Here is a 144,179-nt window from a genome sequence, read left to right on the forward strand (position 1 = left end):
GCTTCTTTGCAACACCAACAAAAAAAATAGCCTTGTTTTCATGTTACATTGTAAATATCTGACTGCTACTAGGGCATTATTATAATTATTATTATGTACAAGACAACACCAAATGCATAATTAAGACAATAAATATCAGACTGAGACTACCAGCTGTCCACCATTAGACTGAGACTACCAGCTGATGGTCTCAGTCTAATGGTGGACAGCTAGCCGGCTGGTAGTCTCAGTCTAATGGAGGGCAGCTAGCCAGCTGCAAGTCTCAGTATCATGGAAGGCAGCTAGCTAGCTGCTAGTCTCAGTATCATGGAGGGCAGCTAGCCAGCTGGTAGTCTCAATCAAATGGAGGGAAGCTAGCCAGCTGGGAGTCACAGTCTCATGGAGGGCAGCTAGCCAGCTGGTAGTCACAGTCTCATGGAGGGCAGCTAGCCAGCTGGTAGTCACAGTCTCATGGAGGGCAGCTAGCCAGCTGGTAGTCACAGTCTCATGGAGGGCAGCTAGCCAGCTGGTAGTCACAGTCTCATGGAGGGCAGCTAGCCAGCTGGCAGTCTCAGTCTAATGGTGGACAGCTAGCCAGCTGGCAGTCTCAGTATCATGGAGGCCAGCTAGCCTGCTGGTAGTCTCAGTCTAATGGAGGGCAGCTAGCCAGTTGGTAGTCTCAGTCTCATGCAGGACAGCTAGCTTCAATTCTGTTCTAATCTACCGGGTATTCAATTCTACCAGGTATTCTATTCTGTTCTATTCTACAGGGTATTCTATTCTACAGGGTATTATTCTATTCTGTTCTATTCTACAGGGTATTCTATTCTATTTTATTCTACAGGGTATTCTATTCTATTCTATAGGGTATTCTATTCTACAGGGTATTCTATTCTGTTTTATTCTACAGGGTATTCTATTCTATTTTATTCTACAGGGTATTCTATTCTATTCTATAGGGTATTCTATTCTACAGGGTATTCTATTCTGTTCTATTCTACTGGGTATTCTAATCTGTTCTATTCTACAGGGTATTCTATTCTACAGGGTATTCTATTCTGTTCTGTTCTACAGGGTATTCTATTCTACAGGGTATTCTATTCCACAGGGTATTCTATTCCACAGGGTATTCTATTCTGTTCTGTTCTACAGGGTATTCTATTATGTTCTGTTCTACAGGGTATTCTATTCTGTTCTGTTCTACAGGGTATTCTATTCTGTTCTATTCTACAATGTATTCTATTCTACAGGGTATTCTATTCCACAGGGTATTCTATTCTACATGGTATTCTATTCTGTTCTGTTCTACAGGGTATTCTATTCTGTTCTGTTCTACAGGGTATTCTATTCTGTTCTATTCTACAATGTATTCTATTCTACAGGGTATTCTATTCTACAGGGTATTCTATTCTGTTCTGTTCTACAGGGTATTCTATTCTACAGGGTATTCTATTCTACAGGGTATTCTATTCTGTTCTAATCTACAGGGTATTCTATTCTGTTCTATTCTACAGGGTATTCTATTCTACAGGGTATTCTATTCTGTTCTAATCTACAGGGTATTCTATTATGTTCTATTCTACAGGGTATTCTATTCTGTTCTATTCTACAGGGTATTCTATTCTACAGGGTATTCTATTCTACAGGGTATTCTACAGGGTATTCTATTCTGTTCTATTCTACAGGGTATTCTAATCTGTTCTATTCTACAGGGTATTCTATTCTGTTCTACAGGGTATTCTATTCTGTTCTATTCTACAGGGTATTCTATTCTGTTCTAATCTACAGGGTATTCTAATCTGTTCTATTCTACAGGGTATTCTATTCTGTTCTAATCTACAGGGTATTCTATTCTGTTCTATTCTACAGGGTATTCTATTCTACAGGGTATTCTATTCTACAGGGTATTCTACAGGGTATTCTATTCTGTTCTAATCTACAGGGTATTCTATTCTGTTCTATTCTACAGGGTATTCTATTCTACAGGGTATTCTACAGGGTATTCTATTCTGTTCTAATCTACAGGGTATTCTATTCTACAGGGTATTCTAATCTGTTCTATTCTACAGGGTATTCTATTCTGTTCTATTCTACAGGGTATTCTATTCTGTTCCATTCTACAGGGTATTCTATTCTGTTCTATTCTACAGGGTATTCTAATCTGTTCTATTCTACAGGGTATTCTAATCTGTTCTAATCTACAGGGTATTCTGTTCTGTTCTATTCTACAGGGTATTCTATTCAGTTCTATTCTACAGGGTATTCTATTCTGTTCTATTCTACAGGGTATTCTAATCTGTTCTATTCTACAGGGTATTCTATTCTGTTCTATTCTACAGGGTATTCTATTCTGTTCTACAGGGTATTCTATTCTGTTCTATTCTACAGGGTATGCTATTATGTTCTATTCTACTGGGTATTCTATTCTGTTCTACAGGGTATTCTATTCTGTTCTATTCTACAGGGTATTCTATTCTGTTCTATTCTACAGGGTATTCTATTCTGTTCTACAGGGTATTCTATTCTGTTCTATTCTACAGGGTATGCTATTATGTTCTATTCTACTGGGTATTCTATTCTATTCTACAGGGTATTCTATTCTGTTCTATTCTACAGGGTATTCTATTCTGTTCTATTCTACAGGGTATTCTATTCTGTTCTATTCTACAGGGTATTCTATTCTACAGGGTATTCTAATCTGTTCTATTCTACAGGGTATTCTATTCTGTTCTACAGGGTATTCTATTCTGTTCTATTCTACAGGGTATTCTAATCTGTTCTACAGGGTATTCTATTCTGTTCTATTCTACAGGGTATTCTATTCTGTTCTACAGGGTATTCTATTCTGTTCTATTCTACAGGGTATTCTATTCTGTTCTATTCTACAGGGTATTCTAATCTGTTCTATTCTACAGGGTATTCTATTCTACAGGGTATTCTATTCTACAGGGTATTCTATTCTACAGGATATTCTATTCTGTTCTGTTCTACAGGGTATTCTGTTCTGTTCTATTCTACAGGGTATTCTATTCTACAGGATATTCTATTCTGTTCTATTCTACAGGGTATTCTATTCTGTTCTATTCTACAGGGTATTCTATTCTGTTCTATTCTACAGGATATTCTATTCTGTTCTATTCTACAGGATATTCTATTCTGTTCTATTCTACAGGGTATTCTAATCTGTTCTGTTCTACAGGGTATTATTCTATTCTGTTCTATTCTACAGGGTATTCTAATCTGTTCTATTCTACAGGGTATTCTATTCTGTTCTATTCTACAGGGTATTCTATTCTGTTCTATTCTACAGGGTATTCTATTCTGTTCTATTCTACAGGGTATTCTATTCTGTTCTATTCTACAGGGTATTCTATTCTGTTCTATTCTACAGGGTATTCTATTCTGTTCTATTCTACAGGGTATTCTATTCTGTTCTACAGGGTATTCTATTCTGTTCTACAGGGTATTCTATTCTGTTCTATTCTACAGGGTATGCTATTATGTTCTATTCTACTGGGTATTCTATTCTGTTCTACAGGGTATTCTATTCTGTTCTATTCTACAGGGTATTCTATTCTGTTCTCTTCTACAGGGTATTCTATTCTGTTCTACAGGGTATTCTATTCTGTTCTATTCTACAGGGTATGCTATTATGTTCTATTCTACTGGGTATTCTATTCTATTCTACAGGGTATTCTATTCTGTTCTATTCTACAGGGTATTCTATTCTGTTCTATTCTACAGGGTATTCTATTCTACAGGGTATTCTAATCTGTTCTATTCTACAGGGTATTCTATTCTGTTCTACAGGGTATTCTATTCTGTTCTATTCTACAGGGTATTCTATTCTGTTCTACAGGGTATTCTATTCTGTTCTATTCTACAGGGTATTCTAATCTGTTCTACAGGGTATTCTATTCTGTTCTATTCTACAGGGCATTCTATTCTGTTCTACAGGGTATTCTATTCTGTTCTATTCTACAGGGTATTCTAATCTGTTCTACAGGGTATTCTATTCTGTTCTACAGGGTATTCGATTCTGTTCTATTCTACAGGGTATTCTAATCTGTTCTATTCTACAGGGTATTCTATTCTACAGGGTATTCTATTCTACAGGGTATTCTATTCTACAGGGTATTCTATTCTACAGGATATTCTATTCTGTTCTGTTCTACAGGGTATTCTGTTCTGTTCTATTCTACAGGGTATTCTATTCTACAGGATATTCTATTATGTTCTATTCTACAGGGTATTCTATTCTGTTCTATTCTACAGGGTATTCTATTCTGTTCTATTCTACAGGATATTCTATTCTGTTCTATTCTACAGGGTATTCTATTCTGTTCTATTCTACAGGGTATTCTATTCTGTTCTATTCTACAGGGTATTCTATTCTGTTCTATTCTACAGGGTATTCTATTCTGTTCTATTCTACAGGGTATTCTATTCTACAGGGTATTCTATTCTACAGGGTATTCTATTCTACAGGGTATTATATTCTACAGGGTATTCTATTCTGTTCTACAGGGTATTCTATTCTGTTCTGTTCTACAGGGTATTCTATTCTGTTCTATTCTACAGGGTATTCTATTCTGTTCTACAGGGTATTCTATTCTGTTCTATTCTACAGGGTATTCTATTATGTTCTATTCTACAGGGTATTCTATTCTACAGGGTATTCTATTATGTTCTATTCTACAGGGTATTCTATTCTACAGGGTATTCTATTCTACAGGGTATTCTATTCTACAGGGTATTCTATTCTGTTCTATTCTACAGGGTATTCTATTCTGTTCTATTCTACAGGGTATTCTATTCTGTTCTATTCTACAGGGTATTCTATTCTATTCTGTTCTGTTCTACAGGGTATTCTATTCTGTTCTATTCTACAGGGTATTCTATTCTGTTCTAATCTACAGGGTATTCTATTCTGTTCTATTCTACAGGGTATTCTATTCTGTTCTATTCTACAGGGTATTCTATTCTGTTCTATACTACAGGGTATTCTATTCTATTCTGTTCTATTCTACAGGGTATTCTATTCTGTTCTATTCTACAGGGTATTCTATTCTGTTCTAATCTACAGGGTATTCTAATCTGTTCTATTCTACAGGGTATTCTAATCTGTTCTAATCTACAGGGTATTCTATTATGTTCTATTCTACAGGGTATTCTATTCTGTTCTATTCTACAGGGTATTCTATTCTGTTCTAATCTACAGGGTATTCTAATCTGTTCTATTCTACAGGGTATTCTATTCTGTTCTAATCTACAGGGTATTCTGTTCTGTTCTATTCTACAGGGTATTCTATTCTACAGGGTATTCTATTCTGTTCTATTCTACAGGGTATTCTATTCTGTTCTATTCTACAGGGTATTCTATTCTGTTCTATTCTACAGGGTATTCTATTATGTTCTATTCTACAGGGTATTCTATTATGATCTATTCTACAGGGTATTCTATTCTACAGGGTATTCAATTCTGTTCTATTCTACAGGGTATTCTATTATGTTCTATTCTACAGGGTATTCTATTGTGTTCTATTCTACAGGGTATTCTATTCTGTTCTATTCTACATGGTATTCTATTCTGTTCTGTTCTACAGGGTATTCTATTCTGTTCTATTCTACAGGGTATTCAATTCTGTTCCGTTCTACAGGGTATTATATTCTGTTCTATTCTACAGGGTATTCTATTATGTTCTATTCTACAGGGTATTCTATTCTACAGGGTATTCTAATCTGTTCTATTCTACAGGGTATTCTATTCTGTTCTACAGGGTATTCTATTCTGTTCTATTCTACAGGGTATTCTATTCTGTTCTACAGGGTATTCTATTCTGTTCTATTCTACAGGGTATTCTAATCTGTTCTATTCTACAGGGTATTCTATTCTACAGGGTATTCTATTCTACAGGGTATTCTATTCTACAGGGTATTCTATTCTACAGGATATTCTATTCTGTTCTGTTCTACAGGGTATTCTGTTCTGTTCTATTCTACAGGGTATTCTATTATGTTCTATTCTACAGGGTATTCTATTCTGTTCTATTCTACAGGGTATTCTATTCTGTTCTATTCTACAGGGTATTCTATTCTGTTCTATTCTACAGGGTATTCTATTCTACAGGGTATTCTATTCTACAGAGTATTCTATTCTACAGGGTATTCTATTCTACAGGGTATTCTATTATGTTCTATTCTACAGGGTATTCTATTCTGTTCTGTTCTACAGGGTATTCTATTCTGTTCTATTCTACAGGGTATTCTAATCTGTTCTACAGGGTATTCTATTCTACAGGGTATTCTATTCTGTTCTGTTCTACAGGGTATTCTATTCTGTTCTATTCTACAGGGTATTCTATTATGTTCTATTCTACAGGGTATTCTATTCTACAGGGTATTCTATTATGTTCTATTCTACAGGGTATTCTATTCTACAGGGTATTCTATTCTACAGGGTATTCTATTCTGTTCTATTCTACAGGGTATTCTATTCTGTTCTATTCTACAGGGTATTCTATTCTGTTCTATTCTACAGGGTATTCTATTCTGTTCTAATCTACAGGGTATTCCAATCTGTTCTATTCTACAGGGTATTCTATTCTGTTCTATTCTATTCTACAGGGTATTCTATTCTGTTCTAATCTACAGGGTATTCTGTTCTGTTCTATTCTACAGGGTATTCTATTCTACAGGGTATTCTATTCTGTTCTATTCTACAGGGTATTCTGTTCTGTTCTATTCTACAGGGTATTCTATTCTGTTCTATTCTACAGGGTATTCTATTCTGTTCTATTCTACAGGGTATTCTATTCTGTTCTAATCTACAGGGTATTCTATTCTACAGGGTATTCTATTCTGTTCTATTCTACAGGGTATTCTATTCTACAGGGTATTCTATTCTGTTCTATTCTACAGGGTATTCTATTCTGTTCTATTCTACAGGGTATTCTATTCTGTTCTATTCTACAGGGTATTCTATTCTACAGGATATTCTATTCTGTTCTGTTCTACAGGGTATTCTGTTCTGTTCTATTCTACAGGGTATTCTATTCTACAGGATATTCTATTCTGTTCTATTCTACAGGGTATTCTATTCTGTTCTATTCTACAGGGTATTCTATTCTGTTCTATTCTACAGGATATTCTATTCTGTTCTATTCTACAGGGTATTCTATTCTGTTCTATTCTACAGGGTATTCTATTCTGTTCTATTCTACAGGGTATTCTATTCTGTTCTATTCTACAGGGTATTCTATTCTGTTCTATTCTACAGGGTATTCTATTCTACAGGGTATTCTATTCTACAGGGTATTCTATTCTACAGGGTATTATATTCTACAGGGTATTCTATTCTGTTCTACAGGGTATTCTATTCTGTTCTGTTCTACAGGGTATTCTATTCTGTTCTATTCTACAGGGTATTCTATTCTGTTCTACAGGGTATTCTATTCTGTTCTATTCTACAGGGTATTCTATTATGTTCTATTCTACAGGGTATTCTATTCTACAGGGTATTCTATTATGTTCTATTCTACAGGGTATTCTATTCTACAGGGTATTCTATTCTACAGGGTATTCTATTCTACAGGGTATTCTATTCTGTTCTATTCTACAGGGTATTCTATTCTGTTCTATTCTACAGGGTATTCTATTCTGTTCTATTCTACAGGGTATTCTATTCTATTCTGTTCTGTTCTACAGGGTATTCTATTCTGTTCTATTCTACAGGGTATTCTATTCTGTTCTAATCTACAGGGTATTCTATTCTGTTCTATTCTACAGGGTATTCTATTCTGTTCTATTCTACAGGGTATTCTATTCTGTTCTATACTACAGGGTATTCTATTCTATTCTGTTCTATTCTACAGGGTATTCTATTCTGTTCTATTCTACAGGGTATTCTATTCTGTTCTAATCTACAGGGTATTCTAATCTGTTCTATTCTACAGGGTATTCTAATCTGTTCTAATCTACAGGGTATTCTATTCTGTTCTATTCTACAGGGTATTCTATTCTGTTCTATTCTACAGGGTATTCTATTCTGATCTACAGGGTATTCTAATCTGTTCTATTCTACAGGGTATTCTATTCTGTTCTAATCTACAGGGTATTCTGTTCTGTTCTATTCTACAGGGTATTCTATTCTACAGGGTATTCTATTCTGTTCTATTCTACAGGGTATTCTATTCTGTTCTATTCTACAGGGTATTCTATTCTGTTCTATTCTACAGGGTATTCTATTATGTTCTATTCTACAGGGTATTCTATTATGATCTATTCTACAGGGTATTCTATTCTACAGGGTATTCAATTCTGTTCTATTCTACAGGGTATTCTATTATGTTCTATTCTACAGGGTATTCTATTGTGTTCTATTCTACAGGGTATTCTATTCTGTTCTATTCTACATGGTATTCTATTCTGTTCTGTTCTACAGGGTATTCTATTCTGTTCTATTCTACAGGGTATTCAATTCTGTTCCGTTCTACAGGGTATTATATTCTGTTCTATTCTACAGGGTATTCTATTATGTTCTATTCTACAGGGTATTCTATTCTACAGGGTATTCTAATCTGTTCTATTCTACAGGGTATTCTATTCTGTTCTACAGGGTATTCTATTCTGTTCTATTCTACAGGGTATTCTATTCTGTTCTACAGGGTATTCTATTCTGTTCTATTCTACAGGGTATTCTAATCTGTTCTATTCTACAGGGTATTCTATTCTACAGGGTATTCTATTCTACAGGGTATTCTATTCTACAGGGTATTCTATTCTACAGGATATTCTATTCTGTTCTGTTCTACAGGGTATTCTGTTCTGTTCTATTCTACAGGGTATTCTATTATGTTCTATTCTACAGGGTATTCTATTCTGTTCTATTCTACAGGGTATTCTATTCTGTTCTATACTACAGGGTATTCTATTCTATTCTGTTCTATTCTACAGGGTATTCTATTCTGTTCTATTCTACAGGGTATTCTATTCTGTTCTAATCTACAGGGTATTCTAATCTGTTCTATTCTACAGGGTATTCTAATCTGTTCTAATCTACAGGGTATTCTATTCTGTTCTATTCTACAGGGTATTCTATTCTGTTCTATTCTACAGGGTATTCTATTCTGATCTACAGGGTATTCTAATCTGTTCTATTCTACAGGGTATTCTATTCTGTTCTAATCTACAGGGTATTCTGTTCTGTTCTATTCTACAGGGTATTCTATTCTACAGGGTATTCTATTCTGTTCTATTCTACAGGGTATTCTATTCTACAGGGTATTCTATTCTACAGAGTATTCTATTCTACAGGGTATTCTATTCTACAGGGTATTCTATTATGTTCTATTCTACAGGGTATTCTATTCTGTTCTGTTCTACAGGGTATTCTATTCTGTTCTATTCTACAGGGTATTCTAATCTGTTCTACAGGGTATTCTATTCTACAGGGTATTCTATTCTGTTCTGTTCTACAGGGTATTCTATTCTGTTCTATTCTACAGGGTATTCTATTATGTTCTATTCTACAGGGTATTCTATTCTACAGGGTATTCTATTATGTTCTATTCTACAGGGTATTCTATTCTACAGGGTATTCTATTCTACAGGGTATTCTATTCTGTTCTATTCTACAGGGTATTCTATTCTGTTCTATTCTACAGGGTATTCTATTCTGTTCTATTCTACAGGGTATTCTATTCTGTTCTAATCTACAGGGTATTCCAATCTGTTCTATTCTACAGGGTATTCTATTCTGTTCTATTCTACAGGGTATTCTATTCTGTTCTAATCTACAGGGTATTCTGTTCTGTTCTATTCTACAGGGTATTCTATTCTACAGGGTATTCTATTCTGTTCTATTCTACAGGGTATTCTGTTCTGTTCTATTCTACAGGGTATTCTATTCTGTTCTATTCTACAGGGTATTCTATTCTGTTCTATTCTACAGGGTATTCTATTCTGTTCTATTCTACAGGGTATTCTATTCTACAGGGTATTCTATTCTGTTCTATTCTACAGGGTATTCTATTCTACAGGGTATTCTATTCTGTTCTATTCTACAGGGTATTCTATTCTGTTCTATTCTACAGGGTATTCTATTCTGTTCTATTCTACAGGGTATTCTATTCTACAGGGTATTCTATTCTGTTCTATTCTACAGGGTATTCTATTCTACAGGGTATTCTATTCTGTTCTATTCTACAGGGTATTCTATTCTACAGGGTATTCTAATCTGTTCTATTCTACAGGGTATTCTAATCACGACAACCATTAAATAACCCAGCTGTGTAGTCACGACAACAACCATTAAATAACCCAGCTGTGTAGTCACTACAACAACCATTAAATTACCCAGCTGTGTAGTCACTACAACAACCATTAAATTACCCAGCTGTGTAGTCACGACAACAACCATTAAATAACCCAGCTGTGTAGTCACGACAACAACCATTAAATAACCCAGCTGTGTAGTCACTACAACAACCATTAAATAACCCAGCTGTGTAGTCACTACAACAACCATTAAATAACCCAGCTGTGTAGTCACTACAACAACCATTAAATTACCCAGCTGTGTACTCACTACAACAACCATTAAATAACCCAGCTGTGTAGTCACTACAACAACCATTAAATAACCCAGCTGTGTAGTCACTACAACAACCATTAAATAACCCAGCTGTGTAGTCACTACAACAACCATTAAATAACCCAGCTGTGTAGTCACTACAACAACCATTAAATAACCCAGCTGTGTAGTCACTACAACAACCATTAAATAACCCAGCTGTGTAGTCACTACAACAACCATTAAATTACCCAGCTGTGTACTCACTACAACAACCATTAAATAACCCAGCTGTGTAGTCACTACAACAACCATTAAATAACCCAGATGTGTAGTCACTACAACAACCATTAAATAACCCAGCTGTGTAGTCACTACAACAACCATTAAATAACCCAGCTGTGTAGTCACTACAACAACCATTAAATAACCCAGCTGTGTAGTCACAACAGCAACCATTAAATAACCCAGCTGTGTAGTCACTACAACAACCATTAAATAACCCAGCTGTGTAGTCACTACAACAACCATTAAATTACCCAGCTGTGTAGTCACAACAGCAACCATTAACTATCCCAGCCGTGTAGTCACTACAACAACCATTAAATAACCCAGCTGTGTAGTCACTACAACCATTAAATAACCCAGCTGTGTAGTCACTACAACAACCATTAAATAGCCCAGCTGTGTAGTCACAACAGCAACCATTAAATAACCCAGGTGTGTAGTCACGACAACAACCATTAAATAACCCAGCTGTGTAGTCACTACAACCATTAAATAACCCAGGTGTGTAGTCACGACAACAACCATTAAATAACCCAGCTGTGTAGTCACTACAACAACCATTAAATAGCCCAGCTGTGTAGTCACAACAGCAACCATTAAATAACCCAGCTGTGTAGTCACTACAACAACCATTAAATTACCCAGCTGTGTAGTCACGACAACAACCATTAAATAACCCAGCTGTGTAGTCACTACAACAACCATTAAATAACCCAGCTGTGTAGTCACTACAACAACCATTAAATTACCCAGCTGTGTAGTCACAACAGCAACCATTAACTATCCCAGCCGTGTAGTCACTACAACAACCATTAAATAACCCAGCTGTGTAGTCACTACAACCATTAAATAACCCAGCTGTGTAGTCACTACAACAACCATTAAATAGCCCAGCTGTGTAGTCACAACAGCAACCATTAAATAACCCAGGTGTGTAGTCACGACAACAACCATTAAATAACCCAGCTGTGTAGTCACTACAACCATTAAATAACCCAGGTGTGTAGTCACGACAACAACCATTAAATAACCCAGCTGTGTAGTCACTACAACAACCATTAAATAGCCCAGCTGTGTAGTCACAACAGCAACCATTAAATAACCCAGCTGTGTAGTCACTACAACAACCATTAAATTACCCAGCTGTGTAGTCACGACAACAACCATTAAATAACCCAGCTGTGTAGTCACAACAGCAACCATTAAATAACCCAGCTGTGTAGTCACGACAACAACCATTAAATAGCCCAGCTGTGTAGTCACAACAGCAACCATTAAATAACCCAGCTGTGTAGTCACTACAACAACCATTAAATTACCCAGCTGTGTAGTCACGACAACAACCATTAAATAACCCAGCTGTGTAGTCACAACAGCAACCATTAAATAACCCAGCTGTGTAGTCACTACAACAACCATTAAATAACCCAGCTGTGTAGTCACGACAACAACCATTAAATTACCCAGCTGTGTAGTCACGACAACCACCATTAAATAACCCAGCTGTGTAGTCACGACAACAACCATTAAATAACCCAGTCCAGATAACCTGTGTATTCACTAACCTACAGACTAGAGCCCAGTTCAGCAGTCCTACCCTCTCTGACCCGTGCCAATCCCTGTTGGATGATAGAGGTTTGTACTTAACCAGAACCCAATAAACCCGGAGAATGTGCCATAATCCTGAGTAAGCATTGGGGAAATAACTAGGCCATCACTATACGCTTTGAATGTCTGACAAATTCCGGATCAACTTTTTTTTTATGGTCTTCAAGCGCAAAAACAAATGAAAAGTCTGTTCAGAAACAGTATGGGACTGGATCCAGGAAGTTTATTTATTTTATTTTACCTTTATTTAACTAGGCAAGTCAGTTAAGAACAAATTTTTATTTTCAATGACGGCCTAGGAACAGTGGGTTAACTGCCTTGTTCAGGGGCAGAACGACAGATTTGTACCTTGTCAGCTCGGGGGTTTGAACTTGCAACCTTCCGGTTACTAGTCCAACGCTCTAACCACTAAGCCACCCTGGAGAAGGCAGTCACTACAGATCAGCTCAACGTCTACCGTTAATCCAGTGGTGAAATATGGATCAAACATCAGATTTAAATCTCACGCCGTACAAAAGGTAGGTAACAAAACCCATTCAGTCTACATTAAATGGCCGTTGGCTGGCTATGTGCTCCAGAATGTACCGAAGGTGCATTATGTCTGACTCTCAGTTCCCTAAATAGTGCACTACTTTTCACCAGGACTCATAGGGCTCTGGTAGAAAGTAGTGCACTACATGTATGAAATGGGGTGCTATTTGGGATGCATCCCTGGTATCAATAAATCAGTTTACACTCCTTTTCCTGAAGAATATCTAGTTTTGTTGAAGAAAACTGTCAGGGCAGGACAATGTTACGACAAATGACGACATGACCTGGAGCCAAAAAAAACTATACCCAGAAATATACACTGCTCAAAAACATAAAGGGAACACTAAAATAACACATCCTAGATCTGAATGAATGAAATATTCTTATTAAATACTTTTTTCTTTACATAGTTGAATGTGCTGACAACAAAATCACACAAAAATGATCAATGGAAATCAAATGTATCAACCCATGGAGGTCTGGATTTGGAGTCACACTCAAAATTAAAGTGGAAAACCACACTACAGGCTGATCCAACTTTGATGTAATGTCCTTAAAACAAGTCAAAATGAGGCTCAGTAGTGTGTGTGGTCTCCACGTGCCTGTATGAACTCCCTACAACGCCTGGGCATGCTCCTGATGAGGTGGCGGATGGTCTCCTGAGGGATCTCCTCCCAGACCTGGACTAAAGCATCCGCCAACTCCTGGACAGTCTGTGGTGCAACGTGGCAACGTTGGTGGACGGAGCGAGACATGATGTCCCAGATGTGCTCAATTGGATTCAGGTCTAGGGAACGGGCGGGCCAGTCCATAGCATCAATGCCTTCCTCTTGCAGGAACTGCTGACACACTCCAGCCACATAAGGTCTAGCATTGTCTTGCATTAGGAGGAACCCAGGGCCGACCGCACCAGCATATGGTCTCACAAGGGGTCTGAGGATCTCATCTCGGTACCTAATGGCAGTCAGGCTACCTCTGGCGAGCACATGGAGGGCTGTGCGGCCACACAAAGAAATGCCACCCCACACCATAACTGAGCCACCGCCAAACCGGTCATGCTGGAGGATGTTGCAGGCAGCAGAACGTTCTCCACGGCGTCTCCAGACTGTCACATCTGTCACACGTGCTCAGAGTGAACCTGCTTTCATCTGTGAAGAGCACAGGGCGCCAGTGGCGAACGTAACCTCTGTGTTCTGTCTGAGAGGAACGTAACCTCTGTTCTGTCTGAGAGGAACGTAACCTCTCTGTTCTGTCTGAAAGGAACGTAACCTCTCTGTTCTGTCTGAGAGGAACGTAACCTCTCTGTTCTGTCTGAGAGGAACGTAGCCTCTGTGTTATGTCTGCGAGGAACGTAGCCTCTGTTCTGTCTGAGAGGAACGTAGCCTCTCTGTTCTGTCTGAGAGGAACGTAGCCTCTCTGTTCTGTCTGAGAGGAACGTAGCCTCTCTGTTCTGTCTGAGAGGAACGTAGCCTCTCTGTTCTGTCTGAGAGGAACGTAGCCTCTCTGTTCTGTCTGAGAGGAACGTAGCCTCTCTGTTCTGTCTGAGAGGAACGTAGCCTCTCTGTTCTGTCTGAGAGGAACGTAGCCTCTCTGTTCTGTCTGAGAGGAACGTAGCCTCTCTGTTCTGTCTGAGAGGAACGTAGCCTCTCTGTTCTGTCTGAGAGGAACGTAGCCTCTCTGTTCTGTCTGAGAGGAACGTAGCCTCTCTGTTCTGTCTGAGAGGAACGTAGCCTCTCTGTTCTGTCTGAGAGGAACGTAGCCTCTCTGTTCTGTCTGAGAGGAACGTAGCCTCTCTGTTCTGTCTGAGAGGAACGTAGCCTCTCTGTTCTGTCTGAGAGGAACGTAGCCTATCTGTTCTGTCTGAGAGGAACGTAGCCTCTGTTCTGTCTGAGAGGAACGTAGCCTCTGTTCTGTCTGAGAGGAACGTAGCCTCTGTTCTGTCTGAGAGGAACGTAGCCTCTGTTCTGTCTGAGAGGAACGTAGCCTCTGTTCTGTCTGAGAGGAACGTAGCCTCTGTTCTGTCTGAGAGGAACGTAGCCTCTGTTCTGTCTGAGAGGAACGTAGCCTCTGTTCTGTCTGAGAGGAACGTAGCCTCTGTTCTGTCTGAGAGGAACGTAGCCTCTGTTCTGTCTGAGAGGAACGTAGCCTCTGTTCTGTCTGAGAGGAACGTAGCCTCTGTTCTGTCTGAGAGGAACGTAGCCTCTGTTCTGTCTGAGAGGAACGTAGCCTCTGTTCTGTCTGAGAGGAACGTAGCCTCTGTTCTGTCTGAGAGGAAAGTAGCCACTGTTCTGTCTGAGAGGAACGTAGCCTCTGTTCTGTCTGAGAGGAACGTAGCCTCTGTTCTGTCTGAGAGGAACGTAGCCTCTGTTCTGTCTGAGAGGAACGTAGCCTCTGTTCTGTCTGAGAGGAACGTAGCCTCTGTTCTGTCTGAGAGGAACGTAGCCTCTGTTCTGTCTGAGAGGAACGTAGCCTCTGTTCTGTCTGAGAGGAACGTAGCCTCTGTTCTGTCTGAGAGGAACGTAGCCTCTGTTCTGTCTGAGAGGAACGTAGCCTCTGTTCTGTCTGAGAGGAACGTAGCCTCTGTTCTGTCTGAGAGGAACGTAGCCTCTGTTCTGTCTGAGAGGAACGTAGCCTCTGTTCTGTCTGAGAGGAACGTAGCCTCTGTTCTGTCTGAGAGGAACGTAGCCTCTGTTCTGTCTGAGAGGAACGTAGCCTCTGTTCTGTCTGAGAGGAACGTAGCCTCTGTTCTGTCTGAGAGGAACGTAGCCTCTGTTCTGTCTGAGAGGAACGTAGCCTCTGTTCTGTCTGAGAGGAACGTAGCCTCTGTTCTGTCTGAGAGGAACGTAGCCTCTGTTCTGTCTGAGAGGAACGTAGCCTCTGTTCTGTCTGAGAGGAACGTAGCCTCTGTTCTGTCTGAGAGGAACGTAGCCTCTGTTCTGTCTGAGAGGAACGTAGCCTCTGTTCTGTCTGAGAGGAACGTAGCCTCTGTTCTGTCTGAGAGGAACGTAGCCTCTGTTCTGTCTGAGAGGAACGTAGCCTCTGTTCTGTCTGAGAGGAACGTAGCCTCTGTTCTGTCTGAGAGGAACGTAGCCTCTGTTCTGTCTGAGAGGAACGTAGCCTCTGTTCTGTCTGAGAGGAACGTAGCCTCTGTTCTGTCTGAGAGGAACGTAGCCTCTGTTCTGTCTGAGAGGAACGTAGCCTCTGTTCTGTCTGAGAGGAACGTAGCCTCTGTTCTGTCTGAGAGGAACGTAGCCTCTGTTCTGTCTGAGAGGAACGTAGCCTCTGTTCTGTCTGAGAGGAACGTAGCCTCTGTTCTGTCTGAGAGGAACGCAGCCTCTGTTCTGTCTGAGAGGAACGTAGCCTCTGTGTTCTAACTGAGAGGAACGTAACTCCTGTGTTCTAACTGAGAGGAACGTAACTCCTGTGTTCTAACTGAGAGGAACGTAATCCCTCTGTTCTAACTGAGAGGAACGTAACTCCTGTGTTCTAACTGAGAGGAACGTAGCCTCTGTGTTCTGAGATTTGATCAAGCCAGCTCAGTAGAAAAGCTTTCTTGACAAAGATGTGTTGTTTACTTACTGTAGGTTAGTAGACTGTCCAGTCATTCCAGCTGGAACAACAGGCATGTGTATAGTACTGTATCATGGCTCTATAGGCTCATCATCTGAATATCACTGTGATAAACAGGCATGTGTATAGTACTGTATCATGGCTCTATAGGCTCATCATCTGAATATCACTGTGATAAACAGGCATGTGTATAGTACTGTATCATGGCTCTATAGGCTCATCATCTGAATATCACTGTGATAAACAGGCATGTGTTTAGTACTGTATCATGGCTCTATAGGCTCATCATCTGAATATCACTGTGATAAACAGGCATGTGTATAGTACTGTATCATGGCTCTATAGGCTCATCATCTGAATATCACTGTGATAAACAGGCATGTGTTTAGTACTGTATCATGGCTCTATAGGCTCATCATCTGAATATCACTGTGATAAACAGGCATGTGTATAGTACTGTATCATGGCTCTATAGGCTCATCATCTGAATATCACTGTGATAAACAGGCATGTGTATAGTACTGTATCATGGCTCTATAGGCTCATCATCTGAATATCACTGTGATAAACAGGCATGTGTATAGTACTGTATCATGGCTCTATAGGCTCATCATCTGAATATCACTGTGATAAACAGGCATGTGTATAGTACTGTATCATGGCTCTATAGGCTCATCATCTGAATATCACTGTGATAAACAGGGTGAATGATGGGAGCATTCACACCCCCCCACACATCTGAAAAACATCTGAATATTACAACACTATACGGGGGTATTATGTTTCCAGAAAGCACACAGTGAAATGATCCTCAACAACATGCACTACTGGGTCTATGGGTCATGCATGGACTGAGGGGATAGGAATACTGTACTAAACACATCTATTTCAAATCTGTTTATGGTCCACTCAAATTAATGGAAAGCACTGAATGATACATGGGTTATAAAACAGACTCATTCATAACCTGCCATGTTAAATGTGAATGGGCCTAGTGTCTTACAGACCCACAACCACAACAAACACAATGTTCAGAGAGGATTGCAAATTATAATTGTATCATCTGATTTGTTAACGTCCTTCTTGCTCATCTCAAGTCATGGCTACGTTGTTTATGTTCTGACAACATCACTTATATCCTTATAGATATTTGTAGAAAGAGGGGAGAGGGGGTGTAAACAGTATTACCCAGCAACAACAACAGATCGTGATGCATCACTACAGAATACAGAACTACAACAGGAATTTTTGTGAAATTATTCGACTAGGCCTTCTCCTGCGTTGTTCTTCTAAACACTGCAAACTCCACCTTCTGATTTCGGGTTTTCTGCCCGTCGGGTTGATTTTTTTAGATTGATGCCGGTGTTTTCCCCGTTATAATTTAACACACCATGCAAAACATTGCTCAACACGATACTCCCAAAACGATTCAGCACACATGGGGGGAGTCATAGCCTAACGTTGGTTTACCTCTTGGACTCGTGTCCTGCAGGTATGCCGGCGGTTCCAACGGTGAGACATTCCCGGAGTTCGGTGCTGAGAGCAGCGGAGACCGTTCATCCATGCCTTCGTCGGCCATGGCGGCAGCAGTACACTCAACCCAGACGAATAAACAACGAGCTGGACGGCGGCAGAGCCTCTCTTCTGGCCAGTGTTTCCTTGGGAGGGGGCGGCCAGCTAATCGGCGGTAGCCTACTGTTCTGGCGAGGCCAGTTCCTCGGAGGTGGAGCTACAGAGACCTAACCCGGACCCGCTGTGGGAGGGATATGAGCAACGGAATGCAGAGAGAGCGAAATCCCCCCAAACCAACCCGTTACCCTCATGCACAGTGGTGACATGTCATTTAGTAGGCCTGCAAAGTAGATCTTATAATTATTCTCATTTATACAATTTGCATCCTCAGAAAGATCGATTGTAAGGCCGAATAAACTACTGTTGATAGCCTTTATTATATTCTCTGTTTTAAAATATTAAACAAAACTATCTAAGAATCTACAATATTATATTATATTCTGATCTTCCCTTGTAAAAAAAAACATGTGATAAGTGTCTAGAAAAAAAATCGCTATATAAATCCAAGCAATTCATGAGCCATTATATTTTATTCTATTCACGTCTGATATATGTTCTATGTTTAACAGATGAAACAACACTGAACGTTATGCTGCAGGGACGTCGCAGGCAGTATGGCCAGACCTCCCTAAAAGAGGCTCCCTAAAAGAGGCTCCCTAAAAGAGGCTTCCATGAATCTCTAGTGACGTCCCTGGTATGCTGTCTGAATGATATAGGTGTGTTTTCTAAAACAATGAGGTTTGGTTCAATAAAAGAGAATACATTATTGAAGATTTTCTACTTATATAATCATAGGTGTATTATATCGATCAGTGGTGGGGAAAGTACCCAATTCACTATAGTTACCAATAATACTGGAAAACTACGAAATTGTCCTACTTGAGCAGTTGTCACGCCCTGACCATAGAGAGCCATTGTTTCTCTATGGTGTAGTAGGTCAGGGCGTGACTAGGGGGTATTCTAGTTTATTATTTCTATGTGGGGTTCTATTTTATTTTTCTATGTTGGTGATTTGTATGATTCCCAATTAGAGGGAGCTGGTAATCGTTGTCTCTAATTGGGGATCATATTTAAGTAGTTATTGTTCCCACCTATGTTTTGTGGGATATTATATTTTTTAATTTTGAGTTAATGCATGTTGCACCACTGAAGTCACTTTGTTTGTTTGTTTGTTTGTTTGTTTGTTTGTTTGTTTGTTTGTTTGTTTAATAGTTTGGCTTTTTTAAATGATGTGGAACTTTAATCAGGCTGCACCTTGGTCTGTCTCTACACACCAACGTGACAGTAATAGAAAAGACACCTTAATAGAAAATGATTCAAGTAAAAGTGAAAGTCACCCAGTAAATTACTACTTGAGTAAAAGTCTAAAAGTAAATGCTTTTAAATATGCTTAAGTATCAAAACTAAAACTTAAGTATAAATCATTTAAAATTCCTTACATTAAGACCACCATTTTCTTGTTGTTTTAGCCAGGGGCACACTTCAACACTCAGTCAGATCAGAGACAGTAGGGATGACCAGGGATGTTCTCTGTTTAGTGAGTCCTCCAGATCAGAGGCAGTAGGGATGACCAGGGTTGTTCTCTGTTTAGTGAGTCCTCCAGATCAGAGGCAGTAGGGATGACCAGGGTTGTTCTCTGTTTAGTGAGTCCTCCAGATCAGAGGCAGTAGGGATGACCAGGGATGTTCTCTGTTTAGTGAGTCCTCCAGATCAGAGGCAGTAGGGATGACCAGGGATGTTCTCTGTTTAGTGAGTCCACCAGATCAGAGGCAGTAGGGATGACCAGGGATGTTCTCTGTTTAGTGAGTCCTCCAGATCAGAGGCTGTAGGGAGGACCAGGGATGTTCTCTGTTTAGTGAGTCCTCCAGATCAGAGGCTGTAGGGAGGACCAGGGATGTTCTCTGTTTAGTGAGTCCTCCAGATCAGAGGCTGTAGGGAGGACCAGGGATGTTCTCTGTTTAGTGAGTCCTCCAGATCAGAGGCAGTAGGGATGACCAGGGATTAGTGAGTCCTCCAGATCAGAGGCAGTAGGGATGACCAGGGTTGTTCTCTTTTTAGTGAGTCCTCCAGATCAGAGGTAGTAGGATGACCAGGGATGTTCTCTGTTTAGTGAGTCCACCAGATCAGAGGCAGTAGGGATGACCAGGGATGTTCTCTGTTTAGTGAGTCCTCCAGATCAGAGGCTGTAGGGAGGACCAGGGATGTTCTCTGTTTAGTGAGTCCTCCAGATCAGAGGCAGTAGGGATGACCAGGGATGTTCTCTGTTTAGTGAGTCCACCAGATCAGAGGCAGTAGGGATAACCAGGGATGTCTTGTTGATAAGTGTGAGAATTGGACCATTTTCTTTTAGGTGTCAGGGAAAATGTAAGGAGTAAAAAGTACATTCTTTTATTTAGGAATCTGGTTTAGTAAAAGTTGTCAAAAATATACGTTTTGAGGGCGTGTTCAATTGGCATGCTGACTGCAGGAATGTCCACCAGAGCTGTTGCCAGAGAATTGAATGTTAATTTCTCTACCATAAGCCACCTCCAATGTTGTGTTAGAGAATTTGGCAGTACGTCCAACCAGCCTCACAACTCCAGACCACGTGGAACCACGCCAGCCCAGGACCTCCACATCCGTCTTTTTTTTTACCTGCGGGATCGTCTGAGACCAGCCACCCGGACAGCTGATGAAACTGAGTAGTTTATCTGTCTGTAATCAAACCCCTTTGTGGGGAAAAACTCATTCTGATTGGCTGGGCCTGGCTCCCAAGTGGGTGGGCCTATGCCCTCCCATGCCCACCCATGGCTGCGCACAAGGCCGGTCCTTGCCATTCTGCCACCATAAGCTCAAAACTAGAATCGTCACAGTCAGCAAAATGACCTCTAAAATACATATTTTCCAAATGTTGAAGTTAGGTAAAATTTAGTTTCTGAATGAAAGGTGAAAACCTATTTTCCATTTGTTTAAAATACGTACTTTCCATGATGTTGAAAAAAATATATTTTCCGGGCATAATCCGGTTCATTTTCGGTTCTGACTGAAAGTTGAAAATGGAACTTTCCTGATGCTGAAAATACTTATTTTACAGACGTTGAAATTGGTATTTTCCGGATGTTGAAATCAGGTTAATTTTTGGTTCTGAATGAAAGTCGGAAATAAGTAATTTATATTAGTCTATTTTTGGGCCAAATCAAGGCTGGTCAAGACCGGACAAAATCTGGTCCGGACCACAAACCAATGTTTGTGTTTTTTGGAAATCAAGGCCGGTCCAGAACAGCAGACTTCTAAAAGGCGTCCGTGCTGACTGAGATGTAGCTTTCAGTGTTGCCTGACATTTTATTCTATGAATTCCCTTCTAAGTGGTGAGCTTTCCGTTTGTAAAACATCAAAAAACGATGTCTGGAAAGGACCAAAAAAAGACGTCGGCTAGTGCTTACTGGGGTGTAGCGTACCATGTCGCCCTCAGTGGAATTGTATGAATGCCCTTCCCATGTGCAACGGCTTTATTAGTCCTGATTCCGGTGACTAATGAATTCGGCTATTTAAACCATGAATATCAACTACCCAACTTTATCAGGAGTTATCGCGAGCCTATTCGCAATGCTCACCGGGAAATGCAGAAGAATTTTATTTTTCACTATGATCAGCTTGTCAAAAATGGAGGGATTCAAACTTGAAACCACTGATCATGACAATGGGGTGAAACTCCTGGACAACAGTTGCGATTATCCATTCCATATCGTCCATTTTTACTTTGACCTGTCCTGTTTTTAGGATATGTTGTTTATTAACGTGTTTTTTTTGATCGAGTGCCATTTAGGTTAGGCTATTTGATCGGAGAAACCTGTATGATCATTACATTATCATACATTTTATCTCCAGCCCTTTAGGCTACAGAAAATAACCAACTACTCTTTCTACCATATCCTAAAGCTACATGATTTATGTTAGATCATGTTTTGGAGGAACTGTTGGTGGACCTCCGCTGAGATGCATCTCTCCAACAGCACCCCAGAGAGGCGAGTTGGGAATAGACGAGCAACATATCTTGCGTCCCTGCCTTTGACAAAGTGGACACTGCTTGTCAAAGGACGGCATCAGCTCTCACCTAAAAAGCTGAGAGAATTGTCATTGTTTTTGGGGAGAATTATGTGAGTTTTTATGTGTTGTTCGAGGTGCGTCTTGGTCAGTTTAGCTCAGAAAACGCCGCAGTCTTCAACCCTGCCTAAAAATGCGCCCCTCTGCCCAGTCATGTCCATCAAGGGCCGTATCTATTTATTTTAATTGACGGATTTCTTTATATGATCTGAAACTCAGTTAAATTATTGAAATTGTTGCATGTCGCGTTTACATCTTTGTTCAGTATATTTGTGCTTAAGTACTTTACACCACTGATATCGACCATATATCTACCAACCATGAAGAACGATACATTAAAATCAATCATTCTGTGATTGATGTTGAAGACAGTCTTCGAACGGTGAAAACATTTCTGGGCAATGTAGTTTTTGGACATATTTGTTATTTAGTTAAAGCTTCACTGGCGCTTTGTTCATTGCCAATCCCATATCATCGGTCTTTGAGAATCTAACGTTTTAAAGAGTCCTGAAAATAAGAATATCAACTTTAAATTGAACGTGAATTTGGACTGAACGTCAAGTTAAAACGAACTCCGTCAACTAGAATCTAAGACCTGACCAATCAACTAAGGAACCTGTTGTGATGTGATAACCAATGAAAATCGCGATAGTTCAATAACCGGAAGTATGCAGCGCAACACGTTTTTTTTTTCACCAAGCAAAAACGTTATAGAAAATGAATTTATAAAATTGCTGTAAGTATAGAAATTGTTTTCTCAGTTGGAAATAAATATCCAACTATTCAGTGACAGCTCTGTGGAATTTGTGGCAGCAACTGTGAGCTTATCAGTAGTGTATCACAGTATACACTATGTCCTGGGATGTCCAATCAATGTAGAAGAAGAGCCTTTACCTTCTAACGACTCTTGGCTTGTGAGCAAAACAGTGCATGTTTGTAGGTATCTCAAGAGTTTCATTGTGGAGTCATAAGTTTGTAGTCAAACCGTTCAGACTTTAGACATTTTTGTGAGAACTGTCTTCCTTGTCTCACAAGCACAGCTCCAGCTCAGCCGCTGTTAATCGCAGAAGAAATAGACGAATACAATGCAAAAACCCAGAAGCCTGTTTTAAAAGGGGCTAAGGCACTAAAACACACCAGCTTTAACGTGATACTGGAAGCATTTTAATGTCTATATAAATCCCATGTTACCATTGAGCATAAGCATATTTCATTGTGCGTTCTGCTGAAACTCTATCCCTATGCGTATGTATATCACCCAAATGTGTCATCTGCTCACAAGTAATTATTAGCCTTTGCCTGTCCTTCAGTGGTAGAGAAATTGCTACCTTCTGAAATGAATGTCCCTCTTTTACGCAGAAGTATGGAAGTGTTTTGGGGGCAAATGTTTAGGAAGAAAGATGAGGGATGCTTCATTTCTGCTGAAGGTCTGAGATCTCTCTTTATGAGCTATAATCCTTGATAAAACACGTGGCATTTTACCCTTATTAACTGTTTTGGATTTGTCTATGTACTGACAAAATAACCCATTCTGTTAATAAAAAACTTTTTTATTTCCAACTTTAATAAACTCAAAAACAATCTGTATTTGAGAAGTATTTACAGGTTCTGTTCTTTCAGCAGTTACTTCACTGTTCTTAACCATTTAGGAAATCACTGCACAGGGATCACAAGGCTAGTTCTCTGGGAAACTAGGCTTTGTTAGTTTTCACTTAGCCACTTGATTCACTGTACTGTATATCTGGACTGAAAGGATTGTGTGTGTGTATATATATATATGTATAGGAGAACTTCTGCCCAAGTTACTTGATGGCAATGGATTTACCATGTCTCAAACCTGATTATATAATAAATTATAAACTGGGTGGTTTGTGCCATGAATGCTGAAAGCCATGGACATATTCTTATCATTCTTATCTGCAACACGTTTAAATTGTACTGGGCGGCCAGCTGACGTTCAATTTGATCTGATTCCACATAACAACAAAATCATAACGTTAACATGGATATGTTACATTTACAGTCATGGAAAAGGTGGAGACAGACGAGCATCTCTTAGCCAAGCAACATCGCAAGGAGAAGAAGGATCTGCAAGGTTGGCAATTAGATGGAGGTTTAAGATTTACAATGATATCGTTGCTGTAACGTTATTAGTACTTTGCGTTCAACTTATACTCACGTTGTAACACCCTGAGTGGGATAGATATGACATGCCTATCTGTTATTCTAGTTAGCTACTCATTTTATTGGTTTAAAAAAAAAATAACAAGTCTAACTTTTTGAAAATCAAAACAGCAGTTCAGTTTAGGCAAATATACCTTTATCTGTGTTAAGGTTAGCTAGTTAGATCATTATTATTATTGTAGTATGACTACTGTAGACTGTTGTTATGGCCATATGACTACTGTAGACTATTGTTATGGCCATATGACTACTGTAGGCTATTATTATGGCCATATGACTACTGTAGACTATTGTTATAGAGGTTTGACTACTGTAGGCTATTGTTATGGAGGTTTGACTACTGTAGGCTATTATTATGGCCATATGACTACTGTAGACTATTGTTATGGAGGTTTGACTACTGTAGACTATTGTTATGGTCATATGACTACTATAGACTATTGTGATATGTGAAAAGGGGACATAAACCATAAACCATGTTTCAGCTAAAATCCAGAGCTTGAAAAATGCTGTCCCCAAAAATGACAAGAAGAGGTGTAAAACAGCTGACTGACTGATATTACCAAGCTGTAGGCTGAGCTGAATCAGAAACACAACGAGGAACAACTCGACTCATCATGAGGAGGAGGAGCAGACGAAAAGGTAACTATTGTCTACATATCAGTGCTTACAGAATTTCCCAAACTATGGGTCGCGAGAGACAGATTTAAAAATGGGGTGGCGAGAGAACCTCTGAAATAAAATAAATGCCTTCTCGTTGTCCCTCAGTCCTGCCCTTCTTCTCGTTGTCCCTCAGTCCTGCCCTTCTTCTCGTTGTCCCTCAGTCCTGCCCTTCTTCTCGTTGTCCCTCAGTCCTGCCCTTCTTCTCGTTGTCCCTCAGTCCTGCCCTTCTTCTCGTTGTCCCTCAGTCCTGCCCTTCTTCTCGTTGTCCCTCAGTCCTGCCCTTCTTCTCGTTGTCCCTCAGTCCTGCCCTTCTTCTCGTTGTCCCTCAGTCCTGCCCTTCTTCTCGTTGTCCCTCAGTCCTGCCCTTCTTCTCGTTGTCCCTCAGTCCTGCCCTTCTTCTCGTTGTCCCTCAGTCCTGCCCTTCTTCTCGTTGTCCCTCAGTCCTGCCCTTCTTCTCGTTGTCCCTCAGTCCTGCCCTTCTTCTCGTTGTCCCTCAGTCCTGCCCTTCTTCTCGTTGTCCCTCAGTCCTGCCCTTCTTCTCGTTGTCCCTCAGTCCTGCCCTTCTTCTCGTTGTCCCTCAGTCCTGCCCTTCTTTCTTCTCGTTGTCCTGATGTCCTGCCCTCCTTCTCGTTGTCCCTCAGTCCTGCCCTTCTTGCTTCTTGCTTGATGATCAAAATGACTTAGTATACTAGTTAGCTTTCAGAACACTATCTTTAAAGGAAAACCAACTCCAGATGAGAACACAGCACTGCATTAAAACAACCAAACTGTCACTCCAGGGTGTGTATAAAATATCACCTGTGTGTGATCACCCCTCTCTGGGTGTGTTTTCAGATGGGTTTGAGAAGTATTGCAGTGACGTAGCAGACACAGTCTCCTGGGGTGGACCACTGGAGGACCACTGGAGGACCACTGGAGGACCCCTGGAGGACCCCTGGAGGACCACTGGAGGACCACTGGAGGACCACTGGAGGGCCCCTGGTGGACCACTGGAGGACCACTGGAGGACCACTGGAGGGCCCCTGGAGGACCCCTGGAGGACCACTGGAGGACCCCTGGAGGACCACTGGTGGACCACTGGTGGACCACTGGAGGACCACTGGAGGACCCCTGGAGGACCACTGGAGGACCCCTGGAGGACCACTGGAGGACCACTGGAGGACCAATGGTGGACCACTGGAGGACCACTGGAGGAACCTTAATCACTTGATCAGGCTATTTGTTTTATCAAAGGACCCAACAGAGCACCTGGTGTTTTAATGGTTTTATACTGATTTATAAATTGAATCAAATTGCATTTGTCACATTATTATTCTTTATTTATTTAACCTTTATTTAACTAGGCAAGTCAGTTAAGAATAAATTCTTATTTACAATGACGGCCTACCCTGGCCAAACCCGGACAGCGCTGGGCCAATTGTGCGCCGCCCTATGGTACTCCCAATAGTAGTAGTGACGCCTCTAGCACTGAGATGCAGTGTCTTAGACCTCTGAACCAGGGTCTGTAGTGACTCCTCTAGCACTGAGATGCAGTGTCTTAGACCTCTGAACCAGGGTCTGTAGTGACGCCCCTCTGAACCAGGGTCTGTAGTGACGCCTCTAGCACTGAGATGCAGTGCCTTAGACCGCTGCGCCACTCGGGAGCACTCGTATAAGGAAATCAGTCAATTGAAAATAATTAATTAGGCCCTAATCTATGTATTTCACATGACTGGGAATACAGATATGCATTTGTTGGTCACAGATACCTTTAAAAAAAAAGAAGGTAGGGGTGACCACTGCGCCACTCGGGAGCCCATTCATGTATGATGATTCTGTGTTTCCTAACAGTTGAGAGCTCTGACACAGGTCCTTCAACTGCCAATAGAAGTGCTCCAAGCTGATTCTCCATAATCATTGGAGAGGAATTTAACAAGTCTCCCATTATGTTAGTACCATGTCACCTCTAAACTTCCCCAGCTTCGTCTACCAATGAATTTGAGTGGTTACAATTCTCCAACCTCATTCTTCAGCCTTATAGATAAACAACGTGACGAGGGCTGCCATTTTGTTGAAAAACAAATGAAGCCAAATGATGAATTTGTGCCTTTTTAATTGTTAATATTGTTTTTTAGGTACGTGCGTCATGCGTATGGACTGGGAGAACATTACAACTCAGTGGAACGTCTGAAGGAACTCAAGATGAAAGCTGACACTCATTGAGTTCAATTATAACAAACGCTAAAGTGTAGCATGGGTGGAAATTGAAAAAAATGTGGGAACCCACCAATGTAAAACCTATGCATTCACAAAGTCAAATGACAAAAATAATTTCACTCCCGGAGATACACACAGACTTGCCATCCAAGGAATTCGATGGGAGGAGTGAAAGGCAGAGACTGAAACTAATACCACCACCTAACTATGTGAGGACTGAGAGAATAGTTACCATCACAGTGACACACTGGAAGTAACTTTGTACATCCTTCATCAGTGTTTATGAATACTTCTGAAATCACCATGGAAATGTTGTCTATTAAATATATATTTTGGTGGCGATGTGCTGTTATTTCTAATGACAGCAATCAAAGGCCGATGGTCTTTTCTGCGTGTGTTGTAATGAAACAGCAGGTTTCGAACCCTCGACCTTCTGGCCCGAAGACCAGCGCGCTATCGACTGTGCCCCCAAAAACGGCAGGGTCGGTATCCGCGTTTATAAACCCAGGGTTGTTACACGCGCTGATGGACAATATTGTCTCATACAATAAAATGTTTTTCAATTCCAGTTTCATTTCCCGCTGGAAAGACATTCATGCAAAAAACGTTACAGCATATTATCCTGTTGAATGTCCATTGTCAATTTTATTTCAATTCAACGCGTGTGATGAGATTAGGGATATGCTTTTATAGTAGCTAGAATGGTTCTGAAGTTCAGACGATACATTTGTTAAAAGATTTCCAGAAGGAAATAGAAAACCAGACAGGTTTCCAGGAGAGACCGCCAGAGTTCACTAAAGTGTCGCAAAGGGGATTACCGTCAACTGACGAGCATCTCGTTTCTATGGGAACCTGCCTACCTTGTAGGACGCGGTGTTTTTATTCAGTGTAACAAATCATGGCTAACAATCTGGTTATCAGAGCTTTGAAAGCTAACTCAAAGTCGTTCAATTTGAGCTCCAAGAAAATGACCGAGGTTCCCAAATCGGTTGCGAGATTAACACATATTTTGACCCTTCATTTGAACAATAACTCTCTTACTTCTCTGCCTGTGGAACTGCAGACGTTACGAAACGTGAGTAACGTTAACCCGGACAGACGTCTATACCAACACCTTGTTAGCTGTAGTACAGTTATGTCTTAGGTTATTTGACTTGCCTGCTAGCTATTTAACCAATGCATTTATCTTGCTTTTTGTTCTCTTTTTGCATACTGCAAAGTTGACAGAACTCAATTTGGGAAATAATTCTCTGGACGAGGTCCCATCTGTTCTGAGATACCTGAACACCTTGAAAAAACTTTATTTGTTTGGAAACCACATTACAAGATTGCCACCTGAGGTGTTAGGTAAACTATGCTGCTGTCGATATGGATTAAGATGTAAATAGGTACCGTACAGAACCATGATAACCACTCATCGTCATCACACACACACTCAGATTCATCACTATATATTGTATCTTGCAGATGGACTTGATAACCTCACTCTCCTCAATCTGAACCACAATCACATCACAGTCCTTCCACCAGAGATTAAAAGGTACCATTTTGTTGACTAATAGCCTAATTGTGATTCATACAGTAAACCTGTATATGACAGAAGAATAGACAATGTAGGTTGTGTTTACACAGGCAGCTCAATTAAATATTTAAAAAAGTCCCACGAACCTAATTGGTCTTTTGACCAATCACATCAGCTCTTTTTCAGAGATTACCTGGCTACCCAGACTCCTTACTCTGGCCAAACACTACGCTATGCCCACAGACGTTAGTTGCTTCTCATCAATAAATCTGGATCTGAGTTCCTCCCAGACCCTTCACTGAATGCAAGCACATTCGGGCCATCTGATTGGTCCAGAAACCAATGGGTTGAACACGTGGGTAATGCAGTGGTTAGAAAATCCGTCATTGATACTCTGATTGGTTAGAGACGATCCAATTGCTGACGACTTTGTTTTGTACGTGCTCCTCGTCACCACAAACGACATCATTGATGTCAGTCTCAGACTGAAGTATGTAGCGAACCACAGGGCAGCTGAATCATTTAGAGTCGTCAGGCTACTGCAGAGCTGATCTGATTGGTAAAAAAGCCCAATTTAGTGAAATCTCGATTAACCCAGAACTAAAATCTCGAGTCATTTTACACTATTTGGTCTTTTGACCAATCACATCAGATCTTTTCGAATCAGTGTAAAAACAAAATATCAGAATTGGGCTGCTAATGTAAACACATTGAGCATCTGACCAAATGACTCAAGATTTTAGTTCTGGATTACCTGAGATTAGGCTAAATACAGAATTACCACATTTCTTGTTTTCTCAGTCTTTCTAACCTAGAAACCCTCAGCTTACTGGACAACCAGTTGGAGGAACTTCCTGTAGAAATAGGTTTTCTCAAGAAGATGGTTGAGATGAATTTAACCAACAACAAGCTGTCCAGACTGCCCAAACAGATATACAGTTTGTCACAACTGGCCAGATTATATCTGGCCAGAAACAACCTCACAGAACTGCCAGAGGTGGGTGTTGTTCAGGCTCTACTTAATGTTTCATCTTTCTTAGGTTTCATTCTTCATATTTGTTCCTGTGCCACTTTCACTGGCCTTGCTTCAAATGAGGTTACCGATCCTCCACTTTCTTAGGTTTCATTGTTAGTCCGTTTTGCTGAATGATATTGTTTCATGACCTGATGGTTTACTGTCCTTAAACCTGTCCTCTTGTCCTTCAGGGTGTTATTGGGCTGATGAAGCTCAGAGTGCTGGATGTGGCTGGAAACCGTTTATCCATGTTTCCTGTCGACGTATGTACGCTTTGTCTTCACCACAATATTATTTACAGTACAACAACAAGATATAGCAGAATATGAAGAGGTTATTGCTAGAGGAGGGAGGACTGACGGTGTTGTCGTCTATAGTTGGTAGAGTAGGGAGGACTGACGGTGTTGTCGTCTACAGTTGGTAGAGGAGGGAGGACTGACGATGTTGTCGTCTACAGTTGGTAGAGGAGGGAGGACTGACGGTGTTGTCGTCTACAGTTGGTAGAGGAGGGAGGACTGACGGTGTTGTCGTCTACAGTTGGTAGAGGAGGGAGGACTGACGATGTTGTCGTCTACAGTTGGTAGAGGAGGGAGGACTGACGGTGTTGTCGTCTACAGTTGGTAGAGGAGGGAGGACTGACGGTGTTGCCGTCTACAGTTGCTAGAGGAGGGAGGACTGACGGTGTTGTCGTCTACAGTTGGTAGAGGAGTTAGGACTGACGGTGTTGTCGTCTACAGTTGGTAGAGGAGGGAGGACTGACGGTGTTGTCGTCTACAGTTGCTAGAGGAGGGAGGACTGACGGTGTTGTCGTCTACAGTTGCTAGAGGAGGCAGGACTGACGGTGTTGTCGTCTACAGTTGCTAGAGGAGGGAGGACTGACGGTGTTGCCGTCTACAGTTGCTAGAGGAGGGAGGACTGACGGTGTTGTCGTCTACAGTTGGTAGAGGAGGGAGGACTGACGGTGTTGTCGTCTACAGTTGGTGGAGGGGGGAGGACTGACGGTGTTGTCTACAGTTGGTAGAGGAGGTAGGCCTGACAGTGTTGTCATCTACAGTTGGTAGAGGAGCGAGGACTGACGGTGTTGTCTACAGTTGGTAGAGGAGCGAGGACTGACGGTGTTGTCTACAGTTGGTAGAGGAGGTAGGCCTGACGGTGTTGTCGTCTACAGTTGCTAGAGGAGGGAGGACTGACGGTGTTGCCGTCTACAGTTGGTAGAGGGGGGAGGACTGACGGTGTTGTCTACAGTTGGTAGAGGAGGTAGGCCTGACGATGTTGTCGTCTACAGTTGGTAGAGGAGCGAGGACTGACGGTGTTGTCTCCAGTTGGTAGAGGAGGGAGGACTGACGGTGTTGTCTACAGTCGGTAGAGGAGGGAGGACTGACGGTGTTTTCGTCTACAGTTGGAAGTGGAGGGAGGACTGACAGTGTTGCCGTCTACAGTTGCTAGAGGAGGGAGGACTGACGGTGTTGCCGTCTACAGTTGGTAGAGGAGGGAGGACTGACGGTGTTGTCGTCTACAGTTGGTAGAGGAGGGAGGACTGACGGTGTTGTCGTCTACAGTTGCTAGAGGAGGGAGGACTGACGGTGTTGTCGTCTACAGTTGCTAGTAGGGGGCAGGACTGACGGTGTTGTCGTCTACAGTTGCTAGAGGAGGGAGGACTGACGGTGTTGTCGTCTACAGTTGGTAGAGGAGGGAGGACTGACGGTGTTGTCGTCTACAGTTGGTAGAGGAGGTAGGACTGACGTTGTTGTCATCTACAGTTGGTAGATGAGGGAGGACTGACGGTGTTGTCGTCTACAGTTGGTAGAGGAGGGAGGACTGACGGTGTTGTCGTCTACAGTTGCTAGAGGAGGGAGGACTGACGGTGTTGTCGTCTACAGTTGGTAGAGGAGGGAGGACTGACGGTGTTGTCGTCTACAGTTGGTAGAGGAGGTAGGACTGACGGTGTTGTCATCTACAGTTGGTAGATGAGGGAGGACTGACGGTGTTGTCGTCTACAGTTGGTAGAGGAGGGAGGACTGACGGTGTTGTCGTCTACAGTTGGTAGAGGAGGGAGGACTGACGGTGTTGTCGTCTACAGTTGGTAGATGAGGGAGGACTGACGGTGTTGCTTTCTACAGTTCCAGCTTCTGACCCTGAATGAGCTGCTCTGCGAAGGAAACACATTCGTGAAGAATAAGCTGATGGAATCTGTTCAAGCTGTGGAGGTGCTGTCATTGAAGGTACAATCTTTAAGCTATCATCGTTATAGGTGACATCAGTGGTGTCCAACTCCAGTCCTGCAGGGGTACAGGGTGGCATATAGACTACATCAGGGGTCTGTCAGGGGTACAGGGTGGCATATAGACTACATCAGGAGTCTGTCAGGGGTACAGGGTGGCATATAGACTACATCAGGGGTCTGTCAGGGGTACAGGGTGGCATATAGACTACATCAGGGGTCTGTCAGGGGTACAGGGTGGCATATAGACTACATCAGGAGTCTGTCAGGGGTACAGGGTGGCATATAGACTACATCAGGGGTCTGTCAGGGGTACAGGGTGGCATATAGACTACATCAGGAGTCTGTCAGGGGTACAGGGTGGCATATAGACTACATCAGGGGTCTGTCAGGGGTACAGGGTGGCATATAGAATACATCAGGGGTCTGTCAGGGGTACAGGGTGGCATATAGAATACATCAGGGGTCTGTCAGGGGTACAGGGTGGCATATAGAATACATCAGGGGTCTGTCAGGGGTACAGGGTGGCATATAGACTACATCAGGGGTCTGTCAGGGGTACAGGGTGGCATATAGACTACATCAGGGGTCTGTCAGGAGTACAGGGTGGCATATAGACTACATCAGGGGTCTGTCAGGGGTACAGGGTGGCATATAGAATACATCAGGGGTCTGTCAGGGGTACAGGGTGGCATATAGAATACATCAGGGGTCTGTCAGGGGTACAGGGTGGCATATAGAATACATCAGGGGTCTGTCAGGGGTACAGGGTGGCATATAGAATACATCAGGGGTCTGTCAGGGGTACAGGGTGACGTATAGACTACATCAGGGGTCTGTCAGCCCTGCAGGGGTACAGGGTGGCATATAGACTACATCAGGGGTCTGTCAGGGGTACAGGGTGGCATATAGACTACATCAGGGGTCTGTCAGGGGTACAGGGTGGCATATAGAATACATCAGGGGTCTGTCAGGGGTACAGGGTGGCATATAGACTACATCAGGGGTCTGTTAGGGGTACAGAGTGGCATATAGACTACATCAGGGGTCTGTCAGGGGTACAGGGTGGCATATAGACTACATCAGGGGTCTGTCAGGGGTACAGGGTGTTATATAGACTACATCAGGGGTCTGTCAGGGGTACAGGGTGGCATATAGACTACATCAGGGGTCTGTCAGGGGTACAGGGTGGCATATAGAATACATCAGGGGTCTGTCAGGGGTACAGGGTGGCATATAGAATACATCAGGGGTCTGTCAGGGGTACCGTTTATCCATGTTTCCTGTCGACGTATGTACGCTTTGTCTTCACCACAATATTATTTACAGTACAACAACAAGATATAGCAGAATATGAAGAGGTTATTGCTAGAGGAGGGAGGACTGACGGTGTTGTCGTCTATAGTTGGTAGAGTAGGGAGGACTGACGGTGTTGTCGTCTACAGTTGGTAGAGTAGGGAGGACTGACGGTGTTGTCGTCTACAGTTGGTAGAGGAGGGAGGACAGACGATGTTGTCGTCTACAGTTGGTAGAGGAGGGAGGACTGACGGTGTTGTCGTCTACAGTTGGTAGAGGAGGGAGGACTGACGGTGTTGTCGTCTACAGTTGGTAGAGGAGGGAGGACTGACGATGTTGTCGTCTACATCAGGGGTCTGTCAGGGGTACAGGGTGGCATATAGAATACATCAGGGGTCTGTCAGGGGTACAGGGTGGCATATAGAATACATCAGGGGTCTGTCAGGGGTACAGGGTGGCATATAGAATACATCAGGGGTCTGTCAGGGGTACAGGGTGGCATATAGAATACATCAGGGGTCTGTCAGGGGTACAGGGTGACATATAGACTACATCAGGGGTCTGTCAGCCCTGCAGGGGTACAGGGTGGCATATAGACTACATCAGGGGTCTGTCAGGGGTACAGGGTGGCATATAGACTACATCAGGGGTCTGTCAGGGGTACAGGGTGGCATATAGAATACATCAGGGGTCTGTCAGGGGTACAGGGTGGCATATAGACTACATCAGGGGTCTGTTAGGGGTACAGAGTGGCATATAGACTACATCAGGGGTCTGTCAGGGGTACAGGGTGGCATATAGACTACATCAGGGGTCTGTCAGGGGTACAGGGTGTTATATAGACTACATCAGGGGTCTGTCAGGGGTACAGGGTGGCATATAGACTACATCAGGGGTCTGTCAGGGGTACAGGGTGGCATATAGAATACATCAGGGGTCTGTCAGGGGTACAGGGTGGCATATAGAATACATCAGGGGTCTGTCAGGGGTACAGGGTGGCATATAGAATACATCAGGGGTCTGTCAGGGGTACAGGGTGGCATATAGAATACATCAGGGGTCTGTCAGGGTTACAGGGTGGCATATAGAATACATCAGGGGTCTGTCAGGGGTACAGGGTGACATATAGACTACATCAGGGGTCTGTCAGCCCTGCAGGGGTACAGGGTGGCATATAGACTACATCAGGGGTCTGTCAGGGGTACAGGGTGGCATATAGACTACATCAGGGGTCTGTCAGGGGTACAGGGTGGCATATAGAATACATCAGGGGTCTGTCAGGGGTACAGGGTGGCATATAGACTACATCAGGGGTCTGTTAGGGGTACAGAGTGGCATATAGACTACATCAGGGGTCTGTCAGGGGTACAGGGTGGCATATAGACTACATCAGGGGTCTGTCAGGGGTACAGGGTGTTATATAGACTACATCAGGGGTCTGTCAGGGGTACAGGGTGGCATATAGACTACATCAGGGGTCTGTCAGGGGTACAGGGTGGCATATAGAATACATCAGGGGTCTGTCAGGGGTACAGGGTGGCATATAGAATACATCAGGGGTCTGTCAGGGGTACAGGGTGGCATATAGAATACATCAGGGGTCTGTCAGGGGTACAGGGTGGCATATAGAATACATCAGGGGTCTGTCAGGGGTACAGGGTGGCATATAGAATACATCAGGGGTCTGTCAGCCCTGCAGGGGTACAGGGTGGCATATAGACTACATCAGGGGTCTGTCAGCCCTGCAGGGGTACAGGGTGACATATAGACTACATCAGGGGTCTGTCAGGGGTACAGGGTGGCATATAGAATACATCAGGGGTCTGTCAGCCCTGCAGGGGTACAGGGTGGCATATAGACTGCATCAGGGGTCTGTCAGGGGTACAGGGTGGAATATAGAATACATCAGGGGTCTGTCAGGGGTACAGGGTGGCATATAGAATACATCAGGGGTCTGTCAGGGGTACAGGGTGGCATATAGAATACGTCAGGGGTCTGTCAGGGGTACAGGGTGGCATATAGACTACATCAGGGGTCTGTCAGGGGTACAGGGTGGCATATAGAATACATCAGGGGTCTGTCAGGGGTACAGGGTGGCATATAGACTACATCAGGGGTCTGTCAGGGGTACAGGGTGGCATATAGACTACATCAGGGGTCTGTCAGGGTTACAGGGTGGCATATAGACTACATCAGGGGTCTGTCAGGGGTACAGGGTGGCATATAGACTACATCAGGGGTCTGTCAGGGGTACAGGGTGGCATATAGAATACATCAGCGTTCTGTCAGGGGTACAGGGTGGCATATAGACTACATCAGGGGTCTGTCAGGGGTACAGGGTGGCATATAGAATACATCAGGGTTCTGTCAGGGGTACAGGGTGGCATATAGAATACATCAGGGGTCTGTCAGGGGTACAGGGTGGCATATAGAATACATCAGGGGTCTGTCAGGGGTACAGGGTGGCATATAGACTACATCAGGGGTCTGTCAGCCCTGCAGGGGTACAGGGTGGCATATAGAATACATCAGGGGTCTGTCAGGGGTACAGGGTGGCATATAGAATACATCAGGGTTCAGTCAGGGGTACAGGGTGGCATATAGACTACATCAGGGGTCTGTCAGCCCTGCAGGGGTACAGGGTGGCATATAGAATACATCAGGGGTCTGTCAGGGGTACAGGGTGGCATATAGACTACATCAGGGGTACAGGGTGACATATAGACTACATCAGGGGTCTGTCAGGGGTACAGGGTGGCATATAGAATACATCAGGGTTCAGTCAGGGGTACAGGGTGGCATATAGACTACATCAGGGGTACAGGGTGACATATAGACTACATCAGGGGTCTGTCAGGGGTACAGGGTGGCATATAGACTACTTCAGGGGTACAGGGTGACATATAGACTACATCAGGGGTCTGTCAGGGGTACAGTGTGGCATATAGAATACATCAAGGTTCTGTCAGGGGTACAGGGTGGCATATAGACTACATCAGGGGTCTGTCAGGGGGTACAGGGTGGCATATAGAATACATCAGGGTTCTGTCAGGGGTACAGGGTGGCATATAGACTACATCAGTGGTCTGTCAGGGGTACAGGGTGACATATAGAATACATCAGGGTTCTGTCAGGGGTACAGGGTGGCATATAGACTACATCAGGGGTCTGTCAGGGGTACAGGGTGACATATAGACTACATCAGGGGTCTGTCAGCCCTGCAGGGGTACAGGGTGGCATATAGACTACATCAGGGGTCTGTCAGGGGTACAGGGTGGCATATAGACTACATCAGGGGTCTGTCAGGGGTACAGGGTGGCATATAGAATACATCAGGGGTCTGTCAGGGGTACAGGGTGGCATATAGACTACATCAGGGGTCTGTCAGGGGTACAGGGTGGCATATAGAATACATCAGGGGTCTGTCAGGGGTACAGGGTGGCATATAGACTACATCAGGGGTCTGTCAGGAGTACAGGGTGGCATATAGACTACATCAGGGGTCTGTCAGGGGTACAGGGTGGCATATAGAATACATCAGGGGTCTGTCAGGGGTACAGGGTGGCATATAGAATACATCAGGGGTCTGTCAGGGGTACAGGGTGGCATATAGAATACATCAGGGGTCTGTCAGGGGTACAGGGTGGCATATAGAATACATCAGGGGTCTGTCAGGGGTACAGGGTGACGTATAGACTACATCAGGGGTCTGTCAGCCCTGCAGGGGTACAGGGTGGCATATAGACTACATCAGGGGTCTGTCAGGGGTACAGGGTGGCATATAGACTACATCAGGGGTCTGTCAGGGGTACAGGGTGGCATATAGAATACATCAGGGGTCTGTCAGGGGTACAGGGTGGCATATAGACTACATCAGGGGTCTGTTAGGGGTACAGAGTGGCATATAGACTACATCAGGGGTCTGTCAGGGGTACAGGGTGGCATATAGACTACATCAGGGGTCTGTCAGGGGTACAGGGTGTTATATAGACTACATCAGGGGTCTGTCAGGGGTACAGGGTGGCATATAGACTACATCAGGGGTCTGTCAGGGGTACAGGGTGGCATATAGAATACATCAGGGGTCTGTCAGGGGTACAGGGTGGCATATAGAATACATCAGGGGTCTGTCAGGGGTACCGTTTATCCATGTTTCCTGTCGACGTATGTACGCTTTGTCTTCACCACAATATTATTTACAGTACAACAACAAGATATAGCAGAATATGAAGAGGTTATTGCTAGAGGAGGGAGGACTGACGGTGTTGTCGTCTATAGTTGGTAGAGTAGGGAGGACTGACGGTGTTGTCGTCTACAGTTGGTAGAGTAGGGAGGACTGACGGTGTTGTCGTCTACAGTTGGTAGAGGAGGGAGGACAGACGATGTTGTCGTCTACAGTTGGTAGAGGAGGGAGGACTGACGGTGTTGTCGTCTACAGTTGGTAGAGGAGGGAGGACTGACGGTGTTGTCGTCTACAGTTGGTAGAGGAGGGAGGACTGACGATGTTGTCGTCTACATCAGGGGTCTGTCAGGGGTACAGGGTGGCATATAGAATACATCAGGGGTCTGTCAGGGGTACAGGGTGGCATATAGAATACATCAGGGGTCTGTCAGGGGTACAGGGTGGCATATAGAATACATCAGGGGTCTGTCAGGGGTACAGGGTGGCATATAGAATACATCAGGGGTCTGTCAGGGGTACAGGGTGACATATAGACTACATCAGGGGTCTGTCAGGGGTACAGGGTGGCATATAGACTACATCAGGGGTCTGTCAGGGGTACAGGGTGGCATATAGAATACATCAGGGGTCTGTCAGGGGTACAGGGTGGCATATAGACTACATCAGGGGTCTGTTAGGGGTACAGAGTGGCATATAGACTACATCAGGGGTCTGTCAGGGGTACAGGGTGGCATATAGACTACATCAGGGGTCTGTCAGGGGTACAGGGTGTTATATAGACTACATCAGGGGTCTGTCAGGGGTACAGGGTGGCATATAGACTACATCAGGGGTCTGTCAGGGGTACAGGGTGGCATATAGAATACATCAGGGGTCTGTCAGGGGTACAGGGTGGCATATAGAATACATCAGGGGTCTGTCAGGGGTACAGGGTGGCATATAGAATACATCAGGGGTCTGTCAGGGGTACAGGGTGGCATATAGAATACATCAGGGGTCTGTCAGGGGTACAGGGTGGCATATAGAATACATCAGGGGTCTGTCAGGGGTACAGGGTGACATATAGACTACATCAGGGGTCTGTCAGCCCTGCAGGGGTACAGGGTGGCATATAGACTACATCAGGGGTCTGTCAGGGGTACAGGGTGGCATATAGACTACATCAGGGGTCTGTCAGGGGTACAGGGTGGCATATAGAATACATCAGGGGTCTGTCAGGGGTACAGGGTGGCATATAGACTACATCAGGGGTCTGTTAGGGGTACAGAGTGGCATATAGACTACATCAGGGGTCTGTCAGGGGTACAGGGTGGCATATAGACTACATCAGGGGTCTGTCAGGGGTACAGGGTGTTATATAGACTACATCAGGGGTCTGTCAGGGGTACAGGGTGGCATATAGACTACATCAGGGGTCTGTCAGGGGTACAGGGTGGCATATAGAATACATCAGGGGTCTGTCAGGGGTACAGGGTGGCATATAGAATACATCAGGGGTCTGTCAGGGGTACAGGGTGGCATATAGAATACATCAGGGGTCTGTCAGGGGTACAGGGTGGCATATAGAATACATCAGGGGTCTGTCAGGGGTACAGGGTGGCATATAGAATACATCAGGGGTCTGTCAGCCCTGCAGGGGTACAGGGTGGCATATAGACTACATCAGGGGTCTGTCAGCCCTGCAGGGGTACAGGGTGACATATAGACTACATCAGGGGTCTGTCAGGGGTACAGGGTGGCATATAGAATACATCAGGGGTCTGTCAGCCCTGCAGGGGTACAGGGTGGCATATAGACTGCATCAGGGGTCTGTCAGGGGTACAGGGTGGCATATAGAATACATCAGGGGTCTGTCAGGGGTACAGGGTGGCATATAGAATACATCAGGGGTCTGTCAGGGGTACAGGGTGGCATATAGAATACATCAGGGGTCTGTCAGGGGTACAGGGTGGCATATAGACTACATCAGGGGTCTGTCAGGGGTACAGGGTGGCATATAGAATACATCAGGGGTCTGTCAGGGGTACAGGGTGGCATATAGACTACATCAGGGGTCTGTCAGGGGTACAGGGTGGCATATAGACTACATCAGGGGTCTGTCAGGGTTACAGGGTGGCATATAGACTACATCAGGGGTCTGTCAGGGGTACAGGGTGGCATATAGACTACATCAGGGGTCTGTCAGGGGTACAGGGTGGCATATAGACTACATCAGGGGTCTGTCAGGGGTACAGGGTGGCATATAGAATACATCAGGGGTCTGTCAGGGGTACAGGGTGGCATATAGAATACATCAGGGGTCTGTCAGGGGTACAGGGTGGCATATAGAATACATCAGGGGTCTGTCAGGGGTACAGGGTGGCATATAGAATACATCAGGGGTCTGTCAGGGGTACAGGGTGGCATATAGAATACATCAGGGGTCTGTCAGCCCTGCAGGGGTACAGGGTGGCATATAGACTACATCAGGGGTCTGTCAGCCCTGCAGGGGTACAGGGTGACATATAGACTACATCAGGGGTCTGTCAGGGGTACAGGGTGGCATATAGAATACATCAGGGGTCTGTCAGCCCTGCAGGGGTACAGGGTGGCATATAGACTGCATCAGGGGTCTGTCAGGGGTACAGGGTGGCATATAGAATACATCAGGGGTCTGTCAGGGGTACAGGGTGGCATATAGAATACATCAGGGGTCTGTCAGGGGTACAGGGTGGCATATAGAATACATCAGGGGTCTGTCAGGGGTACAGGGTGGCATATAGACTACATCAGGGGTCTGTCAGGGGTACAGGGTGGCATATAGAATACATCAGGGGTCTGTCAGGGGTACAGGGTGGCATATAGACTACATCAGGGGTCTGTCAGGGGTACAGGGTGGCATATAGACTACATCAGGGGTCTGTCAGGGTTACAGGGTGGCATATAGACTACATCAGGGGTCTGTCAGGGGTACAGGGTGGCATATAGACTACATCAGGGGTCTGTCAGGGGTACAGGGTGGCATATAGAATACATCAGCGTTCTGTCAGGGGTACAGGGTGGCATATAGACTACATCAGGGGTCTGTCAGGGGTACAGGGTGGCATATAGAATACATCAGGGTTCTGTCAGGGGTACAGGGTGGCATATAGAATACATCAGGGGTCTGTCAGGGGTACAGGGTGGCATATAGAATACATCAGGGGTCTGTCAGGGGTACAGGGTGGCATATAGACTACATCAGGGGTCTGTCAGCCCTGCAGGGGTACAGGGTGGCATATAGAATACATCAGGGGTCTGTCAGGGGTACAGGGTGGCATATAGAATACATCAGGGTTCAGTCAGGGGTACAGGGTGGCATATAGACTACATCAGGGGTCTGTCAGCCCTGCAGGGGTACAGGGTGGCATATAGAATACATCAGGGGTCTGTCAGGGGTACAGGGTGGCATATAGACTACATCAGGGGTACAGGGTGACATATAGACTACATCAGGGGTCTGTCAGGGGTACAGGGTGGCATATAGAATACATCAGGGTTCAGTCAGGGGTACAGGGTGGCATATAGACTACATCAGGGGTACAGGGTGACATATAGACTACATCAGGGGTCTGTCAGGGGTACAGGGTGGCATATAGAATACATCAGGGTTCAGTCAGGGGTACAGGGTGGCATATAGACTACATCAGGGGTACAGGGTGACATATAGACTACATCAGGGGTCTGTCAGGGGTACAGGGTGGCATATAGACTACTTCAGGGGTACAGGGTGACATATAGACTACATCAGGGGTCTGTCAGGGGTACAGTGTGGCATATAGAATACATCAAGGTTCTGTCAGGGGTACAGGGTGGCATATAGACTACATCAGGGGTCTGTCAGGGGGTACAGGGTGGCATATAGAATACATCAGGGTTCTGTCAGGGGTACAGGGTGGCATATAGACTACATCAGTGGTCTGTCAGGGGTACAGGGTGACATATAGAATACATCAGGGTTCTGTCAGGGGTACAGGGTGGCATATAGACTACATCAGGGGTCTGTCAGGGGTACAGGGTGACATATAGACTACATCAGGGGTCTGTCAGCCCTGCAGGGGTACAGGGTGGCATATAGACTACATCAGGGGTCTGTCAGGGGTACAGGGTGGCATATAGACTACATCAGGGGTCTGTCAGGGGTACAGGGTGGCATATAGAATACATCAGGGGTCTGTCAGGGGTACAGGGTGGCATATAGACTACATCAGGGGTCTGTCAGGGGTACAGGGTGGCATATAGAATACATCAGGGGTCTGTCAGGGGTACAGGGTGGCATATAGACTACATCAGGGGTCTGTTAGGGGTACAGAGTGGCATATAGACTACATCAGGGGTCTGTCAGGGGTACAGGGTGGCATATAGACTACATCAGGGGTCTGTCAGGGGTACAGGGTGGCATATAGAATACATCAGGGGTCTGTCAGGGGTACAGGGTGGCATATAGAATACATCAGGGGTCTGTCAGGGGTACAGGGTGGCATATAGAATACATCAGGGGTCTGTCAGGGGTACAGGGTGGCATATAGAATACATCAGGGGTCTGTCAGGGGTACAGGGTGGCATATAGAATACATCAGGGGTCTGTCAGCCCTGCAGGGGTACAGGGTGGCATATAGACTACATCAGGGGTCTGTCAGCCCTGCAGGGGTACAGGGTGACATATAGACTACATCAGGGGTCTGTCAGGGGTACAGGGTGGCATATAGAATACATCAGGGGTCTGTCAGCCCTGCAGGGGTACAGGGTGGCATATAGACTGCATCAGGGGTCTGTCAGGGGTACAGGGTGGCATATAGAATACATCAGGGGTCTGTCAGGGGTACAGGGTGGCATATAGAATACATCAGGGGTCTGTCAGGGGTACAGGGTGGCATATAGAATACATCAGGGGTCTGTCAGGGGTACAGGGTGGCATATAGACTACATCAGGGGTCTGTCAGGGGTACAGGGTGGCATATAGAATACATCAGGGGTCTGTCAGGGGTACAGGGTGGCATATAGACTACATCAGGGGTCTGTCAGGGGTACAGGGTGGCATATAGACTACATCAGGGGTCTGTCAGGGTTACAGGGTGGCATATAGACTACATCAGGGGTCTGTCAGGGGTACAGGGTGGCATATAGACTACATCAGGGGTACAGGGTGGCATATAGACTACATCAGGGGTCTGTCAAGGGTACAGGGTGGCATATAGACTACATCAGGGGTCTGTCAGGGGTACAGGGTGGCATATAGACTACATCAGGGGTCTGTCAGCCCTGCAGGGGTACAGGGTGACATATAGACTACATCAGGGGTCTGTCAGGGGTACAGGGTGGCATATAGACTACATCAGGGGTCTGTCAGGGGTACAGGGTGGCATATAGACTACATCAGGGGTCTGTCAGGGGTACAGGGTGGCATATAGAATACATCAGGGGTCTGTCAGGGGTACAGGGTGGCATATATACTACATCAGGTGTCTGTCAGGGGTACAGGGTGGCATATAGACTACATCAGGGGTCTGTCAGGGGTACAGGGTGGCATATAGACTACATCAGGGGTCTGTCAGGGGTACAGGGTGGCATATAGACTACATCAGGGGTACAGGGTGACATATAGACTACATCAGGGGTCTGTCAGGGGTACAGGGTGGCATATAGAATACATCAGGGTTCAGTCAGGGGTACAGGGTGGCATATAGACTACATCAGGGGTACAGGGTGACATATAGACTACATCAGGGGTCTGTCAGGGGTACAGGGTGGCATATAGAATACATCAGGGTTCAGTCAGGGGTACAGGGTGGCATATAGACTACATCAGGGGTACAGGGTGACATATAGACTACATCAGGGGTCTGTCAGGGGTACAGGGTGGCATATAGACTACTTCAGGGGTACAGGGTGACATATAGACTACATCAGGGGTCTGTCAGGGGTACAGTGTGGCATATAGAATACATCAAGGTTCTGTCAGGGGTACAGGGTGGCATATAGACTACATCAGGGGTCTGTCAGGGGGTACAGGGTGGCATATAGAATACATCAGGGTTCTGTCAGGGGTACAGGGTGGCATATAGACTACATCAGTGGTCTGTCAGGGGTACAGGGTGACATATAGAATACATCAGGGTTCTGTCAGGGGTACAGGGTGGCATATAGACTACATCAGGGGTCTGTCAGGGGTACAGGGTGACATATAGACTACATCAGGGGTCTGTCAGCCCTGCAGGGGTACAGGGTGGCATATAGACTACATCAGGGGTCTGTCAGGGGTACAGGGTGGCATATAGACTACATCAGGGGTCTGTCAGGGGTACAGGGTGGCATATAGAATACATCAGGGGTCTGTCAGGGGTACAGGGTGGCATATAGACTACATCAGGGGTCTGTCAGGGGTACAGGGTGGCATATAGAATACATCAGGGGTCTGTCAGGGGTACAGGGTGGCATATAGACTACATCAGGGGTCTGTCAGGGGTACAGGGTGGCATATAGACTACATCAGGGGTCTGTCAGGGGTACAGGGTGGCATATAGAATACTTCAGCGTTCTGTCAGGGGTACAGGGTGGCATATAGACTACATCAGGGGTCTGTCAGGGGTACAGGGTGGCATATAGAATACATCAGGGTTCTGTCAGGGGTACAGGGTGGCATATAGAATACATCAGGGGTCTGTCAGGGGTACAGGGTGGCATATAGAATACATCAGGGGTCTGTCAGGGGTACAGGGTGGCATATAGACTACATCAGGGGTCTGTCAGCCCTGCAGGGGTACAGGGTGGCATATAGAATACATCAGGGGTCTGTCAGGGGTACAGGGTGGCATATAGAATACATCAGGGTTCAGTCAGGGGTACAGGGTGGCATATAGACTACATCAGGGGTCTGTCAGCCCTGCAGGGGTACAGGGTGGCATATAGAATACATCAGGGGTCTGTCAGGGGTACAGGGTGGCATATAGAATACATCAGGGTTCAGTCAGGGGTACAGGGTGGCATATAGACTACATCAGGGGTACAGGGTGACATATAGACTACATCAGGGGTCTGTCAGGGGTACAGGGTGGCATATAGACTACTTCAGGGGTACAGGGTGACATATAGACTACATCAGGGGTCTGTCAGGGGTACAGTGTGGCATATAGAATACATCAGGGTTCTGTCAGGGGTACAGGGTGGCATATAGACTACATCAGGGGTCTGTCAGGGGGTACAGGGTGGCATATAGAATACATCAGGGTTCTGTCAGGGGTACAGGGTGGCATATAGACTACATCAGTGGTCTGTCAGGGGTACAGGGTGACATATAGAATACATCAGGGTTCTGTCAGGGGTACAGGGTGGCATAAAGACTACATCAGGGGTCTGTCAGGGGTACAGGGTGACATATAGACTACATCAGGGGTCTGTCAGCCCTGCAGGGGTACAGGGTGGCATATAGACTACATCAGGGGTCTGTCAGGGGTACAGGGTGGCATATAGACTACATCAGGGGTCTGTCAGGGGTACAGGGTGGCATATAGAATACATCAGGGGTCTGTCAGGGGTACAGGTTGGCATATAGACTACATCAGGGGTCTGTCAGGGGTACAGGGTGGCATATAGAATACATCAGGGTTCAGTCAGGGGTACAGGGTGGCATATAGACTACATCAGGGGTACAGGGTGACATATAGACTACATCAGGGGTCTGTCAGGGGTACAGGGTGGCATATAGACTACTTCAGGGGTACAGGGTGACATATAGACTACATCAGGGGTCTGTCAGGGGTACAGTGTGGCATATAGAATACATCAAGGTTCTGTCAGGGGTACAGGGTGGCATATAGACTACATCAGGGGTCTGTCAGGGGGTACAGGGTGACATATAGACTACATCAGGGGTCTGTCAGCCCTGCAGGGGTACAGGGTGACATATAGACTACATCAGGGGTCTGTCAGGGGTACAGGGTGGCATATAGACTACATCAGGGGTACAGGGTGGCATATAGACTACATCAGGGGTCTGTCAAGGGTACAGGGTGGCATATAGACTACATCAGGGGTCTGTCAGGGGTACAGGGTGGCATATAGACTACATCAGGGGTCTGTCAGCCCTGCAGGGGTACAGGGTGACATATAGACTACATCAGGGGTCTGTCAGGAGTACAGGGTGGCATATAGACTACAGCAGGGGTCTGTCAGGGGTACAGGGTGGCATATAGAATACATCAGGGGTCTGTCAGGGGTACAGGGTGGCATATAGACTACATCAGGGGTCTGTTAGGGGTACAGAGTGGCATATAGACTACATCAGGGGTCTGTCAGGGGTACAGGGTGGCATATAGACTACATCAGGGGTCTGTCAGGGGTACAGGGTGGCATATAGACTACATCAGGGGTCTGTCAGGGGTACAGGGTGGCATATAGAATACATCAGGGGTCTGTCAGGGGTACAGGGTGGCATATAGAATACATCAGGGGTCTGTCAGGGGTACAGGGTGGCATATAGAATACATCAGGGGTCTGTCAGGGGTACAGGGTGGCATATAGAATACATCAGGGGTCTGTCAGGGGTACAGGGTGGCATATAGAATACATCAGGGGTCTGTCAGGGGTACAGGGTGGCATATAGAATACATCAGGGGTCTGTCAGCCCTGCAGGGGTACAGGGTGGCATATAGAATACATCAGGGGTCTGTCAGGGGTACAGGGTGGCATATAGACTACATCAGGGGTCTGTCAGGGGTACAGGGTGGCATATAGAATACATCAGGGGTCTGTCAGGGGTACAGGGTGGCATATAGAATACATCAGGGGTCTGTCAGGGGTACAGGGTGGCATATAGAATACATCAGGGGTCTGTCAGGGGTACAGGGTGGCATATAGACTACATCAGGGGTCTGTCAGGGGTACAGGGTGGCATATAGAATACATCAGGGGTCTGTCAGGGGTACAGGGTGGCATATAGACTACATCAGGGGTCTGTCAGGGGTACAGGGTGGCATATAGACTACATCAGGGGTCTGTCAGGGGTACAGGGTGGCATATAGACTACATCAGGGGTCTGTCAGGGGTACAGGGTGGCATATAGACTACATCAGGGGTCTGTCAGGGGTACAGGGTGGCATATAGAATACTTCAGCGTTCTGTCAGGGGTACAGGGTGGCATATAGACTACATCAGGGGTCTGTCAGGGGTACAGGGTGGCATATAGAATACATCAGGGTTCTGTCAGGGGTACAGGGTGGCATATAGAATACATCAGGGGTCTGTCAGGGGTACAGGGTGGCATATAGAATACATCAGGGGTCTGTCAGGGGTACAGGGTGGCATATAGACTACATCAGGGGTCTGTCAGCCCTGCAGGGGTACAGGGTGGCATATAGAATACATCAGGGGTCTGTCAGGGGTACAGGGTGGCATATAGAATACATCAGGGTTCAGTCAGGGGTACAGGGTGGCATATAGACTACATCAGGGGTCTGTCAGCCCTGCAGGGGTACAGGGTGGCATATAGAATACATCAGGGGTCTGTCAGGGGTACAGGGTGGCATATAGAATACATCAGGGTTCAGTCAGGGGTACAGGGTGGCATATAGACTACATCAGGGGTACAGGGTGACATATAGACTACATCAGGGGTCTGTCAGGGGTACAGGGTGGCATATAGACTACTTCAGGGGTACAGGGTGACATATAGACTACATCAGGGGTCTGTCAGGGGTACAGTGTGGCATATAGAATACATCAGGGTTCTGTCAGGGGTACAGGGTGGCATATAGACTACATCAGGGGTCTGTCAGGGGGTACAGGGTGGCATATAGAATACATCAGGGTTCTGTCAGGGGTACAGGGTGGCATATAGACTACATCAGTGGTCTGTCAGGGGTACAGGGTGACATATAGAATACATCAGGGTTCTGTCAGGGGTACAGGGTGGCATATAGACTACATCAGGGGTCTGTCAGGGGTACAGGGTGACATATAGACTACATCAGGGGTCTGTCAGCCCTGCAGGGGTACAGGGTGGCATATAGACTACATCAGGGGTCTGTCAGGGGTACAGGGTGGCATATAGACTACATCAGGGGTCTGTCAGGGGTACAGGGTGGCATATAGAATACATCAGGGGTCTGTCAGGGGTACAGGGTGGCATATAGAATACATCAGGGGTCTGTCAGGGGTACAGGGTGGCATATAGACTACATCAGGGGTCTGTCAGGGGTACAGGGTGGCATATATACTACATCAGGGGTCTGTCAGGGGTACAGGGTGGCATATAGACTACATCAGTGGTCTGTCAGGGGTACAGGGTGGCATATAGACTACATCAGGGGTCTGTCAGGGGTACAGGGTGACATATAGACTACATCAGGGGTCTGTCAGGGGTACAGGGTGGCATATAGACTACATCAGGGGTACAGGGTGGCATATAGACTACATCAGGGGTCTGTCAAGGGTACAGGGTGGCATATAGACTACATCAGGGGTCTGTCAGGGGTACAGGGTGGCATATAGACTACATCAGGGGTCTGTCAGCCCTGCAGGGGTACAGGGTGACATATAGACTACATCAGGGGTCTGTCAGGGGTACAGGGTGGCATATAGACTACATCAGGGGTCTGTCAGGGGTACAGGGTGACATATAGACTACATCAGGGGTCTGTCAGCCCTGCAGGGGTACAGGGTGACATATAGACTACATCAGGGGTCTGTCAGCCCTGCAGGGGTACAGGGTGACATATAGACTACATCAGGGGTCTGTCAGCCCTGCAGGGGTACAGGGTGACATATAGACTACATCAGGGGTCTGTCAGGGGTACAGGGTGACATATAGACTACATCAGGGGTCTGTCAGCCCTGCAGGGGTACAGGGTGACATATAGACTACATCAGGGGTCTGTCAGCCCTGCAGGGGTACAGGGTGACATATAGACTACATCAGGGGTCTGTCAGGGGTACAGGGTGACATATAGACTACATCAGGGGTCTGTCAGCCCTGCAGGGGTACAGGGTGACATATAGACTACATCAGGGGTCTGTCAGGGGTACAGGGTGGCATATAGACTACAGCAGGGGTCTGTCAGGGGTACAGGGTGGCATATAGAATACATCAGGGGTCTGTCAGGGGTACAGGGTGGCATATAGAATACATCAGGGGTCTGTCAGGGGTACAGGGTGGCATATAGAATACATCAGGGGTCTGTTAGGGGTACAGAGTGGCATATAGACTACATCAGGGGTCTGTCAGGGGTACAGGGTGGCATATAGACTACATCAGGGGTCTGTCAGGGGTACAGGGTGGCATATATACTACATCAGGGGTCTGTCAGGGGTACAGGGTGGCATATAGACTACATTAGTGGTCTGTCAGGGGTACAGGGTGGCATATAGACTACATCAGGGGTCTGTCAGGGGTACAGGGTGACATATAGACTACATCAGGGGTCTGTCAGGGGTACAGGGTGGCATATAGAATACATCAGGGGTCTGTCAGGGGTACAGGGTGGCATATAGAATACATCAGGGGTCTGTCAGGGGTACAGGGTGACATATAGACTACATCAGGGGTCTGTCAGCCCTGCAGGGGTACAGGGTGGCATATAGACTACATCAGGGGTCTGTCAGGGGTACAGGGTGGCATATAGACTACATCAGGGGTCTGTCAGCCCTGCAGGGGTACAGGGTGACATATAGACTACATCAGGGGTCTGTCAGGGGTACAGGGTGACATATAGACTACATCAGGGGTCTGTCAGGGGTACAGGGTGACATATAGACTACATCAGGGGTCTGTCAGCCCTGCAGGGGTACAGGGTGGCATATAGACTACATCAGGGGTCTGTCAGGGGTACAGGGTGGCATATAGACTACATCAGGGGTCTGTCAGCCCTGCAGGGGTACAGGGTGACATATAGACTACATCAGGGGTCTGTCAGGGGTACAGTGTGGCATATAGAATACATCAGGGTTCTGTCAGGGGTACAGGGTGGCATATAGACTACATCAGGGGTCTGTCAGGGGGTACAGGGTGGCATATAGAATACATCAGGGTTCTGTCAGGGGTACAGGGTGGCATATAGACTACATCAGTGGTCTGTCAGGGGTACAGGGTGACATATAGAATACATCAGGGTTCTGTCAGGGGTACAGGGTGGCATATAGACTACATCAGGGGTCTGTCAGGGGTACAGGGTGACATATAGACTACATCAGGCGTCTGTCAGCCCTGCAGGGGTACAGGGTGGCATATAGACTACATCAGGGGTCTGTCAGGGGTACAGGGTGGCATATAGACTACATCAGGGGTCTGTCAGGGGTACAGGGTGGCATATAGAATACATCAGGGGTCTGTCAGGGGTACAGGGTGGCATATAGACTACATCAGGGGTCTGTCAGGGGTACAGGGTGGCATATAGACTACATCAGGGGTCTGTCAGGGGTACAGGGTGGCATATAGACTACATCAGGGGTCTGTCAGGGGTACAGGGTGGCATATATACTACATCAGGGGTCTGTCAGGGGTACAGGGTGGCATATAGACTACATCAGTGGTCTGTCAGGGGTACAGGGTGGCATATAGACTACATCATGGGTCTGTCAGGGGTACAGGGTGACATATAGACTACATCAGGGGTCTGTCAGGGGTACAGGGTGGCATATAGACTACATCAGGGGTACAGGGTGGCATATAGACTACATCAGGGGTCTGTCAAGGGTACAGGGTGGCATATAGACTACATCAGGGGTCTGTCAGGGGTACAGGGTGGCATATAGACTACATCAGGGGTCTGTCAGCCCTGCAGGGGTACAGGGTGACATATAGACTACATCAGGGGTCTGTCAGGGGTACAGGGTGGCATATAGACTACATCAGGGGTCTGTCAGGGGTACAGGGTGACATATAGACTACATCAGGGGTCTGTCAGCCCTGCAGGGGTACAGGGTGACATATAGACTACATCAGGGGTCTGTCAGCCCTGCAGGGGTACAGGGTGACATATAGACTACATCAGGGGTCTGTCAGCCCTGCAGGGGTACAGGGTGACATATAGACTACATCAGGGGTCTGTCAGGGGTACAGGGTGACATATAGACTACATCAGGGGTCTGTCAGCCCTGCAGGGGTACAGGGTGACATATAGACTACATCAGGGGTCTGTCAGCCCTGCAGGGGTACAGGGTGACATATAGACTACATCAGGGGTCTGTCAGGGGTACAGGGTGACATATAGACTACATCAGGGGTCTGTCAGCCCTGCAGGGGCCACGGGTTAACGTATAGACTACATCAGGGGTCTGTCAGGGGTACAGGGTGGCATATAGACTACAGCAGGGGTCTGTCAGGGGTACAGGGTGGCATATAGAATACATCAGGGGTCTGTCAGGGGTACAGGGTGGCATATAGAATACATCAGGGGTCTGTCAGGGGTACAGGGTGGCATATAGAATACATCAGGGGTCTGTTAGGGGTACAGAGTGGCATATAGACTACATCAGGGGTCTGTCAGGGGTACAGGGTGGCATATAGACTACATCAGGGGTCTGTCAGGGGTACAGGGTGGCATATATACTACATCAGGGGTCTGTCAGGGGTACAGGGTGGCATATAGACTACATTAGTGGTCTGTCAGGGGTACAGGGTGGCATATAGACTACATCAGGGGTCTGTCAGGGGTACAGGGTGACATATAGACTACATCAGGGGTCTGTCAGGGGTACAGGGTGGCATATAGAATACATCAGGGGTCTGTCAGGGGTACAGGGTGGCATATAGAATACATCAGGGGTCTGTCAGGGGTACAGGGTGACATATAGACTACATCAGGGGTCTGTCAGCCCTGCAGGGGTACAGGGTGGCATATAGACTACATCAGGGGTCTGTCAGGGGTACAGGGTGGCATATAGACTACATCAGGGGTCTGTCAGCCCTGCAGGGGTACAGGGTGACATATAGACTACATCAGGGGTCTGTCAGGGGTACAGGGTGACATATAGACTACATCAGGGGTCTGTCAGGGGTACAGGGTGACATATAGACTACATCAGGGGTCTGTCAGCCCTGCAGGGGTACAGGGTGGCATATAGACTACATCAGGGGTCTGTCAGGGGTACAGGGTGGCATATAGACTACATCAGGGGTCTGTCAGCCCTGCAGGGGTACAGGGTGACATATAGACTACATCAGGGGTCTGTCAGGGGTACAGTGTGGCATATAGAATACATCAGGGTTCTGTCAGGGGTACAGGGTGGCATATAGACTACATCAGGGGTCTGTCAGGGGGTACAGGGTGGCATATAGAATACATCAGGGTTCTGTCAGGGGTACAGGGTGGCATATAGACTACATCAGTGGTCTGTCAGGGGTACAGGGTGACATATAGAATACATCAGGGTTCTGTCAGGGGTACAGGGTGGCATATAGACTACATCAGGGGTCTGTCAGGGGTACAGGGTGACATATAGACTACATCAGGCGTCTGTCAGCCCTGCAGGGGTACAGGGTGGCATATAGACTACATCAGGGGTCTGTCAGGGGTACAGGGTGGCATATAGACTACATCAGGGGTCTGTCAGGGGTACAGGGTGGCATATAGAATACATCAGGGGTCTGTCAGGGGTACAGGGTGGCATATAGACTACATCAGGGGTCTGTCAGGGGTACAGGGTGGCATATAGACTACATCAGGGGTCTGTCAGGGGTACAGGGTGGCATATAGACTACATCAGGGGTCTGTCAGGGGTACAGGGTGGCATATATACTACATCAGGGGTCTGTCAGGGGTACAGGGTGGCATATAGACTACATCAGTGGTCTGTCAGGGGTACAGGGTGGCATATAGACTACATCATGGGTCTGTCAGGGGTACAGGGTGACATATAGACTACATCAGGGGTCTGTCAGGGGTACAGGGTGGCATATAGACTACATCAGGGGTACAGGGTGGCATATAGACTACATCAGGGGTCTGTCAAGGGTACAGGGTGGCATATAGACTACATCAGGGGTCTGTCAGGGGTACAGGGTGGCATATAGACTACATCAGGGGTCTGTCAGCCCTGCAGGGGTACAGGGTGACATATAGACTACATCAGGGGTCTGTCAGGGGTACAGGGTGGCATATAGACTACATCAGGGGTCTGTCAGGGGTACAGGGTGACATATAGACTACATCAGGGGTCTGTCAGCCCTGCAGGGGTACAGGGTGACATATAGACTACATCAGGGGTCTGTCAGCCCTGCAGGGGTACAGGGTGACATATAGACTACATCAGGGGTCTGTCAGCCCTGCAGGGGTACAGGGTGACATATAGACTACATCAGGGGTCTGTCAGGGGTACAGGGTGACATATAGACTACATCAGGGGTCTGTCAGCCCTGCAGGGGTACAGGGTGACATATAGACTACATCAGGGGTCTGTCAGCCCTGCAGGGGTACAGGGTGACATATAGACTACATCAGGGGTCTGTCAGGGGTACAGGGTGACATATAGACTACATCAGGGGTCTGTCAGCCCTGCAGGGGTACAGGGTGACATATAGACTACATCAGGGGTCTGTCAGGGGTACAGGGTGGCATATAGACTACAGCAGGGGTCTGTCAGGGGTACAGGGTGGCATATAGAATACATCAGGGGTCTGTCAGGGGTACAGGGTGGCATATAGAATACATCAGGGGTCTGTCAGGGGTACAGGGTGGCATATAGAATACATCAGGGGTCTGTTAGGGGTACAGAGTGGCATATAGACTACATCAGGGGTCTGTCAGGGGTACAGGGTGGCATATAGACTACATCAGGGGTCTGTCAGGGGTACAGGGTGGCATATATACTACATCAGGGGTCTGTCAGGGGTACAGGGTGGCATATAGACTACATCAGTGGTCTGTCAGGGGTACAGGGTGGCATATAGACTACATCAGGGGTCTGTCAGGGGTACAGGGTGACATATAGACTACATCAGGGGTCTGTCAGGGGTACAGGGTGGCATATAGAATACATCAGGGGTCTGTCAGGGGTACAGGGTGGCATATAGAATACATCAGGGGTCTGTCAGGGGTACAGGGTGACATATAGACTACATCAGGGGTCTGTCAGCCCTGCAGGGGTACAGGGTGGCATATAGACTACATCAGGGGTCTGTCAGGGGTACAGGGTGGCATATAGACTACATCAGGGGTCTGTCAGCCCTGCAGGGGTACAGGGTGACATATAGACTACATCAGGGGTCTGTCAGGGGTACAGGGTGACATATAGACTACATCAGGGGTCTGTCAGGGGTACAGGGTGACATATAGACTACATCAGGGGTCTGTCAGCCCTGCAGGGGTACAGGGTGGCATATAGACTACATCAGGGGTCTGTCAGGGGTACAGGGTGGCATATAGACTACATCAGGGGTCTGTCAGCCCTGCAGGGGTACAGGGTGACATATAGACTACATCAGGGGTCTGTCAGGGGTACAGGGTGGCATATAGACTACATCAGGGGTCTGTCAGGGGTACAGGGTGGCATATAGAATACATCAGCGTTCTGTCAGGGGTACAGGGTGGCATATAGACTACATCAGGGGTCTGTCAGGGGTACAGGGTGGCATATAGAATACATCAGGGTTCTGTCAGGGGTACAGGGTGGCATATAGAATACATCAGGGGTCTGTCAGGGGTACAGGGTGGCATATAGAATACATCAGGGGTCTGTCAGGGGTACAGGGTGGCATATAGACTACATCAGGGGTCTGTCAGCCCTGCAGGGGTACAGGGTGGCATATAGAATACATCAGGGGTCTGTCAGGGGTACAGGGTGGCATATAGAATACATCAGGGTTCAGTCAGGGGTACAGGGTGGCATATAGACTACATCAGGGGTCTGTCAGCCCTGCAGGGGTACAGGGTGGCATATAGAATACATCAGGGGTCTGTCAGGGGTACAGGGTGGCATATAGACTACATCAGGGGTACAGGGTGACATATAGACTACATCAGGGGTCTGTCAGGGGTACAGGGTGGCATATAGAATACATCAGGGTTCAGTCAGGGGTACAGGGTGGCATATAGACTACATCAGGGGTACAGGGTGACATATAGACTACATCAGGGGTCTGTCAGGGGTACAGGGTGGCATATAGAATACATCAGGGTTCAGTCAGGGGTACAGGGTGGCATATAGACTACATCAGGGGTACAGGGTGACATATAGACTACATCAGGGGTCTGTCAGGGGTACAGGGTGGCATATAGACTACTTCAGGGGTACAGGGTGACATATAGACTACATCAGGGGTCTGTCAGGGGTACAGTGTGGCATATAGAATACATCAAGGTTCTGTCAGGGGTACAGGGTGGCATATAGACTACATCAGGGGTCTGTCAGGGGGTACAGGGTGGCATATAGAATACATCAGGGTTCTGTCAGGGGTACAGGGTGGCATATAGACTACATCAGTGGTCTGTCAGGGGTACAGGGTGACATATAGAATACATCAGGGTTCTGTCAGGGGTACAGGGTGGCATATAGACTACATCAGGGGTCTGTCAGGGGTACAGGGTGACATATAGACTACATCAGGGGTCTGTCAGCCCTGCAGGGGTACAGGGTGGCATATAGACTACATCAGGGGTCTGTCAGGGGTACAGGGTGGCATATAGACTACATCAGGGGTCTGTCAGGGGTACAGGGTGGCATATAGAATACATCAGGGGTCTGTCAGGGGTACAGGGTGGCATATAGACTACATCAGGGGTCTGTCAGGGGTACAGGGTGGCATATAGACTACATCAGGGGTCTGTCAGGGGTACAGGGTGGCATATAGACTACATCAGGGGTCTGTCAGTGGTACAGTGTGGCATATATACTACATCAGGGGTCTGTCAGGGGTACAGGGTGGCATATAGACTAGATCAGGGGTCTGTCAGGGGTACAGGGTGGCATATAGACTACATCAGGGGTCTGTCAGGGTTACAGGGTGGCATATAGACTACATCAGGGGTCTGTCAGGGGTACAGGGTGGCATATAGACTACATCAGGGGTCTGTCAGGGGTACAGGGTGGCATATAGACTACATCAGTGGTCTGTCAGGGGTACAGGGTGACATATAGAATACATCAGGGTTCTGTCAGGGGTACAGGGTGGCATATAGACTACATCAGGGGTCTGTCAGGGGTACAGGGTGACATATAGACTACATCAGGGGTCTGTCAGCCCTGCAGGGGTACAGGGTGGCATATAGACTACATCAGGGGTCTGTCAGGGGTACAGGGTGGCATATAGACTACATCAGGGGTCTGTCAGGGGTACAGGGTGGCATATAGAATACATCAGGGGTCTGTCAGGGGTACAGGGTGGCATATAGACTACATCAGGGGTCTGTCAGGGGTACAGGGTGGCATATAGACTACATCAGGGGTCTGTCAGGGGTACAGGGTGGCATATAGACTACATCAGGGGTCTGTCAGTGGTACAGTGTGGCATATATACTACATCAGGGGTCTGTCAGGGGTACAGGGTGGCATATAGACTACATCAGGGGTCTGTCAGGGGTACAGGGTGGCATATAGACTACATCAGGGGTCTGTCAGGGTTACAGGGTGGCATATAGACTACATCAGGGGTCTGTCAGGGGTACAGGATGGCATATAGAATACATCAGGGGTCTGTCAGGGGTACAGGGTGGCATATAGACTACATCAGGGGTCTGTCAGGGGTACAGGGTGGCATATAGACTACATCAGGGGTCTGTCAGGGGTACAGGGTGGCATATAGACTACATCAGGGGTCTGTCAGTGGTACAGTGTGGCATATATACTACATCAGGGGTCTGTCAGGGGTACAGGGTGGCATATAGACTACATCAGGGGTCTGTCAGGGGTACAGGGTGGCATATAGACTACATCAGGGGTCTGTCAGGGTTACAGGGTGGCATATAGACTACATCAGGGGTCTGTCAGGGGTACAGGGTGGCATATAGACTACATCAGGGGTCTGTCAGGGGTACAGGGTGGCATATAGAATACATCAGCGTTCTGTCAGGGGTACAGGGTGGCATATAGACTACATCAGGGGTCTGTCAGGGGTACAGGGTGGCATATAGAATACATCAGGGTTCTGTCAGGGGTACAGGGTGGCATATAGAATACATCAGGGGTCTGTCAGGGGTACAGGGTGGCATATAGAATACATCAGGGGTCTGTCAGGGGTACAGGGTGGCATATAGACTACATCAGGGGTCTGTCAGCCCTGCAGGGGTACAGGGTGGCATATAGAATACATCAGGGGTCTGTCAGGGGTACAGGGTGGCATATAGAATACATCAGGGTTCAGTCAGGGGTACAGGGTGGCATATAGACTACATCAGGGGTCTGTCAGCCCTGCAGGGGTACAGGGTGGCATATAGAATACATCAGGGGTCTGTCAGGGGTACAGGGTGGCATATAGACTACATCAGGGGTACAGGGTGACATATAGACTACATCAGGGGTCTGTCAGGGGTACAGGGTGGCATATAGAATACATCAGGGTTCAGTCAGGGGTACAGGGTGGCATATAGACTACATCAGGGGTACAGGGTGACATATAGACTACATCAGGGGTCTGTCAGGGGTACAGGGTGGCATATAGAATACATCAGGGTTCAGTCAGGGGTACAGGGTGGCATATAGACTACATCAGGGGTACAGGGTGACATATAGACTACATCAGGGGTCTGTCAGGGGTACAGGGTGGCATATAGACTACTTCAGGGGTACAGGGTGACATATAGACTACATCAGGGGTCTGTCAGGGGTACAGTGTGGCATATAGAATACATCAAGGTTCTGTCAGGGGTACAGGGTGGCATATAGACTACATCAGGGGTCTGTCAGGGGGTACAGGGTGGCATATAGAATACATCAGGGTTCTGTCAGGGGTACAGGGTGGCATATAGACTACATCAGTGGTCTGTCAGGGGTACAGGGTGACATATAGAATACATCAGGGTTCTGTCAGGGGTACAGGGTGGCATATAGACTACATCAGGGGTCTGTCAGGGGTACAGGGTGACATATAGACTACATCAGGGGTCTGTCAGCCCTGCAGGGGTACAGGGTGGCATATAGACTACATCAGGGGTCTGTCAGGGGTACAGGGTGGCATATAGACTACATCAGGGGTCTGTCAGGGGTACAGGGTGGCATATAGAATACATCAGGGGTCTGTCAGGGGTACAGGGTGGCATATAGACTACATCAGGGGTCTGTCAGGGGTACAGGGTGGCATATAGACTACATCAGGGGTCTGTCAGGGGTACAGGGTGGCATATAGACTACATCAGGGGTCTGTCAGTGGTACAGTGTGGCATATATACTACATCAGGGGTCTGTCAGGGGTACAGGGTGGCATATAGACTACATCAGTGGTCTGTCAGGGGTACAGGGTGGCATATAGACTACATCAGGGGTCTGTCAGGGGTACAGGGTGGCATATAGAATACATCAGGGGTCTGTCAGGGGTACAGGGTGGCATATAGACTACATCAGGGGTCTGTCAGGGGTACAGGGTGGCATATAGACTACATCAGGGGTCTGTCAGGGGTACAGGGTGGCATATAGACTACATCAGGGGTCTGTCAGTGGTACAGTGTGGCATATATACTACATCAGGGGTCTGTCAGGGGTACAGGGTGGCATATAGACTACATCAGGGGTCTGTCAGGGGTACAGGGTGGCATATAGACTACATCAGGGGTCTGTCAGGGTTACAGGGTGGCATATAGACTACATCAGGGGTCTGTCAGGGGTACAGGATGGCATATAGAATACATCAGGGGTCTGTCAGGGGTACAGGGTGGCATATAGACTACATCAGGGGTCTGTCAGGGGTACAGGGTGGCATATAGACTACATCAGGGGTCTGTCAGGGGTACAGGGTGGCATATAGACTACATCAGGGGTCTGTCAGTGGTACAGTGTGGCATATATACTACATCAGGGGTCTGTCAGGGGTACAGGGTGGCATATAGACTACATCAGGGGTCTGTCAGGGGTACAGGGTGGCATATAGACTACATCAGGGGTCTGTCAGGGTTACAGGGTGGCATATAGACTACATCAGGGGTCTGTCAGGGGTACAGGGTGGCATATAGACTACATCAGGGGTCTGTCAGGGGTACAGGGTGGCATATAGAATACATCAGCGTTCTGTCAGGGGTACAGGGTGGCATATAGACTACATCAGGGGTCTGTCAGGGGTACAGGGTGGCATATAGAATACATCAGGGTTCTGTCAGGGGTACAGGGTGGCATATAGAATACATCAGGGGTCTGTCAGGGGTACAGGGTGGCATATAGAATACATCAGGGGTCTGTCAGGGGTACAGGGTGGCATATAGACTACATCAGGGGTCTGTCAGCCCTGCAGGGGTACAGGGTGGCATATAGAATACATCAGGGGTCTGTCAGGGGTACAGGGTGGCATATAGAATACATCAGGGTTCAGTCAGGGGTACAGGGTGGCATATAGACTACATCAGGGGTCTGTCAGCCCTGCAGGGGTACAGGGTGGCATATAGAATACATCAGGGGTCTGTCAGGGGTACAGGGTGGCATATAGACTACATCAGGGGTACAGGGTGACATATAGACTACATCAGGGGTCTGTCAGGGGTACAGGGTGGCATATAGAATACATCAGGGTTCAGTCAGGGGTACAGGGTGGCATATAGACTACATCAGGGGTACAGGGTGACATATAGACTACATCAGGGGTCTGTCAGGGGTACAGGGTGGCATATAGAATACATCAGGGTTCAGTCAGGGGTACAGGGTGGCATATAGACTACATCAGGGGTACAGGGTGACATATAGACTACATCAGGGGTCTGTCAGGGGTACAGGGTGGCATATAGACTACTTCAGGGGTACAGGGTGACATATAGACTACATCAGGGGTCTGTCAGGGGTACAGTGTGGCATATAGAATACATCAAGGTTCTGTCAGGGGTACAGGGTGGCATATAGACTACATCAGGGGTCTGTCAGGGGGTACAGGGTGGCATATAGAATACATCAGGGTTCTGTCAGGGGTACAGGGTGGCATATAGACTACATCAGTGGTCTGTCAGGGGTACAGGGTGACATATAGAATACATCAGGGTTCTGTCAGGGGTACAGGGTGGCATATAGACTACATCAGGGGTCTGTCAGGGGTACAGGGTGACATATAGACTACATCAGGGGTCTGTCAGCCCTGCAGGGGTACAGGGTGGCATATAGACTACATCAGGGGTCTGTCAGGGGTACAGGGTGGCATATAGACTACATCAGGGGTCTGTCAGGGGTACAGGGTGGCATATAGAATACATCAGGGGTCTGTCAGGGGTACAGGGTGGCATATAGACTACATCAGGGGTCTGTCAGGGGTACAGGGTGGCATATAGACTACATCAGGGGTCTGTCAGGGGTACAGGGTGGCATATAGACTACATCAGGGGTCTGTCAGTGGTACAGTGTGGCATATATACTACATCAGGGGTCTGTCAGGGGTACAGGGTGGCATATAGACTACATCAGTGGTCTGTCAGGGGTACAGGGTGGCATATAGACTACATCAGGGGTCTGTCAGGGGTACAGGGTGACATATAGACTACATCAGGGGTCTGTCAGCCCTGCAGGGGTACAGGGTGACATATAGACTACATCAGGGGTCTGTCAGGGGTACAGGGTGGCATATAGACTACATCAGGGGTACAGGGTGGCATATAGACTACATCAGGGGTCTGTCAAGGGTACAGGGTGGCATATAGACTACATCAGGGGTCTGTCAGGGGTACAGGGTGGCATATAGACTACATCAGGGGTCTGTCAGCCCTGCAGGGGTACAGGGTGACATATAGACTACATCAGGGGTCTGTCAGGAGTACAGGGTGGCATATAGACTACAGCAGGGGTCTGTCAGGGGTACAGGGTGGCATATAGAATACATCAGGGGTCTGTCAGGGGTACAGGGTGGCATATAGACTACATCAGGGGTCTGTTAGGGGTACAGAGTGGCATATAGACTACATCAGGGGTCTGTCAGGGGTACAGGGTGGCATATAGACTACATCAGGGGTCTGTCAGGGGTACAGGGTGGCATATAGACTACATCAGGGGTCTGTCAGGGGTACAGGGTGGCATATAGAATACATCAGGGGTCTGTCAGGGGTACAGGGTGGCATATAGAATACATCAGGGGTCTGTCAGGGGTACAGGGTGGCATATAGAATACATCAGGGGTCTGTCAGGGGTACAGGGTGGCATATAGAATACATCAGGGGTCTGTCAGGGGTACAGGGTGGCATATAGAATACATCAGGGGTCTGTCAGGGGTACAGGGTGGCATATAGAATACATCAGGGGTCTGTCAGCCCTGCAGGGGTACAGGGTGGCATATAGAATACATCAGGGGTCTGTCAGGGGTACAGGGTGGCATATAGACTACATCAGGGGTCTGTCAGGGGTACAGGGTGGCATATAGAATACATCAGGGGTCTGTCAGGGGTACAGGGTGGCATATAGAATACATCAGGGGTCTGTCAGGGGTACAGGGTGGCATATAGAATACATCAGGGGTCTGTCAGCGGTACAGGGTGGCATATAGACTACATCAGGGGTCTGTCAGGGGTACAGGGTGGCATATAGAATACATCAGGGGTCTGTCAGGGGTACAGGGTGGCATATAGACTACATCAGGGGTCTGTCAGGGGTACAGGGTGGCATATAGACTACATCAGGGGTCTGTCAGGGGTACAGGGTGGCATATAGACTACATCAGGGGTCTGTCAGGGGTACAGGGTGGCATATAGACTACATCAGGGGTCTGTCAGGGGTACAGGGTGGCATATAGAATACTTCAGCGTTCTGTCAGGGGTACAGGGTGGCATATAGACTACATCAGGGGTCTGTCAGGGGTACAGGGTGGCATATAGAATACATCAGGGTTCTGTCAGGGGTACAGGGTGGCATATAGAATACATCAGGGGTCTGTCAGGGGTACAGGGTGGCATATAGAATACATCAGGGGTCTGTCAGGGGTACAGGGTGGCATATAGACTACATCAGGGGTCTGTCAGCCCTGCAGGGGTACAGGGTGGCATATAGAATACATCATGGGTCTGTCAGGGGTACAGGGTGGCATATAGAATACATCAGGGTTCAGTCAGGGGTACAGGGTGGCATATAGACTACATCAGGGGTCTGTCAGCCCTGCAGGGGTACAGGGTGGCATATAGAATACATCAGGGTTCAGTCAGGGGTACAGGGTGGCATATAGACTACATCAGGGGTACAGGGTGACATATAGACTACATCAGGGGTCTGTCAGGGGTACAGGGTGGCATATAGACTACTTCAGGGGTACAGGGTGACATATAGACTACATCAGGGGTCTGTCAGGGGTACAGTGTGGCATATAGAATACATCAGGGTTCTGTCAGGGGTACAGGGTGGCATATAGACTACATCAGGGGTCTGTCAGGGGGTACAGGGTGGCATATAGAATACATCAGGGTTCTGTCAGGGGTACAGGGTGGCATATAGACTACATCAGTGGTCTGTCAGGGGTACAGGGTGACATATAGAATACATCAGGGTTCTGTCAGGGGTACAGGGTGGCATATAGACTACATCAGGGGTCTGTCAGGGGTACAGGGTGACATATAGACTACATCAGGGGTCTGTCAGCCCTGCAGGTGTACAGGGTGGCATATAGACTACATCAGGGGTCTGTCAGGGGTACAGGGTGGCATATAGACTACATCAGGGGTCTGTCAGGGGTACAGGGTGGCATATAGAATACATCAGCGTTCTGTCAGGGGTACAGGGTGGCATATAGACTACATCAGGGGTCTGTCAGGGGTACAGGGTGGCATATAGAATACATCAGGGTTCTGTCAGGGGTACAGGGTGGCATATAGAATACATCAGGGGTCTGTCAGGGGTACAGGGTGGCATATAGAATACATCAGGGGTCTGTCAGGGGTACAGGGTGGCATATAGACTACATCAGGGGTCTGTCAGCCCTGCAGGGGTACAGGGTGGCATATAGAATACATCAGGGGTCTGTCAGGGGTACAGGGTGGCATATAGAATACATCAGGGTTCAGTCAGGGGTACAGGGTGGCATATAGACTACATCAGGGGTCTGTCAGCCCTGCAGGGGTACAGGGTGGCATATAGAATACATCAGGGGTCTGTCAGGGGTACAGGGTGGCATATAGACTACATCAGGGGTACAGGGTGACATATAGACTACATCAGGGGTCTGTCAGGGGTACAGGGTGGCATATAGAATACATCAGGGTTCAGTCAGGGGTACAGGGTGGCATATAGACTACATCAGGGGTACAGGGTGACATATAGACTACATCAGGGGTCTGTCAGGGGTACAGGGTGGCATATAGAATACATCAGGGTTCAGTCAGGGGTACAGGGTGGCATATAGACTACATCAGGGGTACAGGGTGACATATAGACTACATCAGGGGTCTGTCAGGGGTACAGGGTGGCATATAGACTACTTCAGGGGTACAGGGTGACATATAGACTACATCAGGGGTCTGTCAGGGGTACAGTGTGGCATATAGAATACATCAAGGTTCTGTCAGGGGTACAGGGTGGCATATAGACTACATCAGGGGTCTGTCAGGGGGTACAGGGTGGCATATAGAATACATCAGGGTTCTGTCAGGGGTACAGGGTGGCATATAGACTACATCAGTGGTCTGTCAGGGGTACAGGGTGACATATAGAATACATCAGGGTTCTGTCAGGGGTACAGGGTGGCATATAGACTACATCAGGGGTCTGTCAGGGGTACAGGGTGACATATAGACTACATCAGGGGTCTGTCAGCCCTGCAGGGGTACAGGGTGGCATATAGACTACATCAGGGGTCTGTCAGGGGTACAGGGTGGCATATAGACTACATCAGGGGTCTGTCAGGGGTACAGGGTGGCATATAGAATACATCAGGGGTCTGTCAGGGGTACAGGGTGGCATATAGACTACATCAGGGGTCTGTCAGGGGTACAGGGTGGCATATAGACTACATCAGGGGTCTGTCAGGGGTACAGGGTGGCATATAGACTACATCAGGGGTCTGTCAGTGGTACAGTGTGGCATATATACTACATCAGGGGTCTGTCAGGGGTACAGGGTGGCATATAGACTACATCAGTGGTCTGTCAGGGGTACAGGGTGGCATATAGACTACATCAGGGGTCTGTCAGGGGTACAGGGTGACATATAGACTACATCAGGGGTCTGTCAGCCCTGCAGGGGTACAGGGTGACATATAGACTACATCAGGGGTCTGTCAGGGGTACAGGGTGGCATATAGACTACATCAGGGGTACAGGGTGGCATATAGACTACATCAGGGGTCTGTCAAGGGTACAGGGTGGCATATAGACTACATCAGGGGTCTGTCAGGGGTACAGGGTGGCATATAGACTACATCAGGGGTCTGTCAGCCCTGCAGGGGTACAGGGTGACATATAGACTACATCAGGGGTCTGTCAGGAGTACAGGGTGGCATATAGACTACAGCAGGGGTCTGTCAGGGGTACAGGGTGGCATATAGAATACATCAGGGGTCTGTCAGGGGTACAGGGTGGCATATAGACTACATCAGGGGTCTGTTAGGGGTACAGAGTGGCATATAGACTACATCAGGGGTCTGTCAGGGGTACAGGGTGGCATATAGACTACATCAGGGGTCTGTCAGGGGTACAGGGTGGCATATAGACTACATCAGGGGTCTGTCAGGGGTACAGGGTGGCATATAGAATACATCAGGGGTCTGTCAGGGGTACAGGGTGGCATATAGAATACATCAGGGGTCTGTCAGGGGTACAGGGTGGCATATAGAATACATCAGGGGTCTGTCAGGGGTACAGGGTGGCATATAGAATACATCAGGGGTCTGTCAGGGGTACAGGGTGGCATATAGAATACATCAGGGGTCTGTCAGGGGTACAGGGTGGCATATAGAATACATCAGGGGTCTGTCAGCCCTGCAGGGGTACAGGGTGGCATATAGAATACATCAGGGGTCTGTCAGGGGTACAGGGTGGCATATAGACTACATCAGGGGTCTGTCAGGGGTACAGGGTGGCATATAGAATACATCAGGGGTCTGTCAGGGGTACAGGGTGGCATATAGACTACATCAGGGGTCTGTCAGGGGTACAGGGTGGCATATAGAATACTTCAGCGTTCTGTCAGCGGTACAGGGTGGCATATAGACTACATCAGGGGTCTGTCAGGGGTACAGGGTGGCATATAGAATACATCAGGGTTCTGTCAGGGGTACAGGGTGGCATATAGAATACATCAGGGGTCTGTCAGGGGTACAGGGTGGCATATAGAATACATCAGGGGTCTGTCAGGGGTACAGGGTGGCATATAGACTACATCAGGGGTCTGTCAGCCCTGCAGGGGTACAGGGTGGCATATAGAATACATCATGGGTCTGTCAGGGGTACAGGGTGGCATATAGAATACATCAGGGTTCAGTCAGGGGTACAGGGTGGCATATAGACTACATCAGGGGTCTGTCAGCCCTGCAGGGGTACAGGGTGGCATATAGAATACATCAGGGTTCAGTCAGGGGTACAGGGTGGCATATAGACTACATCAGGGGTACAGGGTGACATATAGACTACATCAGGGGTCTGTCAGGGGTACAGGGTGGCATATAGACTACATCAGGGGTCTGTCAGGGGTACAGGGTGGCATATAGACTACATCAGGGGTCTGTCAGGGGTACAGGGTGGCATATAGAATACTTCAGCGTTCTGTCAGGGGTACAGGGTGGCATATAGACTACATCAGGGGTCTGTCAGGGGTACAGGGTGGCATATAGAATACATCAGGGTTCTGTCAGGGGTACAGGGTGGCATATAGAATACATCAGGGGTCTGTCAGGGGTACAGGGTGGCATATAGAATACATCAGGGGTCTGTCAGGGGTACAGGGTGGCATATAGACTACATCAGGGGTCTGTCAGCCCTGCAGGGGTACAGGGTGGCATATAGAATACATCATGGGTCTGTCAGGGGTACAGGGTGGCATATAGAATACATCAGGGTTCAGTCAGGGGTACAGGGTGGCATATAGACTACATCAGGGGTCTGTCAGCCCTGCAGGGGTACAGGGTGGCATATAGAATACATCAGGGTTCAGTCAGGGGTACAGGGTGGCATATAGACTACATCAGGGGTACAGGGTGACATATAGACTACATCAGGGGTCTGTCAGGGGTACAGGGTGGCATATAGACTACATCAGGGGTCTGTCAGGGGTACAGGGTGGCATATAGACTACATCAGGGGTCTGTCAGGGGTACAGGGTGGCATATAGAATACTTCAGCGTTCTGTCAGGGGTACAGGGTGGCATATAGACTACATCAGGGGTCTGTCAGGGGTACAGGGTGGCATATAGAATACATCAGGGTTCTGTCAGGGGTACAGGGTGGCATATAGAATACATCAGGGGTCTGTCAGGGGTACAGGGTGGCATATAGAATACATCAGGGGTCTGTCAGGGGTACAGGGTGGCATATAGACTACATCAGGGGTCTGTCAGCCCTGCAGGGGTACAGGGTGGCATATAGAATACATCATGGGTCTGTCAGGGGTACAGGGTGGCATATAGAATACATCAGGGTTCAGTCAGGGGTACAGGGTGGCATATAGACTACATCAGGGGTCTGTCAGCCCTGCAGGGGTACAGGGTGGCATATAGAATACATCAGGGTTCAGTCAGGGGTACAGGGTGGCATATAGACTACATCAGGGGTACAGGGTGACATATAGACTACATCAGGGGTCTGTCAGGGGTACAGGGTGGCATATAGACTACTTCAGGGGTACAGGGTGACATATAGACTACATCAGGGGTCTGTCAGGGGTACAGTGTGGCATATAGACTACATCAGGGGTCTGTCAGGGGTACAGGGTGGCATATAGACTACATCAGGGGTCTGTCAGGGGTACAGGGTGGCATATATACTACATCAGGGGTCTGTCAGGGGTACAGGGTGGCATATAGACTACATCAGTGGTCTGTCAGGGGTACAGGGTGACATATAGACTACATCAGGGGTCTGTCAGCCCTGCAGGGGTACAGGGTGACATATAGACTACATCAGGGGTCTGTCAGCCCTGCAGGGGTACAGGGTGACATATAGACTACATCAGGGGTCTGTCAGCCCTGCAGGGGTACAGGGTGACATATAGACTACATCAGGGGTCTGTCAGGGGTACAGGGTGACATATAGACTACATCAGGGGTCTGTCAGCCCTGCAGGGGTACAGGGTGACATATAGACTACATCAGGGGTCTGTCAGCCCTGCAGGGGTACAGGGTGACATATAGACTACATCAGGGGTCTGTCAGGGGTACAGGGTGACATATAGACTACATCAGGGGTCTGTCAGCCCTGCAGGGGTACAGGGTGACATATAGACTACATCAGGGGTCTGTCAGGGGTACAGGGTGGCATATAGACTACAGCAGGGGTCTGTCAGGGGTACAGGGTGGCATATAGAATACATCAGGGGTCTGTCAGGGGTACAGGGTGGCATATAGAATACATCAGGGGTCTGTCAGGGGTACAGGGTGGCATATAGAATACATCAGGGGTCTGTTAGGGGTACAGAGTGGCATATAGACTACATCAGGGGTCTGTCAGGGGTACAGGGTGGCATATAGACTACATCAGGGGTCTGTCAGGGGTACAGGGTGGCATATATACTACATCAGGGGTCTGTCAGGGGTACAGGGTGGCATATAGACTACATCAGTGGTCTGTCAGGGGTACAGGGTGGCATATAGACTACATCAGGGGTCTGTCAGGGGTACAGGGTGACATATAGACTACATCAGGGGTCTGTCAGGGGTACAGGGTGGCATATAGAATACATCAGGGGTCTGTCAGGGGTACAGGGTGGCATATAGAATACATCAGGGGTCTGTCAGGGGTACAGGGTGACATATAGACTACATCAGGGGTCTGTCAGCCCTGCAGGGGTACAGGGTGGCATATAGACTACATCAGGGGTCTGTCAGGGGTACAGGGTGGCATATAGACTACATCAGGGGTCTGTCAGCCCTGCAGGGGTACAGGGTGACATATAGACTACATCAGGGGTCTGTCAGGGGTACAGGGTGACATATAGACTACATCAGGGGTCTGTCAGGGGTACAGGGTGACATATAGACTACATCAGGGGTCTGTCAGCCCTGCAGGGGTACAGGGTGACATATAGACTACATCAGGGGTCTGTCAGCCCTGCAGGGGTACAGGGTGACATATAGACTACATCAGGGGTCTGTCAGCCCTGCAGGGGTACAGGGTGACATATAGACTACATCAGGGGTCTGTCAGGGGTACAGGGTGACATATAGACTACATCAGGGGTCTGTCAGCCCTGCAGGGGTACAGGGTGACATATAGACTACATCAGGGGTCTGTCAGCCCTGCAGGGGTACAGGGTGACATATAGACTACATCAGGGGTCTGTCAGGGGTACAGGGTGACATATAGACTACATCAGGGATCTGTCAGCCCTGCAGGGGTACAGGGTGACATATAGACTACATCAGGGGTCTGTCAGGGGTACAGGGTGGCATATAGACTACATCAGGGGTCTGTCAGGGGTACAGGGTGACATATAGACTACATCAGGGATCTGTCAGGGGTACAGGGTGACATATAGACTACATCAGGGGTCTGTCAGCCCTGCAGGGGTACAGGGTGGCATATAGACTACATCAGGGGTCTGTCAGGGGTACAGGGTGGCATATAGACTACATCAGGGGTCTGTCAGGGGTACAGGGTGGCATATAGACTACATCAGGGGTCTGTCAGGGGTACAGGGTGGCATATAGAATACATCAGCGTTCTGTCAGGGGTACAGGGTGGCATATAGACTACATCAGGGGTCTGTCAGGGGTACAGGGTGGCATATAGACTACATCAGGGGTCTGTCAGGGGTACAGGGTGGCATATAGAATACATCAGGGTTCTGTCAGGGGTACAGGGTGGCATATAGAATACATCAGGGGTCTGTCAGGGGTACAGGGTGGCATATAGAATACATCAGGGGTCTGTCAGGGGTACAGGGTGGCATATAGACTACATCAGGGGTCTGTCAGGGGTACAGGGTGGCATATAGAATACATCAGGGGTCTGTCAGGGGTACAGGGTGGCATATAGAATACATCAGGGGTCTGTCAGGGGTACAGGGTGGCATATAGAATACATCAGGGGTCTGTCAGGGGTACAGGGTGGCATATAGACTACATCAGGGGTCTGTCAGGGGTACAGGGTGGCATATAGAATACATCAGGGGTCTGTCAGGGGTACAGGGTGGCATATAGACTACATCAGGGGTCTGTCAGGGGTACAGGGTGGCATATAGACTACATCAGGGGTCTGTCAGGGGTACAGGTTGGCATATAGACTACATCAGGGGTCTGTCAGGGGTACAGGGTGGCATATAGACTACATCAGGGGTCTGTCAGGGGTACAGGGTGGCATATAGAATACATCAGCGTTCTGTCAGGGGTACAGGGTGGCATATAGCCTACATCAGGGGTCTGTCAGGGGTACAGGGTGGCATATAGAATACATCAGGGTTCTGTCAGGGGTACAGGGTGGCATATAGAATACATCAGGGGTCTGTCAGGGGTACAGGGTGGCATATAGAATACATCAGGGGTCTGTCAGGGGTACAGGGTGGCATATAGAATACATCAGGGGTCTGTCAGCCCTGCAGGGGTACAGGGTGGCATATAGACTACATCAGGGGTCTGTCAGCCCTGCAGGGGTACAGGGTGGCATATAGAATACATCAGGGGTCTGTCAGGGGTACAGGGTGGCATATAGAATACATCAGGGTTCAGTCAGGGGTACAGGGTGGCATATAGACTACATCAGGGGTCTGTCAGCCCTGCAGGGGTACAGGGTGGCATATAGAATACATCAGGGTTCAGTCAGGGGTACAGGGTGGCATATAGACTACATCAGGGGTACAGGGTGACATATAGACTACATCAGGGGTCTGTCAGGGGTACAGGGTGGCATATAGACTACTTCAGGGGTACAGGGTGACATATAGACTACATCAGGGGTCTGTCAGGGGTACAGTGTGGCATATAGAATACATCAGGGTTCTGTCAGGGGTACAGGGTGGCATATAGAATACATCAGGGGTCTGTCAGGGGGTACAGGGTGGCATATAGAATACATCAGGGTTCTGTCAGGGGTACAGGGTGGCATATAGACTACATCAGTGGTCTGTCAGGGGTACAGGGTGACATATAGAATACATCAGGGTTCTGTCAGGGGTACAGGGTGGCATATAGACTACATCAGGGGTCTGTCAGGGGTACAGGGTGACATATAGACTACATCAGGGGTCTGTCAGCCCTGCAGGGGTACAGGGTGGCATATAGATTACATCAGGGGTCTGTCAGGGGTACAGCGTGGCATATAGACTACATCAGGGGTCTGTCAGGGGTACAGGGTGGCATATAGAATACATCAGGGGTCTGTCAGGGGTACAGGGTGGCATATAGACTACATCAGGGGTCTGTCAGGGGTACAGGGTGGCATATAGACTACATCAGGGGTCTGTCAGGGGTACAGGGTGGCATATAGACTACATCAGGGGTCTGTCAGGGGTACAGGGTGGCATATATACTACATCAGGGGTCTGTCAGGGGTACAGGGTGGCATATAGACTACATCAGGGGTCTGTCAGCCCTGCAGGGGTACAGGGTGACATATAGACTACATCAGGGGTCTGTCAGGGGTACAGGGTGGCATATAGACTACATCAGGGGTACAGGGTGGCATATAGACTACATCAGGGGTCTGTCAAGGGTACAGGGTGGCATATAGACTACATCAGGGGTCTGTCAGGGGTACAGGGTGGCATATAGACTACATCAGGGGTCTGTCAGCCCTGCAGGGGTACAGGGTGACATATAGACTACATCAGGGGTCTGTCAGGGGTACAGGGTGGCATATAGACTACATCAGGGGTATGTCAGGGGTACAGGGTGACATATAGACTACATCAGGGGTCTGTCAGCCCTGCAGGGGTACAGGGTGACATATAGACTACATCAGGGGTCTGTCAGCCCTGCAGGGGTACAGGGTGACATATAGACTACATCAGGGGTCTGTCAGCCCTGCAGGGGTACAGGGTGACATATAGACTACATCAGGGGTCTGTCAGGGGTACAGGGTGACATATAGACTACATCAGGGGTCTGTCAGCCCTGCAGGGGTACAGGGTGACATATAGACTACATCAGGGGTCTGTCAGCCCTGCAGGGGTACAGGGTGACATATAGACTACATCAGGGGTCTGTCAGGGGTACAGGGTGGCATATAGACTACATCAGGGGTCTGTCAGGGGTACAGGGTGACATATAGACTACATCAGGGGTCTGTCAGGGGTACAGGGTGACATATAGACTACATCAGGGGTCTGTCAGCCCTGCAGGGGTACAGGGTGGCATATAGACTACATCAGGGGTCTGTCAGGGGTACAGGGTGGCATATAGACTACATCAGGGGTCTGTCAGGGGCACAGGGTGACATATAGACTACATCAGGGGTCTGTCAGCCCTGCAGGGGTACAGGGTGGCATATAGACTACATCAGGGGTCTGTCAGCCCTGCAGGGGTACAGGGTGGCATGTAGACTACATCAGGGGTCTGTCAGGGGTACAGGGTGGCATATAGACTAGATCAGGGGTCTGTCAGGGGTACAGGGTGACATATAGACTACATCAGGGGTCTGTCAGCCCTGCAGGGGTACAGGGTGACATATAGACTACATCAGGGGTCTGTCAGCCCTGCAGGGGTACAGGGTGACATATAGACTACATCAGGGGTCTGTCAGGGGTACAGGGTGACATATAGACTACATCAGGGGTCTGTCAGCCCTGCAGGGGTACAGGGTGACATATAGACTACATCAGGGGTCTGTCAGGGGTACAGGGTGGCATATAGACTACAGCAGGGGTCTGTCAGGGGTACAGGGTGGCATATAGAATACATCAGGGGTCTGTCAGGGGTACAGGGTGGCATATAGAATACATCAGGGGTCTGTCAGGGGTACAGGGTGGCATATAGAATACATCAGGGGTCTGTCAGGGGTACAGGGTGGCATATAGACTACATCAGTGGTCTGTCAGGGGTACAGGGTGGCATATAGACTACATCAGGGGTCTGTCAGGGGTACAGGGTGACATATAGACTACATCAGGGGTCTGTCAGGGGTACAGGGTGGCATATAGACTACATCAGGGGTACAGGGTGGCATATAGACTACATCAGGGGTCTGTCAAGGGTACAGGGTGGCATATAGACTACATCAGGGGTCTGTCAGGGGTACAGGGTGGCATATAGACTACATCAGGGGTCTGTCAGCCCTGCAGGGGTACAGGGTGACATATAGACTACATCAGGGGTCTGTCAGGGGTACAGGGTGGCATATAGACTACATCAGGGGTCTATCAGGGGTACAGGGTGACATATAGACTACATCAGGGGTCTGTCAGCCCTGCAGGGGTACAGGGTGACATATAGACTACATCAGGGGTCTGTCAGCCCTGCAGGGGTACAGGGTGACATATAGACTACATCAGGGGTCTGTCAGCCCTGCAGGGGTACAGGGTGACATATAGACTACATCAGGGGTCTGTCAGGGGTACAGGGTGACATATAGACTACATCAGGGGTCTGTCAGCCCTGCAGGGGTACAGGGTGACATATAGACTACATCAGGGGTCTGTCAGCCCTGCAGGGGTACAGGGTGACATATAGACTACATCAGGGGTCTGTCAGGGGTACAGGGTGACATATAGACTACATCAGGGGTCTGTCAGCCCTGCAGGGGTACAGGGTGACATATAGACTACATCAGGGGTCTGTCAGGGGTACAGGGTGGCATATAGACTACAGCAGGGGTCTGTCAGGGGTACAGGGTGGCATATAGAATACATCAGGGGTCTGTCAGGGGTACAGGGTGGCATATAGAATACATCAGGGGTCTGTCAGGGGTACAGGGTGGCATATAGAATACATCAGGGGTCTGTTAGGGGTACAGAGTGGCATATAGACTACATCAGGGGTCTGTCAGGGGTACAGGGTGGCATATAGACTACATCAGGGGTCTGTCAGGGGTACAGGGTGGCATATATACTACATCAGGGGTCTGTCAGGGGTACAGGGTGGCATATAGACTACATCAGTGGTCTGTCAGGGGTACAGGGTGGCATATAGACTACATCAGGGGTCTGTCAGGGGTACAGGGTGACATATAGACTACATCAGGGGTCTGTCAGGGGTACAGGGTGGCATATAGAATACATCAGGGGTCTGTCAGGGGTACAGGGTGGCATATAGAATACATCAGGGGTCTGTCAGGGGTACAGGGTGACATATAGACTACATCAGGGGTCTGTCAGCCCTGCAGGGGTACAGGGTGGCATATAGACTACATCAGGGGTCTGTCAGGGGTACAGGGTGGCATATAGACTACATCAGGGGTCTGTCAGCCCTGCAGGGGTACAGGGTGACATATAGACTACATCAGGGGTCTGTCAGGGGTACAGGGTGACATATAGACTACATCAGGGGTCTGTCAGGGGTACAGGGTGACATATAGACTACATCAGGGGTCTGTCAGCCCTGCAGGGGTACAGGGTGACATATAGACTACATCAGGGGTCTGTCAGCCCTGCAGGGGTACAGGGTGACATATAGACTACATCAGGGGTCTGTCAGCCCTGCAGGGGTACAGGGTGACATATAGACTACATCAGGGGTCTGTCAGGGGTACAGGGTGACATATAGACTACATCAGGGGTCTGTCAGCCCTGCAGGGGTACAGGGTGACATATAGACTACATCAGGGGTCTGTCAGCCCTGCAGGGGTACAGGGTGACATATAGACTACATCAGGGGTCTGTCAGGGGTACAGGGTGACATATAGACTACATCAGGGATCTGTCAGCCCTGCAGGGGTACAGGGTGACATATAGACTACATCAGGGGTCTGTCAGGGGTACAGGGTGGCATATAGACTACATCAGGGGTCTGTCAGGGGTACAGGGTGACATATAGACTACATCAGGGATCTGTCAGGGGTACAGGGTGACATATAGACTACATCAGGGGTCTGTCAGCCCTGCAGGGGTACAGGGTGGCATATAGACTACATCAGGGGTCTGTCAGGGGTACAGGGTGGCATATAGACTACATCAGGGGTCTGTCAGGGGTACAGGGTGGCATATAGACTACATCAGGGGTCTGTCAGGGGTACAGGGTGGCATATAGAATACATCAGGGTTCTGTCAGGGGTACAGGGTGGCATATAGAATACATCAGGGGTCTGTCAGGGGTACAGGGTGGCATATAGAATACATCAGGGGTCTGTCAGGGGTACAGGGTGGCATATAGACTACATCAGGGGTCTGTCAGGGGTACAGGGTGGCATATAGAATACATCAGGGGTCTGTCAGGGGTACAGGGTGGCATATAGAATACATCAGGGGTCTGTCAGGGGTACAGGGTGGCATATAGAATACATCAGGGGTCTGTCAGGGGTACAGGGTGGCATATAGACTACATCAGGGGTCTGTCAGGGGTACAGGGTGGCATATAGAATACATCAGGGGTCTGTCAGGGGTACAGGGTGGCATATAGACTACATCAGGGGTCTGTCAGGGGTACAGGGTGGCATATAGACTACATCAGGGGTCTGTCAGGGGTACAGGTTGGCATATAGACTACATCAGGGGTCTGTCAGGGGTACAGGGTGGCATATAGACTACATCAGGGGTCTGTCAGGGGTACAGGGTGGCATATAGAATACATCAGCGTTCTGTCAGGGGTACAGGGTGGCATATAGCCTACATCAGGGGTCTGTCAGGGGTACAGGGTGGCATATAGAATACATCAGGGTTCTGTCAGGGGTACAGGGTGGCATATAGAATACATCAGGGGTCTGTCAGGGGTACAGGGTGGCATATATAATACATCAGGGGTCTGTCAGGGGTACAGGGTGGCATATAGAATACATCAGGGGTCTGTCAGCCCTGCAGGGGTACAGGGTGGCATATAGACTACATCAGGGGTCTGTCAGCCCTGCAGGGGTACAGGGTGGCATATAGAATACATCAGGGGTCTGTCAGGGGTACAGGGTGGCATATAGAATACATCAGGGTTCAGTCAGGGGTACAGGGTGGCATATAGACTACATCAGGGGTCTGTCAGCCCTGCAGGGGTACAGGGTGGCATATAGAATACATCAGGGTTCAGTCAGGGGTACAGGGTGGCATATAGACTACATCAGGGGTACAGGGTGACATATAGACTACATCAGGGGTCTGTCAGGGGTACAGGGTGGCATATAGACTACTTCAGGGGTACAGGGTGACATATAGACTACATCAGGGGTCTGTCAGGGGTACAGTGTGGCATATAGAATACATCAGGGTTCTGTCAGGGGTACAGGGTGGCATATAGAATACATCAGGGGTCTGTCAGGGGGTACAGGGTGGCATATAGAATACATCAGGGTTCTGTCAGGGGTACAGGGTGGCATATAGACTACATCAGTGGTCTGTCAGGGGTACAGGGTGACATATAGAATACATCAGGGTTCTGTCAGGGGTACAGGGTGGCATATAGACTACATCAGGGGTCTGTCAGGGGTACAGGGTGACATATAGACTACATCAGGGGTCTGTCAGCCCTGCAGGGGTACAGGGTGGCATATAGATTACATCAGGGGTCTGTCAGGGGTACAGCGTGGCATATAGACTACATCAGGGGTCTGTCAGGGGTACAGGGTGGCATATAGAATACATCAGGGGTCTGTCAGGGGTACAGGGTGGCATATAGACTACATCAGGGGTCTGTCAGGGGTACAGGGTGGCATATAGACTACATCAGGGTTCTGTCAGGGGTACAGGGTGGCATATAGACTACATCAGTGGTCTGTCAGGGGTACAGGGTGACATATAGAATACATCAGGGTTCTGTCAGGGGTACAGGGTGGCATATAGACTACATCAGGGGTCTGTCAGCCCTGCAGGGGTACAGGGTGGCATATAGATTACATCAGGGGTCTGTCAGGGGTACAGCGTGGCATATAGACTACATCAGGGGTCTGTCAGGGGTACAGGGTGGCATATAGAATACATCAGGGGTCTGTCAGGGGTACAGGGTGGCATATAGACTACATCAGGGGTCTGTCAGGGGTACAGGGTGGCATATAGACTACAGCAGGGGTCTGTCAGGGGTACAGGGTGGCATATAGAATACATCAGGGGTCTGTCAGGGGTACAGGGTGGCATATAGACTACATCAGGGGTCTGTCAGGGGTACAGGGTGGCATATATACTACATCAGGGGTCTGTCAGGGGTACAGGGTGGCATATAGACTACATCAGGGGTCTGTCAGCCCTGCAGGGGTACAGGGTGACATATAGACTACATCAGGGGTCTGTCAGGGGTACAGGGTGGCATATAGACTACATCAGGGGTACAGGGTGGCATATAGACTACATCAGGGGTCTGTCAAGGGTACAGGGTGGCATATAGACTACATCAGGGGTCTGTCAGGGGTACAGGGTGGCATATAGACTACATCAGGGGTCTGTCAGCCCTGCAGGGGTACAGGGTGACATATAGACTACATCAGGGGTCTGTCAGGGGTACAGGGTGGCATATAGACTACATCAGGGGTATGTCAGGGGTACAGGGTGACATATAGACTACATCAGGGGTCTGTCAGCCCTGCAGGGGTACAGGGTGACATATAGACTACATCAGGGGTCTGTCAGCCCTGCAGGGGTACAGGGTGACATATAGACTACATCAGGGGTCTGTCAGCCCTGCAGGGGTACAGGGTGACATATAGACTACATCAGGGGTCTGTCAGGGGTACAGGGTGACATATAGACTACATCAGGGGTCTGTCAGCCCTGCAGGGGTACAGGGTGACATATAGACTACATCAGGGGTCTGTCAGCCCTGCAGGGGTACAGGGTGACATATAGACTACATCAGGGGTCTGTCAGGGGTACAGGGTGGCATATAGACTACATCAGGGGTCTGTCAGGGGTACAGGGTGACATATAGACTACATCAGGGGTCTGTCAGGGGTACAGGGTGACATATAGACTACATCAGGGGTCTGTCAGCCCTGCAGGGGTACAGGGTGGCATATAGACTACATCAGGGGTCTGTCAGCCCTGCAGGGGTACAGGGTGGCATGTAGACTACATCAGGGGTCTGTCAGGGGTACAGGGTGGCATATAGACTAGATCAGGGGTCTGTCAGGGGTACAGGGTGACATATAGACTACATCAGGGGTCTGTCAGCCCTGCAGGGGTACAGGGTGACATATAGACTACATCAGGGGTCTGTCAGCCCTGCAGGGGTACAGGGTGACATATAGACTACATCAGGGGTCTGTCAGGGGTACAGGGTGACATATAGGGGGTCTGTCAGGGGTACAGGGTGGCATATAGACTACAGCAGGGGTCTGTCAGGGGTACAGGGTGGCATATAGAATACATCAGGGGTCTGTCAGGGGTACAGGGTGGCATATAGAATACATCAGGGGTCTGTCAGGGGTACAGGGTGGCATATAGAATACATCAGGGGTCTGTTAGGGGTACAGAGTGGCATATAGACTACATCAGGGGTCTGTCAGGGGTACAGGGTGGCATATAGACTACATCAGGGGTCTGTCAGGGGTACAGGGTGGCATATAGACTACATCAGGGGTCTGTCAGGGGTACAGGGTGGCATATAGACTACATCAGGGGTCTGTCAGGGGTACAGGGTGGCATATAGAATACATCAGGGGTCTGTCAGGGGTACAGGGTGGCATATATAATACATCAGGGGTCTGTCAGGGGTACAGGGTGGCATATAGAATACATCAGGGGTCTGTCAGGGGTACAGGGTGGCATATAGAATACATCAGGGGTCTGTCAGGGGTACAGGGTGGCATATAGAATACATCAGGGGTCTGTCAGCCCTGCAGGGGTACAGGGTGGCATATAGAATACATCAGGGGTCTGTCAGGGGTACAGGGTGGCATATAGACTACATCAGGGGTCTGTCAGGGGTACAGGGTGGCATATAGAATACATCAGGGGTCTGTCAGGGGTACAGGGTGGCATATAGAATACATCAGGGGTCTGTCAGGGGTACAGGGTGGCATATAGAATACATCAGGGGTCTGTCAGGGGTACAGGGTGGCATATAGACTACATCAGGGGTCTGTCAGGGGTACAGGGTGGCATATAGAATACATCAGGGGTCTGTCAGGGGTACAGGGTGGCATATAGACTACATCAGGGGTCTGTCAGGGGTACAGGGTGGCATATAGACTACATCAGGGGTCTGTCAGGGGTACAGGGTGGCATATAGACTACATCAGGGGTCTGTCAGGGGTACAGGGTGGCATATAGACTACATCAGGGGTCTGTCAGGGGTACAGGGTGGCATATAGAATACATCAGCGTTCTGTCAGGGGTACAGGGTGGCATATAGACTACATCAGGGGTCTGTCAGGGGTACAGGGTGGCATATAGAATACATCAGGGTTCTGTCAGGGGTACAGGGTGGCATATAGAATACATCAGGGGTCTGTCAGGGGTACAGGGTGGCATATAGAATACATCAGGGGTCTGTCAGGGGTACAGGGTGGCATATAGACTACATCAGGGGTCTGTCAGCCCTGCAGGGGTACAGGGTGGCATATAGAATACATCAGGGGTCTGTCAGGGGTACAGGGTGGCATATAGAATACATCAGGGTTCAGTCAGGGGTACAGGGTGGCATATAGACTACATCAGGGGTATGTCAGCCCTGCAGGGGTACAGGGTGGCATATAGAATACATCAGGGGTCTGTCAGGGGTACAGGGTGGCATATAGAATACATCAGGGTTCAGTCAGGGGTACAGGGTGGCATATAGACTACATCAGGGGTACAGGGTGACATATAGACTACATCAGGGGTCTGTCAGGGGTACAGGGTGGCATATAGACTACTTCAGGGGTACAGGGTGACATATAGACTACATCAGGGGTCTGTCAGGGGTACAGTGTGGCATATAGAATACATCAGGGTTCTGTCAGGGGTACAGGGTGGCATATAGACTACATCAGGGGTCTGTCAGGGGGTACAGGGTGGCATATAGAATACATCAGGGTTCTGTCAGGGGTACAGGGTGGCATATAGACTACATCAGTGGTCTGTCAGGGGTACAGGGTGACATATAGAATACATCAGGGTTCTGTCAGGGGTACAGGGTGGCATATAGACTACATCAGGGGTCTGTCAGGGGTACAGGGTGACATATAGACTACATCAGGGGTCTGTCAGCCCTGCAGGGGTACAGGGTGGCATATAGACTACATCAGGGGTCTGTCAGGGGTACAGGGTGGCATATAGACTACATCAGGGGTCTGTCAGGGGTACAGGGTGGCATATAGAATACATCAGGGGTCTGTCAGGGGTACAGGGTGGCATATAGACTACATCAGGGGTCTGTCAGGGGTACAGGGTGGCATATAGACTACATCAGGGGTCTGTCAGGGGTACAGGGTGGCATATATACTACATCAGGGGTCTGTCAGGGGTACAGGGTGGCATATAGACTACATCAGTGGTCTGTCAGGGGTACAGGGTGGCATATAGACTACATCAGGGGTCTGTCAGGGGTACAGGGTGACATATAGACTACATCAGGGGTCTGTCAGCCCTGCAGGGGTACAGGGTGACATATAGACTACATCAGGGGTCTGTCAGGGGTACAGGGTGGCATATAGACTACATCAGGGGTACAGGGTGGCATATAGACTACATCAGGGGTCTGTCAAGGGTACAGGGTGGCATATAGACTACATCAGGGGTCTGTCAGGGGTACAGGGTGGCATATAGACTACATCAGGGGTCTGTCAGCCCTGCAGGGGTACAGGGTGACATATAGACTACATCAGGGGTCTGTCAGGGGTACAGGGTGGCATATAGACTACATCAGGGGTCTGTCAGGGGTACAGGGTGACATATAGACTACATCAGGGGTCTGTCAGCCCTGCAGGGGTACAGGGTGACATATAGACTACATCAGGGGTCTGTCAGCCCTGCAGGGGTACAGGGTGACATATAGACTACATCAGGGGTCTGTCAGCCCTGCAGGGGTACAGGGTGACATATAGACTACATCAGGGGTCTGTCAGGGGTACAGGGTGACATATAGACTACATCAGGGGTCTGTCAGCCCTGCAGGGGTACAGGGTGACATATAGACTACATCAGGGGTCTGTCAGGGGTACAGGGTGGCATATAGACTACATCAGGGGTCTGTCAGGGGTACAGGGTGACATATAGACTACATCAGGGATCTGTCAGGGGTACAGGGTGACATATAGACTACATCAGGGGTCTGTCAGCCCTGCAGGGGTACAGGGTGACATATAGACTACATCAGGGGTCTGTCAGGGGTACAGGGTGGCATATAGACTACATCAGGGGTCTGTCAGGGGTACAGGGTGGCATATAGACTACATCAGGGGTCTGTCAGGGGTACAGGGTGGCATATAGAATACATCAGCGTTCTGTCAGGGGTACAGGGTGGCATATAGACTACATCAGGGGTCTGTCAGGGGTACAGGGTGGCATATAGACTACATCAGGGGTCTGTCAGGGGTACAGGGTGGCATATAGAATACATCAGGGTTCTGTCAGGGGTACAGGGTGGCATATAGAATACATCAGGGGTCTGTCAGGGGTACAGGGTGGCATATAGAATACATCAGGGGTCTGTCAGGGGTACAGGGTGGCATATAGACTACATCAGGGGTCTGTCAGGGGTACAGGGTGGCATATAGAATACATCAGGGGTCTGTCAGGGGTACAGGGTGGCATATAGAATACATCAGGGGTCTGTCAGGGGTACAGGGTGGCATATAGAATACATCAGGGGTCTGTCAGGGGTACAGGGTGGCATATAGACTACATCAGGGGTCTGTCAGGGGTACAGGGTGGCATATAAAATACATCAGGGGTCTGTCAGGGGTACAGGGTGGCATATATACTACATCAGGGGTCTGTCAGGGGTACAGGGTGGCATATAGACTACATCAGGGGTCTGTCAGGGGTTCAGGGTGGCATATAGACTACATCAGGGGTCTGTCAGGGGTACAGGGTGGCATATAGACTACATCAGGGGTCTGTCAGGGGTACAGGGTGGCATATAGAATACATCAGCGTTCTGTCAGGGGTACAGGGTGGCATATAGACTACATCAGGGGTCTGTCAGGGGTACAGGGTGGCATATAGAATACATCAGGGTTCTGTCAGGGGTACAGGGTGGCATATAGAATACATCAGGGGTCTGTCAGGGGTACAGGGTGGCATATAGAATACATCAGGGGTCTGTCAGGGGTACAGGGTGGCATATAGAATACATCAGGGGTCTGTCAGCCCTGCAGGGGTACAGGGTGGCACATAGACTACATCAGGGGTCTGTCAGCCCTGCAGGGGTACAGGGTGGCATATAGAATACATCAGGGGTCTGTCAGGGGTACAGGGTGGCATATAGAATACATCAGGGTTCAGTCAGGGGTACAGGGTGGCATATAGACTACATCAGGGGTCTGTCAGCCCTGCAGGGGTACAGGGTGGCATATAGAATACATCAGGGGTCTGTCAGGGGTACAGGGTGGCATATAGAATACATCAGGGTTCAGTCAGGGGTACAGGGTGGCATATAGACTACATCAGGGGTACAGGGTGACATATAGACTACATCAGGGGTCTGTCAGGGGTACAGGGTGGCATATAGACTACTTCAGTGGTACAGGGTGACATATAGACTACATCAGGGGTCTGTCAGGGGTACAGTGTGGCATATAGAATACATCAGGGTTCTGTCAGGGGTACAGGGTGGCATATAGACTACATCAGGTGTCTGTCAGGGGGTACAGGGTGGCATATAGAATACATCAGGGTTCTGTCAGGGGTACAGGGTGGCATATAGACTACATCAGTGGTCTGTCAGGGGTACAGGGTGACATATAGAATACATCAGGGTTCTGTCAGGGGTACAGGGTGGCATATAGAATACATCAGGGGTCTGTCAGGGGTACAGGGTGGCATATAGACTACATCAGGGGTCTGTCAGGGGTACAGGGTGGCATATAGACTACATCAGGGGTCTGTCAGGGGTACAGGGTGGCATATAGACTACATCAGGGGTCTGTCAGGGGTACAGGGTGGCATATATACTACATCAGGGGTCTGTCAGGGGTACAGGGTGGCATATAGACTACATCAGGGGTCTGTCAGCCCTGCAGGGGTACAGGGTGACATATAGACTACATCAGGGGTCTGTCAGGGGTACAGGGTGGCATATAGACTACATCAGGGGTACAGGGTGGCATATAGACTACATCAGGGGTCTGTCAAGGGTACAGGGTGGCATATAGACTACATCAGGGGTCTGTCAGGGGTACAGGGTGGCATATAGACTACATCAGGGGTCTGTCAGCCCTGCAGGGGTACAGGGTGACATATAGACTACATCAGGGGTCTGTCAGGGGTACAGGGTGGCATATAGACTACATCAGGGGTCTGTCAGGGGTACAGGGTGACATATAGACTACATCAGGGGTCTGTCAGCCCTGCAGGGGTACAGGGTGACATATAGACTACATCAGGGGTCTGTCAGCCCTGCAGGGGTACAGGGTGACATATAGACTACATCAGGGGTCTGTCAGCCCTGCAGGGGTACAGGGTGACATATAGACTACATCAGGGGTCTGTCAGGGGTACAGGGTGACATATAGACTACATCAGGGGTCTGTCAGCCCTGCAGGGGTACAGGGTGACATATAGACTACATCAGGGGTCTGTCAGCCCTGCAGGGGTACAGGGTGACATATAGACTACATCAGGGGTCTGTCAGGGGTACAGGGTGGCATATAGACTACATCAGGGGTCTGTCAGGGGTACAGGGTGACATATAGACTACATCAGGGGTCTGTCAGGGGTACAGGGTGACATATAGACTACATCAGGGGTCTGTCAGCCCTGCAGGGGTACAGGGTGGCATATAGACTACATCAGGGGTCTGTCAGGGGTACAGGGTGGCATATAGACTACATCAGGGGTCTGTCAGGGGCACAGGGTGACATATAGACTACATCAGGGGTCTGTCAGCCCTGCAGGGGTACAGGGTGGCATATAGACTACATCAGGGGTCTGTCAGCCCTGCAGGGGTACAGGGTGGCATGTAGACTACATCAGGGGTCTGTCAGGGGTACAGGGTGGCATATAGACTACATCAGGGGTCTGTCAGGGGTACAGGGTGACATATAGACTACATCAGGGGTCTGTCAGCCCTGCAGGGGTACAGGGTGACATATAGACTACATCAGGGGTCTGTCAGCCCTGCAGGGGTACAGGGTGGCATATAGAATACATCAGGGGTCTGTCAGGGGTACAGGGTGGCATATAGAATACATCAGGGGTCTGTCAGGGGTACAGGGTGGCATATAGACTACATCAGGGGTCTGTCAGCCCTGCAGGGGTACAGGGTGGCATATAGAATACATCAGGGGTCTGTCAGGGGTACAGGGTGGCATATAGAATACATCAGGGTTCAGTCAGGGGTACAGGGTGGCATATAGACTACATCAGGGGTCTGTCAGCCCTGCAGGGGTACAGGGTGGCATATAGAATACATCAGGGGTCTGTCAGGGGTACAGGGTGGCATATAGAATACATCAGGGTTCAGTCAGGGGTACAGGGTGGCATATAGACTACATCAGGGGTACAGGGTGACATATAGACTACATCAGGGGTCTGTCAGGGGTACAGGGTGGCATATAGACTACTTCAGGGGTACAGGGTGACATATAGACTACATCAGGGGTCTGTCAGGGGTACAGTGTGGCATATAGAATACATCAGGGTTCTGTCAGGGGTACAGGGTGGCATATAGACTACATCAGGGGTCTGTCAGGGGGTACAGGGTGGCATATAGAATACATCAGGGTTCTGTCAGGGGTACAGGGTGGCATATAGACTACATCAGTGGTCTGTCAGGGGTACAGGGTGACATATAGAATACATCAGGGTTCTGTCAGGGGTACAGGGTGGCATATAGACTACATCAGGGGTCTGTCAGGGGTACAGGGTGACATATAGACTACATCAGGGGTCTGTCAGCCCTGCAGGGGTACAGGGTGGCATATAGACTACATCAGGGGTCTGTCAGGGGTACAGGGTGGCATATAGACTACATCAGGGGTCTGTCAGGGGTACAGGGTGGCATATAGAATACATCAGGGGTCTGTCAGGGGTACAGGGTGGCATATAGACTACATCAGGGGTCTGTCAGGGGTACAGGGTGGCATATAGACTACATCAGGGGTCTGTCAGGGGTACAGGGTGGCATATATACTACATCAGGGGTCTGTCAGGGGTACAGGGTGGCATATAGACTACATCAGTGGTCTGTCAGGGGTACCGGGTGGCATTTAGACTACATCAGGGGTCTGTCAGGGGTACAGGGTGACATATAGACTACATCAGGGGTCTGTCAGCCCTGCAGGGGTACAGGGTGACATATAGACTACATCAGGGGTCTGTCAGGGGTACAGGGTGGCATATAGACTACATCAGGGGTACAGGGTGGCATATAGACTACATCAGGGGTCTGTCAAGGGTACAGGGTGGCATATAGACTACATCAGGGGTCTGTCAGGGGTACAGGGTGGCATATAGACTACATCAGGGGTCTGTCAGCCCTGCAGGGGTACAGGGTGACATATAGACTACATCAGGGGTCTGTCAGGGGTACAGGGTGGCATATAGACTACATCAGGGGTCTGTCAGGGGTACAGGGTGACATATAGACTACATCAGGGGTCTGTCAGCCCTGCAGGGGTACAGGGTGACATATAGACTACATCAGGGGTCTGTCAGCCCTGCAGGGGTACAGGGTGACATATAGACTACATCAGGGGTCTGTCAGCCCTGCAGGGGTACAGGGTGACATATAGACTACATCAGGGGTCTGTCAGGGGTACAGGGTGACATATAGACTACATCAGGGGTCTGTCAGCCCTGCAGGGGTACAGGGTGACATATAGACTACATCAGGGGTCTGTCAGCCCTGCAGGGGTACAGGGTGACATATAGACTACATCAGGGGTCTGTCAGGGGTACAGGGTGACATATAGACTACATCAGGGGTCTGTCAGCCCTGCAGGGGTACAGGGTGACATATAGACTACATCAGGGGTCTGTCAGGGGTACAGGGTGGCATATAGACTACATCAGGGGTCTGTCAGGGGTACAGGGTGACATATAGACTACATCAGGGATCTGTCAGGGGTACAGGGTGACATATAGACTACATCAGGGGTCTGTCAGCCCTGCAGGGGTACAGGGTGGCATATAGACTACATCAGGGGTCTGTCAGGGGTACAGGGTGGCATATAGACTACATCAGGGGTCTGTCAGGGGTACAGGGTGGCATATAGACTACATCAGGGGTCTGTCAGGGGTACAGGGTGGCATATAGAATACATCAGCGTTCTGTCAGGGGTACAGGGTGGCATATAGACTACATCAGGGGTCTGTCAGGGGTACAGGGTGGCATATAGACTACATCAGGGGTCTGTCAGGGGTACAGGGTGGCATATAGAATACATCAGGGTTCTGTCAGGGGTACAGGGTGGCATATAGAATACATCAGGGGTCTGTCAGGGGTACAGGGTGGCATATAGAATACATCAGGGGTCTGTCAGGGGTACAGGGTGGCATATAGACTACATCAGGGGTCTGTCAGGGGTACAGGGTGGCATATAGAATACATCAGGGGTCTGTCAGGGGTACAGGGTGGCATATAGAATACATCAGGGGTCTGTCAGGGGTACAGGGTGGCATATAGAATACATCAGGGGTCTGTCAGGGGTACAGGGTGGCATATAGACTACATCAGGGGTCTGTCAGGGGTACAGGGTGGCATATAGAATACATCAGGGGTCTGTCAGGGGTACAGGGTGGCATATATACTACATCAGGGGTCTGTCAGGGGTACAGGGTGGCATATAGACTACATCAAGGGTCTGTCAGGGGTACAGGGTGGCATATAGACTACATCAGGGGTCTGTCAGGGGTACAGGGTGGCATATAGACTACATCAGGGGTCTGTCAGGGGTACAGGGTGGCATATAGAATACATCAGCGTTCTGTCAGGGGTACAGGGTGGCATATAGACTACATCAGGGGTCTGTCAGGGGTACAGGGTGGCATATAGAATACATCAGGGTTCTGTCAGGGGTACAGGGTGGCATACAGAATACATCAGGGGTCTGTCAGGGGTACAGGGTGGCATATAGAATACATCAGGGGTCTGTCAGGGGTACAGGGTGGCATATAGAATACATCAGGGGTCTGTCAGCCCTGCAGGGGTACAGGGTGGCACATAGACTACATCAGGGGTCTGTCAGCCCTGCAGGGGTACAGGGTGGCATATAGAATACATCAGGGGTCTGTCAGGGGTACAGGGTGGCATATAGAATACATCAGGGTTCAGTCAGGGGTACAGGGTGGCATATAGACTACATCAGGGGTCTGTCAGCCCTGCAGGGGTACAGGGTGGCATATAGAATACATCAGGGGTCTGTCAGGGGTACAGGGTGGCATATAGAATACATCAGGGTTCAGTCAGGGGTACAGGGTGGCATATAGACTACATCAGGGGTACAGGGTGACATATAGACTACATCAGGGGTCTGTCAGGGGTACAGGGTGGCATATAGACTACTTCAGGGGTACAGGGTGACATATAGACTACATCAGGGGTCTGTCAGGGGTACAGTGTGGCATATAGAATACATCAGGGTTCTGTCAGGGGTACAGGGTGGCATATAGACTACATCAGGTGTCTGTCAGGGGGTACAGGGTGGCATATAGAATACATCAGGGTTCTGTCAGGGGTACAGGGTGGCATATAGACTACATCAGTGGTCTGTCAGGGGTACAGGGTGACATATAGAATACATCAGGGTTCTGTCAGGGGTACAGGGTGGCATATAGACTACATCAGGGGTCTGTCAGGGGTACAGGGTGACATATAGACTACATCAGGGGTCTGTCAGCCCTGCAGGGGTACAGGGTGGCATATAGATTACATCAGGGGTCTGTCAGGGGTACAGCGTGGCATATAGACTACATCAGGGGTCTGTCAGGGGTACAGGGTGGCATATAGAATACATCAGGGGTCTGTCAGGGGTACAGGGTGGCATATAGACTACATCAGGGGTCTGTCAGGGGTACAGGGTGGCATATAGACTACATCAGGGGTCTGTCAGGGGTACAGGGTGGCATATAGACTACATCAGGGGTCTGTCAGGGGTACAGGGTGGCATATATACTACATCAGGGGTCTGTCGGGGGTACAGGGTGGCATATAGACTACATCAGGGGTCTGTCAGCCCTGCAGGGGTACAGGGTGACATATAGACTACATCAGGGGTCTGTCAGGGGTACAGGGTGGCATATAGACTACATCAGGGGTACAGGGTGGCATATAGACTACATCAGGGGTCTGTCAAGGGTACAGGGTGGCATATAGACTACATCAGGGGTCTGTCAGGGGTACAGGGTGGCATATAGACTACATCAGGGGTCTGTCAGCCCTGCAGGGGTACAGGGTGACATATAGACTACATCAGGGGTCTGTCAGGGGTACAGGGTGGCATATAGACTACATCAGGGGTCTGTCAGGGGTACAGGGTGACATATAGACTACATCAGGGGTCTGTCAGCCCTGCAGGGGTACAGGGTGACATATAGACTACATCAGGGGTCTGTCAGCCCTGCAGGGGTACAGGGTGACATATAGACTACATCAGGGGTCTGTCAGCCCTGCAGGGGTACAGGGTGACATATAGACTACATCAGGGGTCTGTCAGGGGTACAGGGTGACATATAGACTACATCAGGGGTCTGTCAGCCCTGCAGGGGTACAGGGTGACATATAGACTACATCAGGGGTCTGTCAGCCCTGCAGGGGTACAGGGTGACATATAGACTACATCAGGGGTCTGTCAGGGGTACAGGGTGGCATATAGACTACATCAGGGGTCTGTCAGGGGTACAGGGTGACATATAGACTACATCAGGGGTCTGTCAGGGGTACAGGGTGACATATAGACTACATCAGGGGTCTGTCAGCCCTGCAGGGGTACAGGGTGGCATATAGACTACATCAGGGGTCTGTCAGGGGTACAGGGTGGCATATAGACTACATCAGGGGTCTGTCAGGGGCACAGGGTGACATATAGACTACATCAGGGGTCTGTCAGCCCTGCAGGGGTACAGGGTGGCATATAGACTACATCAGGGGTCTGTCAGCCCTGCAGGGGTACAGGGTGGCATGTAGACTACATCAGGGGTCTGTCAGGGGTACAGGGTGGCATATAGACTACATCAGGGGTCTGTCAGGGGTACAGGGTGACATATAGACTACATCAGGGGTCTGTCAGCCCTGCAGGGGTACAGGGTGACATATAGACTACATCAGGGGTCTGTCAGCCCTGCAGGGGTACAGGGTGTGCAGGCTTTTGTTCCAGCCCTTCAGTGTGTTATTTTTGATTCAGTTGGTTCTATTTGTTCTTCCTATTTCTTATTGCTATGGCATTATGGAGAGGGAACCTGCATCAGCATGTTCTGGGTACACCATGTTTCCTGTTCATATAAACTGGAACAACACAACACCTGATTCAACTGATCATTGCCCAACACCAAAACACAACACCACAACACACCACAACACCAAAACACAACACCGCAACACACCACAACACCACACCACACCACAACACCAAAACACAACACCACAACACCAAAACACAACACCAAAACACAACACCACAACACCACAGCACCAAAACACAACACCGCAACACCAAAACACAACACCACAACACCAAAACACAACACCACAACACCAAAACATAACACCACAACACCAAAACATAACACCACAACACCAAAACATAACACCGCAACACCAAAACACAACACCACAACACCAAAACACAACACCAAAACACAACACCACAACACCACAACATAACACCTCAACACACCACAACACCAAAACACAACACCACAACACCAAAACACAACACCAAAACACAACACCACAACACCACAACATAACACCGCAACACACCACAACACCAAAACATAACACCACAACACCAAAACATAACACCGCAACACACCACAACACCAAAACACAACACCACAACACCAAAACACAACACCAAAACACAACACCACAACACCGCAACACACCACAACACCAAAACATAACACCGCAACACACCACAACACCAAAACACAACACCAAAACACAACACCACAACACCGCAACACACCACAACACCAAAACACAACACCACAACACCACAACACCGCAACACACCACAACACCAAAACACAACACCAAAACACAACACCACAACACCGCAACACACCACAACACCAAAACACAACACCACAACACCACAACACCGCAACACACCACAACACCAAAACACAACACCACAACACCAAAACACACCAGCAAAACACAACACACACCCCCAGAACACACCATCAGAACACACCACAACACACACCACCACAACACACACCATCAGTAGTACTGACCCGTTGCCATCCCTGTATCTCTTGTCTCCAGGAGCTGTCTGCTCGTCGGATCCTGGTGGAGGACAAGAGTAGGTTGGGTGTGGTCCACAGGGCTCTGTCGTACCACCCTGGTCTGAGCCTGCTGCTGGCTGACTGGGGCAGGTGTTCCCTCTGCCTCCAACCCTTCCTCACCACCTGGCTGGAGTGTGTACGCTTCATCAACCTCAGGAAGGTACAGAGAGGATACAGCCCTAATGGCACCCTATTCCCTACGTAGTGCACTACCTTGACCAGGCACCCTATTCCCTACGTAGTGTACTACCTGGAGTGTGTACGCTTCATCAACCTCAGGAAGGTACAGAGAGGATACAGCCCTAATGGCACCCTATTCCCTACCTAGTGTACTACCTGGAGTGTGTACTCTTCATCAACCTCAGGAAGGTACAGAGAGGATACAGCCCTAATGGCACCCTATTCCCTACATAGTGCACTACGAATCAAATCAACGCTTTTTTGGTCGCGTACACAGATTTTCAGATGTTATCGTAGGTGAAGCGAAATGCTTGTGTTTCCAGCTTCAACAGTGCAGTAAAACACTATACACACATAATCCCCCCCCCAAAATAGACATTACCTTCGCTTCCCTGGGTACAGGAACAATGGTAGACATTAATTAAGTGGGGACAGACTGGGATAGGGAGAGATTGAATATGTCTGTAAACATTCCAGCCAGCTGGTCTGAGGTCGCGGCTTGGGATGCCGGTGTTTAACACGTTTAAATGACTTAGACATGTCGGCCACGGAGAAAGAGGGCACACAGTCCTTGTGAACGTCGGGGGCCCTGTCGGCGGCTCAGTATTGTTTTCCTCTAAGCGAGGGTGTTTAGCTCGTCCAGGAGTGAGGTGTCGGTGTCCGCAACATGGCTGACTTTCCCTTTATAACCTGTGATTATCTGGAGTCCTTGCCACATATGTCTCGTATCTGAGTCGTTAAATTGCCTCTTTTGATTGCCTTACAGATGTCATACTGGTCTGTTTGTACACATCCATGTTCCCAGTCACTTTGCCATGGTTAAATGCGGTGGTTCGCGCTTTCATTTTTGCTTGAATGCTGGCGTTTATCCACATTTTTTTGTTTGGATAAGTTCTAATCGACACAGTGGGAACAACATCCTCTATGCAATTAGTCACAGAGTCAGTGTATACGTCGATACTATTTTCTCAAAAGCGACCCAGAACATTTTCTACTCCGTGTGATCTAAACAATGTTGAAGGATAGATTCCGATTGGTCAGACCAACATTGAACAGTCCTTACCACGGGTACTTCCTGTTTAAGTGTCTGCCTATAGGTGGGGTGGAGCACAATGGAGGTGTGATCTGATTTACCGGAGGGAGGGGGAGGGCCTTGTAGCCGTCCCGGGAAGAGAGTAGCAATGATCCAGGGTCCATGTTAAGGGTGTAGCACAGGAGATGTGTTGGTAGAATTTCTGTAGTGTTTTCCTCAGACATCCTTTATTAATGTCCCCAGCTACAATAAACGTGACCTCAGGATATACAGTTTCCAGTTTGCACATAGTCCAGTGTAGTTTTTTGAGAGCTGTCGTGGTGTTGGCTAGGGGGTAATATACACGGCAGTGACAATGACTGAAGAAAATTATCTCGGGAGGTAACTCGCTCTGCATTTGATTATAGAATACTCACATCGGTAGAACAAAATGACTTGAGTTCCTGTACGTTACCACAATCACACCATGAGTTGTTAATCATGAAACAAATCCCTCCGCCTTTCTTTTTCCCGGAGAGTTCTTTCTTCCTGTCTGCACGATGGACAGAACCCCGAAGGCTGAATGGACAGGGACAATATATCAAGGCAACCGTGTCTGATGTAAAAAAATATATTGAAAAAATTATATACATATATATGTCTCAGGATGGCACGGTGACTGAGATTAGCTGCGTCCCTTACCTAGTACACTACTTTGAAAGTATACAGAACATTGTACAAGACAAAGAGACTAAGTTCATAGGAGATACCAGTTGCCCCATTCCCTGCCTAGTGCACTACTTTGACAGTAATGCAGAACATGGTTGAAGACAGAGAGACTAAGTTCATAGGGGATACCAGTAGCCAGCTGCCCCAAACATCTACAGACACTATGTAGCCTACACTACAGCTCATGTACACATCAAATCATTTATACTTCATTCTGATACATATACGGACTCAAACATTATAGTTCAAGTCATCTACAAATGAACTTACTTTGTGCCTATGGTTCCAATCGTTGGTGTAGTGAAAGGTAAACACATTTTCTTCCTACTCCATCACTGGTTTCAGTGGTGTACACTCTGTAGACACATAGCAGCACCTATAAGCCAAGCAACTGTCTCACTGATCTCTCCTTCAGGACATGAAGATGAGCCGTCCTCAGACCGTCCCTGTACGTGTTCTCCTCTGTTCCTACAAGTGCTTCAATAAGAGCGGACATTCATACTATGGTGTCGCGTCTGTGTGAAGAGGTACTTCTATTAAAACATGTATTCGATGTAATTATAAGGAAGTAGTCCCTGTTCTTTCAATCCAGTATGTATTGTCTGCATGTCCACCAGGTGGCAGCAGAGGACCATAGTAAGAGACCAGACTCCTGACACAATATCATAAGGCCAAAACAATGAGCTAGGTTGGCCAGAGAGCTAGGTTGGCCAGAGAGCTAGGTTGGCCAGAGAGCTAGGTTGGCCAGAGAGCTAGGTTGGACAGAGAGCTAGGTTGGACAGAGAGCTAGGTTGGACAGAGAGCTAGGTTGGATAGAGAGCTAGGTTGGCCAGAGAGCTAGGTTGGACAGAGAGCTAGGTTGGCCAGAGAGCTAGGTTGGCCAGAGAGCTAGGTTGGCCAGAGAGCTAGGTTGGCCAGAGAGCTAGGTTGGATAGAGAGCTAGGTTGGACAGAGAGCTAGGTTGGCCAGAGAGCTAGGTTGGACAGAGAGCTAGGTTGGCCAGAGAGCTAGGTTGGCCAGAGAGCTAGATTGGATAAAGAGTATAGAGAGTTCAACATTGTTCACTATAAAACAGTATAACACTATAAGTAACACTATAAGTATATTAACCACATGTATGATATGTTATATACAAAGGATGGTCCATTGATCTGTGTTTTCAGTTAGACATGTTATTACCAGGATGGTCCATTGATCTGTGTTTTCAGTTATAGACATGTTATTACCAGGATGGTCCATTGATCTGTGTTTTCAGTTATAGACATGTTATTACCAGGATGGTCCATTGATCTGTGTTTTCAGTTAGACATGTTATTACCAGGATGGTCCATTGATCTGTGTTTTCAGTTATATACATGTTATTACCAGGATGGTCCATTGATCTGTGTTTTCAGTTAGACATGTTATTACCAGGATGGTCCATTGATCTGTGTTTTCAGTTAGACATGTTATTACCAGGATGGTCCATTGATCTGTGTTTTCAGTTATATACATGTTATTACCAGGATGGTCCATTGATCTGTGTTTTCAGTTAGACATGTTATTACCAGGATGGTCCATTGATCTGTGTTTTCAGTTATATACATGTTATTACCAGGATGGTCCATTGATCTGTGTTTTCAGTTATAGACATGTTATTACCAGGATGGTCCATTGATCTGTGTTTTCAGTTATATACATGTTATTACCAGGATGGTCCATTGATCTGTGTTTTCAGTAATAGACATGTTATTACCAGGATGGTCCATTGATCTGTGTTTTCAGTTATATACATGTTATTACCAGGATGGTCCATTGATCTGTGTTTTCAGTTAGACATGTTATTACCAGGATGGTCCATTGATCTGTGTTTTCAGTTAGACATGTTATTACCAGGATGGTCCATTGATCTGTGTTTTCAGTAATAGACATGTTATTACCAGGATGGTCCATTGATCTGTGTTTTCAGTTAGACATGTTATTACCAGGATGGTCCATTGATCTGTGTTTTCAGTTAGACATGTTATTACCAGGATGGTCCATTGATCTGTGTTTTCAGTTAGACATGTTATTACCAGGATGGTCCATTGATCTGTGTTTTCAGTAATAGACATGTTATTACCAGGATGGTCCATTGATCTGTGTTTTCAGTAATAGACATGTTATTACCAGGATGGTCCATTGATCTGTGTTTTCAGTTAGACATGTTATTACCAGGATGGTCCATTGATCTGTGTTTTCAGTTATAGACATGTTATTACCAGGATGGTCCATTGATCTGTGTTTTCAGTTAGACATGTTATTACCAGGATGGTCCATTGATCTGTGTTTTCAGTTATAGACATGTTATTACCAGGATGGTCCATTGATCTGTGTTTTCAGTTAGACATGTTATTACCAGGATGGTCCATTGATCTGTGTTTTCAGTTATATACATGTTATTACCAGGATGGTCCATTGATCTGTGTTTTCAGTTAGACATGTTATTACCAGGATGGTCCATTGATCTGTGTTTTCAGTTATAGACATGTTATTACCAGGATGGTCCATTGATCTGTGTTTTCAGTTAGACATGTTATTACCAGGATGGTCCATTGATCTGTGTTTTCAGTTATATACATGTTATTACCAGGATGGTCCATTGATCTGTGTTTTCAGTTAGACATGTTATTACCAGGATGGTCCATTGATCTGTGTTTTCAGTTATAGACATGTTATTACCAGGATGGTCCATTGATCTGTGTTTTCAGTAATAGACATGTTATTACCAGGATGGTCCATTGATCTGTGTTTTCAGTAATAGACATGTTATTACCAGGATGGTCCATTGATCTGTGTTTTCAGTTATATACATGTTATTACCAGGATGGTCCATTGATCTGTGTTTTCAGTTAGACATGTTATTACCAGGATGGTCCATTGATCTGTGTTTTCAGTTATAGACATGTTATTACCAGGATGGTCCATTGATCTGTGTTTTCAGTTATAGACATGTTATTACCAGGATGGTCCATTGATCTGTGTTTTCAGTTATAGACATGTTATTACCAGGATGGTCCATTGATCTGTGTTTTCAGTTATATACATGTTATTACCAGGATGGTCCATTGATCTGTGTTTTCAGTTATAGACATGTTATTACCAGGATGGTCCATTGATCTGTGTTTTCAGTTAGACATGTTATTACCAGGATGGTCCATTGATCTGTGTTTTCAGTTAGACATGTTATTACCAGGATGGTCCATTGATCTGTGTTTTCAGTTATATACATGTTATTACCAGGATGGTCCATTGATCTGTGTTTTCAGTTATAGACATGTTATTACCAGGATGGTCCATTGATCTGTGTTTTCAGTTATAGACATGTTATTACCAGGATGGTCCATTGATCTGTGTTTTCAGTTATATACATGTTATTACCAGGATGGTCCATTGATCTGTGTTTTCAGTTATAGACATGTTATTACCAGGATGGTCCATTGATCTGTGTTTTCAGTTAGACATGTTATTACCAGGATGGTCCATTGATCTGTGTTTTCAGTTAGACATGTTATTACCAGGATGGTCCATTGATCTGTGTTTTCAGTTATATACATGTTATTACCAGGATGGTCCATTGATCTGTGTTTTCAGTTATAGACATGTTATTACCATATTATAATTACAGAATTGAGAAATGTACTTCTAGGCTATTGCATTAATAATTCGGTTAAAATATGTTCCACAATTAAATATCTAAATATATTTGAATACTTTATACATGTTTACTAGATTTGTACACTTTAATTTGTTCACTGAGTCCTCTCCTATTGTGTCATTCTCAGCGTACGGTGATCTATCCATCTCCATTCTCCCTCTCAGGCCGATGGCATCTGTTCATTCCAATCTGAGAGAGAGAGAGAGAGAGAAGTTAATTCCTCTGGGTTAATTCCTCCTCGTTCCCTCCAGAGTACAGAGAGACCTCAGCTTGTTGCAGTGTCTACAGACAGACAGACAAGAGTTGGGTCTGGCTCATGAATTATGCATAAGGTTTAATTGCAAACCCAGAAATGAATGACTTTGGACTGATTTAGAGCAGGGGAACCATACATCTCTGCAAAAATAAATAAATAAAGACAACTAATTGATGAATAATTAAGGCCGTGCGCGGAAGGACGGCTCGTAGCTCGGAGCTACAGGGCATTTTTGTGACATTTCGTTTCAATCAATTCCAAAGCACTAGTCTGGTTGGGAGGGAAAGTGCACTTAGAAGAGAGACAGAGAGGATGTCCTGAGAGACGGCCTTGACAGAGGAACAGAGAGGATGTCCTGAGAGATGGCCTTGACAGAGGAACAGAGAGGATGTCCTGAGAGAGACGGCCTTGACAGAGGAACAGAGAGGATGTCCTGAGAGACGGCCTTGACAGAGGAACAGAGAAGATGTCCTGAGAGACGGCCTTGACAGAGGAACAGAGAGGATGTCCTGAGAGAGACGGCCTTGACAGAGGAACAGAGAGGATGTCCTGAGAGAGACAGCCTTGACAGAGGAACAGAGAGGATGTCCTGAGAGAGACAGCCTTGACAGAGAAACAGAGAGGATGTCCCGAGAGAGACATCCTTGACAGAGGAACAGAGAGGATGTCTTGAGAGACGGCCTTGACAGAGGAACAGAGAGGATGTCCTGAGAGAGACAGCTTTGACAGAGGAACAGAGAGGATGTCCTGAGAGAGACAGCCTTGACAGAGAAACAGAGAGGATGTCCCGAGAGAGACATCCTTGACAGAGGAACAGAGAGGATGTCCCGAGAGAGACAGCCTTGACAGAGGAACAGAGAGGATGTCCTGAGAGACGACCTTGACAGAGGAACAGAGAGGATGTCCCGAGAGAGACAGCCTTGACAGAGGAACAGAGAGGATGTCCTGAGAGACGACCTTGACAAAGGAACTAGGGTTGTTGTCATACAGGGTCGCAGTCATATTTAATGGCTTTTACTAAGGCCCCGAACGGACAGGCAGACATTACATTACGGGACCCTGCACTCGCTGTCCTATATGTATCAAATGTAACTTACACCTGAGTGTCCATAATGTACCATCAACACTGGCATTGTGGAGACCACACCTGAGTGTCCATAATGTACCATCAACACTGGCATTGTGGAGACTAATGTGTGTTTCTTTTCTCTTTCTACCCCCAAGTCACAACCAAACCAGGGCACGCTGGAGTGTGTGTGTGCATGCGCGTGTGCATGTGCGTGTGTTCGTGTGCACAAGCGTGTGCTTGTACCATCTGATGTCTTCCTGGGAGAGTTAGAGGCAGGTCACTGCTCTGGCATGGCCGTGTCCTCAGGAGAAAGGACATGAGAGATTATTGTGTGTGTGAGCGTGTGTGTGTTTGTGTAGAAAGGGCATGAGAGATGAACATTTTGCATTATCCCAGACCAGGCAGCAGATGTTGGGTCCTGCAGCAGCACAGAGAGGCCTGGGGCTGTGTCTGGTGTCAGACCACTGTTCGTCTGCCTCTTTAATGGCACCCTATGCCCTATATAGTACACTCCTTTTGACCGGGCCCATAAGGCTCTATAGGGACTCAGTCTTCCTCCACTTCTTCACAATAGGATCACTTTGTTCAGAAAGATACACAGCCCTGCTAGTGTGTTTGTGAGAGAGAGAGGGAGACAGGCACACTGTTCATATGCTTATCAGACAGTCTGATCTAGTCTACCGGGAGGGAATATAGTGAGAATATTTGTTGTTTTGTCTGGCTGCCTCGTGTTGTCAGGATGCCTCGTTTTGTCTGGCTGCCTCGTGTTGTTGGGCTGTCTCGTGTTGTCAGGCTGCCTCATTTTGTTAGGCTGCCTCGTGTTGTTGGGCTGTCTCGTGTTGTCAGGCTGCCTCGTGTTGTTGGGCTGTCTCGTGTTGTTGGGCTGTCTCGTGTTGTTGGGCTGTCTCGTGTTGTTGGGCTGTCTCGTGTTGTCAGGATGCCTCGTTTTGTCTGGCTGCCTCGTGTTGTTGGGCTGTCTCGTGTTGTCAGGATGCCTCATTTTGTCTGGCTGCCTCGTGTTGTTGGGCTGTCTCGTGTTGTCAGGATGCCTCATTTTGTTAGGCTGCCTCGTGTTGTTGGGCTGTCTCGTGTTGTTGGGCTGTCTCGTGTTGTCAGGATGCCTCGTTTTTTCTGGCTGCCTTGTGTTGTTGGGCTGTCTCGTGTTGTCAGGATGCCTCATTTTGTTAGGCTGCCTCGTGTTGTTGGGCTGTCTCGTATTGTCAGGATGCCTAATTTTGTTAGGCTGCCTCGTGTTGTTGGGCTGTCTCGTGTTGTCAGGATGCCTCGTTTTGTCTGGCTGCCTCGTGGTGTTGGGACGCCTCGTGGTGTTGGGACGCCTCGTGGTCTTGGGACGCCTCGTGTTGTTTGGATGCCTCGTGTTGTTAGGCTGCCTCGTGTTGTTAGGCTGCCTCGTGGTGTTTGGCTGCCTCGTGGTGTGTGGCTGCCTCGTGTTGTTTGGCTGCCTCGTGGTGTTTGGCTGCCTCGTGGTGTTTGGCTGCCTCGTGGTGTTTGGCTGCCTCGTGTTGTTAGGCTGCCTCGTGTTGCTTGGCTGCCTCGTGTTGTTAGGCTGCCTCGTGTTGTCAGGCTGCCTCATGGTGTTTGGCTGCCTCGTGTTGTTAGGCTGCCTCGTGTTGTTAGGCTGCCTCATGGTGTTTGGCTGCCTCGTGTTGTTAGGCTGCCTCGTGTTGTTAGGCTGTCTCGTGTTGTTAGGCTGCCTCATGGTGTTAGGCTGCCTCGTGTTGTTAGGCTGCCTCGTGTTGTTAGGCTGCCTCGTGTTGTTAGGCTGTCTCGTGTTGTTAGGCTGCCTCATGGTGTTAGGCTGCCTCGTGTTGTTAGGCTGCCTCGTGTTGTTAGGCTGCCTCGTGTTGTTAGGCTGCCTCATGGTGTTAGGCTGCCTCGTGTTGTTAGGCTGTCTCGTGTTGTTAGGCTGTCTCGTGTTGTTAGGCTGTCTCGTGTTGTTAGGCTGCCTCATGGTGTTTGGCTGCCTCGTGTTGTTAGGCTGCCTCATGGTGTTAGGCTGCCTCGTGTTGTTAGGATGCCTCGTGGTGTGTGGCTGCCTCGTGTTGTTAGGCTGCCTCGTGTTGTTAGGCTGCCTCGTGTTGTTAGGCTGCCTCGTGTTGTTTGGCTGCCTCGTGGTGTTTGGCTGCCTCGTGTTGTTAGGCTGCCTCGTGTTGTTAGGCTGCCTCGTGTTGTTTGGCTGCCTCGTGGTGTTTGGCTGCCTCGTGTTGTTAGGCTGCCTCGTGTTGTTAGGCTGCCTCGTGTTGTTAGGCTGCCTCGTGTTGTTAGGCTGCCTCGTGTTGTTAGGCTGCCTCGTGTTGTTAGGCTGCCTCATGGTGTTTGGCTGCCTCGTGCTGTTCATCCGGCGCCGACAGAGATGGCCGCCTCGCTTCGCGTTCCTAGGAAACTATGCAGTTTTTGGTTTTTTTACGTGTTATTTCTTACATTAGTACCCCATGTCATCTTAGGTTTCATTACATACAGTCGAGAAGAACTACTGAACATAAGAGCAGCGTCAACTCACCATCAGTACGACCAAGAATATGACTTTCGCAAAGCGGATCCTGTGTTCTGCCTTTCACCCAGGACAACGGAATGGATCCCAGTCGGCGACCCAAAACAACGACTTCGTGAAAGAGGGAAACGAAGCGGTCTTCTGGTCAGACTCCGGAGACGGGTACATCGTGCACCACTCCCTAGCATACTTCTCGCCAATGTCCAGTCTCTTGACAACAAGGTTGATGAAATCCGAGCAAGGGTAGCATTCCAGAGGGACATAAGAGACTGTAACGTTCTTTGCTTCACGGAAACATGGCTCACTGGAGAGATGCTATCGGAGTCAGTGCAGCCAGCTAGTTTCTCCACGCATCGCGCCGACAGAAACAAACATCTTTCTGGTAAGAAGAGGGGCGGGGGCGTATGCTTCATGGTTAACGAGACGTGGTGTGATCACAACAACATACAGGAACTCAAGTCCTTCTGTTCACCTGATTTAGAATTCCTCACAATCAAATGTCGACCGCATTATCTACCAAGATAATTCTCTTTGATTATAATCACAGCAGTATATATTCCCCCCCAAGCAGACACATCGATGGCTCTGAACGAACTTTATTTGACTCTTTGCAAACTGGAATCCACATATCCTGAGGCTGCATTCATTGTAGCTGGGGATTTTAACAAGGCTAATCTGAAAACAAGACTCCCTAAATTGTATCAGCATATCGATTGCGCAACCAGGGCTGGTAAAACCTTGGATCATTGCTATTCTAACTTCTGCGATGCATATAAGGCCCTGCCCCGCCGTCCTTTCGGAAAAGCTGACCACGACTCCATTTTGTTGCTCCCTGCCTACAGACAGAAGCTAAAACAAGAAGCTCCCGCGTTGAGGTCTGTTCAACGCTGGTCCGACCAATCTGATTCCACACTCCAAGACTGCTTCCATCACGTGGACTGGGATATGTTTCGTATTGCGTCAAACAACAACATTGACGAATACGCTGATTCGGTGAGCGAGTTCATTAGAACGTGCAGTGAAGATGTCGTTCCCATAGCAACGATTAAAACATTCCCAAACCAGAAACCGTGGATTGATGGCAGCATTCGCGTGAAACTGAAAGCGCGAACCACTGCTTTTAATCAGGGCAAGGTGACTGGAAACATGACCGAATACAAACAGTTTAGCTATTTCATCCGCATGGCAATCACACAAGCTAAGCGTCAGTATAGAGACAAAGTAGAATCGCAATTCAACAGCTGAGACACAAGAGGTATGTGGCAGGGTCTACAGTCAATCACGGATTACAAAAAGAAAACCAGCCCCGTCACGGACCAGGATGTCTTGCTCCCAGGCAGACTAAATCACTTTTTTGCCCGCTTTGAGGACAATACAGTGCCACTGACACAGCCCGCAACCAAAACATGCGGACTCTCCTTCACTGCAGCCGCGGTGATTAAAACATTTAGATGTGTTAACCCTCGCAAGGCTGCAGGCCCAGACGGCATCCCCAGCCTCGTCCTCAGAGCATGCGCAGACCAGCTGGCTGGTGTGTTTACGGACATATTCAATCAATCCTTATCCCAGTCTGCTGTTCCCACATGCTTCAAGAGGGCCACCATTGTTCCTGTTCCCAAGAAAGCTAAGGTAACTGAGCTAAACGACTACCGCCCCGTAGCACTCACTTCCGTCATCATGAAGTGCTTTGAGAGACTAGTCAAGGACTATATCACCTCCACCCTACCTGACACCCTAGACCCACTCCAATTTGCTTACCGCCCAAATAAGTCCACAGACGATGCAATCTCAACCACACTGCACACTGCCCTAACCCATCTGGACAAGAGGAATACCTATGTGAGAATGCTGTTCATCGACTACAGCTCAGCATTTAACACCATAGTACCCTCCAAACTCGTCATCAAGCTCAAGACCCTGGGTCTCGACCCCGCCCTGTGCAACTGGGTACTGGACTTCCTGACGGGCCGCCCCCAGGTGGTGAGGGTAGGTAACAACATCTCCACCCCGCTGATCCTCAACACTGGGGCCCCACAAGGGTGCGTTCTGAGCCCTCTCCTGTACTCCATGATCACCCACGACTGCGTGGCCACGCACGCCTCCAACTCAATCATCAAGTTTGCGGACGACACAACAGTGGTAGGCTTGATTACCAACAACGACGAGACGGCCTACGGGGAGGAGGTGAGGGCCCTCGGAGTGTGGTGTCAGGAAAATAACCAACAATAATCAACAAAACTAAGGAGATGATTGTGGACTTCAGGAAACAGCAGAGGGAACACCCCCCTATCCACATCGATGGGACAGTAGTGGAGAGGGTAGTAAGTTTTAAGTTCATCGGCGTACACATCACAGACAAACTGAATTGGTCCACCCACACAGACAGCATCGTGAAGAAGGCGCAGCAGCGCCTCTTCAACCTCGGGAGGCTGAAGAAATCCGTCTTGTCATCAAAAGCACTCACAAGCTTCTACAGATGCACAATCGAGAGCATCCTGTCAGGCTGCATCACCGCCTGGTACAGCAACTGCTCCGCCCACAACCGTAAGGCTCTCCAGAGGCTAGTGAGGTCTGCACAACGCATCACCGGGGGCAAACTACCTTCCCTCCAGGACACCTACACCACCCGATGTCACAGGAAGGCCATAAAGATCATCAAGGACAACAACCACCCGAGCCACTGCCTGTTCACCCTGCTATCATCCAGAAGGCGAGGTCAGTACAGGTGCATCAAAGCTGGGACCGAGAGACTGAAAAACAGCTTCTATCTCAAGGCCATCAGACTGTTAAACAGCCACCACTAACATTGAGTGGCTGCTGCCAACACACTGACTCAACTCCAGCCACTTTTTTAATGGGAATTGATGGGAATTGACGTAAAATATATCTCTAGCCACTTTAAACAATGCTACTTAATATAATGTTTACATACCCTACATTATTCATCTCAAATGTATACGTACGTATATACTGTACTCTATATCATCTACTGCATCTTTATGTAATACATGTATCACTAGCCACTTTAAACTATGCCACTTTGTTTACATACTCATCTCGTATGTATATACTGTACTCGATACCATCTACTGCATATTGCCTATGCCGCTCTGTACCATCACTCATTCATATATCTTTATGTACATATTCTTTATCCCTTTACACTTGTGTGTATAAGGTAGTAGTTTTGGAATTGGTAGTTAGATTACTTGTTATTACTGCATTGTCGGAACTAGAAGCACAAGCATTTCGCTACACTCGCATTAACATCTGCTAACCATGTGTTTGTGACAAATAAAATTTGATTAGATTTTTATTTGATTTTGTTTTGCTTGCCTCGACGCGAACATAAAAGCCATGTAGCCGGTCTGGTCGGCTCGCGTCACTGGGCAGCTCACGGCTGGGTTTCCCTTTGTAGTCCGTTGTAGTTTTTCAATCCCTGCCACATCCCACGAGCGTCAGAGCCGGTGTAGTAGGATTCAATCTTAGTCCAGTGTTGACGCTTTGCCTGTTTGATGGTTCGTCTGAGGGCATAGCGGGATTTCTTATAAGCATCCGGATTAGTGTCCCGCTCCTTGAAACCGGCAGCTCTAGCTAGAGTAAGAGTCTTGGTGGTTCTAAACTTCTTCCATTTAAGAATGATGGAGGCCACTGTGTTCTTGGGGACCTTCAATGCTGCAGAAATGTTTTGGTACACTTTCCCAGATCTGTGCCTCGAAACAACCCTGTCTCGGAGCTCTACGGACAATTCCTTCGACCTCATGTCTTGGTTTTTGCTCTGTCAACGGTTTAGTTGCAGGGTTTAGGTGCTGGGTTTAGGGGCTGGGTTTCGGCTGTGTTTAGAGGCTGGGTTTAGGTGCTGGGTTTTGGCTGGGTTTAGGGGCTGGGTTTCGGCTGGGTTTAGGTGCTGGGTTTAGGTGCTGGGTTTAGGGGCTGGGTTTAGGGGCTGGGTTTCGGCTGGGTTTAGGGGCTGGGTTTAGGGGCTGGGTTTCGGCTGATGTTTTAGATACAGGCTGGTCTGTATGTCTTGCTGTTCAGCCTGTGCCCATCATTTAAAATAATATGTTTTTATTGTTTCTTTTTTATAGCAAACAGCAAGAACACAATTCAAATGTTTCTATTAAATAACATTATTTATTAGTATATTTCACAGAAATTAGTCACTGAAAGTTTACCCAGTTTAACGTCCTGTAAAAAATCTGATTTTCTATCACCTCTGAACACGACTTGAGTTGACTCGAGTTCACCAAGTCACTTGAAATGTTCAGTTCTCTACTTGTCAAACAAAGGAGAGCTATTAAAATGAGTATCATTGATTGGTGCTCCTCTCTGTATTAGAGTCTTGTGCCCTGAGCGAGGGAGAACAACAGCCAGTCAATACCAGCTGCTGAGTTACTGACCGACTGTCTCTCTGTCTGTCAGACTTCCAGCACAATGCACACACACACACACCAATCACTGGAATCTATTCACGCGTCCCAAATGGCTCCCTAATTCCTATATAGTGCACTTGTCTTTGGTCAAAAGTAGTGCACTATATAGGGAACAGGTAACCGTTTGGAACACACATGGAATCTATTATATCACGTTGTATGACAGATTCCGTATCCAGCTGTTGGCAAAGTATCAGGGCATTGTCTGTCAGTGTGACAGCTGTGCTATCAATCCTGTGTATTTTTTATTACATCGCTTTACCTGCTGGTGGACAGTAGGGGGCAGTATATTTCTCTGAGGAAGACGTTCGCTACTCGACAGGAATTCAGATGTTTGGAGATATAGTGATTTTAAATATGCAAAGTGAGAATGCTAGTAGGCGAAACTAGACATCGTCATTCCTGAAATCTAAATAGCAGATCAGGCTCAACAGATGACTATTCTAGTTAATAAGTGTGACCGATATGAGAAATATTAAAGATTGTTGTCCGCTATTAATGCCTATCAGAGAATACATACAATAGAGACATCTGGACGATCAGTCACGCCATCTATCAGACATCTGGACGATCAGTCACGCCATCTATCAGACATCTGGACGATCAGTCACGCCATCTATCAGACATCTGGACGATCAGTCACGCCATCTATCAGACATCTGGACGATCAGTCACGCCATCTATCAGACATCTGGACGATCAGTCACGCCATCTATCAGACATCTGGACGATCAGTCACGCCATCTATCAGACATCTGGACGATCAGTCACTCCATCTATCAGACATCTGGACGATCAGTCACGCCATCTATCAGACATCTGGGCGATCAGTCACGCCATCTATCAGACATCTGGACGATCAGTCACTCCATCTATCAGACATCTGGACGATCAGTCACGCCATCTATCAGACATCTGGACGATCAGTCACTCCATCTATCAGACATCTGGACGATCAGTCACGCCATCTATCAGACATCTGGGCGATCAGTCACGCCATCTATCAGACATCTGGACGATCAGTCACTCCATCTATCAGACATCTGGGCGATCAGTCACGCCCTCTATCAGACATCTGGACGATCAGTCACGCCATCTATCAGACATCTGGACGATCAGTCACTCCATCTATCAGACATCTGGACGATCAGTCACGCCATCTATCAGACATCTGGACGATCAGTCACTCCATCTATCAGACATCTGGACGATCAGTCACGCCATCTATCAGACATCTGGACGATCAGTCACTCCATCTATCAGACATCTGGACGATCAGTCACGCCATCTATCAGACATCTGGACGATCAGTCACGCCATCTATCAGACATCTGGACGATCAGTCACGCCATCTATCAGACATCTGGACGATCAGTCACGCCATCTATCAGACATCTGGACGATCAGTCACTCCATCTATCAGACATCTGGACGATCAGTCACGCCATCTATCAGACATCTGGACGATCAGTCACTCCATCTATCAGACATCTGGACGATCAGTCACTCCATCTATCAGACATCTGGACGATCAGTCACTCCATCTATCAGACATCTGGAAGATCAGTCACGCCATCTATCAGACATCTGGACAATCAGTCACTCATCTAAATAAAAGAGCCCAGAAATGTCCCATTTGCACTAAAAACTTATTTCTCTCCAATGTTGTGCACAAATTAGTTTCCATCCCTGTTAGTGAGCATTGCTCCTTTGCCAAGATAATCCATCCACCTGACAGGTATGGCATATCAATAAGCTGATTAAACAGCATGATCATTACACAGGTGAACCTTGTTCTGGGGACAATAAAAGTATCCTCTAAAATGTGCAGTTTTGTCACATAACACAATGGCACATATGTATAATTTTTTGAGTGAGCGTGTAATTGGCATGCTGACTGCAGGAATATCCACCAGAGCTTTTGCCAGATAATTTAATGTTATTTTCTCCACCATAAGCTGCCTCTAAAGTCGTTTTAGAGAATTTGGACGTCCAACCGGCATCACAACTGCAGATCACGTGCATTTCGTTGTGTGGGTGAGTGGTTTGATGATGTCAACGTTGTGAAGAGAGTGCCACATTGGCGGTGGGGTTATGGTATGGACAGTGGTGTAAAGTACTTCAGTAAAAATACTATAAAGTACTACTTAATTCATTTTTTGGGGGTATCTGTACTTTACTATTTATATGTTTGACTACTTTTACTAAACTACAATCCTAAAGAAAATGTACTTTTTACTCCATACATTTTCCCTGACACCCAAAAGTACTCGTTACATTTTAAATGCTTTTAAATGGTCCAATTTACGCACTTATCAAGAGAACATCCCTGGTCATCCCTACTGCCTCTGATCTGGAGGACTCACTAAACAGAGAACATCCCTGGTCATCCCTACTGCCTCTGATCTGGAGGACTCACTAATCCCTGGTCATCCCTACTGCCTCTGATCTGGAGGACTCACTAAACAGAGAACATCCCTGGTCATCTCTACTGCCTCTGATCTGGAGGACTCACTAAACAGAGAACATCCCTGGTCATCCCTACTGCCTCTGATCTGAATGACTCACTAAACAGAGAACATCCCTGGTCATCCCTACTGCCTCTGATCTGGAGGACTCACTAAACAGAGAACATCCCTGGTCATCCCTACTGCCTCTGATCTGGAGGACTCACTAAACAAAGAACATCCCTGGTCATCCCTACTGCCTCTGATCTGGAGGACTCACTAAACAGAGAACATCCCTGGTCATCCCTACTGCCTCTGATCTGGAGGACTCACTAAACAGAGAACATCCCTGGTCATCCCTACTGTCTCTGATCTGGAGGACTCACTAAACAGAGAACATCCCTGGTCATCCCTACTGCCTCTGATCTGGAGGACTCACTAAACAGAGAACATCCCTGGTCATCTCTACTGTCTCTGATCTGGAGGACTCACTAAACAGAGAACATCCCTGGTCATCCCTACTGCCTCTGATCTGGAGGACTCACTAATCCCTGGTCATCCCTACTGCCTCTGATCTGGAGGACTCACTAAACAGAGAACATCCCTGGTCATCTCTACTGCCTCTGATCTGGAGGACTCACTAAACAGAGAACATCCCTGGTCATCCCTACTGCCTCTGATCTGGAGGACTCACTAAACAGAGAACATCCCTGGTCATCCCTACTGCCTCTGATCTGGAGGACTCACTAAACAGAGAACATCCCTGGTCATCCCTACTGCCTCTGATCTGGAGGACTCACTAAACAGAGAACATCCCTGGTCATCCCTACTGCCTCTGATCTGGAGGACTCACTAAACAGAGAACATCCCTGGTCATCCCTACTGCCTCTGATCTGGAGGACTCACTAAACAGAGAACATCCCTGGTCATCCCTACTGCCTCTGATCTGGAGGACTCACTAAACAGAGAACATCCCTGGTCATCTCTACTGTCTCTGATCTGGAGGACTCACTAAACAGAGAACATCCCTGGTCATCCCTACTGCCTCTGATCTGGAGGACTCACTAAAACAGAGAACATCACTGGTCATCCCTACTGCCTCTGATCTGGAGGACTCACTAAATCAGAGAACATCCCTGGTCATCCCTACTGCCTCTGATCTGGAGGACTCACTAATCAGAGAACATCCCTGGTCATCCCTACTGCCTCTGATCTGGAGGACTCACTAAATCAGAGAACATCCCTGGTCATCCCTACTGTCTCTGATCTGGAGGACTCACTAAACAGAGAACATCCCTGGTCATCCCTACTGCCTCTGATCTGGAGGACTCACTAAACAGAGAACATCCCTGGTCATCCCTACTGCCTCTGATCTGGAGGACTCACTAAACAGAGAACATCCCTGGTCATCCCTACTGCCTCTGATCTGACAGACTCACTAAACAGAGAACATCCCTGGTCATCCCTACTGCCTCTGATCTGGAGGACTCACTAAACAGAGAACATCCCTGGTCATCCCTACTGTCTCTGATCTGGAGGACTCACTAAACAGAGAACATCCCTGGTCATCCCTACTGCCTCTGATCTGGAGGACTCACTAAACAGAGAACATCCCTGGTCATCCCTACTGCCTCTGATCTGGAGGACTCACTAAACAGAGAACATCCCTGGTCATCCCTACTGCCTCTGATCTGGAGGACTCACTAAACAGAGAACATCCCCGGTCATCCCTACTGCCTCTGATCTGGAGGACTCACTAAACAGAGAACATCCCCGGTCATCCCTACTGCCTCTGATCTGGAGGACTCACTAAACAGAGAACATCCCTGGTCATCCCTACTGTCTCTGATCTGGAGGACTCACTAAACAGAGAACATCCCTGGTCATCCCTACTGCCTCTTATCTGGAGGACTCACTAAACAGAGAACATCCCTGGTCATCCCTACTGTCTCTGATCTGGAGGACTCACTAAACAGAGAACATCCCTGGTCGTCCCTACTGCCTCTGATCTGGAGGACTCACTAAACAGAGAACATCCCTGGTCGTCCCTACTGCCTCTGATCTGGAGGACTCACTAAACAGAGAACATCCCTGGTCATCCCTACTGTCTCTGATCTGACTGAGTGTTGAAGTGTGTCCCTGGCTAAAAACAACAAGAAAATGGTGCAGTCTGGTTTTCTTAATGTAAGGAATTTGAAAACAATTCTACATTTACTTTGTATTTTACTGGGTGACTTTCACTTTTACTCAAGTATGAAAATTGGGTACTTTTTCCACCAATGGGTATAATCAGGTATAAGCTGCCAACAACGAACACAATTGCATTTTATCGATGGTAATTTGAATGTACAAAGACACCTTGATGAGATCCTGAGGCCCGTTGTCGTGCCATTCATCTGCCGCCATCACCTCATGTTTCACCATCATAATGCACAGCCCCCATGTCTCAAGGACCTGAACACCATTCCTGGAAGCTGAAGATGTCCCAGTTCTTCCACGGCCTGCATAATCACCAGACATGTCACCCGGTGAGCATGTTTGGGATGCTCTGGATTGACCTGTACGACAGCGTGTTCCAGTTCCCGCCAATATACAGCAACTTCACACAGAAGAGGAGTGGAACAACATTCCACAGACCACAATCAACAGCCTGATCAACTCTTTGAGGAGACGTGTCGTGCTGCGTGAGGCAAATGGTGGTCACACCAGATACTGACTGGTTTTCTGATCAACACCAGATACTGACTGGTTTTCTGATCACACCAGATACTGACTGGTTTTCTGACCAACACCAGATACTGACTGGTTTTCTGGTCACACCAGATACTGACTGGTTTTCTGACCAACACCAGATACTGACTGGTTTTCTGATCACACCAGATACTGACTGGTTCTCTGATCCACACCAGATACTGACTGGTTCTCTGATCCACACCAGATACTGACTGGTTTTCTGATCACACCAGATACTGACTGGTTTTCTGATCACACCAGATACTGACTGGTGTTCTGATCCACACCAGATACTGGCTGGTGTTCTGATCCACACCAGATACTGACTGGTTTTCTGACCAACACCAGATACTGACTGGTTTTCTGATCACACCAGATACTGACTGGTTTTCTGATCACACCAGATACCTGACTGGTTTTCTGATCACACCAGATACCTGACTGGTTTTCTGATCACACCGGATCCCTGACTGGTTTTCTGATCACACCAGATACCTGACTGGTTTTCTGATCACACCAGATACTGACTGGTTTTCTGATCACACCAGATACTGACTGGTTTTCTGGTCACACCAGATACTGACTGGTTTTCTGATCACACCAGATACCTGACTGGTTTTCTGATCACACCGGATCCCTGACTGGTTTTCTGATCACACCAGATACATGACTGGTTTTCTGATCACACCAGATACTGACTGGTTTTCTGGTCACACCAGATACTGACTGGTTTTCTGATCACACCAGATACTGACTGGTTTTCTGGTCACACCAGATACTGACTGGTTTTCTGATTAAAGGTATCTGTGTATTCTTAGTCATGTGAAATCCATAGATTAGGGACTACTGGGAGATCACGAGTGGTGCAGCGGTCTAAGGCACTGCATCTCAGTGCTAGAGATGTCACTACAAACACCCTGGTTCGAATCCAGGCTGTATCACACCCGGCTGTGATTGGGAGTCCCAACGGGCGGTGCATGGCACCACAGACCCATGGGGTCTCCTACATGGCACCACAGACCCATGGGGTCTCCTACATGGCACCACAGACCCACGGGGTCTCCTACATGGCACCACAGACCCACGGGGTCTCCTACATGGCACCACAGACCCATGGGGTCTCCTACATGGCCCACAGACCCATGGGGTCTCCTACATGGCACCACAGACCCATGGGGCCTCCTACATGGCACCACAGACCCACGGGGTCTCCTACATGGCACCACAGACCCACGGGGTCTCCTACATGGCACCACAGACCCATGGGGTCTCCTACATGGCACCACAGACCCATGGGGTCTCCTACATGGCACCACAGACCCATGGGGTCTCCTACATGGCACCCTGTTCCCTAAATAATAACCTGAGACCTGGTCCTATATAATGACCTGGTCCTAGTCCTATATAATGACCTGGTCCTATATAATGACCTGGTCCTATATAATGACCTGGTCCTATATAATGACCTGGTCCTATATAATGGCCTGGTCCTATATAATGACATGGTCCTGGTCCTATATAATGACCTGGTCCTAGTCCTATATAATGACCTGGTCCTAGTCCTATATAATGACCTGGTCCTGGTCCTATATAATGACCTGGTCCTGGTCCTATATAATGACCTGGTCCTATATAATGACCTGGTCCTAGTCCTATATAATGACCTGGTCCTATATAATGACCTGATCCTGGTCCTATATAATGACCTGGTCCTAGTCCTGTATAATGACCTGGTCCTGGTCCTATATAATGACCTGGTCCTAGTCCTATATAATGACCTGATCCTAGTCCTATATAATGACCTGGTCCTATATAATGACCTGGTCCTAGTCCTATATAATAACCTGGTCCTATATAATGACCTGGTCCTAGTCCTATATAATGACCTGGTCCTAGTCCTATATAATGACCTGGTCCTGGTCCTATATAATGACCTAGTCCTAGTCCTATATAATAACCTGGTCCTTTATAATGACCTGGTCCTAGTCCTATATAATAACCTGGTCCTATATAATGACCTGGTCCTGGTCCTATATAATGACCTGGTCCTAGTCCTATATAATGACCTGGTCCTAGTCCTATAAAATGACCTGGTCCTAGTCCTATATAATGACCTAGTCCTAGTCCTATATAATGACCTGGTCCTAGTCCTATATAATGACCTAGTCCTAGTCCTATATAATGACCTGGTCCTGGTCCTATATAATGACCTGGTCCTAGTCCTATATAATGACCTGGTCCTATATAATGACCTGGTCCTATATAATGACCTGGTCCTAGTCCTATATAATGACCTGGTCCTAGTCCTATATAATGACCTGGTCCTGGCCCTATATAATGACCTGGTCCTATATAATGACCTGGTCCTATATAATGACCTGGTCCTGGTCCTATATAATGACCTGGTCCTGGTCCTATATAATGACCTGGTCCTAGTCCTATATAATGACCTGATCCTAGTCCTATATAATGACCTGGTCCTTGTCCTATATAATGACCTGGTCCTAGTCCTATATAATGACCTGGTCCTAGTCCTATATAATGACCTGGTCCTTGTCCTATATAATGACCTGGTCCTAGTCCTATATAATGACCTGGTCCTAGTCCTATATAATGACCTGGTCCTTGTCCTATATAATGACCTGGTCCTAGTCCTATATAATGACCTGGTCCTATATAATGACCTGATCCTGGTCCTATATAATGACCTGGTCCTGGTCCTATATAATGACCTGGTCCTGGTCCTATATAATGACCTGGTCCTAGTCCTATATAATGACCTGGTCCTAGTCCTATATAATGACCTGGTCCTTGTCCTATATAATGACCTGGTCCTATATAATGACCTGGTCCTGGTCCTATATAATGACCTGGTCCTATATAATGACCTGGTCCTAGTCCTATATAATGACCTGGTCCTAGTCCTATATAATGACCTGGTCCTAGTCCTATATAATGACCTGGTCCTAGTCCTATATAATGACCTGGTCCTGGTCCTATATAATGACCTGGTCCTATATAATGACCTGGTCCTAGTCCTATATAATAACCTGGTCCTATATAATGACCTGGTCCTGGTCCTATATAATGACCTGGTCCTAGTCCTATATAATGACCTGGTCCTAGTCCTATATAATGACCTGGTCCTATATAATGACCTAGTCCTAGTCCTATATAATAACCTGGTCCTATATAATGACCTGGTCCTGGTCCTATATAATGACCTGGTCCTAGTCCTATATAATGACCTGGTCCTAGTCCTATATAATGACCTGGTCCTATATAATGACCTGGTCCTGGTCCTATATAATGACCTGGTCCTAGTCCTATATAATAACCTGGTCCTATATAATGACCTGGTCCTATATAATGACCTGGTCCTAGTCCTATATAATGACCTGGTCCTAGTCCTATATAATGACCTGGTCCTAGTCCTATATAATGACCTAGTCCTAGTCCTATATAATAACCTGGTCCTATATAATGACCTGGTCCTGGTCCTATATAATGACCTGGTCCTAGTCCTATATAATGACCTGGTCCTGGTCCTATATAATGACCTGGTCCTATATAATGACCTAGTCCTAGTCCTATATAATAACCTGGTCCTATATAATGACCTGTTCCTGGTGCTATATAATGACCTGGTCCTAGTCCTATATAATGACCTGGTCCTAGTCCTATATAATGACCTGGTCCTAGTCCTATATAATGACCTGGTCCTGGTCCTATATAATGACCTAGTCCTAGTCCTATATAATAACCTGGTCCTATATAATGACCTGGTCCTAGTCCTATATAATGACCTAAACCTAGTCCTATATAATGACCTGGTCCTATATAATGACCTGGTCCTATATAATGATCTGGTCCTGGTCCTATATAATGACCTGGTCCTGGTCCTATATAATGACCTGGTCCTAGTCCTATATAATGACCTGATCCTAGTCCTATATAATGACCTGGTCCTTGTCCTATATAATGACCTGGTCCTATATAATGACCTGGTCCTATATAATGACCTGGTCCTGGTCCTATATAATGACCTGGTCCTGGTCCTATATAATGACCTGGTCCTAGTCCTATATAATGACCTGGTCCTAGTCCTATATAATGACCTGGTCCTAGTCCTATATAATGACCTGGTCCTTGTCCTATATAATGCCCTGGTCCTAGTCCTATATAATGACCTGGTCCTAGTCCTATATAATGACCTGGTCCTTGTCCTATATAATGACCTGGTCCTAGTCCTATATAATGACCTGGTCCTATATAATGACCTGATCCTGGTCCTATATAATGACCTGGTCCTGGTCCTATATAATGACCTGGTCCTGGTCCTATATAATGACCTGGTCCTAGTCCTATATAATGACCTGGTCCTAGTCCTATATAATGACCTGGTCCTTGTCCTATATAATAACCTGGTCCTATATAATGACCTGGTCCTAGTCCTATATAATGACCTGGTCCTAGTCCTATATAATGACCTGGTCCTAGTCCTATATAATGACCTGGTCCTAGTCCTATATAATGACCTGGTCCTAGTCCTATATAATGACCTGGTCCTGGTCCTATATAATGACCTGGTCCTAGTCCTATATAATGACCTGGTCCTAATCCTATATAATGACCTGGTCCTATATAATGACCTGGTCCTGGTCCTATATAATGACCTGGTCCTGGTCCTATATAATGACCTGGTCCTGGTCCTATATAATGACCTGGTCCTAGTCCTATATAATGACCTGGTCCTTGTCCTATATAATGACCTGGTCCTATATAATGACCTGGTCCTAGTCCTATATAATGACCTGGTCCTAGTCCTATATAATGACCTGGTCCTAGTCCTATATAATGACCTGGTCCTAATCCTATATAATGACCTGGTCCTATATAATGACCTGGTCCTGGTCCTATATAATGACCTGGTCCTATATAATGACCTGGTCCTAGTCCTATATAATGACCTGGTCCTAGTCCTATATAATGACCTGGTCCTATATAATGACCTGGTCCTGGTCCTATATAATGACCTGGTCCTAGTCCTATATAATGACCTGGTCCTAGTCCTATATAATGACCTGATCCTAGTCCTATATAATGACCTGGTCCTAGTCCTATATAATGACCTGGTCCTATATAATGACCTGGTCCTAGTCCTATATAATAACCTGGTCCTATATAATGACCTGGTCCTGGTCCTATATAATGACCTGGTCCTAGTCCTATATAATGACCTGGTCCTAGTCCTATATAATGACCTAGTCCTAGATAATGACCTGGTCCTAGTCCTATATAATGACCTAGTCCTAGTCCTATATAATGACCTGGTCCTGGTCCTATATAATGACCTGGTCCTAGTCCTATATAATGACCTGGTCCTAGTCCTATATAATGACCTGGTCCTATATAATGACCTGGTCCTGGTCCTATATAATGACCTGGTCCTGGTCCTATATAATGACCTGGTCCTATATAATGACCTGGTCCTAGTCCTATATAATGACTTGGTCCTAGTCCTATATAATAACCTGGTCCTATATAATGACCTGGTCCTGGTCCTATATAATGACCTGGTCCTAGTCCTATATAATGACCTGGTTCTAGTCCTATATAATGACCTGGTCCTAGTCCTATATAATGACCTGGTCCTGGTCCTATAGAATGACCTAGTCCTAGTCCTATATAATAACCTGGTCCTATATAATGACCTGGTCCTAGTCCTATATAATGACCTGATCCTAGTCCTATATAATGACCTGGTCCTATATAATGACCTGGTCCTGGTCCTATATAATGACCTGGTCCTGGTCCTATATAATGACCTGGTCCTAGTCCTATATAATGACCTGGTCCTAGTCCTATATAATGACCTGGTCCTAGTCCTATATAATGACCTGATCCTAGTCCTATATTATGACCTGGTCCTTGTCCTATATAATGACCTGGTCCTAGTCCTATATAATGACCTGGTCCTAGTCCTATATAATGACCTGGTCCTAGTCCTATATAATGACCTGGTCCTTGTCCTATATAATGACCTGGTCCTATATAATGACCTGGTCCTAGTCCTATATAATGACCTGGTCCTAGTCCTATATAATGACCTGGTCCTAGTCCTATATAATGACCTGGTCCTAGTCCTATATAATGACCTGGTCCTATATAATGACCTGGTCCTAGTCCTATATAATGACCTGGTCCTGGTCCTATATAATGACCTGGTCCTGGTCCTATATAATAACCTGGTCCTAGTCCTATATAATGACCTGGTCCTGGTCCTATATAATGACCTAGTCCTAGTCCTATATAATAACCTGGTCCTATATAATGACCTGGTCCTGGTCCTATATAATGACCTGGTCCTAGTCCTATATAATGACCTGGTCCTATATAATGACCTGGTCCTGGTCCTATATAATGACCTGGTCCTAGTCCTATATAATGACTTGGTCCTAATCCTATATAATGACCTGGTCCTAGTCCTATATAATGACTTGGTCCTATATAATGACTTGGTCCTAGTCCTGTATAATGACCTGGTCCTATATAATGACCTGGTCCTATATAATGACCTGGTCCTGGTCCTATATAATGACCTGGTCCTAGTCCTATATAATGACCTGGTCCTAGTCCTATATAATGACCTGGTCCTATATAATGACCTGGTCCTGGTCCTATATAATGACCTGGTCCTATATAATGATCTGGTCCTGGTCCTATATAATGACCTAGTCCTATATAATGACCTGGTCCTATATAATGACCTGGTCCTTGTCCTATATAATGACCTGGTCCTGGTCCTATATAATGACCTAGTCCTATATAAAGACCTGGTCCTATATAATGACCTGGTCCTAGTCCTATATAATGACCTGGTCCTGGTCCTATATAATGACCTGGTCCTATATAATGACCTGGTCCTGGTCCTATATAATGACCTGGTCCTATATAATGACCTGGTCCTAGTCCTATATAATGACCTGGTCCTGGTCCTATATAATAACCTGGTCCTATATAATGACCTGGTCCTGGTCCTATATAATGACCTGGTCCTATATAATGACCTGGTCCTAGTCCTATAAAATGACCTGATCCTGGTCCTATATAATGACCTGGTCCTGACCTGGTCCTAGTCCTCAGTATCTCTGGTTGGACAGCGTCCAGTGACACGGCTAGGCCTTGGTCTCTGAGGGAGAGAGATGCCCTTCGTGGGTCCATCACAACCATGTTGTTAAAGAAAGAACAGAACAGAGCTGAAGAGAAACTTCAAAGGAAAAATATGCTTTAATCTTTGAGTCTTCTTGGAAAAGTATCTGTTTTTTCTCCTGTAATGACTGTGGGGCGGCGGGGCGGGGGGGGGGGGGGGGGTGGAGGGAGAGAGAGAGATATATATATATATATGTGTGTGTGGACCTCTTGCTGGGGAATGGTGTGCCTGCACATTTTCTGTTCAGGAATAAATGTCTTACTTCTGAGTGAATAAGTTGCAGGGAAACTGTGGTGTTAGATGTGTTAGGTGGTAAGAGCATGAACAACCTTTAGAAAATAGTCCAATAGAATGTTCCTTAGATGTTTTTTCAGTTGGGTTAGATACTGTACTTTGTACTGTGGTGTTAGGGTTAGGTACTGTACTGTGGTGTTAAGGTTAGGTACTGTACTGTGTTAGGTACTGTAGTGTTAGGGTTAGGTACTGTACTGTGTGGTGTTAGGGTTAGGTACTGTACTGTGTGGTGTTAAGGTTAGGTACTGTACTGTGGTGTTAAGGTTAGGTACTGTACTGTGTTAGGTACTGTAGTGTTAGGGTTAGGTACTGTACTGTGTGGTGTTAGGGTTAGGTACTGTACTGTGTGGTGTTAAGGTTAGGTACTGTACTGTGTTAGGTACTGTAGTGTTAGGGTTAGGTACTGTACTGTGTGGTGTTAAGGTTAGGTACTGTACTGTGTTAGGTACTGTAGTGTTAGGGTTAGGTACTGTACTGTGTGGTGTTAGGGTTAGGTACTGTACTGTGGTGTTAAGGTTAGGTACTGTACTGTGTTAGGTACTGTAGTGTTAGGGTTAGGTACTGTACTGTGTGGTGTTAGGGTTAGGTACTGTACTGTGGTGTTAAGGTTAGGTACTGTACTGTGTTAGGTACTGTAGTGTTAGGGTTAGGTACTGTACTGTGTGGTGTTAGGGTTAGGTACTGTACTGTGTGGTGTTAGGGTTAGGTACTGTACTGTGGTGTTAAGGTTAGGTACTGTACTGTGTTAGGTACTGTAGTGTTAGGGTTAGGTACTGTACTGTGGTGTTAAGGTTAGGTACTGTACTGTGTTAGGTACTGTAGTGTTAGGGTTAGGTACTGTACTGTGTGGTGTTAGGGTTAGGTACTGTACTGTGGTGTTAGGGTTAGGTACTGTACTGTGTTAGGTACTGTAGTGTTAGGGTTAGGTACTGTACTGTGTGGTGTTAGGGTTAGGTACTGTACTGTGGTGTTAGGGTTAGGTACTGTAGGGTTAGGGTTAGGTACTGTACTGTGGTGTTAGGGTTAGGTACTGTACTGTGTGGTGTTAGGGTTAGGTACTGTATTGTGGTGTTAGGGTTAGGTACTGTACTGTGGTGTTAGGGTTAGGTACTGTACTGTGGTGTTAGGGTTAGGGTCCCTGGTCTACTGTATATCTCATGAGCAGAGAGAACGAGGACCATCTCGATTGCCTCCCAGGGTAGGGTTTGGTTGTATAATGACACCCCTTCAAATGAGTGGATTCAGCCATTACAGCCACACCTCAATAAAATTGAGCACACCGCCATGCAATCTCCATAGACAAACATTTGCAGTAGAATGGCCTTAGTGAAGAGCTCAGTGACTTTCAACGTGGCACCGTCATATAATGCCACCTTTCCAACAAGTCAGTTCGTCTAGTTTCCGCCCTGCTAGAGCTTCCCCGGTCAACTGTACGTGCTGTTACTGTGAAGTGGACACGTCTTGGAGCAACAGCCAAGCTACCGAGTTCCAAACTGCCTCTGGAAGCAACATCAGCACAATAACTGTTCGTCAGGAGCTTCATCAAATGGGTTTCCATGGCCAAGCAGCCTCACACAAGCCTAAGATCACCATGCACAATGCCAAGCGTCGGGGTGGACTTGTGTAAAAACTCACCGCCATTGGACTGGAGCATTGGAAAGGCGACCTCCTTAGGGATGCCAGGAGAACGTTACCTGCCCGAATGCATAGTGCCAACTGTAAAGTTTGGTGGAGGAGGAATAATTGTCTGGGGCTGTTTTTCATGGTTCGAGCCTCTTAGTTCCAGTGAAGGGAAATCTTAACGCTACAGCATACAATGACATTCTGGACGATTCTGTGCTTCCAACGTTGTGTCAACAGTTTGGTGAAGGCCCTTTCCTGTTTCAGCATGACAATGCCTTCGTGCACAATGTGAGGTCCATACGGAAATGGTTTGTGGAGATCGGTGTGGAAGAACTTGACTGGCCTGCACATAACCCTGACCTTAACCTTATTGAACACCTTTGGGATGAATTGGAACGCCGACTGCGAGCCAGGCCTAATCACCCAACATCAGTGCCTGACCTTAACGAGATGTTTCGACAAGCAGGTGAGAGAGAGAGATGATATTAACAATATTAACCAACACATTCCTCAAGGACATTCTCCCTCCAGCCTGGTGTGTGTGTAACAGGTATTGCTTCTGTCCCTCTCCTTGCCCCAACCTGGGCTCGAACCAGGGACCCTCTAAACATACCGACAACAGTCACCCTCGAAGCATCGTCGTTACCTTTCGTTCCACATAAGCTGCTGCCCTTGCTGCAAATGAAACTACTACTTCCAGGTCTCAGAGCGAGTGACGCCAACGATTGAAACAGTATTAGAGCTCACCGCTAACTAGCTAGCCACTTCACACCGGTTGCGCACGTGCGTATGTGTGTGTGTGTGCATCAGGGACAGGTGTTTTGACCACTAGAGCTTGGACGCCGTAGGCACTGTGGGTTCTAGAAAAAAAACACAGCCCAGATGCTGCTACCTGGTGTCCACTGCTGCCTCCGACCGACACACACTGGGCAAGCTCCAACGCCAGGCATGAGACCTGTGCTAAGGTACACGTTCACAGCCTGTCAATCACAGTCATGATAAATGAATATGAGGTCAGATTTCTCACTCAGCTCACGATCGCCTACTGCGTATTTGACAGATGTATTCCTAACGGTGAATATGCAACATTAGGCTATACTTACTTGGTGTGTTACTGAGTTGTATGAAACATATCACACAATATATATATATATATATATATATATATATATATATATATATATATATATATATATATATATATATATATATATTTTAATTACACAACCATTCTGTAGTGTCTCAACCACTTTTGTGCAATTATTTTTGCACGGGCAACCTGCTGTATCACTGCCATTGTCCTTCTGTTGTACAGGCTGTGTGTACGGGACCATAATGCATCATGTTCATTCCACTGCCCTTTGTCACGAGGAGAGGTGACAGCAGATGGTCGATCCCCCACAATGCTGTCCGTTCCCAGATGCAAACAGGAGAGGTGACAGCAGATGGTCGATCCCCCACAATCCTGTCCGTTCCCAGATGCAAACAGGAGAGGTGACAAACACTGCAGGTGTCCCTCCTGCCAAGAGGAGTGATGGAGAGATGAGAGGATGGAGAGATGAGGGGATGGAAGGATGAGAGGATGGAGAGATGAGGGGATGGAGAGATGAGGGAATGGAGAGATGAGGGGATGGAGAGATGAGAGGATGGAGAGATGAGAGGATGGAGAGATGAGAGATGAGAGGATGGAGAGATGAGGGGATGGAGAGATGAGGGAATGGAGAGATGAGGGGATGAGGGGATGGAGAGATGAGAGGATGGAGAGATGAGGGGATGGAGAGATGAGAGGATGGAGAGATGAGGGGATGGAGAGATGAGAAGATGGAGAGATGAGAGGATGGAGAGATGAGGTGATGGAGAGATGAGGGGATGGAGAGATGAGAGGATGGAGAGATGAGGGGATGGAGAGATGAGGTGATGGAGAGATGAGGTGATGGAGAGATGAGGTGATGGAGAGATGAGGGGATGGAGAGATGAGGTGATGGAGAGATGAGGGGATGGAGAGATGAGGGGATGGAGAGATGAGGTGATGGAGAGATGAGGTGATGGAGAGATGAGGTGATGGAGAAATGAGAGGATGGAGAAATGAGAGGATGTAGAGATGAGGGGATGGAGGCTTCGTTGCCTGGCCTGCAGTGAGAGGCTCCATAATTGATAGCAGAGGACAAGTTTCAGTAGGCAGGAGGCGGTTGGCAGGGGCCAGGGCCAGGTGAGTAGACAGGCTGGCCAGAGCCCCTCAGGAGGCTGGGGTGACCAGATGGAGCCACAGGGCCACAGCTCTGACCACCTGTTCATTACCCTGGAAGAGTGCTTCATCCAGGCTTTTTGTTCAGCCACCCAGTAGCTACATCAGTATCCATCTCCACCTGCAGAATAGTATTATTCATTCTGTGTGTTACGGAGTCTTGTTGATAGGTAATCGACTAGCTGGGCTGTTCCCCATGACCCTGTATGTAGGGACTTTTACAATGCTTGAACAAGGCTATTGAACTTCACATGTGTTGTCTGTCTTTATTCTTTTATCCAACATATCATACTGGAACACAGTGTTTACACTAATATGTGCAAACAATATAACAAGGTTTGGTAGCAACACGTGAAAATCATTGTGGAAATCTGTTGCAACTCAAGTCGACTGAAAACCCCACAATGCACTGCTCTCTTCGGGCTGGCGGGCTAGTTAGCTAGGTAGGTAGCTAGCAAGCAAACGTGGCTACACACAATTATACCAAAGTCAATATTAGCATGTGAAGTAGCTAGCTAGCTGTAAAATCACCTAAACAAACTGCACTATCAATTTAGGAGTCTGTCTCATCTGAGTTCAACTTGGCAACTCTGCTGCCCAGAGCGAGTGCAGAGTACGTTGCTATGGCAACAGAGGCCCTTTCCCACGTTTCCCACTCAGGGAACAGGGCGCATTGCGAAATGGAGAATAAGTTGGTACATTGATTAAATTGAGCACATCTAAGCAATATATATATATATATATATATATATATATACAGTTGAAGTCAGAAGTTTACATGCACCTTAGCTAAATACATTTAAACTCAGTTTTACACAATTCCTGACATTTAATCCTAGTAAAAATTCCCTGTCTTAGAACTCAGAAAAAAACCATTGTAGACCAAGTCTGGTTCATCCTTGGGAGCAATGTCCAAACGCCTGAAGGCACCACGTTCATCTGTACAAACAATAGTACGCAAGTATAAACGGGACCATGCATCTGGGACCATGCATCTGTCATACCGCTCAGGAAGGAGATGTGTTCTGTCTCCTAGAGATGAACGTACTGTGTTGCGAAAAGTGTAAATAAATCCCAGAACAACAGCAAAGGACCTTGTGAAGATGCTGGAGGAAACGGGTACAAGACTATCTATATCCACAGTTAAACGAGTCCTATATCGACCTGAAAGGCTGCTCAGCAAGGAAGAAGCCACTGCTCCAAAACCGTCATAAAAAAATCCAGACTACGGTTTGCAACTGCACATGGGGACAAAGATTGTACTTTTTGGAGAAATGTCCTCTGGTCTAATGAAACAAAAATAGAACTGTTTGGCCATAATGACCATCGTTATGTTTGGAGGAAAAAGGGGGAGGCTTGCAAGCCGAAGAACACCATCCCAACCGTGAAGCACGGGGGTGGCAGCAGCATGTTGTGGAGGTGCTTTGCTGCAGGAGGGACTGGTGCACTTCACAAAATAGATGGCATCATGAGGTAGGAAAATTATGTGGATATATTGAAGCAACATCTCAAAACATCAGTCAGGAAGTTAAAGCTTGGTCTCAAATGGGTCTTCTAAAAGTACAATGGCCCCAAGCATACTTCCAAACTTGTGGCAAAATGGCTTAAGGACAACAAAGTCAAGGTATTGGAGTGGCCATCACAAAGCCCTGACCTCAATCCTATAGAAAATATGTGAGCAGAACTGAAAAAGCGTGTGCGAGCAAGGAGGCCTACAAACCTGACTCAGTTACACCAACTCTGTCAGGAGGAATAATGGGCCAAAATTCACCCAACTTATTGAGGGAAGCTTGTGGAAGGCTCCCCGAAACGTTTGACAGAAATTAAACAATTTAAAGTCAATGCTACCAAATACTAATTGAGTGTATGTAAACTTCTGACCCACTGGGAATGTGACTATTATTCTGACATTTCACATTCTTAAAATAAAGTGGTGATCCTAACTGACCTAAGACAGGGAATTTTTACAAGGATTAAATGTCAGGAATTGTAAAAAAAAATGAGTTTAAATGTATTTGGCTAAGGGGTATGTTAACTTCCGACTTCAACTGAATGTATATATATATATATATATATATATATATATATATATATATATATGTGTTGTCATGACAAGTGTGGCCATACCATCTGTTGGCTGATTTGACAATCTGAAATGCGATGTGATAGTGTGTTTTCTGCTGTCTCCAGTGACCAGAACCATGTACTGTAGCTATGACGTGTTCCTACAGAATAACCTGATTTCTCAGACTGACCAATCAGAAGTTAGATCTCTCAGACTGACCAATCAGAAGTTAGATCTCTCAGACTGACCAATCAGAAGTCTGAGAAATCTGACTTGACTAATCAGAAGATACCCACTGATCGTACATACGTTTCCACCAACAGGAGTTGTTTTTCTGGTAGTGGATTATCCTTTTAAGATGCTTTAAGAAGCTCTTTTGTGTTTTAAAGTAAGGCACCGTGTGTGTGTGTGTGTGTGTGTGTGTGTGTGTGTATGCAGGTGTGTGTGTGTGTTGACTACATTCATTTCAAAGTTTCAACATTATATATTTGGGGATCTGTACATTTAAATGATGGTTGAATTTACATTTGAGTGTTTCTACGGGTGTCAGAGCGAGTGAGAGAGCAGGACTAAAGCATGTGAAGATATGGACAAATTCCCCAATATGGAGACTGGAGTTGCTACATGAAAATGTCATGGGTCTTTTCCATTCCACTCAGCACTACGAGGATGGGGGGGTAGAACCCACACTCACGGCACAGTGATATACAGACGCCTTCACTTCAGACCTATGAGGGGGGGGTAGAACCCACACTCACGGCACAGTGATATGCAGACGCCTTCACTTCAGACCTATGAGGGGGGGTAGAACCCACACTCACGGCACAGTGATATGCAGACGCCTTCACTTCAGACCTATGAGGGGGGGTAGAACCCACACTCACGGCACAGTGATATGCAGACGCCTTCACTTCAGACCTATGAGGGGGGGTAGAACCCACACTCACGGCACAGTGATATGCAGACGCCTTCACTTCAGACCTATGAGGGGGGGTAGAACCCACACTCACGGCACAGTGATATACAGACGCCTTCACTTCAGACCTATGAGGGGGGGTAGAACCCACACTCAAGGCTCAGTGATATGCAGACACCTTCACTTCAGACCGACTATTAATGTCACTCGTAAAGACTCTCTCACCGGTCCACATTATGATGGAGAGGAGAGAGAGAGAGAGACAGAGGGTAGATTAATATTGAAGGTTTTAAGTTAAATATACACTGATTATACAAAACATGATGAACACCTGCTCTCTCCATTACATAAACCGACCAGGTGAATCCAGGTGAAAGCTATGATCCCTGATTGATGTCACTTGTTAAATCCACTTTAATCCGTGTAGATGAAGGGGAGAAGACATGTAGATGAAGGGGAGGCGAAAGTTTAAAAAATGATTTTTAAGCCTCTCACCCTGCAATCTGGCCTTCTATTGACCTGCCAGGGATTGTGGGACACCTCAGTAGACAGGCCTACCGTAACCTACCGTACAGCTGCTACAGCTAAGCTGCTGTGGTTTAGGCCGGAATTCATTCCAAGACGTGCTGTAGCACAGTGCACTATACAGTTGACAACGTGCCTTTTAAAGGTAATTTCCAACCTGTTTGCTGAGATCGCATTTATGGTAAACACTGCGGATTTTAGATAAGTCATAAATTACCTTTAAGGAGAAGTCTGATACAGTGCCCTGAATATAATCAAGTCCTTGTCATGGCCGTTGAAGACGTCCACAACACCGGATGATGTGGTTACTGATGTAGTGGATGATGTAGTTACTGCTGTAGTGGATGATGTAGTTACTGCTGTCGTGGATGATGTAGTTACTGTTGTCGTGGATGATGTAGTTACTGTTGTAGTGGATGATGTAGTTACTGTTGTAGTGGATGATGTAGTTACTGTTGTAGTGGATGATGTAGTTACTGTTGTAGTGGATGATGTAGTTACTGTTGTAGTGGATGATGTAGTTACTGTTGTAGTGGATGAGGTAGTTACTGTTGTAGTGGATGATGTAGTTACTGTTGTAGTGGATGATGTAGTTCCTGTTGTAGTGGATGATGTAGTTACTGTTGTAGTGGATGATGTAGTTACTGTTGTAGTGGATGATGTAGTTACTGTTGTCGTGGATGATGTAGTTACTGTTGTCGTGGATGATGTAGTTACTGTTGTCGTGGATGATGTAGTTACTGTTGTCGTGGATGATGTAGTTACTATTGTAGTGAATGATGTAGTTACTGTTGTAGTGGATGATGTAGTTACTGTTGTAGTGGATGATGTAGTTACTGTTGTCGTGGATGATGTAGTTACTGTTGTCGTGGATGATGTAGTTACTGTTGTTGTGGATGATGTAGTTACTGTTGTAGTGAATGATGTAGTTACTGTTGTAGTAGATGATGTAGTTACTGCTGTAGTGGATGATGTAGTTACTGCTGTACTGGATGATGTAGTTACTGTTGTCGTGGATGAGTCCAAAACAACTGGAATAGAAACAAACAGTCTAAATCAACTGGAATATAAACCGACACTACAAAACCAACTCGAAGAGAAACAGACAGTCCAACACAGCTGGAAAATAACACAAAAAAACAGTGCAAAACAGGAATAGAAACAAACAGCTGGAATAGAAACAAACAGCTGGAATAGAAACAAACAGCTGGAATAGAAACAAACAGTACCGAACAGCTGGAATAGAAACAAACAGTACCGAACAGCTGGAATAGAAACAAACAGTACCGAACAGCTGGAATAGAAACAAACAGTACCGAACAGCTGGAATAGAAACAAACAGTACCGAACAGCTGGAATAGAAACAAACAGTACCGAACAGCTGGAATAGAAACAAACAGTACCGAACAGCTGGAATAGAAACAAACAGTACCGAACAGCTGGAATAGAAACAAACAGTACCGAACAGCTGGAATAGAAACAAACAGTACCGAACAGCTGGAATAGAAACAAACAGTACCGAACAGCTGGAATAGAAACAAACAGTACCGAACAGCTGGAATAGAAACAAACAGTACCGAACAGCTGGAATAGAAACAAACAGTACCGAACAGCTGGAATAGAAACAAACAGTACCGAACAGCTGGAATAGAAACAAACAGTACCGAACAGCTGGAATAGAAACAAACAGCTGGAATAGAAACAAACAGCACCAAACAGCTGGAATAGAAACAAACAGCTGGAATAGAAACAAACAGTACCGAACAGCTGGAATAGAAACAAACAGTACCGAACAGCTGGAATAGAAACAAACAGCTGGAATAGAAACAAACAGTACCGAACAGCTGGAATAGAAACAAACAGCTGGAATAGAAACAAACAGCACCAAACAGCTGGAATAGAAACAAACAGCTGGAATAGAAACAAACAGTACCGAACAGCTGGAATAGAAACAAACAGCTGGAATAGAAACAAACAGTACCGAACAGCTGGAATAGAAACAAACAGCTGGAATAGAAACAAACAGCACCAAACAGCTGGAATAGAAACAAACAGCTGGAATAGAAACAAACAGTACCGAACAGCTGGAATAGAAACAAACAGCTGGAATAGAAACAAACAGTACCGAACAGCTGGAATAGAAACAAACAGCTGGAATAGAAACAAACAGCTGGAATAGAAACAAACAGCTGGAATAGAAACAAACAGCACCAAACAGCTGGAATAGAAACAAACAGCTGGAATAGAAACAAACAGTACCGAACACCTGGAATAGAAACAAACAGCTGGAATAGAAACAAACAGTACCGAACAGCTGGAATAGAAACAAACAGCTGGAATAGAAACAAACAGCTGGAATAGAAACAAACAGTATGAAACAGCTCCGTTTTTTTTTCTCCACTAAACAGTCTCCATGTATACTTCCATAACATGTTTTGACTGGTACGAGGGGACCTTTAGACGAGTCCTGTGAGTCCTGTGAACAGAACAATAAACGTGTACGTGTTCCTGAGAGTCTCACCTTTCCACAGATGGGTCATGTTAGTGTGTAGCCCAAACTGTTGGGACCCTACAGACAGAAGTTGGCAGATCGGCTGTACCGACTTCAGATGAGTCCCAAGACGCTTGGGAGAACACCATCGTGTTCGTGAGCGTTTCATCTTTCCATAGAGGGGTCATTATAGTGGGGCAAATCGTTCGAACGCTACAGATGTTTACGTGAGAAGACTGATTTTCAGGATGCCTCACGGTCTGACAAACACTGCTCTAGTTCTGTCACCTTTCAACACAGAGGACGAAGGGTGAATGTTGGAGGACACGGTGGATTGAGGTCACCTTTCAACACAGAGGACAGAGGGTGATGTTGGAGGACACGGTGGAGTGAGGTCACCTTTCAACACAGAGGACAGAGGGTGATGTTGGAGGACACGGTGGAGTGAGGTCACCTTTCAACACAGAGGACAGAGGGTGATGTTGGAGGACACGGTGAATTGAGGTCACCTTTCAACACAGAGGACAGAAGGTGTTGTTGGAGGACACGGTGGATTGAGGTCACCTTTCAACACAGAGGACGAAGGGTGATGTTGGAGGACACGGTGGATTGAGACGAAGCCCATGCAGAAAACAGATATGTACTGTAAGAGTAAGGACTCTTAGTGTCTTGCCATGGGGTAAGGACTTGTAGTGTCTTGCCATGGGGTAGGGACTTGTAGTGTCTTGTCATGGGGTAAGGACTTGTAGTGTCTTGTCATGGTGTAGGGACTTATAGTGTCTTGTCATGGTGTAGGGACTTGTAGTATCTTGCCATGGTGTAGGGACTTGTACCTACCTATACCTTGTACCTGTTCCACCATAATTTGCAAATAAATTCATAAAAAATCCTACAATGTGATTTTCTGCATTTTTTTTTTCTCATTTTGTCTGTCATAGTTGAAGTGTACCTATGATGAAAAGTACAGGCCTCTCTCATCTTTTTAAGTGGGAGAACTTGCACAATTGGTGGCTGACTAAATACTCCAAAAGTGAAAGTGCTGCCCCCTATCCCAATGAAGTTTAAATACGTGTAAAATATATATACATTGTGGGTTCGATTACAGGCTCAAAACGGCCAGAAACAAAGACCTTTCTTCTGAAACTTGTCAGTCTATTCTTGTTTTGAGAAATGAAGGCTATTCCTTGCGAGGAATTGCCAAGAAACTGAAAATATCGTACAACGCTGTGCGCTACTCCCTTCACAGAACAGCGCAAACTGGCTCTAACCAGAATAGAAAGAGGAGTGGGAGGCCCCGTTGCACAACTGAGCAAGAGGACAAGTACATTAGAGTGTCTAGTTTGTGAAACGGACGTCTCACAAGTCCTCAACTGGCAGCTTCATTAAATAGTACCCGCAAAACACCAGTCTCAAAGTCAACAGTGAAGAGGCGACTCCGGGATGCTGGCCTTCTACGCAGAGTTCCTCTGTCCAGTGTCTGTGTTCTTTTGCCCATCTTAATCTTTTCTTCTTATTGGCCAGTCTGAGGTATGGCTTTTTCTTTGCAACTCTGCCTTTCAGAAGAAAGGTCTTTGTTTCTGGCCATTTTGAGCCTGTAATCGAACCCACAAATGCTGTTTCTCCAGATACTCAACTAGTCTAAAGAAGGCCAATTTTATTGCTTCTTTAATCAGTACAACAGTTTTCAGCTGTGCTAACATAATTGCAAAAGGGTTGTTTAATGATCAATTCGCCTTTTAAAATGATAAACTTGGATTAGCTAACACAACGTGCCATTGGAACACAGGAGTGATGGTTGCTGATAATGGGCCTCTGTACGCCTATGTAGATATTCCATTAAAAATCATCCGTTTCCCGCTACAATAGTCATTTACAACATTAACATTGTCTACACTGTATTTCTGATTAATTTGATGTTATTTGAATAGACAAAATAAATGGGACATTTCTAAGTGGCATTTTGAAAGTATTCAGACCTCTTGACTTTTTCCACATTTTGTTATGTTACAGCCTTATTCTTAAGTTGACTAAACTGTTTTTTCCCCATCATCAATCTACACACAGTAGCCCATAATGACAAAGCAAAAACAGGTTTTTAGATTTTTTTGACTGGGCCACTCAAGGACATTCAGAGACTTGTCCTGAAGTCACTGCTTTGTCTTGGCTGTGGGCTTAAGGTCGTTGTTCTGTTGGTGTTCTGGACTTTCGCCGAAGTCGTTCCCTCTCCTTGTTCGGGCAGCGTTTGGCAGTCGACGTCAACTGGCTTTCTAGCCAATCGCCGATCCACTTTTCCTTTTCCATGTGTTTTGTCTTTGTTTTACACACCTGGTTTCAATCCCCCAATTACTTGTTCATTATTCTACCCTCTGTTCCCCCATGTTTTTTTGTGAGTGATTGTTTGTATGCATACGGTCCATTATTGTGGGCTAGTTTATTGTGTTGTATATATTTGAATTCTTGAGTAAAGTACGTTCGTTACTCATATCTGCTGTCTTGTGCCTGACTCTTCCACACCAGCTACACACAGGCCGATTACAGAATCACTCAACCGAAGAATGGAGTCTGCAGGAGCAGACTCACTCCCTGTGGAGAAGCGCGTCCAGCAGCAGGTAACATCTGGGCCTTGGATTGGAATGGGACCTGATGGATGTTGCGATCTCCTCCTCTCTCCCAACGATCTTCTGCAGCACGCAATCCAAGGCCCAGATGTTGCGTGCTGCAGAAGATCATTGGGAGAGAGGAGGTGGTCGCAACATCCAGCAGGTCCCACTGTCCACCCCTCCTTCACCCGGTTCCAGCGGGATTCGGCTCGCACTCTCGAGGGAGTTTGATGGGACGGCTGCCGGATGCCAGGGGTTCCTACTCCAGCTTGAACTCTACCTGTACATCCACCTTCGGGACGTGAGAGCGTGTCCGCCCTCGTCTCTTGCCTCTCAGGCAAAGCCCTGGAGTGGACCAACGCCGTATGGCGTGAGGGAGACACGGCATTGGACCATTACGCAGAGTTAACCCGCCACTTTCGACTGTTCCACCTAAGGCAGGGGACGAGGAGGGGATGAGGAGCGCGCAAGATATTGCATTGGACTTCCGGACCCTGGCCGCCCGCATGGGATGGAACGACAGGGCCCTGATCGATCACTACCAGTGCAGTCTGCGCGAGGACGTCTGTTGGGATGGACCTGTCCATCCGGCTGGACAACCTGCTGACTGCCCGCGGACGTCCAGACCTGTCAGAGTTCCATCCCCCAGCACCTCCGCTCCGACACCCATGGAGCTGGGAGGTGCTGCACTTAGGGCGACCAGAGGAGGGGCCATTCCCTGCACCATCTGTGGCTACAGAGGGCACACTGCTGGTCGGAAGGCAGGGGGGAAGGCAGGGAACTCTCGTGTCAACCCCAGGTGAGTTGGCACCGGGCTCACCCAGAGCCCCCTGTTGCTCACATGTTTTTGTTTATACATTTCCTGAGTTTTCCCAGCATAAGGCGCTCGTAGATTCAGGCGCAGCTGGGAATTTTATTGACCGTTCATTTGCTGATAGTTTAGGGATCCCCCTTGGTGCAACTGCAGTGGTCAGCTGAGGAGGTCAGGGCTTTTGGTCACCTGAGTGCTCTGTTTAACTCGGGCTCCGATGCTGGCCCATCCAGATCCCTCTTTGGCGTTCATAGTGGAGGTGGACGCGTCCGAGGCTAGGATAGGACCACCAAAGCTCCTCCCCTGTGCTTTCTTTTCGTAGAAGTTCAGCCTGGCGGAGCGAAACTATGATGTGGGGGACCAGGAGCTGTTGGCTGTTGAATGCTCTGAAGGCATGGAGACATTGGCTTGAGGGGGCTAATCCCCCTTTTCTCATCTGGACTGACCACCGCAATCTAGAGTACATCTGGGCGGTGAGGAGACTGAACCCGCGCCAGGCAAGGTGGGCCATGTTCTTTACCCGTTTTGTTTTCACTCTGTCCTACAGACCAGGTTCACAGAACGCTAAGGCAAACGCACTGTCCCGGATGTATGACACAGATGAGCGGTCCATGGATCACACTCCCATACTTCCGGCCTCTTGCCTGGTGGCACCGGTGGTGTGGGAGCTGGACATTGAGCGGGCGTTACGTACAGAGCCCACTCCCCCCCCCCCCCAGTGTCCAGCTGGCGTCTGTACATTCTGTCTGCTGTCCGCGACCGTTTAATCTATTGGGCCCACACGTCACCCTCCTCTGGTCATCTAGGCATCGGTCGGATGGTGCGTTGCCTTAGTGGGAAGTACTGGTGGTCCACCTTGGCCAAGGACGTGAGGGTTTATGTTTCCTCTTGCTCAGTGTGCGCCCAGTGCAAGGCTCCCAGGCACCTGCCCAGAGTGAAGTTACAACCTCTACCCGTTCCACAACGGCCGTGGTCGCACCTGTCTGTGGACTTCCTGACAGATCTTCCTCCCTCACAGGGCAACACCACGATCCTGGTCGTTGTGGATCGGTTTTCTAAGTCCTGCCGTCTCCTCCCTTTGCCCGGTCTCCCTACGGCCCTGTTCTCACACGTCTTCCTGCACTACGGGGTGCCTGAGGAACTGGTTCCCCAGTTCACGTCCAGGGTCTTGAGAGCATTCACGGAACGTCTGGGGTTCTCGGTCAGACTCACCTCAGGTTTTCACCCCGAGAGTAACGGGAAGGTGGAGAGAGTTAACCAGGATGTGGGAAGGTTTCTGTGGTCATATTGCCAGGACCGGCCGGGGGAGTGGGCGGCGTTCATCCCCTGGGCAGAGATGGCCCAAAACTCACCCTGCCACTCCTCCACTAACTTCTTTCCCTTCCAATGCGCACTGGGGTATCAGCCGGTTCTGGCACCTTGGCATCAGAGCCAGATCAAAGCTCCTGCGTTGGACGACTGGCTCGTAGGAGACCTGGGACGCAACGGGCCGTGAGGCGGCATAAGCGAGCGCCAACCGTCACCGATCCGAAACCTGCCCCTCTGCCTGCCCTGCCGGAAGCTGGGTCCGCGGTTTCCAATCAAAGTCCTGAGGAGACGGAACAAGGTGTGCTACAGGTTACAGCTTACCCCAGATTACTGTATTAATCCCTCGTTCCATGTGTCTCTCCTCAGGCCGGTGGTGGCTGGTCCACTCCAGGAGTCTGAGGTGCGGGAGGGCCCCAGCGTATGCAGTCCGATCCATCCTGGACTCGAGGCGTTGGGTGAGGGGCCTCCAGTACCTCGTGGAGTGGGAGGGGTACAGAGAGATGCTGGGTGCCGGTGGAGGATGTCCTGGACCCGTTGCTTTTATTCCACCGCCTCCATCAGATCGCTTTGCACACTCTTGGCATTCTCTCAACCAGCTTCATGAGGGATTCACCTGGAATGCATTTCAATAAACAGTTGTGCTTCGTTAAAAGTTAATATGTGGAATGTCTCTCCTTCTTAATGCATTTGAGCCAATCAGTTGTGTTGTGACAAGGTAGGGAGAGTATACGGAAGACAGTCCATATTATGGCAAGAACAGCTCAAATAAGCAAAGAGAAACGACAGTCCATCATTACTTTAAGACATGAAGGTCAGTCAATCCGGAAAATGTCAAGAAGTGCAGTTACAAAAACCACCAAGCGCTCTGATGAAACTGGCTCTAATGAGGACTGCCACAGGACAGGAAGACCCAGAGTTACCTCTGCTGCAGAGGATAAGTTCATTAGAGTTAACTGGCTCTAATGAGGACTGCCACAGGAAAGGAAGACCCAGAGTTACCTCTGCTGCAGAGGATAAGTTCATTAGAGTTACCAGCCTCAGAAATTGCAGCCCAAATAAATGCTTCACGGAGTTCAAGTAACAGACACATCTCAGCATCAACTGTTCAGAGGAGACTGCGTGCATCAGGCCTTCGTGGTCGAATTGTTGCAAAGAAACCACTACTAAAGGACACCAATAAGAAGAGACTTGCTTAGGCCAAGAAACATGAGCAATGGACAATAGACAGGTGGAAATCTGTCCTTTGGTCTGATGAGTCCAAAGTGACGATTTTTGGTTCCCACCGCTCCACCCACACACCCAGCCAGTCTGTACTGCAGCAGATTTACTACAGCTGTCCCCAGACTCAGTTCCCTAATAGTGTAATTTTGTCTGAATGCTATGACCAGATTACCAGAGCCCTAGGATGTGCAGTGGAGAGATACCCTGCGTCGTCTAATTTACTATGGACACTTACCCTCTTTTTTTTACTGCATTAACAAAACACACACCACATATACACCCTTTTTAACTCTCCAGTCCAGAAATAAATGTGTGCTTTTTCTTCCTCTCTCCCCATCCTCCCGTAGGGCTGGGTAACACAGCCTCTCACCACATACACATCATCCTGACCCACAGCAGACCTCAGTAATTAACAGAGTTTAATCCCTTAACAGAGTTTCATCTCTTAACACAGTGTAATCCATTAACAGAGTTTAATCCCTTAACAGAGTTTAATCCCTTAACAGTGTAATCCCTAAACAGAGTGTAATACCTTAACAGAGTTTAATCCCTTAACAGAGTTTAATCCCTTAACAGAGTGTAATCCCTTAACACAGTGTAATCCATTAACAGAGTTTAACCGAGTGTAATCCCTTAACAGAGTTTAATCCCTTAACACAGTGTAATCCCTTAATCCCTTAACACAGTTTAACCCCTTAACAGAGTTTAATCCTTTAACAGAGTTTAATCCCTTAACAGAGTGTAATACCTTAACACAGTGTAATCCATTAACAGAGTTTAACCGAGTGTAATCCCTTAACAGAGTTTAATCCCTTAACACAGTGTAATCCCTTAATCCCTTAACAGAGTTTAACCCCTTTAATCCCTTAACAGAGTGTAATCCCTTAACACAGTTTAACCCCTTAACAGAGTTTAATCCCTTAACAGAGTTTAATCCCTTAACAGAGTGTAATACCTTAACAGAGTTTAATCCCTTAACAGAGTTTAATCCCTTAACAGAGTGTAATCCCTTAACACAGTGTAATCCCTTAACAGAGTTTAATCCCTTAACAGAGTGTAATCCCTTAACACAGTGTAATCCCTTAACAGAGTTTAATCCCTTAACAGAGTGTAATACCTTAACAGAGTTTAATCCCTTAACAGAGTTTAATCCCTTAACAGAGTGTAATCCCTTAACACAGTGTAATCCCTTAACAGAGTTTAATCCCTTAACAGAGTGTAATCCCTTAACACAGTGTAATCCCTTAACAGAGTTTAATCCCTTAACAGAGTGTAATCCCTTAACACAGTGTAATCCCTTAACAGAGTTTAATCCCTTAACAGAGTTTAATCCCTTAACAGAGTGTAATCCCTTAACACAGTGTAATCCCTTAACAGAGTTTAATCCCTTAACAGAGTTTAATCCCTTAACACAGTGTAATCCCTTAACAGAGTTTAACCGAGTGTAATCCCTTAACAGAGTTTAATCCCTTAACACAGTGTAATCCCTTAATCCCTTAACAGAGTTTAACCCCTTAACAGAGTTTAATCCCTTAACAGAGTGTAATCCCTTAACAGAGTGTAATCCCTTAACAGAGTTTAACCGAGTGTAATCCCTTAACAGAGTTTAATCCCTTAACACAGTGTAATCCCTAAACAGAGTTTAATCCCTTAACAGAGTGTAATCCCTTAACACAGTGTAATCCCTTAACAGAGTTTAACCGAGTGTAATCCCTTAACAGAGTTTAATCCCTTAACACAGTGTAATCCCTTAACAGAGTCTAATCCAGTCCTCTCCCCTCCTGTCTCCTCCACTCTTGTACTCTCCTGTCCTCTCCCCTCCTGTCTCATCCACTCTTGTCCTCTCCTGTCCTCTCCCCTTCTGTCCTCTCCTGTCCTCTCCCCTCCTGTCTCCTCCACTCTTGTCCTCTCCTGTCCTCTCCCCTCCTGTCTCCTCCACTCTTGTCCTCTCCTGTCCTCTCCCCTCCTGTCTCCTCCACTCTTGTCCTCTCCTGTCCTCTCCCCTCCTGTCTCCTCCACTATTGTCCTCTCCTGTCCTCTCCCCTCCTGCCCCCTCCACTCTTGTCCTCTCCTGTCCCCTCCACTCTTGTCCAGTCCTCTCCCCTCCTGTCTCCTCCACTCTTGTACTCTCCTGTCCTCTCCCCTCCTGTCTCCTCCACTCTTGTCCTCTCCTGTCCTCTCCCCTCCTGTCCTCTCCTGTCCTCTCCCCTCCTGTCTCCTCCACTCTTGTCCTCCCCTGTCCTCTCCCCTCCTGTCTCCTCCACTCTTGTCCTGTCCTCTCCTCTCCTGTCCTCTCCCCTCCTGTCCCCTCCACTCTTGTCCTCTCCTGTCCTCTCATCTCCTATCCTCTCCCCTCCTCTCCCCTCCTGTCCCCTCCACTCTTGTCCTCTCCTGTCCCTGGCCATCCTCTCATTCCAGGGGCCAGACAGTGGTCCTATCACTCAGAAGCAGCACACACACCCATCATTACAGCTTTATCTCATGTCCTGCAGCCCTGCCGCTGCGCCAGTCCTGACTCCAGTCCTCCGGGATACTTTACTAATAACCTATTCCTTATCAGACACTCTGCACCTCTGCCTGTTATCAAAGAGTCAATTAAAGGAGCGGGGGGAAAGGTGAAGGATTCAAATAATGGAGACAGCTGTTTTCCTCTGTTTGATAAAATCTGTGTGTATTATTATCGGCAGAGAGCAGCTCCCCAGACCCTGCGCTTAATTCAAGCCCCTGTCTAGTCCTCGATACCTCCTGCTGCTTGATAACGAGAGAGAGAGAGAGAGAGAGAGAGGGAGGGATAAAGAGAGAGAGAGGGAGGGATAAAGAAAGAGAGAGAGAGAGACAGAGAGAGAGAGAGAGAGAGAGAGAGAGAGTGAGACAGAGAGACAGAGACAGAGAGAGAGAGAGAGAGAGAGGGAGAGTGAGAGAGAGAGAAGTAGAGAGACAGAAGTAGAGAGACAGAGAGAGAGAGAGGGAGAGAGGCTCTCAGCAGGCTCTGCTCACACTTACTGGCCTGAGGCCAAACCACGACCAACAACATTGGACACTTTATGGAACAAAAAGCCTTTACTATATCATCCTGGAATATCCCAGGCCTGAGGTCATCTGCCTTTGGTCTAAAGAGCAGGAACCTGGACTTCACCAAAGAAATCGGTAATACAGACATTGTCATCCAGCAAGAAACCTGGTATAGAGGAGACGGACCCACTGGTTGCCCTCTAGGTTACAGAGAGCTGGTAGTCCCATCCACCAAACTACCAGGTGTGAAACAGGGAAGGGACTCGGGGGGTATGCTAATTTGATATAGAGCAGACCTAACTCACTCCATTAAATTAATCAAAACAGGAACATTATACATTTGGCTAGAAATTCAAAAGGAAATTATCTTAACAGAGAAAAATGTCCTCCTGTGTGCTACCTATATCCCCCCACTAGAATCCCCATACTTTAATGAAGACAGCTTCTCCATCCTGGAGGGGGAAATCAATCATTTCCAGGCCCAGGGACATGTACTAGTTTGTGGCGACCTAAATGCCAGAACCGGACAAGAACCTGACACCCTCAGCACTTGAGGGGGACAAACACCTGCCTGGAGGTGACAGTATTCCCTCCCCATATGCCCCCCTAGACACAACTACGACAACATAACCAACAAAAACGGGTCACAACTCCTGCAGCTCTGTCGCACGCTGGGTATGTACATAGTCAATGGTAGGCTTCGAGGGGACTCCTACGGTAGGTACACCTATAGCTCATCTCTTGTCAGTAGTACTGTAGACTACTTTATCACTGACCTCAACCCAGAGTCTCTCAGAGCATTCACAGTCAGCCCACTGACACCCCTATCAGACCACAGCAAAATCACAGTCTACTTGAACAGAGCAATACCCAATCACGAGGCATCAAAGCCAAAGGAACTGAGTAACATTAAGACATGCTATAGATGGAACGAATGCAGTTTGGAAACGTACCAAAAAACAATTAGGCAACCACAAATTCAATCCCTTTTAGACAATTTCCTGGGTAAAACGTTCCACTGCAATAGTGAAGGTGGAAACTTGGCAGTAGAAAATCTTAACAGTATATTTGACCTCTCAGCCTCCCTATCAAATCTAAAAATCTCAAATAGAAAACTGAAGAAAATGAACAACAATGACAAATGGTTTGATGAAGAATGCAAAAATCTAAGAAAGAAATTGAGAAACCTGTCCAACCAAAAACATAGAGACCCGGAAAACCTTAGTCAACACCTTCACTGTGGTGAATCACTAAAACAATACAGAAATACACTACAGAAAAAGAAGGAACAGCACGTCAGAAATCAGCTCAATGTAATTGAAGAATCCATAGACTCTAACCACTTCTGGGAAAATTGGAAAACACTAAACACACAACAACACAAAGAATTATCTATACAAAATGGAGATGTATGGGTAAACCACTTCTGCAATCTTTTTGGCTCTATAACAAAGAATAAAGAGCAAAAATATATACATGATCAAATACAAATCTTAGAATCAACTATTAAAGACGACCAGAACCCACTGGATTTTCCAAGTACCTTGAATGAACTACAGGACAAAATAAAAACCCTCCAACCCAAAGAGTACTGTGGAATATGCACCAACAGTAGTAACCTTGGGAAAATCCTCTGCATTGTCATTAACAGCAGACTCGTACATTTCCTCAACGAAAACAATGTACTGAGCAAATGTCAACATGTATTTTTACCAAACTACCGTACAGCAGACCATGTATTCACCCTGCACACCCTAATTGACAACCAAACAATCCAAAACAAAGGCAAAGTCTTCTCATGCTTTGTTGATTTCAAAAAATCCTTCGACTCAATTTGGCATGAGGGTCTGCTATACAAATTGATGGAAAGTGGTGTTGGGGGTAAAACATACGACATTATAAAATCCATGTACACAAACAACAAGTGTGCGGTTAAAATTGGCAAAAAACACACACATTTCTTCTCACAGGGTTGTGGGGTGAGACAGGGATGCAGCTTAAGCCCCACCCTCTTCAACATATATATATCAACAAACTGGCGCGGGCACTAGAAAAGTCTGCAGCACCCGGCCTCACCCTGCTAGAATCTGAAGTCAAATGTCTGCTGTTTGCTGATGATCTGGTGCTTCTGTCACCAACCAAGGAGGGCCTACAGCAGCACCTAGATCTTCTGCACAGATTCTGTTAGACCTGGGCCCTGACAGTAAATCTCAGTAAGACCAAAATAATGGTGTTCCAAAAAAGGTCCAGTCGCCAGGACCACAAATACAAATTCCATCTAGACACTGTTGCCCTAGAGCACACAAAAAACTAGACATACCTTGGCCTAAACATCAGCGCCACAGGTAACTTCCACAAAGCTGAGAGACAAGGCAAGAATGGCATTCTATGCCATCAAAAGGAGCATACATTTCAACATATCAATTAGGATCTGGCAAAAAATACTTGAATCAGTCATAAAGCCCATTGCCCTTTACGGTTGTGAGGTCTGGGGTCCGCTCACCAACCAAGACTTCACAAAATGGGACAAAGACCAAATTGAGACTCTGCATACAGAATTCTGCAAAAATATCCTCCGTCTACAACGTAGAACACCAAATAATGCATGCAGAGCAGAATTAGACCGATACCCACTAATTATCATAATCCAGATAAGAGCCGTCAAATTCTATAACCACCTAAAAGGAAGTGATTCCCAAACCTTCCATAACAAAGCCATCACCTACAGAGAGATGAACCTGGAGAAGAGTCCCCTAAGCAAGCTGGTCCTGGGGCTCTGTTCACAAACACACCCCACAGAGCCCCAGGACAGCAGCACAATTAGACCCAACCAAATCATGAGAAAACAAAAAGATAATTACTTGACACATTGGAAAGAATTAACAAAAAAACAGAGCAAACTAGAATTCTATTTGGCCCTAAACAGAGAGTACACAGTGGCAGAATACCTGTCCACTGTGACTGACCCAAACTTAAGGAAAGCTTTGACTATGTACAGACTTAGTGAGCATAGCCTTGCTATTGAGAAAGGCCGCCGTAGACAGACCTGGCTCTCAAGAGAAGACAGGCTATGTGCACACTGCCCACAATATGAGGTGGAAACTGAGCTGCACTTCCTAACCTCCTGTCCAACGTATGACCATATTAGAGATACATATTTCCCTCAGATTACACAGATCCACAAAGAATTCGAAAACATATCCAATTTTGATAAACTCCCATATCTACTGGGTGAAATTCCACAGTGTGCCATCACAGCAGCAAGATTTGTGACCTGTTGCCACGAGAAAAGGGCAACCAGTGAAGAACAAACACCATTGTAAATACAACCCATATTTATGCTTATTTATTTTATCTTGTGTCCTTTAACCATTTGTACATTGTTAAAACACTGTATATATATTATGACATTTGTAATGTCTTATTGTTTTAAAACTTCTGTATGTGTAATGTTTACTGTTAATTTGTATTGTTTATTTCACTTTATATATTAACTTTATATATTATCTACCTCACTTGCTTTGGCAATGTTAACACATGTTTCCCATGCCAATAAAGCCCTTGAATTGAATTGAATTGAGAGAGAGAGAGAGAGAGAGGGAGGGATAAAGAGAGAGAGAAAGCGAGTGAGAGCAACGATTAAAAGGAGTCAGTCACAATGACCTGTGTAGGAGAATGGTAGGAATATTCCGTTCCACGTCATCCCAGAGCTGTATCGACTCCAGAGAGGTAATGCATAGTGGCAGGAAGAGGGTCCATGAAAAACAGCGCTGTTTCCCAGAGCAGACAGAGGCTGCATTCCAAAAGGAACACTTTTTCCTAGTATAGTGCTCGTCAGTGGCCAATAGCTTGAGCTAATTAGAGAACACCCAGGTGGGGGAGCCAACAGGAGTGAAAACAAAAAGGGTTATTTTCTCTGTAGAGCCACCGGTTAAATGTCATGAGACATTTAATATTGATATTCCTACCTTTCTCCTACACAGTTCATATGCAATGGAGGCAATGGCAGGGGCAAAGCTTTGGTTTTAGAATTGGGGGGGGAACATAATTATTAGTATTTTTTTCATCCTGTCGGATAAACACTCCAAACAGCCCACCCGACTGAATGGTCCTAAGGTACATCGTTGCCTCGTTTTGTCTCGGAACTCTACGGAGAATTCCTTTGACCTCGTGGCATAGTTTTCTCTCTGACATGCGCTGTCAAATGTGGGACCTTATATAGACGAGTGTGTGGCTTTCCAAATCATGTCCAATCAATTGAATTTACCACAGATGGACTCCAATCAAGTTGTAGAAACGTCTCAAGGATGATCAATGGAAACAGGATGCACCTGAGCTCAATGTCTCATAGCAAAGGGTCTGAATACTTAAGTAAATAAGGTATTTCTGTTTTTATTTGTAATGAATTTGCAAACATTTCCAAAAAACTGTTTTCGCTTTGTCTTAATGGGGTATTGTGTGTAGATTGCTGAATTCATTTTACTCTTTTTTTTAGGCTGTAACGTAACAAAATGTAGAACAAGTCTTGGGGTCTGAATACTTTCCGAATGCCCTGAATACAGGGACAACCAGTACCGAGTCGATGTGCAGGGCTACGAGGTAATTGAGGTAACTATGTACAGTACATGTAGGTAGGGATACAGTGACTAGTTAACAGGATAGATAATAGACAGTAACAGCAGTATACTGTAGGTAGGGGTAAAGGATAGATAATAGACAGTAACAGCAGTATACTGTAGGTAGGGGTAAAGGATAGATAATAGACAGTAACAGCAGTATACTGTAGGTAGGGGTAAAGGATAGATAATAGACAGTAACAGCAGTATATACTGTAGGTAGGGGTAAAGGATAGATAATAGACAGTAACAGCAGTATACTGTAGGTAGGGGTAAAGGATAGATAATAGACAGTAACAGCAGTATACTGTAGGTAGGGGTAAATGATAGATAATAGACAGTAACAGCAGTATACTGTAGGTAGGGGTAAAGGATAGATAATAGACAGTAACAACAGTATACTGTCGGTAGGGGTAAAGGACAGATAAGGATAGACAGTAACAGCAGTGTGTGAGTGGGTATATGAGTGAGTGTGTGGCGTCAACAACGTGTGTGTGTGTGTGTGGCGTCAACAACGTGTGTGTGTGTGTGTGTGTGTGTGCAGGTTATGTGTCTATGTGGTAGGGTTGAATGGCGGGAACCCGGTTTCTGAGATCTACCACCCAAAACCACTTCCGTTTCCCAGGATAATTAACTGCGAGAAACTGGTAATACATTTTTGTTCTGAACAGCATGACGTGGAAACGATATGTCTAAATCTGGATTATCTACGACCTCCTCTCTGATCACGGCGTGATGAGTCATCAACGCTCGGGGGGGGGACATCTCATTATATAGACCTATCATCTCATCCTGGTAACTTTTCTTATTGTGACAGGTAGACCTACATTTGCAGCAGCGTAGTCTATGCTACAGTAAATTCAAGGCAGAATCCGTGTCTAATTTTCACATCTCCATCTGGCTTTCAGGGACCTTATCTTTTAATTGTAAATATGTTTTGCTTTTTTCATGTATTTCAGCAGCTGCAACGTTTTAAAACACTCCTATATCATCGGTTTAAATCAGTGCACCAGTAAACAGTCGTTCTCTCTCTCTCCATCAGTTCTATTAAAATAGCATCCAAAATAGACCTATATAGAGATGTTCTGTCCTACCTCTTTCAGGTAATACATTCAATGCAGTATTAGCCTCATATTTGGCTAATTAATGATGGGTTATGCATAATAACCTCCTAACTTATAGCCTCTGTATATTGCCCAATACCCAACCACCTGTTCTCCTTAGCTCTAGGAGTCCTGTGCAGGAAAAGCTAGACGAGAATAGCTTCCTGGACAATTTATTTGGATTTTTATGCTAATAGACTATTCGAAGAGGGATGCAAGCTCTTGTTTGCTGAATGTTAAATACAGCAGCCAATAGAACTCACAGGTAGTTTGAAAGAAAAGCGAACATGAGATGCTGATAGGCTACAGCAGTTAATAACTCAGACCCATAACCATTCAGATGGTGGTAGAATATAGCAGTTATTAATTCAGACACCTAAATCATTCAGATGGTGGTAGACTATAGCAGTTATTAACTCAGACCCATAACCATTCAGACCCATAACCATTCAGATGGTGGTAGAATATAGCAGTTATTAACTCAGACCCATAACCATTCAGACACATAACCATTGAGATGGTGGTAGACTATAGCAGTTATTAATTCAGACCCATAACCATTCAGACCCATAACCATTCACACCCTTAACCATTCAGACCAATAACCATTCAGACCCAGAATCATTCAGACCAAGAACCATTCAGAGCCATAACCATTCCGACCCATAACCATTCAGACCCATAACCATTCAGATGCTGGTAGACTATAGCAGTTATTAATTCAGACCCATAACCATTCAGACCCATAACCATTCAGATGGTGGTAGACTATAGCAGTTATTAATTCAGACCCATAACCATTCAGATGCTGGTAGACTATAGCAGTTATTAATTCAGACCCATAACCATTCAGATGCTGGTAGACTATAGCAGTTATTAATTCAGACCCATAACCATTCAGACCCATAACCATTCAGACCCCTAACCATTCAGATGGTGGTAGACTATAGTAGTTATTAATTCAGACCCATAACCATTCAGATGGTGGCAGACTACAGGAGTTATTAACTCAGACCCATAACCATTCAGGCCCATAACCATTCAGATGGTGGTAGACTATAGCAGTTATTAATTCAGACCCATAACCATTCAGACCCATAACCATTCACACCCTTAACCATTCAGACCAATAACCATTCAGATGGTGGTGGACTATAGCAGTTATTAACTCAGACCCATAACCATTCAGATGGTGGTAGACTATAGTAGTTATTAACTCAGATCCATTACCATTCAGACCCATAACCATTCAGATGGTGGTAGACTATAGCAGTTATTTATTCAGAACGTAACAATTCAAACCTTATGAAGAGTGGTGAAAGCCACTCATTCTAGTCCCATATTAATCAATGATAGTCGCTGGAGCTGTCAGCTGTCAGCTGAGTCGCCACTTCCCGAGCCTAGGCAACTAGGTACAGCTGGGCTATCGCCAGCGGAACGGCAATGCAGGATCAACACGAAGAGTTGTTTGTATTGCTGGACTCTTGGTCATTTTGTGTTCGCTTGTCCTTTAAAGGGATCAGGATCACTGGTAGGAGCGAGTGCTCTGGTGGAGAACTTCCCTTTCTCACACCCCTGTTCCTGCCATTCTGCTGTGGGGTAGCCAGTCTAAATCTCTTTGGGTCCTCATTGACTCTGGGGCCGGTGAGAGTTTTTTGGACTCTACCCTGGCTTCCGAGCTGAACATCCCCACTCAGCCCCTCTCCACTCTCATGGAGGTTAGAGCGCTGGACGGGCGCCCTATAGGCTGGGTCACTCATATTACCACTTCCATCAACCTACGGGTATCAGGGAATCACAGCGAGACTATTCAATTCCTGGTCATCAAGTCTTCTCAGATTCTTCGAAGAAGCTCAGCCCGGCGGAGCAAAACTATGATGTGGGGGACCGGGAGCTGTTGGCTGTTGTCAAGTTCTTGAAGGCGTGGAGACATTGGCTTGAGGGGGCTAAACACCCTTTTCACATCTGGACTGACCACCGCAATCTGGAGTACATCTGGGCGGCGAGGAGACTGAACCCTCGCCAGGCAAGGTGGGCCATGTTCTTTACCTGTTTTGTCTTCACCCTGTCCTACAGACCAGCTTCCCAGAACGCTAAGGCTGAAGCACTGTCCGGGAGGGGATGTATGACACAGAGGAGCAGCTCATGGATCCCACTCCCATACTTCTGACCTCGTGCCTGGTGGCACCAGTGGTGTGGGAGCTGGATGTAGACATTGAGCGGGCATTATGTACAGAGCCCACTCCACCCCAGTGTCCAGCTGGGCGTCTGTACATTCCGTTTGCTGTCCGCGACCGTTTGATCTATTGGGCCCACACGTCACCCTCCTCCGGGCATCGGTCGGACAGTGCGCTGTTTTAGTGGGAAGTACTGGTGATCCACCTTGGCCAAGGACGTGATGGTATATGCTTCCTCCTGCTCGGTGTGCGCCCAGTGCAAGGCCCCTAGGCACCTGTCCAGAGGGAAGTTACAACCCCATTCCACAACGGCCGTGGTCGCACCTGTCGGTGGATTTTCTGACGGATCAGCTTCCCTCACAGGGTTGCACCACGATCCTGGTCGTTGTGGATCAGTTTTCTAAGTCCTGCCGTCTCCTCCCTTTGCCCGGTCTCCCTACGGCCCTGTTCTCACACATCTTCCGGCACTACGGGGTGCCTGAGGACATTGTATCTGATCGAGGTCCCCAATTCACGTCAAGGGTCTGGAGGGCGTTCATGGAATGTCTGGGGGTCTCGGTCAGCCTCACCTCAGGTTTTCACACCAAGAGTAATGGGCAGGGGGAGAGAGTAAACCAGGATGTGGGTAGGTTTCTGCGGTCTTAATGCCAGGACCGGCCGGGGGAGTGGGCGGCATTCATACCCTGGGCAGAGATTGCCCAGGACTCACTCCGCCACTCCTCTACCAACCTCTCCCCTTTCCAATGCGTACTGGGGTATCAGCCGGTTCTGGCGCCGTGGCATCAGAGCCAGATCGAGGCTCCTGCGGTGGACGACTGGTTTAAGCTCGCTGAGGAGACCTGGGACGCCGCTCATGTGCACCTTCAGCTGGCAGTGAGGCGTCAGAAAGCCAGCGCAGACCGCCACCGCAGTCAGGGTCTGGCTCTCGACCCGAAACCTGCCCCACCGCCTACCCTGCCGGAAGCTTTGTCTGCGGTTTGTGGGGCCATTCACAGTCCTGAGGAGAGTGAACAAGGTTTGTTACAGTTTACAGCTTCCCCCAGATTACCGTGTTACCGCCTCGTTCCATGTGTCTCTCCTCAGGCTGGTGGTAGCTGGTCCACTCCAGGAGTCTGAGGTGCGGGAGGTTCCTCCGCCCCCCCTGGACATCGAGGGGGCCCCAGCATATGCAGTCCGATCCATACTGGAGGGGGGCGTTGGGCGAGGGGCCTTCAGTACCTCGTGGAGTGGGATGGGTACGGTCCGGAGGAGAAATGCTGGGTGCCGGTGGAGGACATATTGGACCTTTCGATGCTGCGAGATTTCCACAGTTTCCATCCGGATCTCCCTGCGCCTCGTCCCCGAGGCCGGGTTCGGCGCGCTGCTAGAGTCGCACGTCAAGAGGGGGTACTGTCACGACTTCCGCCGAAGTTCATTATTTATTCAACCCTCTGGTTTCCCCTATGTTTTGTTTTATTTTAAGGCTTTACCTGACGGCTGATATTATTGTTGCCGGGTTTTGTTGTTACGCCCGTTTGTTTCGTGGTACTGGTATTTTTCCTGCACCTTAGTATTGTGTTTGTACTGGTGTTTTTTCTTG

General features: G+C 47.2%; 3 protein-coding genes across 6 annotated transcripts in view; 2 read left to right on the plus strand and 1 right to left on the minus strand.

The window, feature by feature from the left end:
• Positions 1 to 18,329, minus strand: part of pip4p2 (phosphatidylinositol-4,5-bisphosphate 4-phosphatase 2) — a 52,820-nt gene extending 34,491 nt beyond the window's left edge. Inside the window, exon 1 of one of the 3 annotated variants that reach the window (XM_036953642.2) lies at positions 18,020 to 18,329. In XM_036953642.2, the coding sequence (XP_036809537.1) occupies positions 18,020 to 18,128 (109 nt within the window). In that variant the 5' untranslated portion in view covers positions 18,129 to 18,329. The remainder of the gene's footprint in view (positions 1 to 18,019) is intronic. The other 2 variants (XM_090209443.1, XM_090209442.1) reach the window with 2 other exon arrangements.
• Positions 18,330 to 22,851: 4,522 nt separating this feature from the next.
• Positions 22,852 to 26,348, plus strand: LOC149975656 (uncharacterized). Of its 2 annotated transcripts, XM_090206847.1 has the most exons (5): positions 22,855 to 22,940; positions 23,564 to 23,631; positions 24,228 to 24,299; positions 24,874 to 25,030; positions 25,886 to 26,348. In XM_090206847.1, exons 4-5 carry the CDS (start codon positions 25,006 to 25,008, stop codon positions 26,251 to 26,253), a joined length of 393 nt encoding a protein of 130 aa, XP_090062973.1. In that variant the 5' UTR covers positions 22,855 to 22,940; positions 23,564 to 23,631; positions 24,228 to 24,299; positions 24,874 to 25,005; the 3' UTR covers positions 26,254 to 26,348. The 2 variants fall into 2 exon arrangements, with proteins under 2 accessions (XP_090062972.1, XP_090062973.1); XM_090206846.1 differs by lacking the exon at positions 23,564 to 23,631 and having other exon boundaries at positions 22,852 to 22,940.
• A 1,664-nt stretch (positions 26,349 to 28,012) lies between these two features.
• Positions 28,013 to 91,809, plus strand: lrrc69 (leucine rich repeat containing 69). Its single transcript, XM_036953639.2, has 8 exons — positions 28,013 to 28,322; positions 28,468 to 28,594; positions 28,715 to 28,787; positions 29,571 to 29,766; positions 29,976 to 30,047; positions 31,905 to 32,006; positions 89,314 to 89,493; positions 91,670 to 91,809. The coding sequence occupies exons 1-8, from the start codon at positions 28,146 to 28,148 to the stop codon at positions 91,775 to 91,777; spliced, it is 1,035 nt and encodes a 344-aa protein (XP_036809534.1). The 5' UTR covers positions 28,013 to 28,145; the 3' UTR covers positions 91,778 to 91,809.
• Positions 91,810 to 144,179: the final 52,370 nt, after the last annotated feature.

This window comes from Oncorhynchus mykiss, chromosome 18, assembly GCF_057628025.1.
Source record: "Oncorhynchus mykiss isolate SJ-2025 chromosome 18, ASM5762802v1, whole genome shotgun sequence".
NCBI classification, from domain to species: Eukaryota; Metazoa; Chordata; class Actinopteri; order Salmoniformes; family Salmonidae; genus Oncorhynchus; species Oncorhynchus mykiss.

What these genes read in the sequence shown, in the direction of transcription:
- LOC149975656 (XM_090206846.1), top strand. Translation starts at nt 25,006, where the DNA reads ATGAGGAGGAGGAGCAGACGAAAAG. An exon ending in GAGGAGGAGCAGACGAAAAG is followed by an intron (nt 25,031 to 25,885) that starts GTAACTATTGTC and finishes GTGTGTTTTCAG; the next exon opens with ATGGGTTTGAGAAGTATTGC.
- lrrc69 (XM_036953639.2), top strand. Translation starts at nt 28,146, where the DNA reads ATGGCTAACAATCTGGTTATCAGAGCTTTGAAAGCTAACTCAAAGTCG. An exon ending in ATTGCCACCTGAGGTGTTAG is followed by an intron (nt 28,595 to 28,714) that starts GTAAACTATGCT and finishes TGTATCTTGCAG; the next exon opens with ATGGACTTGATAACCTCACT. An exon ending in TGGAGGTGCTGTCATTGAAG is followed by an intron (nt 32,007 to 89,313) that starts GTACAATCTTTA and finishes TCTTGTCTCCAG; the next exon opens with GAGCTGTCTGCTCGTCGGAT.